This window comes from Bombina bombina, chromosome 4, assembly GCF_027579735.1.
Source record: "Bombina bombina isolate aBomBom1 chromosome 4, aBomBom1.pri, whole genome shotgun sequence".
Taxonomy (NCBI): domain Eukaryota; kingdom Metazoa; phylum Chordata; class Amphibia; order Anura; family Bombinatoridae; genus Bombina; species Bombina bombina.
The window spans coordinates 1,037,753,398-1,037,897,576 of record NC_069502.1 but is presented as its reverse complement, the minus strand read 5'-3'; the positions used below and the strand labels follow the sequence as shown (position 1 = coordinate 1,037,897,576).

Here is a 144,179-nt window from a genome sequence, read left to right as displayed (position 1 = left end):
TGTATAGGTTTCTTTGAAATTATAAATCATTCATCACTAATAACTATGCTTCACTAATACACGTGTTAGACTTACCTGTCTCTTCATCTTGATGTTTTCCAGATCACCAAAAATACTCTGCCGGGCGATCAGCCCCAAGCACGCCTCAGCCTAGTTCTGGTTTTTAATAAAAAAAAAAAAACATGGATTGAAGAGTAAATTTTTACTCCCAGAGTATTACATTTAAATAGTACCCTGTCCCAGTTCCTTAGTCCTGTTACCTTTTTCTTGCCAAGTTTCCATGATCAAGTGTTGTGCTTAAAGATGTAATGAACCCAACATTTTTCTTTAATGATTTCATACTAGAATCTGCTAGAGCAGCAAATTAATCTACTCAATTATTTGATACTCAATTTTTCTTTGTTCTATTATTATCTTTATTTTTCAAACCAATAATGTAAGCCTGGTCCCCGGGTATTTTTTTTGTTTCAAAACCATGCATAGCTGAATATCTCTTGCTTACATTCTTGATTTATAAAATAACAATAAGAAGACAACCAAACAAATCTTATGATAGGACTATAAATTTATAAAGCTGCTTTACATTTCCTGCGCTTTCAAAATATTGAAAGTCAAATATTTGGTTTATTATCCATTGTATCACGATTTTCATCTACTGACTTTCATCAGCCTGATAATGATTCTGCCATCCATCCACTTGTTGAGACTATCAGCTAACCATTCTCAGCCAAATGTATGGCACACTATTCATCTTTTCATGAAATTTTTTGTTTGTTTATAAATGTATTTATTTCCAAAACTGTTTATTATGAAAAAGAGTATAGACTTATTAGCTTTTGACTAAAAACCCTTATGAAGTGATAGCAGTAGGTTATGAAAATGATGTAATTTACTAATTTATTAAGATTTACTAATGCACATGATCAAATAACACGTCATGTATTATAGTATACATAGGCTGCCTGTTCAGCATCATTTCGAAAATCATTTGATAATTATTTTTTTTTTTCAAATTTAGTCTCGAATTAGCATTTCTCTAATTTTTTATGGACCTTTTTATTTACTATTTTGTAAATATACTCTTTATTTATGGAATCTAAATATAATGATGTACAACATTTTCAAACTATTAAAAATAAGACTCAAATCAAACAATTTATACAAATTGACATACAAAATAAAACCTATACATAAATAAATAGTGGAAATAAATTTTTTTGGGGGTAAAAATAAGTCAAATGATATAGTCCAATCCCATAGGTTGACATTTCATACATATTCTATTTGAGTGCTGTGTTAATCCTTGAAATGGAACTGATGTTAAAAAAATGTTTTTTTTCTGGATGAAAAATTAACCTGTCTGATTGAAGGACAATATGCTTTACCTTTTTTTTTTTTTTTAAAACAATTTTTTTTGCATTCAAAATAAATATTGATGTCTTCATACAAACTTATTATGTATAATTTAGTATACCTTGGCTTGGGCTAATCTTATACTATCTTTAACAGCAACTCGTATCCCACCAGTAGCAGCCTCTGGAAGTCGAGAAATGTCCACTACTCCTCGACGTGAGTTATAACAAACTGAAAATATAAACAAACAGGACCGGCAATAATTATCTGTACATTTTATTTAAAAAAAGGCTTTACTATAGCAAAAACCATCAGCTACAAATGATTTATTACGCAATATTTCTAAAAAAAAATTGTAAATTGAATATACATTTTAATTAGATTTGACAGAGAACTAAAATATGTCCATCCTGGATATTAAAATATTTTTGAGCGAATAATGTATAATAAAAGTCTGTGGATAGTCTGTTGCTGTCTTTTTCTTAGATATTATGAAAGAAAACTTTTAGGGAGAGTCTTTCTATGTCTGTACAACATGTCCACAAATCCATTGGTTACAACAAAATAATAACATTTGATTACTGTTTCATCTATTTCAGAACTACGAGGCATGTCTGCAGGGGGAAGCCATACCAGTGAACTGCATTCACCAGTCATTACTGTAGAGGCAAGTGGTGGAGTAAATATTGATCAAACATGCTTCTCACCATCATCAACTGTGGGCGTTGTCCAACCATCAAGCAAACATTATGCCCCCATTAAGGATGAGCAGCATGGGCAGACAGCGCAGAATCAACCGCCTCAACCGGAACAAGACAAGCCAACAGAACAGGAAACACAAAATCGGTATAGCCGGACAGAGGAGTTACTTCTTGAAAATTTACTAGCAACCGAAAATTTGACAAAAGCTGTTGAAAATATGAGAAATGATTTGCATCGACATATAGACAGGGCATTAGCCCGTGTCAACAAAGAACAGCGCCAGGCAATGGATCACATGCATGAATCCATTTTGGACGCTATTTATCTACAACATTAACACAATGTTCCATCACATGACACATAGATTGAAGTTTAATATAATAGTTTTTTTTATTTCTCCCTCTCACCCTCTATGTACCTCGGATTTGAAAATGCACTTACATTGTTTTTGTTGTTAAATGTTTGTGAGTTGTTAATATATATATAAATATATATATATATATATATATATATATACACACACACACAATATATAAATAAATGTTATTTGGATTTGGCAGCCCTCTTTCTAATATTTGTAATAAAGTGTAAATTTTCTTAATCCATGTGTCATTTAATTTGCACAATTTAAATGTCCACTTTGTCTTTGAGGTATATTTATATCTATATGTATCTACTTACATAGTCAATGTAAAGCTTTCTTGACGGTCGATTTTATGGAAATATCTTCTGTCATCTTCAAAATTTCAAATGTATGTTGGAAAATGAATTGTGTGTCCTTCTGCAATACATATGTTTTAAAACAAAAACAAAATTATTCAGATTGGTTAGGTTCATTAATGAATCTGTCGCTAAAGTAATCAACATTAAAGGGATACTATCACTAAATCCAAAAGTTAGATTTCATGAATATGAATCAAATACACTATATTTCCCTTAAGGTCTAATTCAGTGCTATTGTTTATAGGGTAAAAACCTGGATTCTCCAACCGTAACAACATATGGGTGCATGCATAGCATACTACATGCTCTTTATGGAACCTATGACGAATGGCAATAATAGCGTATCATAATAACAATTAGCATGAACAATAAATGTACCTGTAACCATTCTGCCACATGAGGTTTACAAATACATATGGACTTACATATACTGTATACCTTCACCTTTATTGGAAACCGTTGCTCATTTAATGATGTTTCCAAGAGAGTTACTGTCTGACTGTCCATGCAGCTTACCTACTGCAAAGTTCAAAATCTGAATCTTCAAAATGTTTAACCTACTCAATTATAATTTCTATTGATAACCCTTATACACATGGATCTGCCATATGTATTTTTGCCTTTTGAATCTTCAGTTTATAATATATTTGTAATTATCTAAAGATGGTGAAATTACTAGCTCTGATACTTATTATTTTACAGAGGTTTCAAATGAAAGTTTAAAACCTTCTTTAGACACATATGAGCAGCACTCCATGCAGCTTTTTAAAAATTATTTGTAAGTACACATGTATTGATAATACTTACCCGTGAACTCCTTGTAGCATTCTCTTTTTTTATGGTCTGTCTCCTCCCTCAACGTACAGTCTCCAGTGTTTCTTTAGTAATTTCTTAAAAAAATGAGAAAGAAACAGAGATTATTTTATTAATAAATGGAAATAAATGATGGAATATGGATTAAGGGGTAAATTTAAGTCACTCACTTGTTTGTGCCTCTGGGCAAAGCATTAATATTATTTTATTTATTTCTTCTTATGAGGAGCGGACTTCCAGAATGACAACACTGTGTCCTAGAGATTAACTGTATTTTTTTGCGTATGGTAGCAGCAGGTTGATTGTTAAATCTTTATTTGTTTGTTTAATATTTGATCTTAGTGCCCAAAAATATTATTTATAGTTGTAATTCAAAGAGTTTTTATTAAAAATTAAGACATTCAGTTTGGATAACAGTCTCCCATACTCCCACTAACTAAAAAAAATTTTGTGGCTTACCTTGAACTGTACCTAATGTGTGACAATGCTTACAATAGAAACTTTTTGTGTAACATGTAAATATGTGTTTACAATTGTAAAATTATGATTAAGGTGCACTTTTTAATTCTAAAAGATTGAGAAAAAAAATCGTATACACTAATACAAATGCTTGAGCAAGCTTGTTTAGGCTAAATCAACATATATAAAAAAAAAAAAAAAAAAATTATAAAGAAAGCCATTAAAAAGTGGAAATTATAATAACATCAACCATCACACCCTTGGGAAGTAAAATAGCTGTGAAATAGAAAGGACTTTTTGGTGGGCATTCAATGACAAATCATCACGTAAAATTTCAATGTTTATTATGAAATATTTAAGGTTGAAGGTCACATGACGTTACCTTCAAATTACAAATATAAATCAAAATAGTGGTATTTTTTGGCCTTAGCTTTTAAGTTTATATTATTTGAAATGTGTTATAAATTTTTGGCTACCCTGCTGTAGTGGGAATAATATATTATGTCTCAAAAAAGGGTACAAAATATTGACTTTGGGAAGTTACTTGATTGATGTCCTCTAGCTAACTACAAAATGTCATCAAAATAAGAGATCCTTTGGTTTAGGAGCCATGATGATTTGTCATGTAATGCCAATCAGCAACGCCGGATTGGCCTAACGGGATACCAGGAAATTTCATGGTGGGCTGCAGCAGCTATGGCTAGAAAAGCTACAATTTAAAGGGGTGATTAATGGATGTAATTGGGCTTTACAGTGCATATAACAAGAATCTGGAAAAAAAATGTAATTACAAAATAATATAATTCTGAAACGAAATATTGGGGGAAGGAGTATCCCAGTAATATCACCTTTGAGAAAAATTGAATGTGTGCATTATACTGAGTGAACGGAAAATAGGGTCTCAAATTTTCCAGGGAGGATTTCAATTCCCAGTCCAGTACTGACAATCAGGCACACTGCACAAGTGGGTCAGCAGGAGATTATAGCAATATTTTTAATCAGAATCAAAGTTGAGAGCTGGGTAACCCAGCTTTGGTAGGTTTATTTTTAAAAATGGGGCAAGCAAACAGAGGAATAGAAACAGAGAATAATGTGGCCAAAATGTTTATATTTATAATGAAAAATTAAGGCCCATATAAACAGTAACTTCAGTAATAAGAATATAGGAGGAGCTTTTGGCCGAAGTTCGTGATAATGCAATTTATAATTTTAACAGTCTTAACATATAAAGATCACCAATGTCACAAGCTGTTCGTGCTTGGCTTACCCTGCAGCTGTCCCAAGATCCCCTCTAAAAGCCACCAAGATGTGGGCGATGGGGCAACTTGCTGCCGGGCAAAAGAAAAGGCAGGTGATCAATATGCAAAACTCAAACTATGAAACTCACAGATCTTCGTTGATGCTGGGGATCAAGCGTACCCGGTCCTCTCACCGGCGTATCAGCATACCAGGTCCTCTCACCAGCAGTTATCCTTTTAAAGCTGCCCCCTCCCTGGGAATCTTCTTAGTTAATGAAATGCTTATTTATTTTGCTGGTAAACACCAATACCTTCAAGCCTTTCTTTGTAACGCCAAGATGTGGGCGTGTCAGGGTTTCTGCTGTGTTCCACCAATCAGAGGGTCCGCTTGAGAGGGCTTGTCTCGAGATCCAATCAGAAAAGGTCCTCTCCGGCAACCATTAAGCTCTACTCCTTGCAGGGGTGGATAGGCTCAAATGCTGGACATATTAGCAATATAGAAAAAAGAGAGCTAAGCCGATCCTGTAATATGCATAAAACGTAGCATTTATTTCACCCAATAGGGTAATATTAAAAGTACATGTTACTCCACCATAAAATCACACAACAGTGCAAAGTTCAGAAATCGGCTGTGCAAAGCATACACGTTTCAGCAAAAAGCCGTAGTCATAGCTTAACCAAAACAAACACAGTACTGAGTTTTATTACCCCAGTAGCACAGCCATTGGATAAAACAATGTAAAACAGCTGAATCGAACAAGTTACTTAATTAAACCCTCAATGTTAACACACACCTTGTGGGGGACAGACTAAAACCCTCTAATGTTTTGCTACCAAATATCTAAACCGACTATCAAGAGGTTTTAACATATCTGCCTAACCTAATATTTACAAATGTATTGAGTTTAATAAGTTAAATTAGATTAAATTAAGCTATCCTAGTATAGCAAATGAGCCAAGTGATGTCAGGGGGTGTCAGATTCTTTTCCCCCAGATATCTTGTGAACAATATTAAATTTTCTATATGGTTAAAACAGAGCTGGAAGGACTTCTGTAGTTTTAATATTAACTACTTCAATAAAATTCAAGTTTTTTGGGAAACCGCAAAGGCGGTGCTACGCGGTCAAATACAGGCCTATATGTACAACTCAAACAAAAAACAGCGAGCAGCTGAAACGCAATATTCTAATCAGGTAAAAAACACATATAGAAAATATTTATATCAGCAATCAGCTAGAAATTGGAGAGCCTATTCTGAAGCAAGAAAAGTTCTGGATATTTTTCTTAAACAAAAATCTCTGGAACAAGAATCAAAGATTAGCCTATATTTTAGGGGCTTTCAGGGCTGTTCCGCTAAACATCTAGCTCGCCTTACTAAAATCAGAAAGAAAAAGAACTATATAGCTGCTCTGCAAGTAGATAACTCTAGAGTTTTTGAAACAGAGGAGATTTGTAAGGGGTTTTATGATTTTTATCAGCTACTTTACACTGATATAATTAGTGATGATGAGTGTCAAGATAATTTCTGGCAGGATTTGCAAATCCCACAGATTCTGGAGGAGGAATCAGCCTTTCTAATTGCACCTATTTCTGATGAAGAAATTTTTGGAGCTATAGATTGGCTTAAATCTAATAAAGCACCTGGTCCGGATGGTTTACCGGGAGAATTTTATAAGATCCTGGCCCAAGAGTTGAAGCTGACTTTGGGCAAATTGTTTAATTTTTATTTTTGTTCCAATGATTCTATCTCCTTGTATTTTTCTGCGGCCAATATCTCTTTAATATTAAAAAAAGGAAAAAATCCAGAAGATCCTGCGTCTTATAGACCAATTTCTGTATTAAACACAGATTATAAAATTCTATCTTCAATAATCGCTAAGAGGTTGGCTATCTTACTGGAGAAAATTATCCACATAGACCAGGTTGGCTTCATAATAGCTAGGAATTCTACCAGACATATTCTCAGCGTTGCTACATTTCTTGGATGTAAGAATATGGTAAGTTAAAAAACATAACATAACTTGGCAATATTGGTAATTTCCCTCCTAAGAAATTGTCTAATCAGGGCAGGGTCCTTATGATTGTTTAACCACTATATGTAATACATAGATCAACAATTAAACATATAAAAAAGATACTTGTGTATACGTAGACTTTAATTTTGTAAAACTAAGGAGAAATTGAACTTGTGCCCTTATGGTCTTAACTGGAAGGCTTAGTCCCCTAGACGATGTTTAAGTCAATATGTATGTACTATTCCTATTAACTTGTCTATTTCTTAAATGATGAAACTTAAAAGGTAAGTGTGTAATATTCCACCTAAATGTGATATTGAAAAGGGAAATTAGTTAGTATTCCACAAAATTAAAAAATAAAGAATGTGGTAGATTCATCTTGATAATACGAGCATATTTAACAGCTTATTTGCCATAAATTCCAAGTAGTGGAATTTGAATTTAGATGTATTAAATTTAATAAGTTAGATTGAATTAAATTATCTATCCTAGCATAGCAAATGAGCCAAGAGTGAAAACTATATTATGATGGTTGCTCTCAAATGCTATCTCAGTGGGAATCGAACTCACAACCTTAGTTCTGAGAGGTATCCACTAGTCTATGTAAGAACCATGTTAATAAACTGCATTTCCTAAGGTATAAATAAAACCTCAATATAAATAGACAAACTTAATCTAAATATACATTACTGATTGTAAAAATATATTAATAGAAATGCAGTATTTTGAACTTTTGTGTGTATAAGGTTTATTGTGTTCCCCACTAAAATTACACAGAATTATTGATGGTAAATTATATGCTGTAATTGTTCTTATATATACATATTGTCTTGTATTGATTTGCAGAACTGGCCAGCTGCAATAAATATGCAAAGACAATATTTAGTTCAAATAATATTTAGTGGATGAATACAATTAAACCAGATATAAAATTAATGAAGATGTTTGTATATGGTTGTTTAATTTATTTTACTTAATTTTGCAAGTGGAATAAAATGTTTTAACTATAGAAAAAATGTGATACAGATAAGACTTTGAGCAGTCAGACAGTAAAAACATAGGAGCTGCGCCGGTGTTATAAGAAAAAGGAGGGGGAGAGGGGACTGTTTAAGAAGAATGCAGACTCTGTCAGTTCTTGTTAGACAAAGCACATATCCCCTTGTAAATATAGTTAAAAGCTGTAATGATTACTTTAGTTGGGAATAAGGGTATATCATACCACATATTAGAACCTTTGAGTGTAACTGTAGGTCCTGAAACGGAATGACATGTTCCAAAACTGTTCAATAATGTATTTAGGAAAGACTTACTGTGTAAACTAGTGTAAACTAGGGAAAGTTTTTCTTAATGTGTCTAGAGGGGAACAAGAAAGTGTATAGCTGCCTTGGAGTAATAATTGCAGAATCTATGTGATAAAGATTTGTGACTAATAAAATCGTAAGGGGGAAAGTTTATTGAAATTAAAGGGACTGTGTATTTGACATTTTTATTGTTTAAAAAATAAAATAATAGATGGTCCATTTGTTACCCATTCCCCAGTTTTGCATGATCAACATGGTTGTATTGATACTTTTTTTACCGCTGTGATTGCTTAGTGTCCAGGTCTCTGTAGACTGCCCACTTGTCTCTGTGCTTTTTGATAGGCTTGCAATTTGACAAATTGGTGCTGACTCTTGTGTCAGTGAATGTTGTATATGTAGCACAGTTAAACTAGCAATGCATTAATTAGCCTTTCACAGCCAGACAGGGAAATAAGAGGCGGCCTACAAGTTAGAAATCAGCCTATGAGCCTACCTAGTTTTAGCCTTTAATAAAGAATACCAAGCGAACCAAGCAAATTTGATGATAAAATTAAAATTTAAAGTTGTTTAGAATAACATGCCCTATCTAAATCATTAATGTTCAATTTTACTGATCCTTTAAAGAGAAACATAAATTATCCTGTATTCTACAAAATGCTGGTGACTATTAGTTTAACATTGCTCAGAAACAGGCTGTAAATATAATATTTGTGATGTTGATTTTAGAGACTATGACATACAACTAACATCAATGCTTAAGTCTTTCCATATCCAGGTACATGCTGCACAGTTACAGAATGATAATCGTTTAGTGCATGCCATCTCACCTGGTGATCTTATAATGGTTGAAAGTTTTTCCAGAAAAATACCTATAGAGCCAAAGTAGAAGGGGCCTGTCTGTGTATTATTTATCACAAATACAGCCACTGAAGTCACAGAAGTTAAATCATGGATCTCACTACAAATTGGTATACCACAGACTGATCCTATCACTGGCAAGGAAATCCATTAAGACTGAGCCTTTGGGAAGTATCATTCTCTGATAGTGCTTGATTATTTCCTGAATGTTTAAAGCTAATTAACTCATTTTTTATTTTTCATTATAATTTCTGTATGCTGCATTTACACCCTAGTGATGCTCTTACTGGTGTGTAAATGAATTCTCTGTTTTATAAAGCTTTTAGTAATCACTCAAATGTTAGCAATTACTTTTTGTATGATTTATTTATTCTATTACTGTGTAATTGTTATATGTATATCAAAATCACCATGTATCCTTTTATATTTTTGGGTATTCTCATTGTTCCCAGTTATGTCTGCCATACCACCCCATGGGAACAACACAATGCATTTATTGTTACTGCCACACTGATGGTACAGGTGCCTGTTGGTTCCGTGGTTTCATACCACATAGTCATGAGTTTGGTACCTCTGTATTAATGTTCTTTTAATTAAAATACTATTAAATTAGTCATTTCAACAATGTATACAATGTTACACTATTGACAATGAAACATTACTATACATTCATTTTTATTCTGCTTTCATTTTTTGTAAAGTACATATAAAAAGTGTACTTGTTAAATTTTCTCCCAGCGATGATTGGGTTAATTATTTTAGCTAATGTATCTGGGAGGTTTTGTATATTGCTCCTTCCCCACATTCTCTATTTGTTTTTGTTTATTTTCAGATGGATTATTAGTTTTGCATTCATTTCAATAGCAGCGAGCATTCAAGGTAGTTAGGTGTTAATATAATTGTGCTTAAATACATATATACTTATGTTTAGCTATTAGATATAGTTTACAAAGCAATATAATGTATGTCTGTGGAAACCCCAGTCTCTTAAAGGGACAGTATACTAAAATTGTTTTTATATTAATCTATTTTAGACTTGTTATACCAGCTGCAGAGTATAAAATATATGTTGTGTATATGAAGTAGCTGGTTTTGTGCTTTTAAACCACAGCCTATTACAATGTGTTGAGCTTCAGGTAATGCCATATCTCATTATTTTTGTTTACACACACTTGCTTCCTTATCTTTTAATTATGTGGAAAACCAAAGCTCAATTCTTAGAGAGAACAAATGGAAAAAAATATAATTTTATTACTTAACTATCCTGCATGATATTAAGTTTAGTGTTTTGGAGTTTTATTTGACTTTTGGCCTGTCAGGATACCTGGGTAAATTGGGGGTACAGATACTGCAAGGTTTGCTAATCTTTGTTGTACTAATTGTTTTTCTTTCTCTTGTAGTAATATGTCTCAAATTAATGCTACACAAGCTCTGTAACCTCGTCAGCCCAACAACCAGCAGACTGATGCCCTCCTGTGAAGCTCCAGCTTTGCGTGTGCCCCATTGCTATGACCACGGCAACTCTGCACTGCAGTTTGAGATGCAATTCACCCGACTAAATCATATTGCTGTTTGATGCTATTGTCAGAGTTTAACAGCATCAGAGGAGGGACTGTTGAAAATAATAAGCAATATCTGTAATTGTTTTTCTTCAGTGCTTTGTGAGGTCTGAATGGGTTAAATTTCTATGCAGGCATTGTTAGTCAGGAGAGGCCAGTCTTGCTTAAGGGGCAATGATTTATGGTAGCTAGTGTATGTCTGTTATTCCTCCTAAATCTAATCCTTTATTATCCTTGTATCTGAGCATTCAATGCCCTTGTTATCCTGGTAGGCCAAACATATGTGAGTATATGGATGGATGTATACCATAAATTAGTAAGCTTGTAGAATAATATGCTTTTTACACAGCTCTCTTTGTTAACATAAGAGCAGACATTAGTTCATCCCTGACCTTTGCCCTTTTTTGATATACGGTCAGACAGTTAAACCAGCTACTTTGAGGAATAGAACTTAGTGAATGGAATTGTGTCTAAACTGTATTTTTTACTTATGCTATAACCATATTTGGTAAAAAAAAACTTGCATTTTAGCTAGCCAATCATAAACTGTATTAGCCTAGATATGGAGTCCATGAATGTCCTGCCTCCTGTATAAATGTTTGGGAAGGGGACTGACCCCCCAGAGAAAACTTTGTATTCATTCTCTCCTCACTGCAGTGTGTTTTTCAATAAACGAACCCTCTTTAACCTGTCGTGGTCTGAAGAGTTATTCAGTCCAGGGTGAATATCACCAACACCACTAATAAACCCCTGGCGCTGAAAAAACAGCTTAAATTTGTGAAATTGTTAAATCTATATTTCTATAAATAACTTTGTATTAATTGAATAAATTCTCTTAAATATGTCAGATCACTATATCTATATATCCATAAATAACCTCATATAAATAGACTTCTATATTATATAGCTTATAATCAATGGCAGAACCGACAGAAATATTAATTGGTTCAAAGGAGAGAAAAAAACAAAATAAAATAAAATATTTTTATTACATCAATTTCACACATCAAATTCACACATACAGCATAAAACAAAACATCCTAAAAAACACGCTGATCAGGCGTTTACAAGTGTAGTATCAGCAATAAAAAACAAAAAGTCTCCCTATGCACAGAAAAAAACAACCACTAAGAACTAGGCAAACGAAGATCCCGATATGAATCAAATGGAGAATCTACTTGAAAGCCAAATACAAGAACTAAATGAAAAGTTGAAAGAATTTGAACCCTTGAGTGATTTCGAAAATGCTTATAAGAAATATGAACAAGAACTTGATAAGTATGAGCAAGAAATCAAATCCATGAAACAAGGAAAACTCAGTAGAGACAAAACAGATTATGAAAACAAAAAAGTGTATAAATGGAGAAAAACAAACACCAATACCTCTAGAGAGAGACCATCAAGGGTTATTTTGGTAGAAAGTGACATATCAGACACAGATATTGAAGGAACAGATAATTCTGAACCTGAAACAGAGACTCAGATACCCAGCACCTCCAATAATGAAAGAACAACTAGGAGGATAAGGAAGGATTTTTTAGACTCAAATGCCTCTTCTCCAACAAACGTACAAGAAGAGGCAGGGGGAAAGCCAAAAAGACAAATGAAAAACAAAAACAATCACAACAAATCAGAGAGAAAGAACTGGAAGCCATACAAAAGGGAACCGAGTCCATTTTCTCAGATAAGACTGACCAAATGAGAATAATAAACCTATCACATAAAATGCTGTCAGAAGAACATACCAGTGTATTATCTAAGGGACTTTCTTTCTGCCCTACCCAAAAAGGTGACAAATTCGAAGTCATCAAAGATGTGCAACTGTTTCTAAGGAAGATAGCACTAAAAAGAATGTACAGTGCAAGACCCACTAACATGACAAATGAAACAGATAGCAACATCTGGACTGAGGAAGAACTATCCACTATAGAGATAATGGAAGATCTATTAAGAGATAATGAACTTCCACAAGAAATCTCTTGGAGAAATAAAATAAAAAACCAATCCCAGTTCATGCCTAAAATGAACAACAATCACCATTTGACAGTATTCAATCACATGGTATGCAATGAGATAATAAATCTCAACACCCATCAGTCTGTCAGCAATCTATCATTAAAAGAACAACAAGCCTTATCTGATTTACAACAGTGGAAAGATGTAATAATAAGAAATTCGGACAAAGGTGGCAACGTAGTAATATGGCCAATCACTATGTACCTATCCGAAGCTGATAAACAATTGAAAGATATCAGATGTTACAAGAAACTCCACTTTAACCCTACTCAGGTTTTCCTGGAAAAATATCAGAATTTGATTGACACTGCAAAAGCTAACTGTATAATTACATCAAAAGAATACAAATTTCTTAAAGTTAAAGATCCGACAGTAGCAACATTCTATATGATCCCTAAGGTACACAAAAACCAAAAACATCCACCTGGTAGACCAATCGTCTCAGGAATAAATTGCCTAACAGAAAAGGCTAGCAAATATGTGGACTATCGATTAAGAGAATATTTATCCCAGCTGTCATCTTATGTGCAAGACACTCCAGATGTGCTAAAACAACTAGAACATGTCCAGATTGATAGTAGCACCTGGCTGGTGACAGCAGACGTAGAGTCACTGTACACAAGTATCAGTCACGACCTGGGATTAAAAGCAGTGAAAACCTTCTTAGAAATGGGCTCAAATGAAGACATCTCTCATGATGAATTTATACTCAAACTTTTGAGTTTTGTCCTCCATCACAACTACTTTACCTTTAACCATGGATTCTACTTACAAACAAGAGGCACGGCAATGGGGACTTCATGCGCACCCACATACGCGAACCTTTTCCTGGGATGGTGGGAGCAAAACGTAGTTTTCTCAGATAACAACACTAAATATATATCAAAGATCCCATTGTGGCTACGTTATATAGATGATGTGCTCTTCCTATGGGAAGGAAACAGACAAGAACTAGATCTATTCTTGACAAATCTGAATACAAATGATCTGAATATCAGACTGACATACGAAGCAAGTTTAACTGAAATTACATTTTTAGACTTACGTATCAACAAAAACCCTGATGGAACAATCAGCACTGATGTCTATAGAAAAGCAACAGCAAACAACAGCATATTACATTCCACCAGCGCTCATGCGCCCTGTACAGCTAAATCCTTACCTACAGGGGAATTTTTAAGGATGAGACGCAACTGCTCAACAATTGAAAACTATAAACACAGAGCACAAGAAGTAACAGAGAGACTGTTACAAAGGGGTTACAGCAAACGTTCCATTAAAAAAGCTGAATATAAAGCAAGACACACGCCCCGACAAAAACTGCTGACTAAAAAACCAGATATCAAATCTAAAGAAACAATCAGATTTATCACAACATACAATCCACAAACAAACAAAGTAATTGAAATATTACAAAACAACTGGCATATTTTAAAAGCAGATCCCATGCTAGCAACCATCTTGGATGATAAACTGTCGGTGGGCTACAAAAGAGCCAAGAATCTCAAAGATCTGATAAGCCCGAGTCACTTTACTGGTGAAAAAACATTAACAAAACTGACTCCAGGTTCTTTTAAATGTGGAACATGCAGTACATGTAATTATATGCTCAAAAAAGTACAATCAAAGACAGATTTGGAAAAACACAGAAAATCAATGCACACATCAATTGTCACACGGAAGGGGTGATCTATGCACTAAAGTGCAAATGTAACCTATTCTATGTAGGAATGACCACAAGAAAAATACGCACAAGATTGCAAGAACATCTGAGAAACATCAAAAATGCACAAAAGGACATCGACTCAGGAAAAATGATTACTTTGGTCGCCAGACATTTCCTCACAGTGCATAGATCCAAACAATCAGATTTACACTGTTTTGGTTTGCAAAAAATCAACCTAGGTATTAGAGGTGGAGACCAAGAAAAATCTCTATTAAGAGCAGAAACAAGGTGGATATTCTTGTTAAACTCTGTTCACCCTTTAGGGTTGAATGAACAAAATAATTTCGCTCACTTTTTATAAAAATAGGACTATTCTAAATTGAACATAGTGTAGGCATTGGAGATATAAGTATATCCAATAAGATCAAAAGTCCTTTAATATGTCTGTTTAATACAGATAATCAACAAGTTGTGCGTACATATAACAACACAAGGCAATAATAAAAATATAAAAAATTATTTGACTGGTATAATAAGATAATATATACTGTCTCCAGACGGATATATTATACAGATCTTAATTAAAAACAAATATCTAATGGATGTCTTTATAACATCTTCATACAATTGTTCACTATTAACAAGCACATTAATCACAACCTTTCACTTTTAAGTTTGCACTCTCAGATTTAATAGTACACAACTTTATTTTAGTTATAAATATATGTCATCACATAATCACAAATGATCTAGTAAGCATCAATAAATTCACACTTGTTACATGTTCATTTATGTATTAGATCTAAGGTCACATATTATAATAGTATAACTACACTATCAATATTGTCATTTCCTTTTAATATTTCCTTCACCATAGAATCATATCACACATGTATCACACAATGTTGTTAGAATTAGATTTATAACCTCAACACAAAGGCAGAATTATTAGATTATTATTTTAGTCATTAGGTATATGTTTTAGATATTTCACAATAATGTATTAAATCAAATGATCAAAAGAAATTAAAATTACAATATTAAAGATTTACTATTCTGGTATCCAGTAACTAAGTAGAGTGTATATACCATCAAAAGAAACCCTATAATCTCTCCATGCCAGATTAGTGAGATAACAATGGGTCTGTTATAAAAATATAATCACCAATACAATCTCTACTTTTGCCGTACTAACAACAATAACAAACATTGGATTTTAATTGATATTGAATGTAAACATCACAGCTTGCAATATCCCTATTGCTATTATATATAAACTTTATGTTTAGTTTTGTAGTTATTCCTATTTATGCAGCTTGCAATGGGTAATGTAAGCTGATACCTCTTAGGAATAACATATGAGATAATAAAGATATAAGTGAGTATATTGTCACATGTATTCAGGATAGCATATACTTGGACAGAAATGACTCACTAACTTGGATTTAGATAAATGGGCTTAGTAGCATTCTCTCACAGAACTCACTCAATTCAGGATTCCAATATTAAATTCAGTTTGATAGTTAATATTGAGATAGGACTTAATAAGCTGTATGAATGAGGTAGTTGATAGACTAATGGTTAATAAAGAGTTAAAGTTTCCAGTTCTCAAAATATCCCAATAGGTATGTGATGTATTATTAGGCTTCTCCAAAGGTTAACCAGATATTAGGAAATATAGACAGTTCATATGTACAGATAACCCTTATATATTTATCAGTCTCTTAATGTAGTTTGGTTCAACATATACAGGTATTACTACACAGGTACTTGCGTGAGATGTCAATCTGGAGAATGCTCAGACTTAGCCTGTGAAGCTGCGGTATCCAGATCCGGTAAGTTGAGTTCAGAGGAACGCTGTTCCGAATCAATGAGAGCTGTGTAGTGAAGCGCTGCAGCGAGCTGTGTTACGAGGAGGAGCGATATCCCACTTCCGGTCCTGCAAAACGGCTTGTCTGCTGATGTCAGCAGATAATCTGAGAGAATGTTCGTATCTACGGCAGGGGTTTTGGTATGAGAAAAAGAGAGTGAGTGATTCAAGTTGATTTCCTATTGACAATAGGATATATTCCAAAAAACGTCCCCTTTGATAATGGGTTTATTCTTAAGTTAAATTAGATAGAGTTTAAGTTAGGTGTAAGGCAACGATCACCGCAGTAATTCATGCACCCTACATTTGCATTTATCAAGCAACCTGAGATGGCTTGAGTACCTCCTTAAATAGGAGTTGCCGTATCTTAATACCTGAACCTTAAAGGGACAGATAATACCATAAATGTTCTAATAGAAGAGCTAGATATCTGACAGATCCCCCCTTTCAGGACGCCCCCCAACTACCACCAGGTTTGGTAGGATGTTTAGCATGGAACTCAGAAAGGAGTTGAGGGGCGTGAAGATTGGAGTGATGAACCCATGAATCTTCTTCTGGACCGTATCCTCTCCATCTTACAAGATATTCAATTCTCCTCCAACGAATATGGGAGTCAAGGATATTTTCGATTTCATATTCCGTGTTATCTGGCTCGGTGACAATTGAATGGGAAACATCTGGTATGTTACCACATTCATTACCTAAGAAAGGTTTCAGTAATGAAATATGGAATGAGGGATGTATCTTTAGAGTTGGAGGAAGCTTGAGAGTGACAGCATTTGGGTTGATGATTTTTGTTATGGTATAAGGAATTGATTTGCAAGCTTTTTACATGGGACTGCGAGTCTCATATTTTTTGTGGAAAGCAGAACTCGATCACCGACCTTGAAAGTTGGGGGTTGACATCTCTTGGTATCGTAATATTTCTTTTGAACGGTTTTAGCATCTTCGAGATGACTTTTCAATAGTGAGAAAGAGTCTCTGATTTTTCGGGTGTAATCTGACACTGTGGGATTGGTGGAAACAAGATCACGGCCAGGAAGTGATTTCGGATGATAACCATAGGTGGCATGGAAGGGCGAACTCTTTGTGGAGGTGTTTATCGAATTATTGTATGCGAATTCAGCTAGGGGTAACCATTCAATCCAATCATCCTGAAGATGTGATATATAGCATCGGAGATACTGTTCCAGAGTTTGATTTGTACGTTCCGTTAGCCCATTGGATTGAGGGTGAAAAGCTGTAGAGAGTCTTGTTGAAATACGTAGGATTCGACATAATTCCTTCCAAAATCTAGATGTGAATTGTGTCCCACGATCCGACACAATGGATGTGGGCAGGCCATGTAGCTTCACTATATGAGAAAGAAAAGTCTTAGCTGTAGTGATAGCATTTGGTAGTGATTTTAAAGGTATGAAATGTGCTAACTTGGTGAGATGATCAATTACCACTAGAATGGTGGTCAATTGGTTGGAGGGAGGAAGGTCTACAATGAAATCCATTCCTATCATGGACCAAGGAACCTCAGGTATGGGTAGTGGACACATAAGACCAAATGGCTTATGATGGTCTTTTTTGTTTCGGGCTCATACAGTACACTTGGTCACGTATTCATAGACGTCTTGCTTCAGTTGTGGCCACCAAAATGTTCTTTTGAGGAGTTCCGTTGTTTTAGTAATGCCAGGGTGACCAGAGAGTGGTGAATCATGGTAATGTTGTAGGAGTTCTTTCCTTAAAGATGATGGTAAGTAAGTTTTATCGTTGTGAGTCAACAAACCGGTTTTTAATTCTAGTACACAACATGAAGGGATATACTTATCCAATTTAGTAGCGTTTAAGATCTCGGTAAGTAAAGATGTAGCAGAGGCAATTATTTTTTGAGGGGCAATGATATGTTTTTTCTCGGGTTCTTCAATGACACTTTCGAGGGAACGAGAAAGGGCGTCTGCTTTCACATTCTTAGATCCAGGTCAGTAAGTTATAAGAAATTCAAACCTGTCAAGGAACAAGGCCCAACGTACCTGTCTAGATGAAAGAGTTTTGTTTTTCTTGAGATATTGTAGATTCTTGTGGTCTGTGAAGATGAAGAATGGTTTAGGAGTACCTTCGAGTATATGTCTCCAATGTTCCAGAGCACATTTGATGGCTAACAATTCTTTATCTCCTACAGAGTAGTTTTGTTCAGCGCTTGTGAGAGATCTGGAATAATATGCAACTGGATGTAGGGTAGGATCAGTCAGACTTTGTTGGGAGAGAACAGCTCCGATTCCTGTGTTTGAGGCGTCAACCTCTACTGTATATTGATAATCAGGATGCGGGAGTTGTAGAATTGGGTTAGTTGAGAATTTTGTCTTTAACAGTTGAAAGGCTTCTTGAGAGTCAGTGTCCCACGTAAATTTCTTTTTTCCTGTTAGTCTAGTTAAGGGTTTGACAATCGTAGAGAAGTTTTTTATGAAACGTCTATAAAAATTGGCAAAGCCCAGAAATCTTTGTAAAGACTTTACGGATGTGGGTCTAGCCCAATTGAGTATGGCTGACACCTTTTCAGGGTCCATTGTTACCCCAGTGGGCGAGATAATGTACCCTAAAAATTTGTTAGTCTTTACGTGGAAACAACACTTCTCCATCTTGGCGTAGAGTTTGTGTTCACGTAGTCTTGCTAACACCCACCTTACATGTTTTGTATGTTCAGCTCTATTGTGTGAGTAGATCAATATATCGTCTAAATAAATCACCACGCACACATCCATTAGGTCTTTAAAAATATCATTTATAAAATACTGGAATGTGGCGGGTGCATTGGTAAGGCCGAAGGGCATGACGTTATACTGGAATAACCCGTATCGGGTCCTGAAGGCTGTTTTCCATTCATCCCCACTCTTCATCCTTATAAGATTATATGCACCTTTTAGGTCCAATTTGGTGAAGATTGTGGCTTCACTTAATCTTTCTAGAAGTTCGGGGATGAGAGGAAGGGGGTACCGATTTTTAATGGTAATGGAATTAAGAGCCCTATAGTCAATAATGGGTCGGCGTGTGCCATCTTTATTCGTGACAAAGAAAATACCTGCAGCAGCGGAAGAGGTGCTGGGTGAGATGAATCCCTTACGTAAATTGTCATCCAGATATTCTCTTAAAAACTGTAACTCTTTTTGTGATAGAGGGAATATTCTACCAAAAGGTATGACTGCTCCAGGTTTTGTATCAATAGGGCAGTCATATGGTCTATGTGCAGGGAGATTTTCTGCTTCTTTTAGGTCGAATACATCTGAAAATTCAGCGTATTCTTGGGGTAAAGCAGATGTAACTAAGTTGATCTGGGTATAAGGAAAGCAAGTCAAGGAACAGTAAGGAGAGCCAAAATGTAACTTATTAGTGGCCCAATCAATTGTGGGGTTATGCTTGTATAGCCAAGGATATCCTAGAATAATTGGATGTATGGAACCTGGGATTATGTCATATGTGATATATTCTTTGTGACCATTATTTGTTGTAGTGAGTAGTGGTATGGTGTGGTGTGTAATGGGACCCTTTAAATAATTTGACCCATCAATAACTTTAACGTAGACTGGTATATCTTTCATTACACACTGTATTTTATTTACAGTAACAATGTTCTGATCTATGAACATCCCGAAGGCCCCTGAATCAATCATAGCCACGCTCTGGTAGAGGTGTTGGTCCCACTGCAAAGACATAGATATGGTCAGATGAGTATTTGATTCAGTAATATTATTGATTAAAATGTGAGTAGTCTTACCCTTCTTTTGTCGAAGTAGTATAGGACAAGCCGACACCCCATGGTCCTTGTTAGCGCAATACATACATAAGTTTGACAAGCGTCGTCTTGTTTTCTCTTCTTGAGTTAACGGACCTTTTAGGGTTCCGATTTCCATTGGCACAGATGAACTGGGTCTGTCATAATGGACAGGGTAATGTTTCTTAGGGTAGGTTTCAGGATGTTGTCTTTCCAGTTTTCGTTCTCTGTATCGCCGATCCATGGAGATGCAGATTTTTATCATAGCATCCAAAGTTTCAGGTAATTCTATACGAGACAATTCATCTTTGAGGTGTTCGGACAGCCCCAACCTAAATTGATTTTTTAAGCTCACAATATTCCATTGAGAGTCCGTAGCCCAGAGTTGGAATTCGGCTATGTAATCTTCGACCGCACGTTTTCCTTGTTTTAGTGATCTCAGATTCTGTTCAGCGGTACTTTGCTTGTTAGTATCTTCATATAGTGTTGACATGGCGGCAAAGAAGTTTTCTAGTGAATCCAATATAGGATCTCCAGACTCAAAGAATCTGTCAGCCCAAGCTCTGGGTTCTCCACTTAGGTATGAGATAGTCGTGCATACCTTAATTCTCTCCGTACTATAAGTTTTGGGTTTCATAGTGAATAACAACATACATGAATTTTTAAATTCACGGTATTTTGAGCGAACCCCTGAGAAGGGGTGTGGAGGGTTAATTTGTGGCTCTGGATGGTCAATAGGTTTCTGAGTGAAATAATCGTTCATCAAACGTTTGAGGGTATTATTCTCAGTCTTTAATTCGTTTAAACCTTACGCAAGCAATTCAACTTTTTGATTGAGTGTACCAATCTCATTGGTCATTTGTGCAGGATCCATTTTTAAATCCTTTTTTAAGGCTTGATAATACTGCAATATCCCTATTTCTATTATATATAAACTTTATGTTTAGTTTTGTAGTTATTCCTATTTATGCAGCTTGCAATGGGTAATGTAAGCTGATACCTCTTAGGAATAACATATGAGATAATAAAGATATAAGTGAGTATATTGTCACAGGTATTCAGGATAGCATATACTTGGACAGAAATGACTCACTAACTTGGATTTAGATAAATGGGCTTAGTAGCATTCTCTCACAGAACTCACTCAATTCAGAATTCCAATATTAAATTCAGTTTGATAGTTAATATTGAGATAGGACTTAATAAGCTGTATGAATGAGGTAGTTGATAGACTAATGGTTAATAAAGAGTTAAAGTTTCCAGTTCTCAAAATATCCCAATAGGTATGTGATGTATTATTAGGCTTCTCCAAAGGTTAACCAGATATTAGGAAATATAGACAGTTCATATGTACAGATAACCCTTATATATTTATCAGTCTCTTAATGTAGTTTGGTTCAACATATACAGGTATTACTACACAGGTACTTGCGTGAGATGTCAATCTGGAGAATGCTCAGACTTAGCCTGTGAAGCTGCGGTATCCAGATCCGGTAAGTTGAGTTCAGAGGAACGCTGTTCCGAATCAATGAGAGCTGTGTAGTGAAGCGCTGCAGCGAGCTGTGTTACGAGGAGGAGCGATATCCCACTTCCGGTCCTGCAAAACGGCTTGTCTGCTGATGTCAGCAGATAATCTGAGAGAATGTTCGTATCTACGGCAGGGGTTTTGGTATGAGAAAAAGAGAGTGAGTGATTCAAGTTGATTTCCTATTGACGGAATTGACAATAGGATATATTCCAAAAAACGTCCCCTTTGATAATGGGTTTATTCTTAAGTTAAATTAGATAGAGTTTAAGTTAGGTGTAAGGCAACGATCACCGCAGTAATTCATGCACCCTACATTTGCATTTATCAAGCAACCTGAGATGGCTTGAGTACCTCCTTAAATAGGAGTTGCCGTATCTTAATACCTGAACCTTAAAGGGACAGATAATACCATAAATGTTCTAATAGAAGAGCTAGATATCTGACACAGCTACATGACCTATAATCTCCTCTGACTTGCACACAATTGGTCCGATGATGAAATCTGTAGCGTCACGAAGTGGGCGGACACGCAGCTTCCGGTACGCAATAAAAAGCCGTTCTGAGCGCGACGCGCGCACACCCCCTTTGAAAAAGCCGAGTGTACGGCGAAACATGTTAGGGCAATGGTGAGGAGTCAGGGAGCTCCTGTGTTTGTTAGGGCTAGTTGAACCTGGGGTAGCATTTGGGGTAGCATTTGTTATTTAACGATCAGTTCAGGTATAACGCTTACAGGCAATTACCAAACCTTTCTAGTTTCAATGCATACAGGAAAGGCTTATTAGAATATGTTTAACCGGACCAGGATATTTATGATATCTTGCTAACGAGAATGTTATACTATGAGCACTAAACAGGGAAACTTACTACTTTGCTGTTAAACTGTAGCATAGCTATACAAGAGGTTCAGCGTTACAAATTACATGCTAAATATCAGGGTGTCTAATTCAAGACAAACTGTAATCCTGATTATACACACGTAATTATCTATACATCTAACTTAACTGTGTGAAACCTGCATAACATATATGGATTAAATGTAGCAGCAATTTTTATAGATACCGGATACCTACTCAAGTATATCTGTTATATATGTTTGCAGATAACAATATGTGTTAATTTGCAGACTTAACACAAATAGAGGTATCGGTTCAATATGAACGTAGGCACTATGAATTAAATTGCTTTATATATTGTTGTATCACGCTTTGGAAAACAAGTATCAAGCTATTGCTTAGCAATTTAACATAGTAAGCCATATTTACAACTAAAACTTGCTGCTCATATAAACGTCTTCCAGTGCAAAAATAACACTGCTAAGCATAGCATTAAACGCTGCTCTATCTCTCTTGTTTATCAGATGTTTCTTATTACACAGCAAACACATAACAAGCTGCAGCATCAGTGACTTATTGATTCGTGCAACACTAAATCTCAACCAGGCAGACCAACACTAATACATTGAGTCCGACTCAGTGAATTAATTTTTACCTTATAAAACTACTCATAATTTTTGGCAAGCCTTTTAAGATAATTTGGACAGCATAATCTCTTACCAACAAATATATAGCAGCTAAAACCTGCAATCACCTATAACTAAGAGAGTTTATTCATACTCAGGAATGGTTAAAAACTAAGAGATAGCTGTTATAGGTAATTATCTTCATACATACATATTTATATGTTATGCCAAGGTATAATGTTGTAGCCTGCAGGATATACAACAGATACAGGTATAATGTTGTAGTCTGCAGGATATACAACAGATACAGGTATAATGTTGTAGTCTGCAGGATATACAACAGATACAGGTATAATGTTGTAGTCTGCAGGATATACAACAGATACAGGTATAATGTTGTAGTCTGCAGGATATACAACAGATACAGGTATAATGTTGTAGTCTGCAGGATATACAACAGATACAGGTATAATGTTGTAGTCTGCAGGATATACAACAGATACAGGTATAATGTTGTAGTCTGCAGGATATACAACAGATACAGGTATAATGTTGTAGTCTGCAGGATATACAACAGATACAGGTATAATGTTGTAGTCTGCAGGATATACAACAGATACAGGTATAATGTTGTAGTCTGCAGGATATACAACAGATACAGGTATAATGTTATAGTCTGTGAGATATACAACAGATACAGGTATAATGTTGTAGTCTGCAGGATATACAACAGATACAGGTATAATGTTGTAGTCTGCAGGATATACAACAGATACAGGTATAATGTTGTAGTCTGCAGGATATACAACAGATACAGGTATAATGTTGTAGTCTGCAGGATATACAACAGATACAGGTATAATGTTGTAGTCTGTGAGATACTTAACAGACACACATAAATACCCAAAGTATGCACCAATCACACTGACTACCAATGTTGTCTGCCCTGCTCATGTTTATGTGCTCTATTCAACTCTGAATATATTACATTAACTAGTAAGATTGGGGTTAACCTAAACTTTATTGGCTTTAGATGTTTACCACTGTGCACAAGTCATAGTGTAATCAAGTTTGGGATAATTAATCTTATGAATACATTCAACATAAGAAATACTGGGTATCTCCAACATTACAGTGAGTTACTACATCAAGCCTAGGTATTCAAACCCCATTATATAACAATCTTTGAATTGTTATAAAATAACACTCCAATGTTACAAGATATACAAATGTATCACGCCCCAGGCAGCTATTGTTTTTAATTGCACATCCCTTTATTTTATCTCCGTTTTTTTGCGTAATCAATAAAAGTTATGTTTTAATTATCCCAGCGTACTCCCTCTACCATTTGGCATCATAGTGTTCTATACAGACATATACAATTTGTCATAGATGACTATATGAGTGCTATACGTGTATTCTTCCTTGGTCTTTTTGCCCATGTTCTTTCTGTAGTCTAGATAATACACAGCACCTCTTACCCTGAGATTATAGGAAACATAACTAATAATCTAATTAGGGTTTAGTCATGCCATTGACCCCTCTCTCTTGTTACCTGTAACTTGTGTTACCTTCTCTGCTGTGGCCAATTAGGGACCATTATAAATCGGTCACTAGAGTGTGCAGCCAATGGTTGTGCTGGATTTAACAGTGTTCTGCACTTCCATTTCTAACAGGAACTGAAAAGCTCACAATTTCAGAATGGAATTACAGGCAAAGAGGACAAAATAAATAATGAAAGTATATTGCAGAGTTGTTTTATTATATACAATTTATTATTTTATATTACCATCTCAAAGTGTTTAATGTCCCTTTAATTTACCCAATAAATCCGTAGTGTCTTTTATATAGGATTCTAAATTTATCATATTTTTTTCAAGAAAACATTGATATAACATGATAAATTATATGTTAGACACCCGATACCCGAGATGATGGGTCTCCCAGGGGGATTCACCAAGTTTTTGTGTATTTTTGGTAAATGATAATAGTATGCTACACTTGGTTTTTCTGGTAACAAAAACATTCTTTCCTTCTTATCAAGAATCCCATGGGAGTACCCACAGATTATATTCAAGTTTTAAATATATATTTTTTTACTCCAATAAATAGTCCTCTATGCATAGAGATTATTTTGTTTTTTATCCTAAACAGTGAGTGTTTTTTTTACTTGTATTTTAACTGTGGATCTGGTACCTGTTTGCCTGAGTGAGCTGGCTGGTGGGCTCATATTAACCCAGCTTGTCTGACTTCCACTGCGATATAGTGTGCCACTTTTGTGAGTATATTCTTTGGAGGGTTTTTGGGAATTTTCTCTATTTTGTAGTGATTTCATGCACTATTGGAGTACCCCCCCCCCCCCTCCTTGCATTTTATTTGCAGCAACCATTGGTATATCCACGATCTGGAGTGAGCCAGCTGGTGGGCTCTGATCTATCCAGCCTGCCTGACTTGCACTGCCACACAGTGCGCCTCTTTTGTGAGTATCATTCTGTAGAGTGATGATATTGATACAATTTCCTTTTTCATTAAAATTTTCCTCCCGACGAAGGTGACTACCCATTTAGAAATTCCGAAATAGTTTTGTTAGGGATTTAGTAGAATGATTCAGGAGTTTTTTCAAGGAAACACATGAAATATGCCTCAGATGGTTGATGAAGTATTTTTTTTTATTGTTTTGATATGAATTTGTATTAATCTACCTTGATGTTGCAAAGGTGTATTGTATTGTTATTTTGTTCAACGTTTTTTCAATAAGTATGTTTATTGATGTTGGGAGGGGAGATGGAAGAAGGGGAATTGGAGAAGTCAGGAGGTGAAGAGGAATAGGGGAATACGTTAAATAACCTAACAATGTAGACACAATACATTGTACAAAGCTTTAATATAGACTGAAATTCTATACAGTATGTCTATTTTATGAATATAGGTGTATGGTAACCTTAAACATCTTAAAATGTACTTTGTATGTTGTGTCAATTTTCAACCTATGTCCTGTATCTCATGATGATACATTTGATCGTTGTCTGCATAGTTGGATATAAATAAAAGTAAAAAAAAAATGTCATGCCCTATCTGAATCATGAAAGTTTATTTATGACTAGACTGTCCCTTTAACTGTTTCACTGTGTCGTACATCTTCATGCTGGCAAGTTTTTTATCTTTATGACCTATTTTGTGCTTAGCTAAGTAACAAATTATTAAAACACACAGTGACAAACGTAAAGTGAAAATATCTGTACCTACAGAGACTACACAGTGAAATCCAAACGACCCACGTCAATAATCTGAAGATTTTATCATCTTTGCACATATATGGTGCAATCTATAGGTAAGCACAAATCAACATTAAACAAATGACGACAGGTTGCTGAACTGGGAAGTACTTAAAAAATAAATCATTGTCAGCATTTGCTATCATGGCCTAACATCACACACCACACAGTGACCACAGATGCACCACAAAGAACTAACAAAACATACAAGACAGAAGGAAAGTATCAGCCTGTATCATCATTTGCTGAAATACTAGCAGAACAGGATAAGTGATAAGGCAAGCAAAACTTACCCTTCAACTTTTTTTCTGGCATGATGCCCATGGGAGTTTATAAGCTTTCTGACAAATGGCTTCCTCCTAAGCTGCCCCAAGCGAATACTGGGTGCACCAGTGAAGTGCGGGGAGGTCAGAGGCTAGTGAGGACTTGGCTATGATACACCTGAGAAACACATATATGAACCCGACAGAGGCAGCTTCAATTTACAATTAAATTGGCAGGTTGCAGGTCCAATTTACTGCTATTATTAAATTTGCTTAATTCTCTTGGCATCCTTTTGTTGAATGATATGCAGCAATGCACTACTGTGTGCTAACTGAACACATTAAATGAGCAAATGACAAGAGGCATATATGTGCTTACAATTTGTGTTGGGGCTCATAAAAAAAAATAAGATGCAATGCCAAGCAAAACCAAAATGTTATTATAGTAAAGGCTTCAGTGTGCTACATTTCCTTTCTTCCTATTTACAGTTTGCTTGACAACAGTAAGAGGCATTCTATGAAAAACAACATTTCAGTATACTTTACATTATCAGTATATTTGGAAAAATGTAGGCCAGATCTGGGAAACAGCACACATTTTTATAAGGTAAAGAATATTTGTTATTGAACACAGTTTATAAAAATAATTGTATAATGGTATTTTAGAAGGGCATCCTATATATAAAATGAAAACACAACTATATACTAGGTTTTTGTGCTTTCATAAAATTCCCACACAAAAGTATAGTTAAAGGACCAGTGAAACTAGATTTGCATAATCAAGCCCCCCCCCCCCCCCCATCTAGTTCTGCAGTGCACACAGTAATGCATCCCAGCCAATAGCCACACACACACACACACACACACACACAAAGTCACACACACATGCAAACACACACACGCTTACATACAAACATACACACACACATGCACACTACATCCCAAACTGACAACCAATGACAAGCACTGGGCAGCCCATACCTCATGTACCTCAATGACAGCAATGAAAAAAAACTGGGACAGCAGGCACCTAACACTACTCACTAACACTCACATTCCTCCCTCGGCAGCCATGTAGTCAGATATCCCACCAGACTAGTGACAGGCACAAGTTAGCTAGCCCTTAGCACCCTGCATCCCTCACTGACAAAAAGGGGAACACTGTCAGAATTTAACACAAGAAGCTAACAATTTGCCTGCTAATAATTCAATGGAGCACCATAAAAGCTGATTTAATTGGAGATACAGCACAAGCCAGGCCCCCTGTAAAACCTATGACCACCTTGCCCCTGTTAACATTAAGTGATAGGTACTTGACAGCCTACACACATATTTATAACTGACAGCCAGGAACAGGAACCTAGCAGCCTGCTCTGCATATTCTGCAAAGCCAGCAAAGATACAACTGGCAGAATTCATCATGGGGGCATTCACATTATACTATGTAATAACAACTCTACTGCAGAAGCGTTGCTTATTTTTATAGCCACATCTTTATTTTCTACTAGAAATATTCAGGCTTATAATGAATAAGGAGAGTTTCAAGTACTAAAGCAATTCAGTAGTACCTCTTGAATTAAATGTGTGCATTTTTCTAAAATAAAAATCAAGTTCCATAAGAAAACAAATAAGGGAAGACTGAGCCACTAACGTTTACAATAAAGGTTTTAATTACATACATCTCCTTTATGCATTACATGAATTTAAAGCTATTGAATAATTGTCACCTTCTGTGTGGTGACCCTATAGAAGTCCCGCGTGTAAATTGTTTGTTGTTTTCTTTAGCCTCTGAGGAATAAGTCAGGGGGTCTTTTACTACAGTTTCCATGCTCCCTCCTAGGATACTTACTATCTGAGACTTTTCCTCGGGAGTGGGAGGTGCAGGTGAGAGCTGAGCTCTAATATCATCCTGTCACTGCTAAATGTCTCAAGAAAGTGACAGCTCCTCTCTTTGCCAATACTTTGCCTATATGACAGAGCTTCACATAGCCTTCAACAGTCTGCTGGACACTGTCCCCCACACTCCCACCCCCCCCCCCCTAGACTCCTGCACCAGCCACACTCCTGCCCCCCCCCTCCCCCAGGAAAGTGTAAAAAAAAAAGTCAAATAATAATAAAATAAAAAAATGAAAAATCCTTAGTGCTGTATAATGCGTTATGCAACTGCCTGTAGTGTAGTGTTTCAACTATACGGAGAAGTGTCACATCAGGACTAAAGGCAGTGATCTGTCACGGTCTCAGTTACTTACCGGTAGGGCAGCAGGGGCCAGACAGCAGCTGATCTCTTGATGATGAAATGAATCGATGATGATCGCAACTGAAGACAACACCGGGCTCAAGATGGATGACAGGTCACAGGAGGCAGCAGTCTCTACTTCCCGCCCGCCAGTACCTCGCTGTCAATGCGCTCCCTTGCGCATGCGCAGGGAGCCAATCAACGCCAGTCATGTTCTCCTGGTGCTGTCAATCACCAGGAGAACATGACCATCTCTGATTGGCTCCCGTACTAGGAGGCATCAATAGGGCTGCCTCCTATTGGTCCCAATTTTGTGTGCTAATATGTAGAGAACAAACAGGTGGTGCTTCAGCACACCTTTTCCCATTACCCATGAAGTGCAATAGAGAGAAGCGGTCCTGTAACCTGCCTATCCATAACGTTACCATTTAACCATTTTTTTATTTATTTATTAAAATGTAATAAAACTTTGGCCCCATATGGCAGGGGGGGTACTGCCTCCCCTGCCTCCTATGACTGCATGTCCTGTACCAACACCAAGATCACTACTCTGCATATCACCAAGACTATAAATCAGAAGGCCTGCCCAGTTTTCTAGGAATAACTACAGCAAGGGATTCACTTGTAACCAGGGACTGTTCCCCAGATGTTAAGAAATTGACTTACAGGGGCCGATTTATCAAGGCCAAATGGCCTCTGATGCCCCTGTTTCCGTGCAAACCTTCAGGCTCGCTGGAAACAGCAGTTATGAAGCAGCGGTCTTAAGACCACTGCTCCTTAACTGGTCTGCTGCCTCTGATGCTGCCGAAATCAATCCGCCCGATCCTATACCATCGGGTTGATTGACAACCCCTGCTAGCGGCTGATTGACCATGAATCTGCAGGGTGCGGCATTGCACAAGCAGTTCACTAGAACTGCTGGTGCAATGATAAATGCAGACAGCGTATGCTGTCAGTATTCAGCGATGTTTGGCGGACATGATACGCTACAGTGTATCATGTCCGCCAGACTTTGATAAATCCGCTAATTGGATAATTCTTCAAATACATTTTTAATACTTATGATGCTACCTATGAGTTATGACTTTATCAGAATTCCACTACAGGAAAGCTGGAACAGCACACATGCCTGACAAACATGCCATCTTAGGTCCAAGTACTATGACCTTTGCTGGCAATGGACCTATGAACATCACAGACAAAATCCATGCATTGTCCTCAGCGATATATAGCTTTAAAGGGATAGGAAACCCCAAAATGTATTTCTTGATTCAGAAATAACATACAACTTTCCAATGTACTTCTGTTATCAAATTTGCTTCATTCTCTTATTATCCTTTGCTGAACGAACAGCATTGCACTACTGGCAGCTAGCTGAACACATCTAGTTAACCAATCAGAAGAGACAAATAAATGCAGGCACCATCAGTGTAGAATATGTACTACCAAAGGAAAATTGAGGGATAAGTAAATGTAAGAAATAATTGTTCAAGCAGCTATATTATTTGGCATTAAAGTGAATGTCAATTTTGATGCTAAAGTGCCCGGTTTTTAAAAATTCGATTAAAAACAGGGGCACTTTAAGTCATCAAAATTTACATTTCACTCCTGTTGTGAAAAAAAAACTTACCTTTTATTCTTCACAGCAGCTCCAGCTTCCTCCTGTCGTTGCAAGCCATTTCTGACGTCAGAAATGATGGATAGGTCATCCTCCAATCACGGCTTCCCCCCCAGGGGAATCAGTGTCTGATTCGACGCCGTGATTGGAGGAAGCCTGATTCCTTATTTTAGACCCAGGAAGAGGCTTTTCGACGGGTGGAAGAAGCTGGAGCTGCTGTGAAGATTAAAAGGTAAGTTTTTTTTTCACAACAGGAGTGAAATGTAAATTTTGATGAATTAAAGTGCCCCTGTTTTTAATCGAATTTTTAGCATCAAAATTGATATTCACTTTAAATTGCAAAACAGAGAAAAGAGCCTTACTCTAGTTTAACAATTGATACGAAGATATAGGATTAAAAAAATTTCAAACATTCAAATCAAAATAACTTTATTAGAAATAGTAATAAAAAAACAATCATAAATGCGTACATTTGCACACACACACAAGTAAAAAATAGCTTAAGCCCAGGGTGATAGGTATACACTGTCTCCACTTGTAAATCAAATGAGAAGTCAGATCTGGTATTATAACTACAGTAATGCTAAGTGGAAACATTGCTAATGCTTACTGGTACCCAAACATAAATATGTTAAATAGTGCGTAGCAAGACCACAAATTATAGCATAGCTAATAAAAAGCTCCTTCTATAGCGGGAGCTTGATTACTTTTAATCTGACTGCTGAGGTTAAGGTAAATGACCATAACAACAAAGGAGACTTGAAATCAATATTATTGCATCCTGGTAAGCAGCATAAAAAGAGGGACTGTGCCCACAGTGTAGAATGTGTGCCTATTCTTTTTCAACAAGGGATACAGAGAGAATGAAGCCCATTTGAAAATAAAAGTGAATTTAAAGGTGTCTTAAAATTACATGATCTTTCTGAATCATACAAGTTTAAAGGGATACTAACCCCACATTTTTTCTTTCATGATTCAGATAGAGCATGCAATTTTAAGCAACTTTCTAATTTATTCCTATTATCAATTTTTCTTTGTTCTCTTGTTAGCTTGATTTGAAAAAAGCAGTAATGAAAGGTTAGGAGTCGGACCATTTTTAGTTCAGCACCTTGATAGAGCTTTCTGATTGGTTTGCTACATTTAGCCACAAACCAGCAAGTGCTACCCATGTGCTGAACAAAAAATGGTCTGGCTCTAAAGCTTACAGTACTGCTTTTTCAAATCAAGATAGCATGAGAACAAAGAAAATTGATAATAGGAGTAAATTAGAAAGGTGCTTAAAATCTTATGCTCTATCTGAATCATGAAAGAAAAAAATTGGGTTTAGTATCCCTTTAATTTTAACTTTCCTATCCCTTTAAGCCATTGCTATACTTTTTTTATTTTGAGAATTTTAGCATCAATGTTAATAAAGAAATGAAAATTCTCACAGAATAATAAGGTGCAATTGGTCAACCACTTTTGCATATTTTTACCAAAAGCAAATATACAGCTCATCCCTAAGCCACTGGTAGCACAGCACCATCTACTGAGGGCTTATACTGTTGCAACATGTTTCCTTCTTAAAGGGACATTAAACTCAAACATTTTCTTTCATGATTCAGATAGAGCATACCATTTTAAACCACTTTCCAATTTATATCAATTATGAAATTGTCTTCATTCTCTTGGTATCCTTAGTCAAAGGAGAGGCAATGTAATACTGGGAGCTAACTGTTCACATTTTTTTAAGCCAATGACAAGAGGCGTATGTGTGCAGTCACCAATCAGCAGCAAGCTCCCAGTAGTGCACTGCTGCTCCTGAACCTAACTAGGTATTCTTTTCAACAAAGGAAGCCAAGAGAATGAAGCAAATTAGATAATAGAAGTAAAATAACATGCACCCTTAAATGTGAAAGTTTATATCTTGACTGTCCCTTTAAGAAGCACAAAGAAAATGTACTAATGTGTTATGTACTAATGTTTTATTATTTTACTGTTGCTTACACAAGGCTATGAGTTTAACCCAGCAAAGGGGTTAAACCAGATAAAGTAAGCTCAAATTCACTACTGGGATCTAACATAACAAACTTAGTGAGACAATGACAAGATACATATATGTGCAGCCACCAATCACCAGCTTGCTCTCTGTAGTGCATCACTGCTCTTAAGCTTAAAGGGCCATGATACCCACATTTTTTCTTTCATGATTTAGAAAGCTAATGCATTTTTAAACATCTTTCTAATTTACTTCTATTATCTAATTTGTTTTATTCTCTTGATATTCTTTGCTGAAAAGCATATCTAGATATGCTCAGTAGCTGCTGAATGGTTGCTGCACATAGAAGCCTCATGTGATTGGCTCACCCATGTGCATTGCTTTTTCTTCAAATAAGGATATCTAAAAAATGAAGCAAAATAAATAATAGAAGTAAATTGTAATGTTGTTTAAATTTGTATGTTCTATCTGAATCATGAAAGAAAGATTTTGGGTTTAGTGGCCCTTTAACTGCATGTGCTTTCAACAAAGAATACCAAAAGAACTAAGTACATTTGATAATAGAAGTAAATTGAAAAGTCTCATAAAATTGCATACTCTTTCTGAATCATGGGCGCGATCCGATATAGATCGCAGTTTGCGGCGCAAGCGAGGGAACCCACGTCGCCCGCAGTTTCAGCTCGCAACTCGAGCCATCCAATATGCGGCGCCGTCACTTGCTAAAGTAGCGTACAGATTTTTGGAGTCGCCAGTGACTTGCGCCATGTTAGAAACTGCCGGCGCCTATAAAACCTGACTAAAGTCTAAATCACCCGCACTGTCTAACACGCCTCCTAAACATAGCCCGACACGTCTAACACGCCTCCCTAACATAGCCCGACACGTCTAACCCTCTATCCGCTATCCCCCCTCACTATCCTAACAATAAAAAAGCTATTAACCCCTAAACCGCCGCTCCCGTACCCTGCAGCAACCTAATAAAGTTAGTAACCCCTAAACCGTCGCTCCCGTACCCCGCCGCCAGCTATATTATATCTATAACCCCCTAAAGTGAGCCCCTAACACCGCCGCCATCTATATTAAAATTATTAACCCCTAATGTAAGCCCCTTACACTGCCGCCATCTCTATTAAAATGATTAACCCCTAATTTAATCTACCTACCCCGCCGCCAGCTATATTATCTATATTAACCCTAAGTATATTATAGTTAATATAGGTATTACATTATATATATTAACTATATTAACCCTAATTATATTAGGGTTAATATAGTTAATATAGTTACTATAGTATTTATATTAACTATATTAACTCTAACCCTAACACCCCTAACTAAATTTATATTAAATTAATCTAATTAATTTATAAACTAAAATATTCCTATTTAAATCTAAATACTTACCTATAAAATAAACCCTAAGATAGCTACAATATAATTAATAATTACATTGTAGCTATGTTAGGGTTAATATTTATTTTACAGGTAAATTGTTAATTATTTTAACTAGGTTTAATAGCTATTAAATAGTTATTAACTATTTAATATCTACCTAGTTAAAATAATTACCCAATTACCTGTAAAATAAATCCTAACCTAAGTTACAAATACACCTACACTATCAATAAATTCAATAAACTACAAACATCTATCTAAAAATACAATTAAATTAACTAAACTAAATTACAAAAAAAAACAAACACTAAATTACAAAAAATAAAAAAAAGATTACAAGATTTTTAAGCTAATTACACCTATTCTAAGCCCCCTAATAAAATAATAAACCCCCAAAATAAAAAAAATTCCCTGCCCTATTCTAAATTAAAAAAATTTCAAAGCTCTTTACCTTACCAGCCCTTAAAAGGGCCTTTTGTGGGGCATGCCCCAAAGAATTCAGCTCTTTTGCATACAAATACAATACCCCCCCCCCCCCCCATTACAACCCACCACCCACATACCCCTATTCTAAAACCACCCAAACCCCCCTTAAAAAAGCCTAACACTACCCCCCTGAAGATCTCCCTACCTTGTTTTCACCACACCGGGCCGAACTCCTGATCCGATCCGGGCGATGTCTTCCTCCAAGCGGCAAAGAAGAATTCTTCCTCCGGCGATGTCTTCCTCCAAGCGGCAAAGAAGAATTCTTCCTCCGGTGACGTCTTCCTCCAAGCGGCAGTAAAGTCTTCATTCTTCCGGCGGCATCTTCAATCTTCTTTCTTCGCTCCGCCGCCGCGGAGCATCCATCCCGGACGACTACTGAACTACGAATGAGGTACCTTTAAATGACGTCATCCAAGATGGCGTCCGCCGAATTCCGATTAGCTGATAGGATTCTATCAGCCAATCGGAATTAAGTTAGAAAAATCTGATTGGCTGATTGAATCAGCCAATCAGATTCAAGTTCAATCTGATTGGCTGATCCAATCAGCCAATCAGATTGAGCTCGCATTCTATTGGATGACGTCATTTAAAGGTACCTCATTCGTAGTTCAGTAGTCGTCCGGGATGGATGCTCCGCGGCGGCGGAGCGAAGAAAGAAGATTGAAGATGCCGCCGGAAGAATGAAGACTTTGCTGCCGCTTGGAGGAAGACATCGCCGGAGGAAGAATTCTTCTTTGCCGCTTGGAGGAAGACATCGCCGGAGGAAGAATTCTTCTTTGCCGCTTGGAGGAAGACATCGCCCGGATCGGATCAGGAGTTCGGCCCGGTGTGGTGAAGACAAGGTAGGGAGATCTTCAGGGGGGTAGTGTTAGGCTTTTTTAAGGGGGGTTTGGGTGGTTTTAGAATAGGGGTATGTGGGTGGTGGGTTGTAATGGGGGGGGGGTATTGTATTTGTATGCAAAAGAGCTGAATTCTTTGGGGCATGCCCCACAAAAGGCCCTTTTAAGGGCTGGTAAGGTAAAGAGCTTTGAAATTTTTTTAATTTAGAATAGGGCAGGGAATTTTTTTTATTTTGGGGGTTTATTATTTTATTAGGGGGCTTAGAATAGGTGTAATTAGCTTAAAAATCTTGTAATCTTTTTTTAATTTTTTGTAATTTAGTGTTTTTTTTGTAATTTAGTTTAGTTTATTTAATTGTATTTTTAGATAGATGTTTGTAGTTAATTTATTGATAGTGTAGGTGTATATGTAACTTAGGTTAGGATTTATTTTACAGGTAATTGGGTAATTATTTTAACTAGGTAGATATTAAATAGTTAATAACTATTTAATAGCTATTATACCTAGTTAAAATAATTAACAATTTACCTGTAAAATAAATATTAACCCTAACATAGCTACAATGTAATTATTAATTATATTGTAGCTATCTTAGGGTTTATTTTATAGGTAAGTATTTAGATTTAAATAGGAATATTTTAGTTTATAAATGAATTAGATTAATTTAATATAAATTTAGTTAGGGGTGTTAGGGTTAGATAGAGTTAATATAGTTAATATAAATACTATAGTAACTATATTAACTATATTAACCCTAATATAATTAGGGTTAATATAGTTAATATATATAATGTAATACCTATATTAACTATAATATACTTAGGGTTAATATAGATAATATAGCTGGCGGCGGGGGTAGGTAGATTAAATTAGGGGTTAATAATTTTTATATAGGTGGCGGCGGTGTAAGGGGTCAGATTAGGGGATAGATAAGGTAGATGACAGCGGTGTAAGGGGTTCTAATTAGGGGATAGATAAGGTAGATGGCGGCGGTTTTAGGGGCTCACAGTAGGGGGTTAGTTTATGTAGATGGCGGCGGGGTCCGGGAGCGGCGGTTTAGGGGTTAATAACTTTATTAGGGATTTCGGGGGGGGGGGGGTCGCGGTTGACAGGTAGATAGACATTGCGCATGCGTTAGGTGTTAGGTTTATTTTAGAAGATCGTGGTTGACAGGGAGATAGACATTGCGCATGCGTTAGGTGTTAGGTTTATTTTAGAAGATCGCGGTTGACAGGGAGATAGACATTGCGCATGCGTTAGGTGTTAGGTTTATTTTATCAGCCAGTTTAGGGAGTTACGGGGCTCCAATAGTCAGCGTAAGGCTTCTTACGGCTGCTTTTTGTGGCGAGGTGAAAATGGAGTACGTTTTCTCCATTTTCGCCACGTAAGTCCTTACGCTGCATATTGGATACCAAACTGCGCTGGTTTGGTATACCTGCCTATAGCCCAAAAAACTACGGGCGACGGCAGAAATATACGCGCGTAACTTCTAGGTTACGCCGTATATGTGATACCAAACCCGCGCAAATATTGGCGTCGCCGGCTTTTGCGGGCGACGATTTTTATCGGATGGACCCCCATGAGTTTAATTTTGACTTTCATTTCCCTTTAACATTAAGAGTAGTGATAAGAGAAGAAGCCACACCTTAAAGGGCCATTGCATACAGTAGAATTGCATAATTAACACATGCATAATAAAAAGACAATGCAATAACACACTGAATTTCAAATAAGCAGTCGATTTTATCTGGATATTTTTTTCCATTTGTCATCTCCCTGTATAATGTGACAGTGACCAGCCAATTACAGACTAGTATACGTATACACTGTGAACTTCTTATGTGCCTTAGAAATTGTGCATATGTGAGACTGTGCACAATTTAATAAAATAATTAGAGAGTCTCATATTTTCCCTAATTTGATCTATTTGCTTCCACAAATGTTATCTTTCTTCCCATATTTAAAGTCCCACAAACATTCTGGGCTAGATTACAAGTGGAGCAGTAGTTAGTGCTCGCATTAAAACAGTTAGAATTACTTTTTCTGCGCTCAGCGATTCACGCTCGTATTATGAGTTAAAAGTAAAATGTTTGTGCTCTCACGTTCACAAAGTTGCAGTAACAAATAGACTTTAAAAGTTGTGAACACAAAATCGCATAACCCCATAGACTTCACTCACACGACACGATAACAGTTATTTAAAAGCACAACATAAAAAGATAATATTGCATATTTCATAATCCAATGTTCTGTACATAGCAGAATATGTTCTATTTATTCGTAAAGAGACATTTAAATATATATCTGATGGATTTTTTCACAAATATATATTTATACCTATATGCATGATTATATATACTATAGGTATAGTTGCATACAGATATATATAGGAATATCTATTTAAAAATACATAGAAGTGGGGGCGGAGCCTAAGGGGGCCAAGGAATGGTTGCATAAGTGCAGAGCTCCGGGGAGTTCGAGAGAAACAGAGGCGATTATGGCATGATCTCAGCAGGTCATTAAGGCTATATTGGTTCTAACACTAAGCAGATCGCTCGACTACCTGTTTGAGCTCATCAGCAAGGTTCATCAGCTGACACAGAAGACACTCAGGCAGAGGCCTGCAGAGGCCCAAGCTGGCAGCCATACTGTCAACCCACGTGGAGTAAGTGTGACAAGAGAGTTATCTCACACAACTATTTTGAGCCACTCAGAATTGCCCACAGTCAGCCCAGGGGGTGCAGATGGAACATATGCGGGGAATATAGAGTGATTCTCACCTGCAGCGAGAACTTACTAGATGACATCAGCTCCTAAGCAACGGCTAATACATGGCACCACAGCGGAGACTAATCAAGAGAAGCAGGCTATGATAAATAGGTAAAGGCACTTTTGCATAAATATATAACAAAACCGTATATTTATTTCAGACACTACCAATCCCTTTACTAATTTCCTATGTTTCCAAATTTCAATCACTATTAAATAAGTATATATGGTATGGAACTATCCCGAGAGTATCTAAGGCAACCCTGTATCTCCCTAAAGATAAGGGGGGTTGGGGGTGCCATGTTTATTGAAATATTTGAGGGCGTCAATTTTGCAAAGGATTATTGATTGGTGTAAGAATATAGAACAGAAAGAATGGGTACAATTAGAGCATAACGTAATACAAATTAAACAACTAGGAGGAAAATGTTGGCTACCAATAAGAACATGGCCTAAAATGATGCAAGAATATCCTATATTAAAAGAATTATTACGAACATGGAATATTATTTTAAAACTTGAAAAACCAATCACAACAATCCCATCCCCACTCACGCCTATTATATTAGATGACTCTCTACCAGTTAGCAAATATATAGGTGAAATTAATATACGAACTTTGGATGATGCGTTACCATTTTATACACTGATGAAAGGTAATATATTAAAGTCAAATTTAGAATTAATTAATAATGGGGTGAAGATGTTTAGCCCTTGGTTTAGATATATTCAACTCAAATCATTTTTAACTACACATCCAAAGAAACAAGACTTAAAGGGACAGTAAACCTTAAAATTAATGTTATATAATTCTGCACATAGTGCAGAATTATATAACATTATATTAGCCAACCATTATTTAACATAATATTGCCTTTTTATTTTTAGCAAAAACGTTGTTTTACAGACCCGCTCTCTGGGCTCTGCTGAGCGGGTCTGTTTTTTTTCCTCAGCGCATCGGGCCAGCTGTATAAGACTAAGTGCAGCTCGCTCCTGCTATCAGACAGAGCGGGAGCGAGCTGCACTTAGTCTTATGGCGCGGTCGGGCTGGGCTGTGACTATACAGCTGGCCCGATGCGCTAAGGGAAAAAAACAGACCCGCTCAGCAGAGCCCAGAGAGCGGGTCTGTAAAACAGCGTTTTTTGCTAAAAATAAAAAGGCAATATTATGTTAAATAATGGTTGGCTAATATAATGTTATATAATTCTGCACTATGTGCAGAATTATATAACATTAATTTTATGGTTTACTGACCCTTTAATTAGACAAAGGTCCCCTTTCAAAATAATCTGTTCAGGAAATCAATTAACAAAGGGTACATTATCAACGATATATAAAATGATAGCAACAGCTACAATTTTAGAGTTACCATCATACACTAAAGCATGGGCACGAGAACTTGTAATACCACCTTAAACGAAATAATGGAATATAATTTTTCAACGTCATGCAAAAACTTCAATATCAGCTAGTATACAAGAGAAGAATTATAAATTATTGATGAGGTGGTATTTAACACCTAATAGGGTCAAAGCAATATTTCCTAACTCTTCAGGTCAATGTTGGAGAGAATGTGGAGGGAGAGTTATGTTAATACACATATGGTGGTCATGTCAAATAATATTTAATTATTGGTCGTTAATAATTACAGAGATAAATAGATTATTACACGTACACGTGTGGTACTATATCGAAAGGAATTGAAAGAAGATATAAAATAGGTTAAATGAATGATATTAATCAAACTCAAATGAGCCTAAAGAGTATATGAAGAAGATTAAACAAAATTATATGTTGCTGAAGATGCTAAATATATTAGTTTTATTTTATACCCATTGGTGATATTTTTGTTGGTTAGGCTTTATATACACTTTGTATTTCCTTTCCAGTTTGCATTATTGTTTTAAGGAAAATTGTTGTGCGGATGGCGAAGGACCACATGGAATTCTGTGGGGTCTCTTTTTCCTTTCTCTTTTTTTTGTGGATTATCACAGACTTTAATTTAAATATGAGGAAAGAATTCTGTGTAGTTTTTTTTATTTTGTTAAATATTATTATGTTTAAATGTGGAATAAAGCCTTAAAAAAAAAATATATATATATATATATATATATATAACAAAACCGGACTGCATGTGGGGACTTGTTTGTTGCCCAGGAGGAGGGCATCTGGGGGCTTTTGCCTAATGATAAAGCGGGAACAGTATATACAAATATAGACAGGAGATTTGATATGTAAGCAGCAGCATCCACACTGCTAGTTATACACAAGCTGCAGCTGGGACTAACAGACCCTTGAAAAATGGGATAAAGCCTACATTTTTGCAATTTTAATAGTCACACTGGCGATAAACCGGAACATATAGTTCTGGGAACAGTATAAGCCTCTCTGTAAAGTTACACACCCTGAGGCCTGAATAGCTCACATGCAGAAGGAGGCGAAGAGTATATAAACACTATCTGGAGGGGAATTGCGACATAACACAGCTGGCTCTGATTGGGGCCATATAGAAATACTAACTAGGCAAGAAGCAGTGAACTTGCATCATGGCTACCAAAAGGAACGCAAAGACAACACCAATGGGCAAGCAGTCCGCAGCAAACATTTTCTTCAAATCAACGAGAGGAGAGAAGCTCCCAGATCCGCAAACACTCCAGTCAGATGAGGAAAGGGATCCTGATGAGAGACCTCAGGCTGGGGCAGGAGATCAGTCACCAATTACAAAAGCGGACCTAGAACATTTAGTTTCAAAGCAAGATATTACTACAAACTTCGAGAAGCTTCTAGAAAAAATGGAAACCTTGCAGAACACTGTGACCAGCAGTCTAACAGAGCTGAAACAAGAAGTAGGAGAGTTAGGTACGAGAGTAAACTCTCTGGAAGAAAGTGGAGATGCTTTGACTGAAGGTTTCAACGACATCACATCTCAAGTGTCTTCCCAGCAACAAGAAATTGAGGATATATACGATAAGCTTGAAGACCTAGAGAATCGTAGCCGCCGTTGCAATATACGTCTGAAAGGGGTGCCCGAATCAGTAAATCCCAAAGAACTGAACACATATCTACTCAACCTGTTTCAAAGTATTACAGGGGCTGGGGGTGAAGAGAAATTTCAGATGGAGAGGGCCCACAGAGCTCTTAGGCCCAAGCGTAGAGTGACCATATTGCTGCTTTAAAAAGGGACACATATGAAAAATACATATGTCAGGGCTGTTTTCAGGGTTGTTTAAAGAAATTTTTTGTATAAGAACCCTGCCATATGTATTTTTCATTTGTGTCCCTTCTTAAAGTGGCAATATGGTCAGCCTACCCAAGCCTAAAGGAGAGGAACCTCCAAGAGATGTTATCATTAAGATGCTTAGATACCAAGAGAAAGAAGAAATTCTGGCGGCAGCCCGAAGAAATCCCACATTCAAGTACCAGGGTAACGTTATCCAATTCTTTTAGGACCTGTGCCTGAGGACACTGCAGAGGAGGAGCGCTCTCAGACCACTTACTTCTCTAATGCGGAAAAATCAAGTCCCATACAGGTGGGGGTTCCCATTTGCTTTACACATTGCATGGGAGAATAGGACATTTTCCATTAAAGAACCTGGGGAGATTTCAGATGCGTGCAGGAGATTGAAGTTGGAACCCCCTACTCTTCTTCATCAGGGATCAACCACAGGAAAAAAGCTTCAAGGAGGAAAACCCTTTCAGAAAAAGTGGTCTAGGATACCTGAAAAGAAAAGAAAGACCTGATGCTTCAGGTGTGGTTCCTTAACAGTAGCGAGATAAGGTGCTTTCTGGAGCTCTTGGAGAGGCCTGCATGATTTAGGAACTCTCGCATCAAGGACTCAGGGACTAACGAGTCGACAGATCAACGGACAGATGAGTATAATAATATGCCATTTATATGTTTACACTTTTGCAGGTTACGACACTGATTTGTTTACAGGTTAAAATCTAAGACAATTAGCGTCAAGCATACAGCTTGATGGTCCTGCTTGCTTGGAGGCTTGCTCATTATTAATGTAAAGGTTAGCAGGTGCCCGGTGATAATTACAGAAACTTTAGGGCAGAAACTATGCCCCTTCGGGGGAAACTCGATGGACTGGGACATATTGAACTTTCTCCAGAAGCTGTTGATAGTGTGTCAGCTTCACAGAAAAATTCGCCAATGTAATTATTCAATCTAGAAGATGTTACAAAACAACTGCATTTATGTTTAATATGATGTGTTGTCCAGCTAGGACTGAAAACGTTATTATTAATGTTTTTTGTTGTTTTTAATTGTTGTTTTTCTTAAACCAGGTAATGTCAACCATGTTTAGTTGTGAAGGTCAGATGACCTGGGGTGCTAAGTGGGTAAAAGAGGGAATATGGTACATCAAGGCACAATGCTATTCTTTTTTTAGGGGTCAAGTCTCCAGACATAATGATACAAGGTGGAAAGAGAGAAGGGGGGGGGGTTAAAGGGGGCTCAACACAGACATTAAAAGGAGAACTGCTATGTCACAATATTTAAAGCTAAAAGCCAAGATAATATTTTTACAGGAGACACATTTTGTGACGCAAACCATACCAAAGTTCTGGTCACACCATTTTTCGCAACATTTTCATTCCACATCTGATTCTAAAAAAAGGGGGATGACAATTTTGATACATAGGTCTCAAGACTTTGTAACTGATAAGATACTTAGGGACAAGGAAGGGCGATATGTGATAGTCCAAGGCATGTTCCAAGATATAAAAATCACATTATGTAACATATACGCCCCTAATGAAACACAAAATGCTTTCTTTCATCAGATATCACAACTGCTCACACAGTGGTCCCAGAACAGAATATTTTTGGCGGGTGACTTTAATGTCAACATGACTCCTATTTTGGCGGCAGGGACCTCAAAGATGTCTAGTAAACAACACAGACATAACAGTATAATTAAGTCAATTAGAGATTCCCTGGAGGAGCACAATCTGGTTTATTCATGGGGGGCAGTGGGCAATTCAGGCCACGACTATACTTATTATTCACCAGCTCACAAAACATATTCCGCTCTCGATTATATCTATGTTAGCCAAATTCTAACTCCCAATTTGATGGCGTTGCGCACTCAAACGTGTGTCTGGTCAGATCACTCCCTGGTGTCTTTAGAACTCTCAGGGATTCTAAGCTTTTCAAGACACCGATCATGGACATATAACCCGACATTACTTGAGAATCCCAAAATACATGGGAGAATACAGAAAGCATTGAAAGAATACTGGGATATGAACGCTGACTCGGTTAGAAACCCCCTAGTGGTTTGGGCTGCCCATAAACCTTTTCTGAGAGGACTTCTCATTAAGGAGAAGTCGATATATAATAAGAACTCGACACAATTGGTAAACACATAGAGGGAGGTTGAGCAGCTGGAAAGGGACCATCAGCACACATTATCTACTAGAATATATGTCACTTGTAGCTAAGCGAAAGGAGTTAGCCAGAATTTTAAACAATGCCTCTATAAGAGCGGCTTTGTGACTGAAAGCCCACTACTTTGTCTTTGCGAATAAACTGGACAAATACCTAGCGTATAAATTGAGGGAGAGGAATAAATTATTTTCTATACCTAAAATATATATATGAAGAACGGGGCTCTTACCTCAAACCCGCAGGAAATCACAGACAGTTTCGCCCAATACTATGAGCAACTTTATGATGGGGAAAAGGTGGCCACAGGGGGTCTCGCTCCACAGATAACTAGATTTTTAGAAAAGGCGAGATTAAAAACTATTGAGGACACAGACCTCAAGAACCTTAACTCAAAGATTATGAGTACAGAAATTTTAGGGGTAATTAAGGACCTGAAGGCAGGTAAGGCAGCGAGACCACACGGCCTGACAGGGGAATACTACAAACTTTTCAAGAAAAAGCTATTACCTCATCTGGTCAACTTCTGTAATTGCATCATGGAAGGGTGGGAGTTACCTCAGGAGTCGTTACAGGCAAAGATTATAGTGATACTAAAGGGAGGGAAGAATACAAAACTCTGCCAAAGCTATAGGCCGATATCCCTGACAAACCACAATATAAAAATCTTCGCAAAAATCATAGCGAACAGGCTGAAAATGATATTACCCTCATTGATCCACCAGGATCAGGTGGGGTTTGTCAGGGATAGGGAGGCCCCCGATAATGTCAGGAGAACTTTAACTTTGGTAGATTACCTGGTCGCTACTGAGAAACCAGCTCCACTTCTGTTACTAGACGCAGAAAAAGCGTTTGACAGGGTAGACTGGAATTTCATGTTTATGGCACTAGCAGCCATGGGATTTAAGGGGTCTTTTATCCAAGCACTTAGATGCATTTATTCATGGCCGGCAGCGGTGGTGGGAGCGAAAGGATACCTCTCGAGGCATATTAATGTTTTGAATGGGACCTGACAGGGATGTCCACTCTCGCCGCTGCTGTTCGCTATTTGTATAGAACCTCTGGCGTTGTGTATTAGAAATAACGCTTTCCAAGCCTCTGCTATCCCTACCCATCCTTTATAAAATCCTGGGGGAGTACTCAGAGATCTCAGGATATAAGATCCATTTAGATAAGTGCGAGGCACTACCAGTTTGTCTTCCCCTCCACACTAAGAAGGTCATAGAAACAAATTTTGAATTTTCATGGGCGACAAGCCATGTAACATACTTAGGGGTTAAATTAAATGATAAAAGTTTGGACTTGTACAAGTTAAATTATATTCCCATCTACAAAACTATTAGGAAAGACTTGGAGAAGTGGAAAAGAGGTAATTTCTCGTGGTATGGGAGACTGATGGCCATTAAGATGAATGTCCTTCCAAGATTAATGTATCTCTTTAGAGCCTTACCAATTGGGATACCCATATCAGAACTAAGTGCCTTGCAGGGGGACCTAATAAAGTTCCTGAGAGGAGACAGGAAAGCGAGAATAGCCTTGCAACTGCTGAAGCAACATAGGCAGGTGGGTTGAGTGGGAGCCCCAAATCTAGTGGAGTACTACCAGGCCTCCAGGATGGCCCAGGCCGTCATCCTGGGTAAAAAGTTTAGAGATATAGCCTGGCCAAAGATAGAAGCGGAGATTGCAGGCTACGATAGCTCAGCAGACATATTATGGGACCCAGAGGTATATAAAAAATCACCAAAATACAGATCTCCAGTAACGCTGGAAACAGTTGGTTTGTGGAATAGGATCACCCAGGAATTGAAATTGTGCAAGCCTGAATCACTACGAACTGCAGTTAAATTTTTGTTACCCCAAGAGTTGAGAAAGATGGTGGGAAAATTGGAAAACAAGGGTCTATATAGGGTGGTGGATTTTTTACTTAACACGGGCATGCTCGCGTTTACTCAGGTTCAGGATAAAATTTGCCTGGAGAAATTGAACTGGTTTCTATACTTACAGATCTCATCAGCTATATCCAAATTCACAACACACAGACCTGCCCAACCGCTCACAGTACTAGAAAGAATGTTGGGGGCCCCTTCTAGGGGGAAACACTTGATCACCCAAATATATCTATTGATTCAAGAAGTAAAATATAAAACTAAGTCTCCCTTGGTGGGGAGATGGGAAAGAGATATAAAGGAGGTGTGGGAGTAAAGGGGGTGGGATGAGGTGCTGCTAAATTCTAGTAAAGGAGTCAGCGCAGACATGAGGGAAAATTGCATTAAAGTATCTTTTAGATGTTACCTGATGCCTGAAATGACAGCACACTACACACCACCAGGGAAACTGCTATAGAGGTTGTCAGGAGAAGGGGACGTTCAGAGATATGTGTTGGGACTGCCCAAGGGTTCAACCACACTGGAGGAGGCTTTCAGAACTGATAGGGAATCTGTTAGACGAGAATATAACTTTGACAATATCTCAGGCATTACTGCATGATAGGGTGAGACCATTCAACGCGACAATTAATAAGTTTATCAAAATACTCTGTACATGTTTGAGAATATGTATCGCTAGACATTGGAAGGTAGGGGCACCATTATGGATGGAGGTAATAGATAAAATCACAGACACATATACCATGTCAGAATTAGCAGCGTGGTCACAGGGGTTGCCTGAGCAATTTCAGAAAGTGTGGTTTTACTGGATAACTAGGAAAGAGACGTGACATGGTTGGTACTACGAATAGTATACATTGAGTTGGTTGACCCAGTTGGGGAGGACGGAGATGACCAGTTATGCAAAGTACGGTGTAACTTGATGTTGATATAATCATATAAATAAAACTTTATTCGCATCTTAAGAAACACATAGATAGTGTACACCCGCTTTCCACAGGGAGATTTTGGAATTACCTGGGGGGGGGGTGTTAGGAGGGTGGGGGATGGGTTTTTGTCTTTCTTAATTTGGTTATGTGGGGCAGGTGGTCACTTTGGAAGGACCGTTGTCAGCCAAAGCCACAACTGAAGACACATGTAAATGTAATGATGTAATACTGCGTTCTGTAATTAACTATTGATATAATGACATGCCTGTACACATTGCATTATTGTTTGAGTTTTCAAATTCTGTAAAATCAATAAAAATTATTTCAACTAAAAATACATAGAAGATATTCTGACTGAAAATTGCTCCAATGCACATATATATATATATATATATATATATATATATATATATATATATATATATATATACACACACACAACACATAGAAACACCCAGCACTCACCAGCTAGCTCACAGCTAAGATAAAATCACAACTGGAAAGGTTAGTTACCGCATCTGGCCAAATGGGAAAGCTCAGGCACCACGTCAAGGTCCTTTCCATTGCCTGAGTCCCTAACACAGCCACACTATCATGCGAGCTCACAAAGCCAAACAGACTGAGAACAAAGAAGGGGTGCACAGGTGGATGTAATCACGCATAGAAAATACAAAACATGGAAGGGAACTGCACTCCAATTCCCTTCCATGTTTTGTATTTTCTATGGGTGATTACATCCACTGTGCACCCCTTCTTTGTTCTGTGTGTGGCTGTGTTAGGGACTCAGGCAATGGAAAGGACCTTGACGTGGTGCCTGAGCTTTCCCATTTGGCCAGATGCGGTAACTAACCTTTCCAGTTGTGATTTTATCTTAGCTGTGAGCTAGCTGGTGAGTGCTGGGTGTTTCTATGTGTTATATTACTTTTTATTTGTAATCCCCCTTGTTTCTTGCACCCATTCCGGACTGGGGTTAACTGCCTGTGGCTCTGGTGACATCACAGCTTTTTTGGAGTGCTATTTAGCACCCAGGGCTGGATGTTGCTGAGTCACAGGATGTGTACCTGATCCGGTCTTGGAGTGCAGTTCCCTTCCATGTTTTATATATATATATATATATATATATATATATATATATATATATATATATACAGTGGATATAAAAAGTCTACACACCCCTTGTTAAAATGTCATGTTTCTGTGATGTAAAAAAATGAGAAAAAGATACATCATTTCAGAACTTTTTTCCACCTTTAATGTGACCTATAAACTGCACAACTCAATTGCAAAACAAACTAAAATCTTTTAGGTGGAGGGAAGTAAAAATAAAAAACTAAAATAATATGGTTGCATTAGTGTGCACACCCTTAAACTAATAACTTGGTTGAAGCACCCGTTGATTTTATTACAGCACTCTTTATGGGTATGAGTTTTTCCGCATGGCACATCTTGACATGGCAAGATTTGCCCACTCTTCTTTGCAAAAACACTCCAAATCTGTCAGATTGTGAGGGCATCTCTTGTGCACAGCCCACTTAAGATCACCCCACAGATTTTCGATTGGATTCAGGTCTGGGCTCTGACTGGGCCATTCCAAAACTTTAATCTTCTTCTTGTGAAGCGATTCCTTTGTTGATTTGGATGTATGCTTTCAGGGCCGTCTTTAATATTGACTGGACCCTGGGCAAAAATTTTCTTGCCCCCCCCCCCCACCCCATGCAATTTCGCTCTCCACCCCAACATCCCAAAAAACAACTAAATCAATTTTTTTTTTTTTAATTATTAGCCCAGCGGTGGATCATTCACTGCTGGGCTAATCATTTTAAAAAAAATGAAATAAATTGCAATATGTGAAACTGGACCTAAGCAGTACTAATAAATAAATAAATAAATATATAAATTCCTCCACTGTGGATTCATTTAATATTCTTTTGAATGTGATTCTGGTGTGAGGTTAGCTGGTTAAAGAGATTTAGGGCAGCCAACAGGAGCAAAGCAAGGTAAAGACTGAGGAGGAAGCATGGAGGTGCCGACAAATATAAGTTTACTGACTAGAACAGCAGAACTACTATGGGAAGCTGTAAAATCTGAGACAGAGAGAAAATAAAAACTATAAAAATAAACCTTACATTAATGTGTGAAGTATCAGCATGACACTATGGGGAATATCTATCAAGCTCCGTATGTAGCTTGATGCCCCGTGTTTCTGGTGAGCCTGTAGGCTCGCCAGAAACAGCCGTTATGAAGCTGCTCCATAACCTGTATCCAACCTGATGACAATAATCTGTCACCACTCTAGGAGGCGCTAATATACACAGAATATATATAGTGCTAGATCACTCCTATAATGTCAACAGATTACAAAATACAACAAAAATATAGTGTATATATAGTGTGATAAAATATATAAAATTATATAACTTATCAGTCCATAGGTGAATCAATCACTGAAAAAAGTGTTGTCCGTTTGGACTCGCTTCCAATGGCAGCTCCTTCCCAAATAGAAGAGGTTAACTGGAATCTGTGATGGTATAAAACAAACACACAGAAGGGCGCCTCCTAGTGTAATAAAGTACAGATGGTGTACAAATATGTGATAACAGATGTTCAGGTACTCACAAGTGTGGCAGCACTCACGAGTGAGTGCTGCCACTCTTGCTCCATAACCTGTCCAACTGCTCTGAGCAGGCGGACAGACATCGCCGCAATTCAACCCGGTCGAGTACGATCGGGTTGATTGACACCCCCCTGCTGGCGGCCCATTGGCCGCGAGTCTGCAGAGGGTGGTGTTGCACCAGCAGCTCTTGTGAGCTGCTGGTGCAATGCTGAATACAGCGAGCGTATTGCTCACTGTATTCAGTGAGGTCTGGCGGACCTGATCCGCACTGTCGGATCAGGTCCGCCAGACTTTCTTAATTAGGGGCCTATACATCAGCCACAGCAGCACATTTCCCTTCTTTGCTAGGAACAAGTTCCCTCTCACCCTGCACTAGACAATGCTGCATGGGGAGGGGCGTGTGTGCACTCACTTATTCTTCCCACTGACACCTTTCTACAAAGCACTGTTCCCCTAACAAACTTCAGTTAGTTGATCTTAGGGCCACAGCAGAAAGAGCAGGGCTAAGGGGACCAGCAGACTGGATGCTGTCTGTCCAAGGCTGCATGGATACAGTGTGAGATGAGTCACACAGCCTCAAGACTGAAGAAAGCAGTGTATGCAGCTGCACAGATGCTCAAATCCTCACGTGCCTGCCGCTCCAGCTTTCTGCTGCATGCGCCTACAGTCAGCCCTACCCAGAAACAATCCCCACAACCAGAGCAGTTACCTGGTAACAGTGGTAACCCCAGTAGGACCTTTTCTGATGCAGTGGGAATGGCTGGATGCCGAGTTAGGGCTTTGCATTCAGTGCTGCACAGTGCACATCTAAAACAGCACATGGCAATAGCTTGGCATGTCACATGACACTTGCACGGTCTGGCACAGATTTAAAAAAAAAATATATATAAGCAGAGTACTTTTGACTGTGACAGTATTAGGACTGAATGTGTGTGTTTTTTTTAGGACTCTTGGGCCCCTCAACAGAGACTGGGCCCTGGGCAGCTGCCCCTTTTGACCTGTGTTAAAGACGGCCCTGTATGCTTTGGGGCGTTGTCATGCTGAAAGATGAAGTTCCTCTTCATGTTCAGCTTTCTAGCAGAAGCCTGAAGGTTTTGTGTCAATATTGTCTGGTATTTGTAACTGTTCATTATTTCCTCTACCTTGACTAAGGCCCCAGTTCCAGCTGAAGAAAAACAGACCCAAAGAATAATGCTGCCACCAAAATGCTTCACTGTGGGTATGGTTTTCTTTTGGTTATATGCAGTGTTGTTTTTGCGCCGAACATATCTTTTGGAATTGTGGCCAAAAAGTTTAATCTTGGTTTCATCAAACCAGAACACCTTTTGCGACATGCTTTTGGGAGACTTCAGATGTGTTTTTGCAAAATTTAGCTGGGCTTGGATGTTTGTTTTTGTAAGAAAAGGCTTCCGTCTTGCCACTCTACCCCATAGCCCAGACATATGAAGAATACGGGCGATTGTTGACACATGCACCACACAGCCAGTACTTGCCAGATATTCCTGCTGCTCCTTTAATGGTGCTGTAGGCCTCTTGGCAGCCTCCCAGACCAGTTTTCTTCTCGTCTTTTCATCAATTTTGGAGGGACATCCAGTACTTGGTAATGTCACTATTGCACCATATTTTCTCCACTTGATGATGACTGTCTTCTCTGTGTTCCATGGTATATCTAATGCCTTGGAAATTCTTTTGTACCGTTCTCCTGACTGATACCTTTAAACAATGAGATCCCTCTGATGCTTTGGAAGCTCTCTCTGAACCATGGCTTTTGCTGTAGGTTGCGACTAAGAAAATGTCAGGAAAGACCTATTAGAACAGCTGAACTTTCTTTGGGGTTAATCAGATGCATTTTAAATGATGGCAGGTGTGTACTGACTCCTATTTAACATGATTTTGAATGTGATTGCTCAATTCTAAACACAGCTACATCCCCAGTTATAGAACACTTCTGCAACCATATTATCTTACGGCTAGATTTAGAGTTTTGCGGCCAAAGGGGTGCGTTAGCTACGCGTGTTTTTTTTTCCCCCGCACCTTTTAAATAACGCTGGTATTTAGAGTTCTCTGAAGGGCTGCGTTAGGCTACAAAAAGGGAGCGTACAGGCATATTTACCGCCACTTCAACTCTCAATACCAGCGTTGCTTACGGTAGCGGCTAGCTTGAAAAACGTGCTTGTGCACGATTCCCCCATAGGAAACAATGGGGCAGTTTGGGCTGAAAAAAAACCTAACACCTGCAAAAAAGCAGCGTTCAGCTCCTAACGCAGCCCCATTGTTTCCTATGTGGAAACAGTTTCTAAGTCTGCACCTAACACTCTAACATGTACCCCGAGTCTAAACACCCCTAACCTTACACTTATTAACCCCTAATCTGCCGCCCCCGCTATCGCTGACCCCTGCATATTATTTTTAACCCCTAATCTGCCGCTCCGGACACCGCCGCAACCTACATTATCCCTATGTACCCCTAATCTGCTGCCCACAACATCGCCAACACCTACATAATATTTATTAACCCCTAATCTGCCCCCCCAACGTCGCCGCTACCTTAACTACACTTATTAACCCCTAATCTGCCGACCGGACCTCGCCGCCACTATAATAAATGTATTAACCCCTAAACCGCCTCATTCCCGCCTCAAAAACCCTATAATAAATATTATTAACCCCATCGCCGACACCTAACTTCAAGTATTAGCCCCTAATCTGCCGACCGGACCTCGCCGCTACTCTAATAAATGTATTAACCCCTAAAGCTAAGTCTAACCCTAACCCTAACACCCCCCTAAGTTAAATATAATTTTAATCTAACGAAATAAATTAAATCTTATTAAAAAAAATAATCCTATTTAAAGCTAAATACTTACCTGTAAAATAAACCCTAATATAGGTACAATATAACTAATAATTATATTGTAGCTATTTTAGGATTTATATTTATTTTACAGGCAACTTTGTATTTATTTTAACCAGGTACAATAGCTATTAAATAGCTATTTACTATTTAATAGCTACCTAGTTAAAATAATTACAAAATTACCTGTAAAATAAATCCTAACCTAAGTTACAATTAAACCTAACACTACACTATCAATAAATAAATTAACTAAACTACCTACAATTACCTACAATTAAATCAACTAAACTAAATTACAAAAACAAACAAACACTAAATTACAAAAAATAAAAAAAGATTACAAGAATTTTAAACTAATTCACCTACTCTAAGCCCCTAAAAAAATAACAAAGCCCCCCAAAATAAAAAAATCCCTACCCTAATCTAAAATAAAAAGTTAACAGCTCTATTACCTTACCAGCCCTTAAAAGGGCTTTTTGCGGGGCATGCCCCAAAGAAATCAGCTCTTTTGCCTGTAAAAAAAAACATACAATACCCCCCCAACATTACAACCCACCACCCACATACCCCTAATCTAACCCACCCAAACCCCCCTTAAAAAACCTAACACTAAGCCCCTGAAGATCTTCCTACCTTGTCTTCACCCAGCCGGGTACCATCCGAGCCGTCCAGAAGAGGGTCCGAAGTCTTCATCCTATCCGGCCAGAAGAGGTCCTCCAGAGGGTCCGAAGTCTTCATCGAGGCGGCATCTTCTATCTTCTTCCATCCGGAGTGGAGTGGGTCCATCTTGAAGCAGCCGGCGCGGATCCATCCTCATCTAACGACGTCCGAACAGCCAATAGAATGCGAGCTCAATCTGATTGGCTGATTGGATCAGCCAATCCGATTGAACTTGAATCTGATTGGCTGATTCAATCAGCCAATCAGATTTTTCCTACCTTAATTCCGATTGGCTGATAGAATCCTATCAGCCAATCGGAATTCGAGGGACGCCATCTTGGATGACGTCATTTAAAGGAACCTTCATTCAGTGTTAGGACGTCGTTAGAAGAGGATGGATCTGCGCCGGCTGCTTCAAGATGGACCCGCTCCGGATGGAAGAAGATAGAAGATGCCGTCTGTATGAAGACTTCCAACCGTCTGGAGGACCTCTTCTGGCCGGATAGAATGAAGACTTCGGACCCTCTTCTGGACGGATCGGATGGTACCCAGCTGGGTGAAGACAAGGTAGGAAGATCTTCAGGGGCTTGGTGTTAGGTTTTTTAAGGGGGGTTAGATTAGGGGTATGTGGGTGGTGGGTTGTAATGTTGGGGGGGGGTATTGTATGTTTTTTTTTTACAGGCAAAAGAGCTGATTTCTTTGGGGCATGCCCCGCAAAAAGCCCTTTTAAGGGCTGGTAAGGTAATAGAGCTGTTAACTTTTTATTTTAGATTAGGGTAGGGCATTTTTTTTATTTTGGGGGGCTTTGTTATTTTTTTAGGGGGCTTAGAGTAGGTGTAATTAGTTTAAAATTCTTGTAATCTTTTTTTATTTTTTGTAATTTAGTGTTTGTTTTTTTTTGTAATTTAGTTTAGTTGATTTAATTGTAGGTAATTGTAGGTAGTTTAGTTAATGTATTTATTGATAGTGTAGTATTAGGTTTAATTGTAACTTAGGTTAGGATTTATTTTACAGGTAATTTTGTAATTATTTTAACTAGGTAGCTATTAAATAGTAAATAACTATTTAATAGCTATTGTACTTGGTTAAAATAAATACAAAGTTGCCTGTAAAATAAATATAAATCCTAAAATAGCTACAATATAATTATTAGTTATATTGTACCTATATTAGGGTTTATTTTACAGGTATTTAGCTTTAAATAGGATTCATTTTTTTAATAAGATTTAATTTATTTCGTTAGATTAAAATTATATTTAACTTAGGGGGGTGTTAGGGTTAGGGTTAGACTTAGCTTTAGGGGTTAATACATTTATTAGAGTAGCGGCGAGGTCCGGTCGGCAGATTAGGGGTTAATACTTGAAGTTAGGTGTCGGCGATGTTAGTGAGGGCAGATTAGGGGTTAATAATATTTATTATATGGTTTTTGAGGCGGGAGTGAGGCGGTTTAGGGGTTAATACATTTATTATAGTGGCGGCGAGGTCTAGTCGGCAGATTAGGGGTTAATAAGTGTAGGTAAGGTAGCGGCGATGTTGGGGGGGGCAGATTAGGGGTTAATAAATATTATGTAGGTGTCGGCGATGTTAGGGGCAGCAGATTAGGGGTACATAGGGATAATGTAGGTGGCGGCGGTGTCCGGTCGGCAGATTAGGGGTTAAAAAAATGTATTATAGTGGCGGCGATGTGGGGGGGCCTCGGTTTAGGGGTACACAGGTAGTTTATGGGTGTTAGTGTACTTTAGAGCACAGTAGTTAAGAGCTTTATAAACCGGCGTTAGCCCATAAAGCTCTTAACTACTGACTTTTTTCTGTGGCTGGAGTCTTGTCGGTAGAGGGTCTACCGCTCACTTCAGCCAAGACTCTAAATAACGGCGTTAGGAAGATCCCATTGAAAAGATAGGATACGCAATTGGCGTAAGGGGATCTGCGGTATGGAAAAGTCGCGGCTGGAAAGTGAGTGTTAGACCCTTTCCTGTCTGACTCTAAATACCAGCGTGCGGTAAAAAGCAGCGTTAGGACCCCTTAACGCTGGTTCTGACGGCTAACGCAGAACTCTAAATCTAGGCGTTAGTTTTTTATTTTTACTTCCCTCAACCTATAAGTTTCAGTTTGTTTCAATCAAGTTGTACAGTTTATAGGTTACATTAAAGGTGGAAAAAGTTCTGAAATTATTTATCTTTGTCTCATTTTTTTTTTTTTTACATCACAGAAACCTGACATTTTAACAGGGGTGTATAGACTTTTTATATCCACTGCATATATATATATATATATATATATATATATATATATATATAAAAAAGTGAGGGTATATTCAGCGCTTAGAGAGTCGTGTGGATCACTATCTTCTCTGCCTTCACACGGAGCACAATAAGTTAACAGCTGCTGCACATTGTGATCCAGTGCAGTGGCAGTTTTACACCTTAATCGCTCCATAGTTGTCAATATTTATGCATACAGAGCGATTTAGTCAGCAAGATACAGGATTAAACATTACCCTGTAACAGGTCTCTGACTAATAATTGGGTGTTTGGATCAGCAATTTCATTTTGATCTATCAAATAACTGAAGGACACAGTAATATTTCAGTAGTGAAATAAGGTTTATTGGATTAACAGAAAATTTGCAATATTCATCAAAATGAAATTAGACAGGTGCTTAAATTTGGGCACCCCAAAAGAAATATTGCATCAATATTTAGTAGAGCCTCCTTTAGCAGAAATAACAGCCTCTAGACGCTTCCTATAAACAACAAGAAAGTGTAGGTGCACATCCTACCACTAGAGTCCACATATTTATATGTATTTTTTTTATTTAAAAGCATATTTATCTGATAATATTCTTTGCAATATAAATATAAGTCGATATTATTGTGAGATGTCTTTTCCCAATCTTATTTGAACAATGCAAGTATATTTAGCAAATAGAAGTATATATTTAGATATGCTATAAATATGTGGACTCTAGTGGTAGGATGTGCACCTACACTTTCTTGTTGTTTTGTAATTTTAATAATTGTTGGTCACCATGGTGGCACTCCCACAATGTGTGTGCTAAGTTCTAACAGTCTTTTTGTGGTGTGCTTGACCAAAAAAAAACCCTTGTTGTATCTTTTTGAATAGGGAGTTGACCAAATCCCTTCTTTGGTTAATGCACACCACCCAGCTCAGGTGTGTTCCAGTTTACATAATTGTGTTATATATATAAAGCTGAGGCATTCTGTGTAGACATGATTTGCTGCAGTGTGGACACTGATTAGTGTTAGGACCAGTCTATTATGGGACACCTTGTAAGTGGTGACTGGCTTAGCAGAATATGATCATATTGTGTGACTAAGATCCCATTTTTATTTAAAAGCATATTTATCTGATAATATTTTTTGCAATATAAATATAAGTCAATATTATTGTGAGATGTCTATTCCCAATCTTATTTGAACAATGCAAGTATATTTAGCAAATAGAAGTATATATTTAGATATGTTATAAATATGTGGACTCTAGTGGTAGGATGTGCACCTACACTTTCTTGTTGTTTTGTAATTTTAATAATTGTTGGTCACCATGGTAGCACTCCCACACTGTGTGTGCTAAGTTCAAACAGTCTTTTTGTGGTGTGCTTGACCAAAAAAAACCCTTGTTGTATCTTTTTGAATAGGGAGTTGACCAAATCCCTTCTTTGGTTAATGCACACCACCCAGCTCAGGTGTGTTCCAGTTTGCATAATTGTGGTATATATATAAAGCTGAGGCATTCTGTGTAAACATGATTTGCTGCAGTGTGGACACTGATTAGTGTTAGGACCAGTCTATTATGGGACACCTTGTAAGTGGTGACTGGCTTAGCAGAATATGATCATATTGTGTGACTAAGATCCCATTTTTATTTATATTTAAATGTTTTTATTGAGTTTTACCAGTTTCACATGTTTACAAGTACAATATGAATCAGATAACAATCTTGAACATTTATAAGGTAAATGAAAAGAAAAAAAAGGAGAAAAAAAAAAAAAAAGGAAAAAATACAAAAAAAATATATATAAAAAAAAAAAAAAAAAACAAAAAAAAAAACAGAAATAAAAAATAAAAAATAAAAAAGAAATTGTCATATTATTAAATTGTAATCTATCTGTTTAGAGGTTTGAGGAGTGTACTGTCAAGGAGGAAGTTGGGTTCCCTGCTCTTCAGTTTAGGTAAGACTGAATGTATAGATAGCTGAAAACCCAGAGGCCTTAAGGTGTGACTCAGTATGATATTACACTTTATGGTTGTTTAATATCCAGTAGAACCAAGTTGTATTGAACATCTCCCTAGTATCTAAAATCCAGGAGGCTGAGTCATAGAACGTATATGTGGTGGAAATCTTATTTTTAATCTCAACCCAGGCGGGGACTCCTGTCTTCCAGTGTCGTGCTATACAGGTTCTAGTGATTGTACATAATATTCTGATAAGCGTATTAATCGCCTTATTGAATTTCTCTATATGTTCGTGTAAAAGAGCCTGAGCTATTGTGAGTTGAAAATTTTCTTCTAATAAGGTACTAATAAGCTGAGATAGAGATTGCCAAATATTTTTTACCCCCTCGCATTCCCACCACATGTGTCTATAAGTCCCATCTTTACCACATCCTCTATAGCATAGTTTGTTTCCTGATTTTGTAATGTGAGATGTCTTTGTGGGTGTGAGGTACCAGCGGAATGCTGTTTTTATAGCGTTCTCTCTTAGATCTGCACTCAAGAGACCTTTGCATAGGGAACTAAGTATTTTATTCCAGTCCTCAATATCGAGACTCTTCCCTATGTCTTCTTCCCACCTAAGTATGATGTTGTTCTTCAGATTGCTAGAAATACTTTGTATGTCTATGTATAATTTAGAGATTGATTTATGTGGTCTGTCTGCTGAGTCAAGTATTCTCTCTATTGTGGTTTTGGGTTGTCGTGTTGTGTTTGTGAGATATTTATTTATAGATGTGGACAGTTGCAGATATAGATACCAGTGTAGTTTGAGGGGATGGATACAGTCCTGCAGCTGTGTGTATGTGAATAACTTGTAGCTGGTCACAACGTCCGCTACCCTATATAGGGCTTTATTCGCCCATTTGTCTATTGTACTATGTACTTCTTCTGAAAGTAATGCTCTAATCGGGATCTGGAGTGTAGCTGTAGGTAATAGGTTCTTATTTTTCCGTATGAAAAGTACATCCTGTTGTCTTGCCTCAGCAACAGATGAGGAGTAAGTGTTTTTTCCCCATTTTTATTTAAAAGCATATTTATCTGATAATATTCTTTGCAATATAAATATAAGTCAATATTATTGTGAGATGTCTATTCCCAATCTTATTTGAACAATGCAAGTATATTTAGCAAATAGAAGTATATATTTAGATATGCTATAAATATGTGGACTCTAGTGGTAGGATGTGCACCTACACTTTCTTGTTGTTTTGTAATTTTAGTAAGTGTTTGTGTTGGAATGCTGTGTTCTTTTGCGGCCATGCATAACGCCCCTTGTTATGACCAAATAACTCAATGTTTGTTTCATCAGTCCACAGCACCTTCTTCCAAAAAAAAGCTGGCTTGTCCAATTGTGCGTTTCCATACCTCAAGCGATTCTGTTTGTGGCGTGTGTGCACAAAAAGCTTCTTCTGCATCACTCTTCCATACAGCTTCTCCTTGTGCAAAGTGCACTGAATTGTTGAACAATGCACAGTGACACCATCTGCAGCAAGATGATGTTGTTTGTCTTTGGAGGTGGTCTGTGGGCTGTTTTTGACCGTTCTCACCATCCTTTGCCTCTCCAATATTTTACTTGGCCTGCCACTTCTAGCTTAACAAGAACTGTGCCTGTGGTCTTCAATTTCCTCACTATGTTCTTCACAGTGGACACTGACAGCTTAAATCTCTGCAATAGCTTTATGTAGCTTTCCCCTAAACCATAATGTTGAACAATCTTTGTTTTTAGGTCATTTGAGAGTTGTTTTGAGGCCCCCATGTTGCCACTCTTCAGAGGAGAGTCGAAGAGAACAACAATTTGCAATTGGCCACCTTAAATACCTTTTCGCATGATTGGATGCACCTGTCTATGAAGTTCAAGACTTAATGGGCTCACCAAACCAATTGTGTGTTCCAATTAATCAGTGCTAGGTAGTTACAGGTATTCAAATCAACAAAATGACAAGGGTGCCCAAATTTATGCACCTGTTTAATTTCGTTTTGATGCATATTGCACATTTTCTGTTAATCCAATAAACCTCATTTCACTACTGAAATATTACTGTGTCCTTCAGTTATTTGATAGATCAAAATGAAATTGCTGATCCAAACACCCAATTATTTATAAATGAAAATCATGGAAATTGTCAGGGGTGCCTAAACTTTTGCATAAAACTGTATATATATATATATATATATATATATATATATATATATATATATGTGTGTGTGTGTGTGTGTGTGTGTGTTTATATGTGTATATAAGTTTGTATATACATATATACACATATAAATACATAAATAGATAGGTACACACATGTAAACATATATATATATATATATTTAGACGTGCATATGTATGTATCTCTATATTAAATCCCTTTGCTGTCCTTTTTTTTCTAACACCTGAGACCTCATATCTTTGAGCCCTTATAACATTTTATTACAATTTAAAAAAAAAATTGTTCTTAGATAGTGTTATGATTGTAACTGTACTTTTAAATGTATTTTTGATGTGTTTTGTGACTCTTTTTTGACTCACTTAACAGTTAACCAGGGCTCTGAAGTCACTGTAATCATTCTAGGGTAAACTGAGATTGTGCTTGCATGTTCAAATTTACTTTTCACTTGTAATACAGGCAGAATTTAACTTGCGTGCAAACTGCCTCAAAAACCTAATGCAAATGATAGCACTCCACTTGTAATCTAGCCCTCTATCAGTAATATATACATGCAAATGCATAGACACTAGATGACATGCACACAAGCAAACTATCTAAAGAACAGTCTATGAAAGTAAGAATACACACAGATTAGACTGACAAAGTGGTTTACTACTTTTGTCCTGCAATACGTAACTCACAGCTATATTATATCCCCCATTGTATTACTTTGAAACTAGCGTTGTATATTTGAAAGAGTCATAGAAGTGCATAAAAATGTTTATATGTGTTGGGGCATTTTTTAATTACACTGTTACTTGCATATAACTGTATGTTTAATCCCTGCAAAGGGGTGAAACAAATAGTTAAAGGGCCACTAAACCCAAAATCTTTCTTTCATGATTCAGATAGAGAATAGAAATTTAAACAACATTACAATTTACTTCTATTATTTATTTTGCTTCATTTTTTAGATATCCTTAGTTGAAGAAAAAGCAATGCACATGGTGAGCCAATCACACGAGGCTTCTATGTGCAGCAACCAATCAGCAACTGCTGAGCATATCTAGATATGCTTTTCAGCAAAGAATATCAAGAGAATAAAACAAATTAGATAATATAAGTAAATTAGAAAGATGTTTAAAATTGCATTCTCTTTCTAAATCATGAAAGAAAAAATGTGGGTGTCATGTCTCTTTAAATTCAGCTCTAGAGTAGCACTGCACTTCAGACAGCAAGATGGTGACTGGAGACTACCCACATATGCCACCTTGTATTGGCTTACCACACGTGTCCAGCTAGGTTTTGGTAGTGCATTAATGCTCAAGAGCTGATTACACATTGTTTTATGCACGCAACAGTACAATAATAAAATATTCTAAAAAAAACACAATCTTTTAGCACGTTTTTGCCCCTTAAATTATTTTATCTTAATTACGGTATGTGATATCTACAGTCTCAACTTTCCAATGAGGAGTATTATGTCCACCTAGGTGGTGAGGTGGTCAAGTCAATTGATTTTTAACTCCGCAAACCCAGGAAGATCGGACTTCATATAAGTTCCAAGAGCACAGTACAGTGTGTGTCTAATTTCCACAAAAAAAAGCTGGTTGACCAAGCTAATTTATCAAAAAAGGGCAAAGTGTGAAATTTCAAATGGCACAAAGCACTCTTGTATGCCACATGGACAGAGAAATGGAGACAGTAAAATTAAAATAAAATTAAACACTAAATAAATGCTTGATAGAAAGATGCATTTAAGTTAAAGATTAGTCTAAGAATAACACGTAGATGTATTTTATAAAGTTTCATAAGCTGTTTAAATATTGACAAAATAAGGGTAAAGTATTAGTGTCTATAAAACAATGGGAGCTGCCATGTTGTAACTTAGGTTTCCTTCTCTGTTGTGGCCAATTAGGGACAGTTATAAATAGGTCACTAGAGTGTGCAGCCACTGGCTGTGTGGAATATAACAGTATTCTGCACTTCCATTTCTAACAGGAACTGTTAAGATCACAATTTCAGAATGGAATTACAGGAAAAGGGAGAAAAATAAATTATGTTGCATACTTCTTTTTATATATGTGATTTATAATTTTATATTACTATCTCAAAGTGTGTAATGTCCCTATAATTTTTATTTTACTTAGCCCCATGCAGGGGCTAAAAACAATTTATTTTTCTCATTTAATGCAACATATTTTTTGCTATTCTAGAATATTTTTGTATTCTAATCAAACTACATACACATTATTTTTTTTATTATTGACTAAGCCTAAAATCCATTGAGTAGCTCAAAAAGGGTTAAAGAAAATAGAAGAATATCAGTGAGGCTAAGTAAGAATAACAACACCGTGTTTGGTAAACAAAGCGACCTTATCACAGATCATCACACAATAAAGTACAGAAACCTAAGAGATCCTTGTTGGGGGTAGTTCTACAGCTTCACTGAAGCCAGCTTCGAGTTTCCACTTATTATCTGAGCTGCTGTATTGCGCTACCTCCTAAATCGTGAATACGAACAATTCAACAAACTACACACACAGTGACTTGCAAAAAGAACAGGACTGTTTGTGACACTTCATTGCACCGACAGCAATTAGAAACAATGCGATCTCTTTCTGAAGTCTAAACTTATTTATCTAATTTACAAGCAACAGACAGCGCATGCGCTAATCTTCCTTCTGCGCATGCTCACTGGATAAGTCTTCCTCTACAGTACAATCACAATGCGCTATGTTGTTACTATAGAAACGGAACTCCGTCTCTATTCCCAAACACAAGTTTCTAGATGTGTCAGCTAGTATCAGTGAGGGTCGGGATGTGGGATCTGGGCTGCACCAAACACACAGGCTCCGGGATTTGATCCGCAGTTACTGCAGGTAAACCGTGAATTTAAATCTAGTGAGTGCCCTATGACTTTCTTCACAGTGTTTTACTGTATGTGTGTTTACAATTTATGCATCTTTCTAGGTCAACCAAGAAAACATTTATGCTATAAACAGTTCTGGTACTTTTCTTTTTTTACTGTGGTCATATATTTAAAACTATAGTAACTATTTACATAGCTATGATCTCAAAGGCTGATAATAAGGGATCTCTGTGTTCAAATTATTTCAGCTTTTAAATCATTATTTTCAACGTTTCTAAAAATGTAACACAACACAACTTTTTCTGCACTACTGTTTTGAAATATTAATTTCTCAGTTCTATAAAGAATAATATATTTATATGTTATGATAGCAACCAGCTCATTAAATATATAATATTGCTATGAACTATATCAGTTGAGAGGAGGGATGATAATGTATGCTACTGGACTGGTAGAGTAATTATTTTGATTTAAAAACATTTTTTTTAAAGAAATTAAGTTCTGATAACATTTTTTTGTGAGATCATTTATTGTGGTGTGGTCACATCTGTTTATCTGAGATTGTAACTATCAATTTGGAGGTCTACACTACAGTACAACATTGTAATTGTAACAATAATATGATCACTTGATAAAGTTAATTAAATACTCTTTATTGGTAATTATGAAATACAATTGTGCTGTTAGTGGTAACATTAAGGTTTTGCTAATGTCTTTAGTGATATATGAGATAGATATCTGATACCATTTATATGTCTCTAAGTACTAAGCTAAGTAATGTTATGTTTAATTAGTAAATGCTGCCACACCTACCAACATTACAAGTGCTTACTGGCAGATATTTATTCCGATTGACTTAATGCAAATTATTTGTTGCAGTTCTTGATGTAGGAAAAAGCAAAACACTATCAACAATATGGTGTTGGGCTATTTTCTTTTTTTTTTTTTTAAAGTTACTACAATCAAATTAAATTGCCAAATGCATTTAAATTGTTTGTTTACTGTCCCTTTAATTAAACATTTTGGGCCCGATTACAAGTGGAGTAATACTCTCGCTCAAGCCTGCGCTAAAGGTAAGCTTTTTGCACGCATCTGGTTCTGTTCGTATTACAAGTTGAAAGTAAACTGTTTTTGCTCGCCTGCTAACCTGACGCGTGTAAAGAGCCGAACATAGAATATCGCGCAAGCATTCAAGAATTCCCCCATAGAAGAAGTAAATGGAGCAAAAGAGTAGAAAAAAAACCTAATACCCTACTCGCGCACAAACTAGATCACATATTCTCAAGTGCGCTAACCAGACATGAAAATATAAATATTTCACATTCCAATGTTCTTCACATAGCAGAATGTTCTATTTATTCATAAATACATATTTCTATGTATATCTGATTTAATTGCACTAATATATATATATATATATATATATATATATACTTCCCAGTTGAGACGGCACACACTTTATCAAGCCAGCCACCCGGTGCTCTGCCACAGATAGAGCATACAGCAAAAGATGTGTTGAATCCCACGGACGGTCTCCGCGGTATCATATTATTCAAAAACACAGCAGGCACAGCAGACTTTGTAACACTCCGTTTAATTGATGTCAACAAAAGGAAACCAGACGTTTCGGCTCGCACAGGAGCCTTTCTCAATGGTAGTATAACCGGACATGACATACAGAACACAAACTCTAATTTCAATACCCACCCAACCCAGTGAACTCACCAATCAGACCGCACCTTAGTCACACACCCCCACGCATATGCGCAAAAGACCGGACTCGACATCAGCACAGCTGATCGACTAAAACGCGGAATGACGTCACCACGCCTCTTACGCTTAGACCAACAGCAGGAGCCCCGGGTGCCATGGAGATAAAAAAACAACAATAGTTGTACTCCAATCGGCTAATGCAGTGGGTGGAGACACATGGGCATAGCTGACAGGCGAGAAATACATAGTGAGGCCAAATAACAGGCCGCAAACATACATAAATATATACAGGCATAAACGGTATCCATTATTATGAACATAGTATCCCAAAATATTATTCTATAATGTTTACATCCACATTACCACTAACACTGCCATCTATACACCAAAGTATCAAGACAGTGAGAGTGTAATAAAGGGGAAAAAAGACCCCAAACATCAAAATCAGGGACTTTTTTATGCAGGGGCATCATGCCCACAAGGAATAGATAGAAACAGAAAGCAGGACGACTCCCAATATATGCGGCTTATCTAACTTTGTAGCAACAGCCAAAGTCAATATTTGTATTTAAACCCCTAGGGGTAACTGTATCCAGGGTGAATATCCAACAAGCCTCCAGCCTCAGTAGTGCCTGTCCTCTGTCACCCGGGCACGTGATCAATAAGCATTGTCCGTAGAGAGGATACACTATGTCCTGCAGATAAGAAGTGACGTGCAACAGGCTGCTCTGAACATCCTTTATCAAGGGCCTGGCGAATAGCTGATTTGTGGTTTGCCAGACGTTCCCTTAACAACGTCACCGTCTTGCCAATGTAGTATCTTGAACATGGACAAATGATGGCATAGATGACAAATTCTGAAGTACAAGTGAGTCTATGTTTAATGACGAATCGTCTGTTCGTGTGTGGATGTTGAAATGAATTTCCCGTGATTAGGCTATTGCATGTTACACAATTGCCACATTTTTGGCATCCAGGTTTACCTCTAGGGAGCGACGTCTGTTTATCATAACAGTGTGTCGGATCATTAAGCACCAATAGGTCCCTCAGGTTACTCGCTCTCCTATATACCAAACATGGTATCGGAGTATCCACAAAGGGAAGACTTGTATCCTTAGATAACATCATCCAGTTCTTCTTGATAGTAGAGTGGACAAGTTTAGAGCTCGGGGTGTATATAGTCAGGGAATTCCCGCTTAGGTGATTCAACCGCAGTTTTTCTTGTAGTTACAGAATCTTCTGTCCAATTGTTGGCTTCAAGGCATTGTTGGTCTATCAGTGTGGACAGATATCCCCTCTCCAGAAATTTTTTAGACATTTCAAGTAATTGTTCTTTTTTGCGGGAGTCGTCCGTATATATATATATATATATATAAAGGTATAGATATATACATATATATATATATATATATATATATATATATATATATATATAGGAGTATCTGTTTAAAAAAACATAGAACATATTCTGCTATATGCAGAACAGTGTAATGTGAAATATTTACAGTAAATACACAGTATAACACTTTATTTCAAATGAATATTGCATACATTTTTTTTACATGTTTTCATCTAATTGACTGCAAAGGGTGCCAATGCACTTATATATATGTCTATATATGTACTGTATTCATATGTATTTATGTGTATATATGTCTGTAAATACAAATATACATGTATATATATATATATGTATATATACACACATATTTAGACATCTATCTATCTATCTATCTATCTATCTATCTATCTATCTATCTATATATACAGTATATGTTTCTCTATGTTAAAGCCCTTTGCCTGCCTCATATCTTTGAGCCCCTATAACTTCTTTTGTGCAATTTTTTTTAATACTTTTTATTATCAGTGTAAGTGTACTTTGTAATGTATTTTTGATGTGTTTTGTGGCACTTTTTTGTTTTGAAAAACAGTTAACCAGAGCTCTGAGATTGCGATATCCCGACTAGCGCTAACTTCAATTTCACTCAAGCTATCGTGTTTACTTTCAACACGATAAAAAGTGAAAAACCTGACATGCGCAAACAGCCATGATAAACCCCTTTTCGATTGTGCATAACTTTTTTAATATTATTATTTTTATTAGGTTTTACATATTGATACAATATGGCATTTGCAGTAAAGACAGTACATATATTAGCTATGGTTAGTCTTGAAGTATCAATGGAAGGTTGTTTCAGATTTATAGCAAACCATCATAGTGCCCTGCAAACCACAAACAGTTAAAGGAATACTTAACCCATTTATTTTTCTTTAATGATTCAGATAGAGCATGTAATTTAAATAGCAGGAATGTAAAGCATAGGAGCAAGCCCATTTTTGGTTCAGAACCTGGGTTATGCTTTCTTATTGGTGACTAAATGTCAGCCACCAATAAGCAAGCGCTATCCATGGTGCTGAACCTAAAATGGGCAAGCTCCTATGTTTTAAATTCCTGCTTTTTAAATAAAGATAGCAAGAGAACGAAGAATAATTTATAATAGGAGTAAATTAGAAAGTTGCTTAAAATTGCATGCTCTATCTGAATTATGAAATAAAACAATTGGGTTTATTATCCCTTTAAGAGGAAAAGTAGAGAAAGTAACAAAATAGAGATAAAGAAAAGAGGATGTAAAGGAAAAAAGTAAATAAGACCAGTAAGGTACATTTATTTATAATTGTTCAACATTATTTTGTTTTTGTTTTGAGCTGTCATAGATTTTGCTTATTTGAAAGAAATTGGTTAGCAGATCAGCAGTATTATAATTTGATAATGTGATAATTTGATAGTTGACGGTTCCCCAGTGGATTCCAGTATCAAGTGTATTTTCCTGTTTGGAATATGAAAATCTATATTACCTCATCCAGTGACCCTTCTTTTTTTAGTGTGGTTCTGTCTAGGGTAATTATGGTCTTAGTTATAGTTACTTAATATAGATTTGACTTTATCTTCAGACCAGAAAGACTCAATTTTTGTGAAAAATACGTGTTTTCCTAGTTAGGAGTATTGAATTTGTTCTAATTGCATTGTATAGTTTACTAGATTTGACCATTCCTGTATGGAAGGTGTTTGTGGGGTTTTTCAATACCTTGGGATTCCTTTTTTCACAGAGTTGGTTAGTATTGTGAAAAGGGCCTGTTGAAACTTCCATGGCATTTTAACTTTGCCATTTAGGAGATAGGTTGTAGGGGGTTTTGGTATTTGGAAATTTAAGAGTTTGGGAATGATTATATGTAGAAAATCCAAGAATTCCTCTATTGGTTTACATTCCCACCAGATAATTAGTAAGGTGGCCCTCTTGCCACATCCTCCCCAGCAGTGGTTGGTGACTCCTGGGTATATCTGATGTAGTCTATGTGGTGTTAAATACCATCTTGTTAGTATTTTAATGTTGGTTTCTACTGTTAGTATGGACATAGAGCTCTTGGTAGTATTTAAGAATATTTGTTTCCATTCGTCAGTGGTTAGGGAGATCTGAAGATAATTTTGCTATTTTTTGGTAAATGTGGGGAGTATTCGTGAGTCAGTATCTAGTAACAATTTGTATAATATTGAAAGTAAGTTTTTTGATGGGAAACCTGTAATGTAGCATTTTCTCGAATGGTGTTAATTGCCTCAAAAAAATTGATTTTTGTTTATGATTGTTTAAGTAATCTCTCACTTGGAAGTAAGATAGCCAATGTCTAAATGGGGGACCTATTTCTTTTTTAAGATCCAAGAAATATTTTATTGTGTTTTGTTGAATCATTTTGTAAAATGGTATATTGCTTTGGAATGTTGAGTGGTCTGGATCTATTTTAGTCCCATGTAATGTTAGATGTGCAATTTCTAGCAGTGTAGTCAGTGGAGATGGTATTCAGGGCCGAAGTTTGTGTAAGGCAGACTAGGCAGCCGCATTAGTTCGCCCCCAGCAGGGGAGCGCCGGATCTGCCTAGCTGCCGCCAGGTTAGTGAAAAATTATTTGCGCACCGGCACACTGACTTAAGGACACACAGCTGCGCTACTGAGATCTCAGCATATTAATCCATTAATCTATTGATTCTTTCTTTGAATCTTATTCTGCACCGGCGCCCCCTGGCTGAACTGAACCTGAAACTGCAACTAACGATTCACGAATTATCATGGGCAGGGGAGGGCGTGAAGAAGCAGAAGCACTTGCGCAGCAGCTGCATAACGTACCCTATCTACTATGATGAGAAACTCTGTGCGTGCGTCAGTGACGTGGTGGAGGTGGCGGTGGAGCCAGGTGAGTCTGAGAGGGAAATGTGGGTGTGGTGGATACTGGCGCCTCGTGACTGACACAGTCACTGTCCACATTTTGAGCCACTTGACGTGAAGTGTGATGCCCACTGACTCAGACGGTCCGGTATTGATGGAAGGAGTGAGAGGTAGGAATGGATGGCATGGCGGTCTTCACAGCCGAAGGATTTTGATTCATAATAGAATTCCTCCAACAGGGAGTCGGCTGTATTATTTTTTTTACTATGCTGTAATTATTATGCACATATAGCCAAGCCTGGCCATAACAGTCAGTAGTAGTGTAGAGAGGAAATCAGACTGGGGGTATTTCTTGAAAAAGGAAATGGTAAATGATGTGGAGAGGCAGTCAGGCAGAATAAAAATCTGTATTGATAATTTGGGACTTTCTGGAGGTAGGCTAGGCAGAAAACAAGATGGGGCAAAAAAATCAATGCGCAGATAAGAGGTTAAAAAAAGAACTGGGGATGGAAGAGTTTCAGTATTTATATAAAGGAATTAATGCATATAAGTGGGAATTGGGGGTAGAGTGGTCCAGGCTAAATAAAGTTAAAATGAAATTAAGTGCAATAAAAAAAACACAAGAGGGAAATAAAGGGCAGAAGGCTGAATATATCACAAATTGTGTTGTAGACAGATTATAAGGTATATGAGAATGACTAAGGCGGGGCTGATAATACAGAGCAGATGGGGGGGGGGGTAAAGAAAGATTAAATCCACCTGTCACTGCTGGCAGACAGTAAATTATGAGGGGAGCACTGTAATGTACAGTTATTGGGAACACGCACCCCTTATTGTGATGTCAGCAGTGCCACTGATAGGCACTTACTACCCCATCACAGGAACTTACCTGTATCACTCAAGGCAAGTGAAGAGAAAAGGGAAATATCAACTATAGTTATTATATTTTACTACTGAACATGTCAAAGGTACAGGAAGTTTGCTTTTTGTATTCAGACATACAAGTCACATGCTACTGCTGCTCTAATCTTTATTTGTGTTGATGCAGAAAGCAGACAGGGTAGTGATACTGTGCGTGTTGTGGGGTCACATGGTGTGTGGTATGGCTACTGGTGCCAGGGGTTAATACAAGGGGACAGTGAGTGCTAAAAATGGCTGAGCTGAGACAGGGATGAGCACAATATCAGCTAGATTACGAGTTTTGCGTTAGAGGTTATGTGGTGCTAAAAAAGCAGCGTAAAACTCAGTAACGCAGCCCCATTGACTCCTATGGGGAAACACATTTTATGTTTACACCTAACACCCTAACATGAACCCCGAGTCTAAACACCCCTAATATTACACTTATTAACCCCTAATCTGCCGCCCCCTACATCGCCAACACCTCCATTATAATTATTAACCCCTAATCTGCCGCTCCGGACACCGCCGCCACCTACAATATACTTATGAACCCCTAATCTGCTACCCCCAACATCGCCGACACCTACATTATATTTATTAACCGCTAATTTGCCGCCCCCAATGTCATCGCAACCTACCTACACTTATTAACCCCTAATCTGCCGCCCCCAACGTCGCCGCCACTATAATAAACATATTAACCGCTAAACCACCACACTCCCGCCTCACAAACATTAGTTAAATATTATTAACCCCTAATCTGCCGTCCCTAACATCGCCGCCACCTACCTACATTTATTAACCCCTAATCTGCCGCCCCAACGTCGCCGCCACTATACTAAATGTATTAACCCTTAAACCTAAGTCTAACCCTAACCCTAACACCCCTAACTTAAATATAATTACAATAAATCTAAAGAAAACTTACTATTAATAACTAAATAATTCCTATAAATACTTACCTATAAAATAAACCCTAAGCTAGCTACAATATAACTAATAGTTACATTGTAGCTATCTTAGGGTTTATTTTTCTTTTACAGGCAAGTTTGTATTTATTTTAACTAGGTAGAATAGTTACTAAATAGTTATTAACTATTTAGCAACTACCTAGCTAAAATAAATACAAATTGACCTGTAAAATAAAACCTAACCTAAGTTACACTAACACCTAACACTACACTATAATTAAATAAATTAACTAACTTAACAACAATTAAATAAATTAAATTAGCTAAAGTACAAAAAAAAAGAAAATTTATGCTTACCTGATAAATTTGTTTCTTTTTAGACATAATGAGTCCACGGATTTCATCCTTACTTGTGGATTACGCCTCCTGGTCAGCAGGAGGAGGCAAAGAGCACCACAGCAGAGCTGTATATTTAGCTCCTCCCTTCCCACCCATTCCAGTCATTCGACCGAAGGTAGGAAGAGAAAGGAAAAGCTAAGGTGCAGAGGTGACTGAAGTTTAACTAAAAATAAAAACCTGTCTCAAAGAACAGAGCGGGTCGTGGACTCATCGTGTCTAAAAAGAAACAAATTTATCAAGTAAGCATAAATTTTCTTTTCTTTTTAAAGACACGAGGAGTCCACGGATTTCATCCTTACTTGTGGGATACAATACTAAAGCTATAGTACACGGATGAAAAGGGAGGGATAAGACAGGGAACCTAAACAGAAGGCACCACTGCCTGAAGAACTTTTCTCCCAAAAACAGCCTCAGCGGAGGCAAAGGTATCAAATTTATAAAATTTAAAAAAAGTATGAAGAGAAGACCAAGTTTCAGCCTTGCAAATCTGTTCAACAGAAGCATCATGTTTGAATGCCAATGAGGAAACAACAGCCCTAGTGGAATGAGCCGTAATTCTCTCAGGAGGCTGCTGTCCAGCAGTCTCATATTCAAAACGGATTATATTCTTCAGCCAAAAAGAAAGAGAGGTAGCCGTAGCCTTCTAACCCTTACGCCTCCCCAAAAAATTGACAAATAAAGAAGACGATTGACGGAAGTCTTTAGTCGCTTGTAAGTAAAACTTTAAAGCACGGACTACGTCCAAATTGTGTAGCAGTCATCAGCTGCAGAGAAACTAGATTCAGGTGATGGAAGCGACCCTGAATGAGAAGGTCCTTCCTCAATGGAAGCTTCCACGGTGGCAGAGATGACATGTCCACCAGATCGGCATACCAAATCCTGTGAGGCTACGCAAGGGCAATGAGGATCACTGATGCCCTCTCCTGTTTGATTCGAGCAATTCGAGGAAGGAGAGCAAACGGGAGGAATACATATGCTATGCTGAAAGACCAAGGAACTGCCAAAGCATCTATCAGCTCGGCCTGGGGGTCCCTGGACCCGTATCTCGAAAGCTTTGCATTCTGACGAGACGCCATAAGATCCAACTCCGGCCGACCCCATCTGAGAATCAGGTTGGAAAATATTTCCGGATGGAGTTCCCACTCTCCCGGATGAAAGGTCTGCCTGCTCAGAAAATCCACTCCCCAGTTTTCCACCCCTGGGATGTGGATCGCCGACAGATGGCAAGAGTGAGTCTCCGCCCACTGAATTATTTTGGCTACCTCGATCATAGCTAAGGATCTCCTTGTTCCTCCCTGATGCTTGATGTAAGCCACTGTCGTTATGTTGTCTGACTGGAATCTGATGAATTGGGCCAAGGCCAACTGAGGCCAGGCCAAAAGCGCATTGAATATTGCCCTCATCTCTAGAATGTTGATGGGAAGAAGAGACTCTGCCTGAGTCCATACTCCCTGAGCCCTTAAAGAGCCCCAGACTGCTCCCCATCCTAAAAGGCTGGCATCCGTTGTCACAATCACCCATGAAGGTCTGCGAAAGCATGTCCCCAGGGATAGATGATCCATAGACAACCACCACAGAAGAGAGTCCCTTGTCTCCTGATCTAGGGTTATTCGAGGAGACAAATCTGTATAATCTCTATTCCACCGCCTGAGCATGCTCAGCTGCAGAGGCCTGAGGTGAAACCGAGCAAACGGAATGATGTCCATTGCTGCCACCATCAATCCAATTACCTCCATGCACTGAGCCACTGATGGCAGAGGATTGGACGGAAGGCCTCGACATGTATTCGGGATCTTTAACCTTCTGACCTCTGTCAGAAAAATTTTCATGGATATAGAGTTCCCAAGAAGGGTACCCTTGTCTGCGGAAATAACAAACTCTTTTTCAGATTTACCTTCCACCCGTGAGTTCTCAGGAAGGATAGCACAATGTTGGTATGGGACTTTGCTAGTTGATAAGATGACGCCTGGATCAGAATATCATCCAGATAAGGCGCCACCGCAATGCCCTGCGGTCTTAGAACCGCCAGTAGAGACCCCAGAACATTTGTGAAAATTCTGGGTGCCGTGGCCAGACCGAAAGGGAGAGCCACAAACTGAAAATGTTTGTCCAGAAAGGCAAACCTCAGAAACTTGTGATGATATGTGTGTATAGGAACATGAAGATATGCATCCTTTAGATCCACTGCCGTCATAAATTGACCCTCCTGGATCAATGGAAGAATGGTACGAATAGTTTCCGTCTTGAAGGATGGAACTCTGAGAAACTTGTTTAGACTTTTTAGGTCTAAAATAGGTCTGAAAGCTCCCTCTTTTTTGGGGACTAAAAACAGATTTGAATAAAACCCCTGTCCCTGTTCCTGTATTGGAACGGGACAGATTACTCCCATGGAGGAGAGGTCTCCTACACAACGTAAGAACGCCTCTCTTTTTATCTGGTCTGCAGATAATCATGAAAGTTGAAACCTTCCTCTGCGGGAAGAATTTCTGAACTCCAATTTGTATCCCTGAGACACTATTTCTATTGCCCAGGGATCCTGAACATCTCTTATCCAAGCCTGGATGAAGAAGGAAAGTCTGCCCCCTACTAGATCTGGTCCCGGATCCGTGGCCAACCCTTCATGCTGACTTGGAAGCAGCAGCAGGCTTCTTGGATTGTTTACCCTTGTTCCAAGACTGGTTGGGTCTCCAAGTAGACTTGGTTTGTGAATAGTTCCCTTCCTGTTTAGAGGAAGAGGAAGGCGGGATTTCCTTGAAATTTCGAAAGGAACGAAAATTACTCTGTCGACCTCTCTGTTTGGATTTTTTATCCTGAGGGAGGATATGACCCTTGCCTCCCGTGATGTCAGAAATAATTTCCTTTAAGTCAGGTCCGAACAGGGTCTTCCCCTTGTAAGGAATAGCCAAAAGTTTAGACTTGGATGACACATCCTCAGACCAAGACTTCAACCATAAGGCTCTGCGTGCTAAGATGGAAAAGCCCAAACTCTTAGCCACCAATTTAGTAATTTGCAGAGAAGCATCCATAATAAACGAATTAGCTAATTTAAGAGCTTTAATCCGATCCTGTATCTCTTCCAAAGAAGTCTCAGTTTTAAGAGACTCTTCCAGGGCATCAAACCAATAAGCAGCCGCACTGATAACCGTAACAATGCAAGCCGCCGGTTGCAATAGCAACCCCTGGTGAACATAGATCTTCTTAAGGAGACCCTCCAACTTCTTATCCATAGGGTCTTTGAAAGCACAACTATCCTCAATAGGAATAGTAGTCCGTTTGGTCAGGGTAGAAATAGCTCCCTCTACCTTAGGGACCATCTGCCAAGAGTCCCTAACAGCGTCAGCTATAGGGTACATCTTTTTAAAAATGGGAGAAGGAGAGAAGGGAATACCTGGTCTCTCCCATTCCTTAGAAATAATCTCTGAAGTTCTCTTTGGAACTGGAAAAACATCAGAGTAAGAAGGAATTTCTAAGTATCTGTTCAACTTACTCAATTTCTCTGGAGGAACCACTATTGAATCACAGTCATCCAAAGTCACCAACACCACCCTCAGTAATAGGCGGAGGTGTTCAAGCTTAAACCTGAAATAAACCACTTCAGAATCAGTCAGCGGTAAGGCACTTCCTGAATCAGAAAGTTCACCTTCCAAGATCGCCATCATAGTATCAGAAGCTGCATTGACCACGTAGTTGTCCTTCCTTTTACGCTTGCCTTGAAGTATGGAAAAGGCAGTCAACGCATCGGAAAGTGTAGAGGACATAACTGCAGCTATGGAGAAGTACCTGGCACCGCCTGAGCGGGCGTTAAGGGCTGTGACGCTTGGGGAGAAAGTTGCGGCATACTCTGAATCTCATCGGTAGACCCCTGAGAAGCATCCGCTTTCGGCAATTTTTTATCAAAGAAAATTTGTTCTCTATAGTGTAAAGCCATCTCAACACATGAGGGACAAAAAGGAACAGGAGGTTCCACATTGGCATTCAAACACATGGAACATATAACATCCTGGATATCTTCAGAGTCCATGATAACAAAAAGCAAAATCGAACTTGGCTCCTTTAAATTATATAGGCCTTTAATTTATGGCCCAAAAACACTATGTGTACAAGTACTAATGTAAACACTGGTCAATAGATCCTGAAAAATAGCAGGATACTGTGCCTTTAAAAAATAAAACGTCTAACAATTTTACTGCACTGGCTAATCTGCAAGCCGATGTCTATACAATGCGTTTTAACGTAAAAGAAATAACACCTCTTCGCCTCAACAGCTCTGCTGAGGCGCCTACCTGCCCCCACGTTCCACCGACCACTCTCCCAGTAAAACTCCAGATTGTGTCTCAGAACGCCAAAGACCGTCTGCTTATCCAACCATGCGGTCGTAGCGTAACTCCTGACATGCAATGAGTATCACTGAACGTCGGGACTCCGGAGCAATAATCACTGTGCGGTTTCTCAGACCCAAGCGCGCCAAAGTAAACCCCACCCTTCGTGGGCGTCGCGCAAAACCATCTGACTAAGATTATAATAAAACCACTAATCGCTGGTCATTTACCCAAACGTAGCCCAGAAAAAACACAGCCTTTATCCGGAGCCCCTTTATTTCAAAGCTCTGGTAACATATAGCCCCAGCGTCTTGCCCACAGTACATATAAACAGTGACTGGCAGGGGAGCCCTCACTGTAAAGAGACCATGTCCCCCATAAGTTACCATTCCAGTATAACTGTTGTAACAGTGCCGGTTGTCATGACCATATGAAACCATACACTCTGTTCAATAGGGGAAGCCCTTCCCAGAAAGCCCATGTTCCCAACATATGACAAGTAAGTGCATAGTCGTTTCTGAGATACTATATGGCCCAGAAAAATAAAAGACTGCTCTTACCTCGATGCTGTCCGACACCATGACAGGTCCCACAGGATCAAGAGGTCTTCTCCCTCCTATAGCTCTGTGGACACAGATAGGGCTTTGGTTAGTATCTGCTAAGGCCATCATCGAAAGGGCAGTAACACAGTATGGGAGGCGCAGTGAGAATTATGTCCCACCAGTTCCCATTGCTTTAAAGCCACCAGTAGCTCTACTCTAGAGGCTGACAAGGAATATGGCTACACCCTATAATAAAATAGCACTCACTGGTACCATTTTAAAAATAATAAACTCTTGATTGAAGAATCTAAACTAACACCTCACTTTACCTCTTCCTATCACTAACACAGGCAAAGAGAATGACTGGAGTGGGAGGGAAGGGAGGAGCTATATATACAGCTCTGCTGTGGTGCTCTTTGCCTCCTCCTGCTGACCAGGAGGCGTAATCCACAAGTAAGGATGAAATCAGTGGACTCATCGTGTCTTTAAAAAGAAAAACAAACACTAAATTACAGAAAATAATAAACAAGTTACAGATTTTAAAACTAATTACACCTAAGCTAATAGCTCTATCAAAATAAAAAAGCCCCCCAAAATAAAAAAAACCCTAGCCTAATAAAACCCACCACCCACACAACCAACCCCCCAAATAAAATACTATCTAAAAAAACCTAAGCTCCTGAAAAGGGTATTTGGATGGGCATTGCCCTTTAAAGGACAGTTAGCTCTTTTGCGGCCCAAAGTCCCTAACCTAAAAATAAAACCTACCCAATACACCCTTAAAAAAACCTAACACTAACCCCCTGAAGATTGACTTACAGTTCTGATGACCGGACATCCATCCTCAAGGAAGCGGCAGAAGTCTTCGTCCAACCGGGCCTAAGTCCTCAACGAAGCCGGGAGAAGTCTTCATTCAAGCTGGGCTAAGTGGTCCTCCATATTTATTTTAGTGTTTGCAATGCGGGAGGGCCTCGGTTTAGGGGTTAATAGGTAGTTTATGGGTGTTAGTGTACGTTTTAGCACTTTAGTTATGAGTTTTATGTTACGGTGTTGTACCATAAAACTCTTAACTACTGACTTTAAAATGCGTTAGGACTCTTGACGGGGTAGGGTGTACCGCTCACTTTTTGGCCTCACAGGACAGACTTGTAATACCGGCGCTATGGAAAGCCCATAGGAAAAAGACTTTACGACGTTTACGTAAGTCGTTTTGCGGTAAGGCCAAAGAAGTGTGCGGTGACCCTAAACCTTCAAGACTCGTAATACCAGCGGGCATAAAAAAGCAGCGTTAGAACCTCTTAACGCTGCTTTTTTACCCTAACTCACAACTCGTAATCTAGCCGTGTGGGTAGTAAGGGTGGATGAGGGATCAGAGGGACAGTTTTTAGGGCATTGTTTAGACCATGGCCATTGTTTAGAGCACTTTACAAAACCACAAATATGCTTTTTTATGTAAAAGAAAAATAAGTTAGCTTAATGGAGCACAAATAAAATATACTTGGTATGGGGGTGGTCTGGAGGAGGGCAGGAAGGTGGGTGGTAGTTTTTTTTTATTGTGCCTTGGTGGGGGGATTGGGGGCAGGGGGGGCGTCAAAATGCACCTCACCTATGTAGACAAAAATCCTCGGACTGGGCCTGATGGTATTGATAAGATGTTTTTATTTTTCCGTAATATTGTGTCCCAAACCGATAGGGTTTTGAATATAAGTGGGTGCTTGTCTTTAGTTATGGTTCTTTCAGTTTTATGAAGGTCACATAGGCTTCCCAGATTAGTAAGTGATGCCAGATCTTCTTCTACTCTTACCTATTGCTTATTTACCCTTCCTCTATGCCAGTACCATATTCTTACTAAGTGGGTGGCCTGATAGTAGAGTATCAGTTGGGGTATGCCCAATAATTCCTGCTCCCTCTGTCTATATAACAGTGGGATAGACATTCTAGGTCGTAGATTACTCCAAATAAAGTTATTGATCAAGGCTTGCACTTCTTTAAAATAGGTATAAGGAACTGTGATAGGCATTGTTTGAAATAAGTATAAGACTATAGGTAGAATTGTCATTATAACTGTGGCTACTCTGCCTAGCTATGATAAAGGTTTATGCTGCTAAGAAAGCAGTTCTATCTTAATGGTTAGTAAAAGGGGTAGGTAATTTTTATTATACATATCTCGTATAGAAAAAGATAAATGGATGCCTAGATATTAGATGGATTTTGAAGTTAACTGGTAATTTGTTTTCAATTGTGTTTGTTGTATCATGGAGGCTGGAGTTGTAATATTAAGAATTTCCCATTTATTTTTATTCACAAGGAAGTTTGACCATTTGCTGTATTCGGATATTTATTTATCTAGCTAATTATTGAATGTAGAGGGTCTACCAGAGTTAATAAAACATCATCAGCTAATAGCGACAATTTTTGTCCAGATGTTTTAAGGAGATACCTTTAATGTTGGGGTTACATCTAATTCTGCTTGCTAGTATTTCAATAGTTAATACAAATAGTATAGGAGATAAAAGACATCCCTGTCTGGTTCCATTGTAAAATGTAAAGTGGTTTGATAGGTCACCATTAACCTTTATTCTTGCTGTTGGATTGTGGTATAGAGCTAATATTTTATCTATAAATGATGCACTGAAACCAAATCTAGACTGGGTGGCTGACCGGAATTTCCAATCCACCCTGTCAAATGCTTTTATCGGCATTGATGGCTAATAGTATTGTGTGCATGGGTCGCTTGCGCGTAACTTTAAAATATTAATTTCTGATAATAATTTTTTTTTAACTAACCGATAATTTTATTTCATTATTTTATTTATTTTTTCTAATAAATTAAAATTTAAAAGTGAGAGTGCCATATTTATTGACAGTTTTAATTGTTTGCCACCTTTTAAAGAATCCTTTTGAAATTAAATTTTTGTTTTCTTTTTTAAAATCTAGGTTACTTTTAGAGTCTTCTTTTAAGGTCAACTATTATGTGACATCCTGAATTTAATGCACAATAGCCAATTATTTTGATAACAATGTTTTTATATTCTGTGGCACTCTTTTTTTATTTCCTTTTGGCACTAACAGCGCTCAAAGTAAAAAATTAGTGCAGCCGGATTAGTTTGTTACAAGTTAAAAAATTTGTGCATGAGCAAAAGACTCAGGAAAACTAACTTCAGGACTTTTCTCCATAGACTTCTATGGGGCGCACTACAAAAAGCCTTATTAGTTAGTGCTTGGGCGCTAACCAGACACTGTGCTAGATGAACTGCGCTAAAGCCATAGATATGTATAAATATATTACACACATACACATATCTAGACATATGTATAATTATATTTATTGGAGCCCTTTCCAGTCAAACACCTTGCCATATACCATATCCATTTTTATCAAAACGTGTATATATTTGTGTAATACTTCATTTTAATATGTTTTTGATGTGTTTTCTGAATTATTTTTTTTAACATTTACACTTTACTTCAGGTCTCAAGTCCTGCTAAATATTCTAGTGCAGTTTCAGTTTTTACTCGAGCGCAACCTATAACTTTCAATATCCATTGAAGTATACGTTTGAGCTAGAGTAATGTCGGCTGTGGTAACCCATCTATAGTAAATGGAATTTGCATGTACTTTTGAAATTAAGTAGTGCGCTAATGTTAGCGCGGTCCAGCGATATTGCTTATCGGGACCCACACTATCATTAGCGCCACTTGTAATCTGGCCTTATGTTATTATTATTATCGTTATTTGTAGAGCGACAACAGATTCCACATGTTGTGGTTATATTTGGTCTAACATTAGAAAAAAATTGTATTTTTTCATTTAAAACTATAAAATAGATATTGATGTAATATAAAATATGCTAATCCTGCATTGTGTAGGAAATGTATGCAAATATAAAACACCTTCAGCATTCAGATTTGAATATGCACCAAGTTCAGGTAAATGCAGTTCTTGATATTGGTCTAACTATTCTTCTTTGTTTGCAGACTTACAATTACAACTGAAGAATTCTTTCCTTTAAGGAAATCAAAGATGTCTGTAGTTGAAGGAAGACTAGAAACATTACAAATATACAAAGTTCTTCAATGTATTAGAGAGGAGGACAAAGCACAGATAGAAAAGCTTACGAAACTTGGAATACCTAACCTTATAAACCACACTGAGCCATGTAATGGAGAAGGAGCTTTGCACTTGGCTGCTGTAGCAAATAATGTTGATATGTGCAAATTTCTGCTTAGTTTAGGAGCCCACCCAGATATTCAGGACATTAAAGGTCGTACTCCTGCAATGAAAGCAACAGAATTAGGGCATGATCTAGTACTGGCAGTTCTTGCACAGGCACAGGCTAGCATGACCATTGTTGACAAGAATGGAAAAGGTAATTTTTATTATATATTAATATTTACTTTACCATTTTTTGAATTCAGTGCCAGATATATATTGTCATCACCCATATGTACAGATTTTTTTTGAACTCATTATAGGGTTGCTGTTCCTCACAAAACAACTGGACAACGGGCGCGTGATCTGGGGTGTTGTAGATGATGGGGTGAAGATCAGACCTTAAATCTTATACCCTCTCAGCTTTTCTTTATAGGACATTAGATCCGACACCTTAGTCCTGTAGCCCCTCTAAAGTATAATAGAAGACCAGTGTCCCTGCTGCTTCTCTCCACAACATGTCCACACACATCAGACCTAGGATGAAACCCCATGGCCCAGAGCAGATCTCAGCCACACTCCCAAATCAGGCCTTAGATTAAACGCCTGTCCCTGTAGTTTCTCTCAGCCATACACCAATATTGGAAACACCCATTTGGAGACATAATAGGTAACAGATAAAAAAAAATTGATTATTAACTGCTGAGCACTGTAAATTATTCACATATTTATTCATAAATTAATAAAAATTAGCATACAAGTTGAATTTTGTGTGTTTATGAGAACGTAAACTGAACTAGTTGGAGTATTCATTTGTTGTTTGCATTTTTTAATATGATCATTATTTTGTTTGCTTTATTTTCTACATGCCCACATCATACATCTGATCAAATCCTTCTCAGAAAAATATTAACATACTGGGGCCTATTTATCAAAGGTCTTGCGCACCTGATCCAACAGTGCGGATCAGGTCTGCAAGACCTCGCTGAATGCGGAGAGCAATACGCTCTCCGTATTCAGCATTGCACCAGCAGCTCACAAGAGCTGCTGGTGCAACGCCGCCCCAGCAGGGAGGTGTCAATCAACCCGATCGTACTCGATCGGGTTGATTTCCGGCGATTCCTGTCTGCCTGCTCAGAGCAGGCGGTCAGGGTTACGGAGCAGCGGTCTTTAGACCGCTGCTTCATAACTGCTGTTTCTGGCGAGTCTCAAGACTCGCCAGAAACACGGGCCCACAAGCTCCGTTCGGAGCTTGATAAATGGGCCCCATGGTCTCAGATCAGACTTCTGCAGTACACGTCTACCTAGCCACCTCAGCTATGTTTTTCTATACATGTTGCAGTATGCAGGGAGGAACATAAAAAATGATAATAATGTGTTGTCCAGAGGTACAATACATGTTCCTACCTGCACACCCTGCAGCATTTTTAACTCATAAATATCCATTAAAACATGGCTGAGGTGGAAACCATAAGCCATGGCCTCATCAACTCTCAGATCAGACCACTGGGACTGCAGCTCATCTAAGCTAATGCTCTTCTCAACCACATAACCGCATATAGCCTCAGATCAGACTCCTGGCTACGTAATCCCAATGTGAGTCACATGGCCATAGAGTATAAGACCTCAGATCTAACTCTAGGTCCTGCAATGCATCTGTCAGCCACATGTTCACATGGGCATACAGAGGGGGGAGGGCAAGGTGGGCTCTTGTCTCCCCCCCATGGATTTTTGCTTTGCACCTAGGCTGGCCTGGAATTAACTGCCAGAGTCTTTTATAGCTGTACAGCTGTCTGTGAGTGCCCAGGGCATGGGATGTGCAGCTGGTCGGTTTGAGTGCAGTCCATTTCCGTGTTGTGTATGTGTCTGATTAAATTACAAAATACCTGTTTCATGCTTGTCTGTATTTCAATCTGTCTTATTGAAGGAGTATATTATGTGGTTGAAGGTTAGGGACCTTGACGTGGCCCTGGTCTATCAATTTTTGGCCAAATGCTGTAACAAACTCTTCCATTTTGCTTTTAATCTAGCTGTGTGCTTGCAAGAGAGTCCCAGACTTTCTATGTGTTGTGTTGTGTGTGTGGGGTCTGTGGCTGTGGCTGTGTGTGCCCTTGATTATAGGGTCCCGAGTTTGATGTTGGGGGGCCCTGTCCCTGGAGGTTCAGGACTCTTGCAAGGACGAGGCAAGCAGGCGGTGTGTTGAGGAAGTGGGATAGGAGGCAGGTGGGGCATAGAGTACAAGTTGGGGGTCTCTACCCTAATTTTTGCACGGGGGCCCTGGTTCATGTCACTCCACCCCTGCCCCTAGGGAATTGATTGCTTTGCTAATGACAGATTTTGGCCCTGTATGTAATGATTTATGGAGGATGTGGAGAAATATTGGATAAATAATCTCAGAAGCTGTAGCATAATGGTAATATGCATCAGTTTTTAAATCCATTTTAAAGGAACATTCCCTTTAATCAAAATATTTTTACAGAAATTTTTAGAAGCCAGAGCTTTCTCGTTTACTATTTTAATTATACTTAGAGCTTCCAGGTGCATCCACCAACAACCAAGGACTGGTTTAAACAGGCATGGTACTAGTCTGCCTTCTCTCCCGAGTACAAAAACTAAGATTTTTTTTTAAAAATCGCTAATTACACTTTATTCATGTTCTTGAAATGTAATCTGTATGAGTGACTTTACATTTGTTAAACAAATATCTAAACATAATTATGCCTTTTCATCTTCTGTATTGTAATTATTGAATGCTTACTATGTTGTGTAAACCAGCTGGGCACTTAGCATAGTTTTGCTTCTAATTGTTTCTTTTGTGCAAAAGGACTTTGCTGGTTTTGCAAAAGAGTTTGCATAATAAACACTTTGACATTTTTTTGCCATAATTTTACTGCATGCAGTCAGTTAAGTCAAAAGTGAAAAAATAATCATAATTTTTTTAATACATTTAATTAACGTTCGTTCTGTCATTTTAAAAACTGTTTTTGGTGGTACCCTTTTTTCATTTTTTTATTGATCTTTATTTTTGCATTCTGATTAAATGAATTCTTAAAGGGATACTAAACCCAAAGTCTTTCTTTCATGATTCAGATGAAGCGTGCTATTTTAAGCAACTTTTAAGCAAATTTACTCCTATTATAATTTTTTATTTGTTCTCTTGCTATCTTTTTCTGAAAACCAGGAATGTAAAGCTTAGGAGCCGGCCCATTTTTGGTTCAGCGCCTGGGTAGCTCGTGCTGATTGGTGGCTAAATGTAGCCACCAATAAGCAAGCATTTTTCAAAATGTATGCATTCTATCTAAAATTTTGTGTATCTTATTTCTTACAGTTGAAACACATTTCATTTAATTTATCATTTATTATTTTTCAAGTTGTTTTTGATTTTTGTGCTACTCAAATTTAACTGTGCTACTCAAATTTATCCTGATTAATTGACAACTCATATAAAAATTCTTGATAAGTTATCTAAAACACATGAACTGAAGTGTATGTCTACAAATAACTGATAATAATAATGTATTGTCTTTTTTTTTCTTAGGAATTCTTTTCTACTGCATTTCACCCACAAAGAGACACTTACGTTGCCTCGATATTGTTCTAGAGCATGGAGCTGATGTGAATAATTGTACTGCAAATGGAATTCCAATTCTTCTGGCGGCCTGCGAGTGCGCACAGGAGTGTAAAGAAATGTGTCTGAAATTATTGCAACGGGGAGCAAATCCCAGTGCAATGAATCCAGTAGGCATACTTTTGTCTATTCCTCAAATTCATAAAGCTTTTACCCATTATATATATTTTTTTATATGTATTTATCTATAGGGAAAATAACAAAACAAAATTATCAACACAACACACAGAAAACCTGGCACTCTGTAGCAAGCACAAAGGCATGTTTCAGCCTGGTTGACACAACATGTAACTGACTCCCATTTTTGCTTTTAAATATTACTGTGTGCTTGCTAGAGAGTGACATATTTTCTCTTTGCGGTGTTGATAATTTTGTTTTGTAATTTTTCCTATGCGCTTGTCACCCAGGCTGGTTGGGGGTTAAGTGTCTGAGTTGCTGAAAACTGTACAGCTATCTGTAAATATTCAGGGCTGTGGGTTTTACAGTGACTTATGATGTGTACCCAGTCCAGTCTGAGATTGCAGTCCATTTCTGTGTTTTGTAAAATGTTTAGGGAAGTTACCTGTGTCACCCTGGTTGGTTGTCAGTTTGTGTTTGAAAGCATGCATTTTGTGGCTGTTGGTTAGGGTCCTAGGAGAAGAGAGACCTTGATATGGTCCTGGACTAAAACTGTCTGATGCCAAATTCAACTAACTCTCCCATTTTTGCTTTTTAACATTACTGTGTGCTTGCTAGAGAGTGCCAGGTTGTCTGTGTGCTGTATATATATAGATATCTATCTATCTATCTATCTATCTATCTATCTATCTATCTATCTATCTATCTATCTATATATATATATATATATATATATATATATATATATATATATAATATATATACATATATATATATATATATATATACACTGTATATATATATATATATATACACTGTATATATATATATATATACACTGTATATATATATATATACACTGTGTATATATATATATATATATATATATATATTTCTCCAACATTGGTGTGTCCGGTCATCCTTACTTGTGGGAATATCTCTTCCCCAACAGGAAATGGCAAAGAGTCCCAGCAAAGCTGGCCATATAGTCCCTCCTAGGCTCCGCCCACCCCAGTCATTCTCTTTGCCGTTGCACAGGCAACATCTCCACGGAGATGGTTAAGAGTATGTGGTGTTTAGTTGTAGTTTTTTTATTCTACTATCAAGAGTTTGTTATTTTAAAATAGTGCTGGTATGTACTATTTACTCTGAAACAGAAAAAGATGAAGATTTCTGTTTGTGAGAGGAAGATGATTTTAGCAGACAGTAACTAAAATCGATTGCTGTTTCCACATAGGACTGTTGAGATGAAGTAACTTCAGTTGGGGGAAACAGTTAGCAGACTTTTCTGCTTAAGGTATGACTAGCCATATTTCTAACAAGACTGGGTAATGCTGGAAGGCTGTCATTTCCCCTCATGGGGACCGGTAAGCCATCTTCTTAGTCTCAAACAGAATAAAGGGCTTAATATGGGCTATAAAACTGGTAGACACTTTTATGGGCTAAATCGATTGCTTTATTTGGACATTTTATACATGTTTATGCTGATAATTCACACTTATAAACTTGGGGAACGTTTTTTAACGTCAGGCACTATGTTAGACACCTTTTCCAGTCAGGAAGGGCCTTCCCAGTTGTAGGCTGAGCCTCATTTTCGCGCCATTACTGCGCAGTTGTTTTTGAGAGCAAGACATGCAGATGCATGTGTGAGGACCTGAAAGTAGTTGGAAAAGTTCCTAGAAGGCGTCATTTGGTATCGTATTCCCCTCTGGGCTTGGTAAAGTCACAGCAAAGGCTGTAGCTGGGACTGTATAGGGGTTAAATCTGTAACCGGCTCCGGTTTCGTTATTTTAAGGGTTAAAGCTCTTTTGGTGTGCAATACTTTTAATGCTTTAAGACACTGTGGTGAAATTTTGGTAAATTTTGAACAATTCCTTCATATTTTTTCACATATTCAGTAATAAAGTGTGCTCTGTTTAAAATTTAAAGAGACAGTAACGGTTTTGTTTTAAAATGGTTTTTGTGCTTTATTGACAAGTTTAAGCCTGTTTAACATGTCTGTGCCTTCAGATAAGCTATGTTCTATATGTATGAAAGCCAATGTGTCTCCCCCTTCAAAATTGTGTGATAATTGTGCCATAGCGTCCAAACAAAGTAAGGACAGTACTGCCACAGATAATGAAATTGCCCAAGATGATTCCTCAGATGAAGGGAGTAGACATGGTTCTACATCATCTCCTTCTGTGTCTACGCCAGTTTTTCCCACGCAGGAGGCCCCTAGTACTTCTAGCGCGCCAATGCTTATTACCATGCAACAATTGACGGCTGTAATGGATAACTCCATAGCAAATATTTTATCCAAAATGCCTGCATATCAGAGAAAGCGCGATTGCTCTGTTTTAAACACTGAAGAGCAGGAGGGCGCTGATGATAATTGTTCTGTCATACCCTCACACCAATCTGAAGGGGCCATGAGGGAGGTTTTGTCGGATGGGGAAATTTCAGATTCAGGAAAAATTTCTCAACAGGCTGAACCTGATGTTGTGACATTTAAATTTAAATTATAACATCTCCGCGCACTGCTTAAGGAGGTGTTATCTACTCTGGATGATTGTGACAACTTGGTCATTCCAGAAAAATTATGCAAGATGGACAAGTTCCTAGAGGTTCCGGTGCACCCCGACGCTTTTCCTATACCCAAGCGGGTGGCGGACATAGTGAATAAGGAGTGGGAGAAGCCCGGCATACCTTTTGTTCCCCCTCCTATATTTAAGAAATTATTTCCTATGGTCGACCCCAGAAAGGACTTATGGCAGACAGTCCCTAAGGTCGAGGGGGCAGTTTCTACTCTAAACAAGCGCACTACTATTCCTATCGAGGATAGTTGTGCTTTCAAAGATCCTATGGATAAAAAATTGGAAGGTTTGCTTAAAAAGATTTTTGTACAGCAAGGTTACCTTCTACAACCCATTTCGTGCATTGTTCCTGTCACTACAGCAGCGTGGTTCTGGTTCGAGGAACTAGAAAAGTCGCTCAGTAGAGAGACTCCATATGAGGAGGTTATGGACAGAGTTCACGCACTTAAGTTGGCTAACTCTTTTATTTTAGATGCCGCTTTGCAATTAGCTAGATTAGCGGCAAAAAATTCAGGGTTTGCAATTGTGGCGCGCAGAGCGCTTTGGCTAAAGTCTTGGTCAGCGGATGTATCATCCAAGACAAAATTGCTTAACATCCCCTTCAAGGGTAAAACTCTCTTTGGACCAGAATTGAAAGAGATTATCTCAGACATCACTGGGGGAAAGGGTCACGCCCTCCCACAAGATAGGCCTTTCAAGGCCAAGAATAAGTCTAATTTTCGTTCCTTTCGTAATTTCAGGAACGGACCGGCCTCTAATTCTGCATCCTCTAAGCAAGAGGGTAATGCCTCACAGTCCAAACCAGCCTGGAAACCGATGCAAGGCTGGAACAAGGGTAAGCAGACCAAGAAACCTGCTACCGCTAACAAAACAGCATGAAGGAGTAGCCCCCGATCCGGGACCGGATCTAGTGGGGGGCAGACTCTCTCTCTTTGCTCAGGCTTGGGCAAGAGATGTTCAGGATCCCTGGACCGTAGAAATAGTTTCTCAGGGTTATCTTCTGGAATTCAAGGAACTACCCCAAAGGGGAAGGTTCCACATGTCTCACTTATCCTCAAACCAAATAAAGAAACAGGCGTTCTTACATTGTGTAGAAGACCTGTTAAAGATGGGAGTGATACACCCAGTTCCAATGACGGAACAAGGAATTGTATTTTACTCAAATCTGTTCGTAGTTCCAAAAAAAGAGGGAACCTTCAGACCAATTCTGGATTTAAAGATCCTAAACAAATTTCTCAGGGTACCATCGTTCAAAATGGAAACCATTCGAACGATTCTACCCACTATCCAGGAAGGTCAATTTATGACTACCGTGGATCTAAAGGATGCGTACCTACATATTCCTATCCACAAAGAACATCATCAGTTCCTAAGGTTCGCCTTTCTGGACAAACATTACCAGTTTGTGGCCCTCCCATTCGGATTAGCCACTGCTCCAAGGATTTTCACAAAGGTACTCGGGTCCCTTCTAGCGGTTCTAAGACCGAGGGGCATTGCAGTAGTACCATACTTGGACGACATTCTAATACAAGCGTCGTCCCTTTCAAAAGCAAAGGCTCATACAGACATCGTTCTGGCTTTTCTCAGATCTCACGGATGGAAGGTGAACATAGAAAAAAGTTCTCTGTCTCCGTCAACAAGAGTTCCCTTCTTGGGAACAATAATAGATTCCTTAGAAATGAGGATCTTTCTGACAGATGTCAGAAAGTCAAAACTTCTAAGCGCTTGTCAAGTTCTTCATTCTGTTCCACGTCCTTCCATAGCTCAGTGCATGGAAGTAGTAGGGTTGATGGTTGCAGCAATGGACATAGTTCCTTTTGCGCAAATTCATCTCAGACCATTACCACTGTGCATGCTGAAACAGTGGAATGGGGACTATACAGACTTGTCTCCAGTGATTCAAGTAGATCAGAAGACCAGAGATTCACTCCGTTGGTGGATATCCCTGGACCACCTATCCCAGGGAATGAGCTTCCGCAGACCAGAGTGGGTCATTGTCACGACCGACGCCAGTCTAGTGGGCTGGGGTGCAGTCTGGGAATCCCTGAAAGCTCAGGGACTATGGTCTCGGGAAGAGTCTCTTCTCCCGATAAACATTCTGGAACTAAGAGCGATATTCAATGCTCTCAGGGCTTGGCCTCAGCTTGCAAAGGCCAGATTCATAAGATTCCAATCAGACAACATGACGACTGTTGCGTATATCAATCATCAGGTGGGAACAAGGAGTTCCCTGGCGATGAAAGAAGTAACCAAAATAATACAATGGGCGGAGAATCACTCCTGCCATCTATCTGCGATCCACATCCCAGGTGTGGAAAACTGGGAAGCGGATTATCTGAGTCGTCAGACATTCCATCCGGGGGAGTGGGAACTCCACCCGGAGATTTTTGCCCAGTTGACTCAATTATGGGGCATTCCAGACATGGATCTGATGGCGTCTCATCAGAACTTCAAGGTTCCTTGCTACGGGTCCAGATCCAGGGATCCCAAGGCGACTCTAGTGGATGCACTAGTAGCGCCTTGGACCTTCAACCTAGCTTATGTGTTTCCACCGTTTCCTCTCATTCCCAGGCTGGTAGCCAGGATCAAACAGGAGAGGGCCTTGGTGATCTTCATAGATCCTGCGTGGCCACGCAGGACTTGGTATGCAGACCTGGTGAATATGTCATCGGTTCCACCATGGAAGCTACCTTTGAGACAGGACCTTCTTGTTTAGGGTCCATTTGAACATCCAAATCTGGTCTCCCTCCAGCTGACGGCTTGGAGATTGAACGCTTGATTCCATGGCGTGGGTTTTCAGATTCGGTGATTGATACTCTGGTTCAGGCCAGAAAACCAGTAACTAGAAAGATTTACCATAAAATATGGAAAAGATATATCTGCTGGTGTGAATCCAAGGGATTCCCTTGGAATAAGATAAAAATTCCTAAGATTCTTTCCTTTCTGCAAGAAGGTTTGGATAAAGGTTTATCTGCGAGTTCTCTAAAGGGACAGATCTCTGCTTTATCTGTCTTACTACACAAACGACTGGCAGCTATGCCAGAGGTTCAAGCATTTGTTCAGGCTCTGGTTAGGATCAAGCCTGTTTACAGACTTTTGACTCCTCCCTGGAGTTTAAATCTAGTTCTTTCAGTTCTTCAAGGGGTTCCGTTTGAACCTCTACATTCCATAGATATTAAGTTGTTATCTTGGAAAGTTTTGTTTTTGGTTGCTATTTCTTCTGCTAGAAGAGTTTCAGAGTTATCTGCTCTGCAGTGTTCTCCGCCCTATCTGGTGTTCCATGCAGATAAGGTGGTTTTGCGTACTAAGCCTGCTTTTCTTCCAAAGGTTGTTTCTAACAAAAATATTAACCAGGAGATAGTTGTACCTTCTTTGTGTCCGAATCCAGTTTCAAAGAAGGAACGTTTGTTACACAATTTGGACGTAGTCCGTGCTCTAAAATTCTATTTAGAAGCTACAAAAGATTTCAGACAAACATCTTCTCTGTTTGTCGTCTATTCTGGTAAAAGGAGAGGTCAAAAAGCGACTTCTACCTCTCTTTCCTTTTGGCTTAAAAGCATCATCCGATTGGCTTATGAGACTGCCGGGCGGCAGCCTCCTGAAAGAATCACAGCTCACTCCACTAGGGCTGTGGCTTCCACATGGGCCTTCAAGAACGAGGCTTCTGTTGATCAGATATGTAAGGCAGCGACTTGGTCTTCACTGCACACTTTTGCCAAATTTTACAAATTTGATACTTTTGCTTCTTCGGAGGCTATTTTTGGGAGAAAGGTTTTGCAAGCCGTGGTGCCTTCCGTTTAGGTAACCTGATTTGCTCCCTCCCTTCATCCGTGTCCTAAAGCTTTGGTATTGGTTCCCACAAGTAAGGATGACGCCGTGGACCGGACACACCAATGTTGGAGAAAACAGAATTTATGCTTACCTGATAAATTACTTTCTCCAACGGTGTGTCCGGTCCACGGCCCGCCCTGGTTTTTTAATCAGGTCTGATGAATTATTTTCTCTAACTACAGTCACCACGGTACCATATGGTTTCTCCTATATTTTTCCTCCTGTCCGTCGGTCGAATGACTGGGGTGGGCGGAGCCTAGGAGGGACTATATGGCCAGCTTTGCTGGGACTCTTTGCCATTTCCTGTTGGGGAAGAGATATTCCCACAACTAAGGATGACGCCGTGGACCGGACACACCGTTGGAGAAAGTAATTTATCAGGTAAGCATAAATTCTGTTATATATATATATATATATATATATATATATATATATATATATATATATATATATATATATATATATATATATATATAAATATATTATTATTTTTCCCCACTAGCCAGTTACAATCTTTTCTGTCAGTATCTTTGGTTTGCTTTTTGTGTTCTTAAAGGGCCATGATACCCACATTTTTTCTTTCATGATTTAGAAAGAGAATGCATTTTTAAACATCTTTCTAATTTACTTCTATTATCTAATTTGTTTTATTCTCTTGATATTCATTGCTGAAAGTAGCTGCTGATTGGTTGCTGCACATAGAAGACTCATGTGATTGGCTCACCCATGTGCATTGCTTTTTCTTCAAATAAGGATATATAAAAAATGAAGCAAAATTAATAATAGAAGTAAATTGTAATGTTGTTTAAATGTGTATGTTCTATCTGAATCATGAAAGAAAGATTTTGGGTTTAGTGGCCCTTTAAATGCAAATGATAGTCTTTATTTAGTTTAAACAACCACTATTACCTTACTGATTACAGTACCATACTATCTCTCTGATGGTACTATTATGACATGTAAATATTGACTAAATGACCTAAGATGTTGTTTACTCTTGGTCCCATCCCCTCTCCAAGCTGTCCAGCAGTTAGACTAAAGGGTTTTGTACCTGTATTTAAAATATAATACCAAGTATGAGATTAATCTTAAAGGAACATTCAAATGTAGAAGTAAAATCCTCTATTTTGTCTTATTTCTAAGCAAATTCAATATGGGCCAAATTACAAGTGAAGCGCTATTTAAGGCTCCCACTCAAGTGTTAATTGCACTAGATGTAACTTTTTGCGCGTGTCGGGTTGCGCTTGTATTATGAGTTAAAAGTAAACTGTTTTCGCTCTTGCACTAACCCGACGAGTACAAAAAGTCAAACTTAGAATATCCCATGTGCGTTCACGTATTCTCCCATAGAAGTCAATGGAGCAAAAAAAGTGGGAGGTAAAACACCCTACTTGCGTGCAAACACGATTGCATATTCTCATGTCTGCTAACCCGACATGACAATATGAATATGTGTTTCTTGGGACTGTCCTGACTGCACCCATGACACCCATATTCCACCTAACCCAGCTCCTCTTGTTGCAGCTCTGCTCAGCAAACATCGGTAGGCCATGTCCCTAAATCCTCCCCCATCCGAGGGGTAAAATTAGATTTATTTTTTTTCTAAAGTAAAAATCCTCCTGTACAGCTGGTAAACAAACAAAAAGCAAGCATACACGTGTATGGTCAAATCACTGTCCATATCCTTATCTAGAGCAGACCGGAGGTGTTCCAGGAGCACAGCTTTGACCATGTATTTAACCCTTTAAAAGTGTTAGACACCTAATGAAAGAAGGGAATTTGTTTAAAAAAAACAAAACAAAAACTGGTAAATCAAAATAAAGCATTTTCTATTTATACTAGAATGTCTCTTTATTGTGAATTGTGTGAGAACAGCAGCAGATAAGAATCTACATAGACTGCATAGCGGTAAGGTATGTACTTCTCTTCAGTCAACAGGGCGGACTGCTCTAATGGAGGCGGCAAGGGAAGGTGCCATAGAAGTTGTACGAAGCATCCTGAGCCGAGGAGGAGATGTAAATGTTTTTGATCGGGAACGATATCATGCAGTGCATTTTGCTGCAAAAGGTGGATTTCTGGAGGTATATTTACATTCCATATATAACCTTTAGGGAAACATTTGCAAATGTTATGCAGTACTCACAAAGTATAGGAGATGGTAACTGGAAATAACACATTGCTTTTTGTGACAATATGTTCTATGTAACAATATAGTTGACAATGTTAAAAAAAAAAAAAATCCTGACAAAACAGGCTTATGTGTGATGTACAAATCGGAGGGGGTGGTTCTGCCTAATCAACAAATAACACAATAAAAGGCTATCCTTAATTAGTTCACTTCTTCCATCTTGCTGGCATCTCTATAAAGTGAATCTGAAGACCTGAGATTATCATTCTACTGTTTTTCAGAGTGTCTTTAAAGGGAGATTATACTGTATTTCTTCTGTTAAGTGTGATCAGTCCACGGGTCATCATTACTTCTGGGATATTACTCCTCCCCAACAGGAAGTGCAAGAGGATTCACCCAGCAGAGCTGCATATAGCTCCTCCCCTCTACGTCACTCCCAGTCATTCTCTTGCACCCAACGACTAGATAGGATGTGTGAGAGGACTATGGTGATTATACTTAGTTTTATATCTTCAATCAAAAGTTTGTTATTTTAAAATAGCACCGGAGTGTGTTATTACCTCTCTGGCAGAGTTTGAAGAAGAATCTACCAGAGTTTTGCTATGATTTTAGCCGGAGTAGTTAAGATCATATTGCTGTTCTCGGCCATCTGAGGAGTGAGGTAAACTTCAGATCAGGGGACAGCGGGCAGATGAATCTGCATAGAGGTATGTAGCAGTTTTTATTTTCTGACAATGGAATTGATGAGAAAATCCTGCCATACCGATATAATGTCATGTATGTATACTTTACACTTCAGTATTCTGGGGAATGGTACTTCACTAGAATTACACTGTAAGAAATACATAAAGCTGTTTAATAACTAGAGATTATGTTTAACGTTTTTGCTGGAATGTAAAATCGTTTTCATTTGCTGAGGTACTGTGTGAATAAATGTTTGGGCACTATTTTTCCACTTGGCAGTTGCTTAATCTGTTTTTCTGACAGTTTCTGTTCTCCCTCACTGCTGTGTGTGAGGGGGAGGGGCCGTTTTTTGGCGCTTTTTCTATGCATCAAATATTTCAGTCAGCAACTCATTGTATTCCCTGCATGATCCGGTTCATCTCTACAGAGCTCAGGGGTCTTCAAAACTTATTTTGAGGGAGGTAATTTCTCTCAGCAGAGCTGTGAGAATTATAGTTTGACTGAGATAAAAAACGTTTATTCTGTAATTTGTTTCCTGCTTTCAGAATTTGTTATCTTTGCTAATGGGATTAAACCTTTGCTAAAGTTGTGTTGTTTACAAGGATTGAGGCTATAACTGTTTCAGTTTATTAATTTTCAACTGTCATAGATCTTCTGTGCTTCTTAAAGGCACAGTACATTTTAATATTATTCTAATTGAATTGTATTTCCAAGTTGCAAGTTTATTTGCTAGTGTGTTAAACATGTCTGATTCAGAGGATGATACCTGTGTCATTTGTTGCAATGCCAAAGTGGAGCCCAATAGAAATTTATGTACTAACTGTATTGATGCTACTTTAAATAAAAGTCAATCTGTACAAATTGAACAAATTTCACCAAACAACGAGGGGAGAGTTATGCCGACTAACTCGCCTCACGTGTCAGTACCTACATCTCCCGCTCAGAGGGAGGTGCGTGATATTGTAGCGCCGAGTACATCTGGGCGGCCATTACAAATCACATTACAGGATATGGCTACTGTTATGACTGAGGTTTTGGCTAAATTACCAGAACTAAGAGGTAAGCGTGATCACTCTGGAGTGAGAACAGAGTGCGCTGATAATATTAGGGCCATGTCAGACACTGCGTCACAGGTGGCAGAACATGAGGACGGAGAACTTCATTCTGTGGGTGACGGTTCTGATCCAAACAGACTGGATTCAGATATTTCAAATTTTAAATTTAAACTGGAAAACCTCCGTGTATTACTAGGGGAGGTGTTAGCGGCTCTGAATGATTGTAACACAGTTGCAATACCAGAGAAAATGTGTAGGTTGGATAAATATTTTGCGGTACCGACGAGTACTGAGGTTTTTCCTATACCTAAGAGACTTACTGAAATTGTTACTAAGGAGTGGGATAGACCCGGTGTGCCGTTCTCACCCCCTCCGATATTTAGAAAAATGTTTCCAATAGACGCCACCACAAGGGACTTATGGCAAACGGTCCCTAAGGTGGAGGGAGCAGTTTCTACCTTAGCTAAGCGTACCACTATCCCGGTGGAGGATAGCTGTGCTTTTTCAGATCCAATGGATAAAAAGTTAGAGGGTTACCTTAAGAAAATGTTTGTTCAACAAGGTTTTATATTGCAACCCCTTGCATGCATTGCGCCGATCACGGCTGCAGCGGCATTCTGGATTGAGTCTCTGGAAGAGAACATTGGTTCAGCTACTCTGGACGACATTACGGACAGGCTTAGAGTCCTTAAACTAGCTAATTCATTCATTTCGGAGGCCGTAGTACATCTTACTAAACTTACGGCAAAGAATTCAGGATTCGCCATTCAGGCACGCAGGGCGCTGTGGCTAAAATCCTGGTCAGCTGATGTTACTTCTAAGTCTAAATTGCTTAATATACCTTTCAAAGGGCAGACCTTATTCGGGCCCGGGTTGAAAGAGATTATCGCTGACATTACAGGAGGTAAAGGCCATGCCCTGCCTCAGGACAAAGCCAAAGCCAAGACTAGACAGTCTAATTTTCGTTCCTTTCGTAATTTCAAAGCAGGAGCAGCATCAACTTCCTCTGCACCAAAACAGGAAGGAGCTGTTGCTCGCTACAGACAAGGCTGGAAACCTAACCAGTCCTGGAACAAGGGCAAGCAGACTAGGAAACCTGCTGCTGCCCCTAAAACAGCATGAATTGAGGGCCCCCGATCCGGGATCGGATCTAGTGGGGGGCAGACTTTCTCTCTTCGCCCAGGCTTGGGCAAGAGATGTTCAGGATCCCTGGGCGCTAGAGATAATATCTCAGGGATACCTTCTGGACTTCAAATACTCTCCTCCAAGAGAGAGATTTCATCTGTCAAGATTGTCAACAATCCAGACAAAGAAAGAGGCGTTTCTACGCTGCGTACAAGAGCTCTTGTTAATGGGAGTAATCCATCCAGTTCCACGATCGGAACAGGGACAGGGGTTTTACTCAAATCTGTTTGTGGTTCCCAAAAAAGAGGGAACTTTCAGACCAATCCTGGACTTAAAGATCCTAAACAAATTCCTAAGAGTTCCATCGTTCAAGATGGAGACTATTCGGACAATTTTACCTATGATCCAAGAGGGTCAATACATGACCACTGTAGATTTAAAGGATGCTTACCTTCACATACCGATTCACAAAGATCATTATCGGTACCTAAGGTTTGCCTTCCTAGACAGGCATTACCAGTTTGTGGCTCTTCCATTCGGATTGGCTACAGCTCCAAGAATCTTCACAAAGGTTCTGGGTGCTCTTCTGGCGGTACTAAGACCGTGGGGAATCTCGGTAGCTCCATACCTAGACGACATTCTGATACAAGCTTCAAGCTTTCAAACTGCCAAGTCTCATACAGAGTTAGTGCTGGCATTTCTAAGGTCACATGGATGGAAGGTGAACGAAAAGAAAAGTTCACTCGTTCCACTCACAAGAGTTCCCTTCCTGGGGACTCTTATAGATTCTGTAGAAATGAAGATTTACCTGACAGAGGACAGGCTAACAAGACTTCAAAGTGCTTGCCGCACCCTTCATTCCATTCAACACCCGTCAGTGGCTCAATGCATGGAGGTAATCGGCTTAATGGTAGCGGCAATGGACATAGTACCCTTTGCACGCTTACACCTCAGACCACTGCAACTGTGCATGCTAAGTCAGTGGAATGGGGATTACTCAGACTTATCCCCTTCTCTGAATCTGGATCAAGAGACCAGAAATTCTCTTCTATGGTGGCTTTCTCGGCCACATCTGTCCAGGGGGATGCCATTCAGCAGACCAGACTGGACAATTGTAACAACAGACGCCAGCCTTCTAGGTTGGGGTGCCGTCTGGAATTCTCTGAAGGCTCAGGGACAATGGAGTCAGGAGGAGAGTCTCCTGCCAATAAACATTCTGGAATTGAGAGCAGTTCTCAATGCCCTCCTGGCTTGGCCCCAGTTGACAACTCGGGGGTTCATCAGGTTTCAGTCGGACAACATCACGACTGTAGCTTACATCAACCATCAGGGAGGGACAAGAAGCTCCCTAGCTATGATGGAAGTATCAAAGATAATTTGCTGGGCAGAGTCTCACTCTTGCCACCTGTCAGCAATCCACATCCCGGGAGTGGAGAACTGGGAGGCGGATTTCTTAAGTCGTCAGACTTTTCATCCGGGGGAGTGGGAACTTCATCCGGAGGTCTTTGCCCAAATACTTCGACGTTGGGGCAAACCAGAGATAGATCTCATGGCGTCTCGACAGAACGCCAAGCTTCCTCGTTACGGGTCCAGATCCAGGGATCCAGGAGCAGTCCTGATAGATGCTCTGACAGCACCTTGGGACTTCAGGATGGCTTACGTGTTTCCACCCTTCCCGTTGCTTCCTCGATTGATTGCCAGAATCAAACAAGAGAGAGCATCAGTGATTCTAATAGCACCTGCGTGGCCACGCAGGACTTGGTATGCAGACCTGGTGGACATGTCATCCTGTCCACCTTGGTCTCTACCTCTGAAACAGGACCTTCTGATACAGGGTCCCTTCAAACATCAAAATCTAACTTCTCTGAAGCTGACTGCTTGGAAATTGAACGCTTGATTTTATCAAGACGTGGATTTTCTGAGTCAGTTATTGATACCTTAATACAGGCTAGGAAACCTGTTACCAGAAAGATTTACCATAAGATATGGCGTAAATACCTATATTGGTGTGAATCCAAAGGTTACTCTTGGAGTAAGGTTAGGATTCCTAGGATATTGTCTTTTCTACAAGAAGGTTTAGAAAAGGGTTTATCTGCTAGTTCATTAAAGGGACAGATCTCAGCTCTGTCCATTCTGTTACACAAACGTCTGTCAGAAGTTCCTGACGTCCAGGCTTTTTGTCAGGCTTTGGCCAGAATTAAGCCTGTGTTTAAAACTGTTGCTCCACCATGGAGTTTAAACCTTGTTCTTAATGTTTTACAGGGCGTTCCGTTTGAACCCCTTCATTCCATTGATATAAAGTTGTTATCTTGGAAAGTTCTATTTTTAATGGCTATTTCCTCGGCTCGAAGAGTCTCTGAATTATCAGCCTTACATTGTGATTCTCCTTATTTGATTTTTCATTCGGATAAGGTAGTCCTGCGTACTAAACCTGGGTTCTTACCTAAGGTAGTTACTAACAGGAATATCAATCAAGAGATTGTTGTTCCTTCTTTATGCCCAAATCCTTCTTCAAAGAAGGAACGTCTACTGCACAACCTGGATGTAGTCCGTGCTCTAAAATTTTACTTACAGGCAACTAAGGAATTTCGACAAACGTCTTCTCTGTTTGTCATTTACTCTGGGCAGAGGAGAGGTCAAAAAGCTTCCGCTACCTCTCTTTCTTTTTGGCTTCGTAGCATAATTCGTTTAGCTTATGAGACTGCTGGACAGCAGCCTCCTGAAAGAATTACAGCTCATTCTACTAGAGCTGTGGCTTCCACTTGGGCCTTCAAGAATGAGGCCTCTGTTGAACAGATTTGCAAGGCTGCAACTTGGTCTTCGCTTCATACTTTTTCCAAATTTTACAAATTTGACACTTTTGCTTCATCGGAGGCTATTTTTGGGAGAAAGGTTCTTCAGGCAGTGGTTCCTTCTGTATAAAGAGCCTGCCTATCCCTCCCGTCATCCGTGTACTTTTGCTTTGGTATTGGTATCCCAGAAGTAATGATGACCCGTGGACTGATCACACTTAACAGAAGAAAACATAATTTATGCTTACCTGATAAATTCCTTTCTTCTGTAGTGTGATCAGTCCACGGCCCGCCCTGTTTTTAAGGCAGGTAAATATTTTTTAATTTATACTCCAGTCACCACTTCACCCTTGGCTTTTCCTTTCTCGTTGGTCCTTGGTCGAATGACTGGGAGTGACGTAGAGGGGAGGAGCTATATGAAGCTCTGCTGGGTGAATCCTCTTGCACTTCCTGTTGGGGAGGAGTAATATCCCAGAAGTAATGATGACCCGTGGACTGATCACACTACAGAAGAAAGGAATTTATCAGGTAAGCATAAATTATGTTTTTTTTATTTTTATCTAATGTATCTCCAATTATTCAATTCAATTGTTTACTTTTACTTGTTGCAGCTGCCACCTTTACTGAAAGGTGCAGTACTTCAGGATTGGCTATAGAAAGGCTTTATAAATAAGAAGCAGCAACCAAAATCAACTTCCTATTGGGGGTCGGAGAGAGCCCAGCCAATTTGAAATAGTTTTCTTGCAGTAACAAACTCTTTTTAGCTGTTTGCCTGAATACAAAAGCCTATGTAAAAAAATAAACAAAAAAAAACAAAAAAACTTTTTTCTGTTTATTGCAGGTGTTGAAGATTCTGTCTGCATACAGGGGAGACATCGCCATTATTGCTATGGATGGGAACACAGCCCTTCACCTAGCTGCATATGGAGGATTTGCAGATTGTTGCAAGTTTTTAGGACAAAGAGGTTAGTAGTGTTAGCTATTAGAGCTATTGTGTGTTAACATTGCTCAAACGCAATCAATAGGATTTCTATTTTTGCTCCAAAATCCAGTTTTTTTCTTTCGCGATTCAGATATAGCATGCAATTTTAAACAACTTTCTAATTAACTCCTATTATCAATTTTTCTTCGTTCTCTTGCTATCTTTATTTGAAAAAGAAAGTCCAGAACCTTGGACAGCACTTGTTTATTGATGGATGAATATATCCACCAATCAGCAAGAACAACCCAGGTTGTTCACCAAAATGGACAGGCATCTAAACTGACATTTTTGCTTTTCAAATAAAGATATCAAGAGAATGAAGAACATTTGCTAATAGGAGTACATTAGAAAGTTGTTTAAAATTGCATGCTCTATCTGAATCAAAAAAGAAAAAAATTGGGTTCAGTGTCCCTTTAAGCATAATCTAGGGCATGCTAACATCTGCATGTCAGACATGCGTGCGTTAAATCCCTCACATAATAGACTTCTATGGGGGTGCATTGTACTATTGATATTGGATATTGCTTGAACGCTAGTAGTGCACAAGTAGTGGAGTTCTTCATGAAGTTTTGTGCTACACTATTTTAATGAAAGTTAAATATAAAACACTACACACACACACATATATATATATATATATATATATATATATATATCCACACACAAATATATTTTAATTTCCTTTAATAAAGCAGGGAGAGTCCACAACTTCATTCCTTACAGTTGGGAAATACATCACTTACGGTTGGGAAACACACACCCTAGCCAAAGGCTTAAATATCCCTCCCACTTCCCCTATCACTCTAATCATTCTTTGCCTTTCGTCACTATAGGATGGATAGAAGATAAACTTGGAAAATAGTTCTCCTATTCCAAATACCAGGGTGAATTTCCTGGGGACAATAATAGACTCTATATCCATGAGAATATTTCTAACAGATCAGAGACGTTGCAATCTAACTTCCGCATGTCTTACCCTCCAGGCTTTCTTGAGACCCTCAGTGGCTCAGTGTATGGAGGTGATTGGACTCATGGTTTCCTGTATGGACATCATTCCCTTTGCCAGATTCCATCTCAGTCCCTTACAACTATGCATGCTGAGACAATGGAACAGCGACCATTTAGATCTGTCTCAACAAATTGTGTTGGACAACCTGTCGAGAGACTCGCTCTCTTGGTGGCCCTGTCCAGATTATCTGTCCTAAGGCACATGCTTCTTGAGACCGTCCTGGGATATTGTGACTACGGACACTAGCGTTTCCGGCTGGGGAGCTGTTTTGGGTGCCAAGAAGGCACAAGGGCTGTGGACTCAGGAGGAGTCCTCCCTTCCGATCAATTTATTGGAACTCCGGCAATCTTCAATGTTCTGAAGGCTTGGTCCCTTCTGGGTTCGTCCCAGTTTATCAGATTCCAATCAGAAAATATAACTTCAGTTGCCTACATCAACAATCAGAGGGGAACGAGAAGTTCCTTAGCGATGAGAGAAGTATCATTCCGGGTGTGGACAACTGGGAAGCGGACTTCCTCAGCAGGCAATCCTTTTACACAGGGTCCCTTCGTACATCAAAATCTAGATTCTCTGCTGCTGACTGTGTGGAGATTGAACGCTTAGTCTTAGCCAATAGAGGGTTTTCTGAGAGTGTTATCGACACTCTGATTCAAGCTGGTAAACCAGTTACTCGTCGTATCTATCATAAAGTGTGGATGACTTACTTGTACTGGTATGAAGTGCATGGAAGGTTGCCAGAATGTTATCTTTTCTCCAGGATGGTCTGGAAAAGGGTCTATCTGCTAGTTCCCTGAAGGGACAGATATCGTCCCTGTCTGTGTTACTGCACAGAAAATTGTCTTAGCTTCCTGATGTGCAGTCCTTTGTTAAGGCTCTGACTATGATCAGACCTGTGTTTAGATCTGGGGCTCCACTGGAGCCTCAAACTTGTTCTTCTTGTTTTACAGCAGGCTCCGTTTGAGCCTATGCATTCTGTTGACATTAAATTGTTATCTTGGAAGGTTCTTTTTTGTTGGCTATTACCTCTGCACGCAGAATTTCTGAGATTTCTGCTTTGCAATGTGACCCCCTTACCTTGTTTTCCATGCTGATAAGGTGGTTTTACGTACTAAATTAGGGTTCCTCCCTAAGGTGGTGTCTGATCATAACATTAATCAAGTGATTGTTGTTCCTTCTTTGTGTTCTAATCCTTTTTCAGTGAAGGAACGTTTGATTCATAATCTAGATGTGGTTCGGGCCTTGATGTTTTAACTTCAGGCTACTAAGGAGTTCAGACAATCTTCCTCTTTGTTTGTCATCTATACGGGGAAGCGTTAGGTGCAGAAGGCTACTACGACTTCTCTATCTTTCTGGTTGAGGAGTATTATCCACTTAGCTTACAAGACAGCGGGACAACAGCCTCCTGAGAGGATAACGGCTCATTCCACTTGAGCAGTGGCTTCCTCCTGGGCTTTTAAGAATGAAGCCTCTATGGATCAGATTTGTAAGGCAGCTAAGTGGTCCTCCTTACACACTTTTTCTAAATTTTACAAGTTTGATGTGTTTGCTTGGGCTGAAGCAGCTTTTGGGAGAAAAGTTTTGCAGGCTGTGGTGCCCTCAGACTAGGGTCTGCCTCTCTTTTGTTCCATCCCATTATCCCGTCAGTGTCCTCTGGAGCTTGGGTATAGTTTTCCCAACAGTAAAGAAAGAAGTTGTGGACTCTCCCTGCCTTATGGAAAGAAAACATTATTTATGCTTACCAGATAAATTCCTTTCCTTCCTGGCAGGGAGAGTCCACAACCCCGCCCCTAATTTATTGAGTTGGGCGGCTCCCTTTTTATATTATTTCTTCTGGAACCTTTATACCCTGATGTTTCTCCTATTTTTCCTTGTTCCCTCGGCAAAATGTCTGGGGTGGTAGGGGAAATGGGAGGGATATTTAAGCCTTTGGCTGGGGTGTCTTTGCCTCCTCCTGGTGGCTAGGTGATGTATTTCCCAACAGTAAGGAATGAAGTCGTGGACTCTCCCTGCCAGGAAGGAAAGGAATTTATCTGGTAAGCATAAATTATGTTTTTATATATATATATATATATATATATACAGATCATGCCAAAAAACTGTCTAAGGATAGTGATCATATGAAGCCATTTATTATCACAAAGTTGTTTGGCTTCTTTTTAAATCTTAATGATAACAGAAATCACCCAAATGGCCTTGATAAAAAGTTTACATACCCTTGAATGTTTGGCCTTGTTACAGACACACAAGGTGACACACACAGGTTAAAATGGCAATTAAAGTTTAATTTCCCACATCTGTGACTTTTTAAATTGCAATTAGTGTTTTTGTATAAACTATAAATCGTCAATGAGTTTGTTAGCTCTCACGTGAATAGGGTTGCCAGGTGTCCGGTATTAGACCGGACAGTCCGGTATTCTAGAATTCTGTCCGGTAAAGTTTATAGAAGAAACCCGGAGAACTTCAATGTCTGTTTCGTTTTTTTTTTGTTTTTTTTCCCATCACAGTGCGGTGCAGTACTTAATACTATCACACATCCTATGGGGGCGCTGATACCTCAATTGAGCTACAGAAACTCCTAGGAAATGGGAGCTGAAAGAAGTGCATTAAGGGAGTTGTAGTTTTATAGCAGTGTTGGCAGAGCACTTCACAGAGCTGTATCTCAGTAACACCTAGATTAAAAGTTTTCCGTTCCGGCTTTAACGCTGAAAAAATGGCCATTTCAGGGTAAAAAACAGAACACAGCCATTACGAGTCTTGTCAGTATAGGTATACCGAAAGCATTTTAGCCTGTAACACAACGTCAGTCCCGCACTCAAAAAAATGACGTTTTTGCGTGGGAATTCCATAGCGCTGCCATTACAAGTTGTGCGGTGAGGCTAAAAAGCTTGCGTTCCAGCCTATACCGACACAATCCGTTCCGCAATCTGGGACCAGTAGTTATGAGTTTTATGCAACAAATCTGTTACACAAAACTCATAACTAAACTGTTACAAAGTACACTAACACCCATAAACTACCTATTAACCCCTAAACCGAGGCTCTCCCGCATCGCAAACACTAAAGTAAACTTATTAACCCCTAATCTGCCACTCCCGACATCGCCGCTAATAATAACATTTATTAACCCCTATTCTGCCACTTCCCGATATCGGGGCCACTATAATAAAGTTATTAACCCCTATTCCCCCGCACCCCAACATCGCCCACACTATAATAAAGATATTAACCCCTATTCCGCCGCTCCCCGACATTGCCGCCACTATAATAAAGTTATTAACCCCTATTACCCCGCACCCCAACATCGCCCACACTATAATAAAGGTATTAACCCCTATCCCGACACTCCCCAACATCACTGCCACTAAATAAAGTTATTAACCCCTAAACCTCTGGCCTCCCACATCACTACCACTAAATAAACCTATCAACCCCTAAACCGACATCCCCCTACATCGCAAAAAACTAAATTAACTTATTAACCCCTAAACCTAACAACCCACTAACTTTAAATTAAAATTACAATATCCCTATTTTAAAATAAATAAAAATTTACCTGTGAAATTAAAAAAACCTAAGTTTAAACAATTAACCTAACATAACTATTATACTAAATTGAAAATAACTATCAATTAAATAAACTAAATTACACATAAAAAAAAAAAACTAACACTACTAAAAAAAATTAAATCTTCAGTTACAAAAAATAAAAAATACTAAATTACAAAAATAAAAAACACGACATTACGAAAAATAACAAACGAAATTATCTAAAATAAAAACAATTACACCTAATCTAATAGCCCTATAAAAATAAAAAAGCCCCCCAAAATAAAAAACCCTAGCCTACAATAAACTACCAATAGCCCTTAAAAGGGCATTTTGTAGGGCATTGCCCTAAAGAAATCAGCCCTTTTCCCTGAAAAAAAAATACAAAGACCCCCCCCCCAACAGTAAAACCCACCACCCAACCAAACCCCCAAAATAAAAAAACCTAACTCTAACAAAAACCTAAGCTACCCATTGCCCTGAAAAGGGCATTTGTATTGCTCTTAAAAGGGCATTCAGCTCTTTTTCATTGCCCTGAAAAGGGCATTTATCTCTTTTAAGAACTCCCAAACCCTAATCTAAAAAAAAGAAACACCCAAAAAAAGTAAAAAAAACCCCCTTACTCTAACCCCCGACGATCCACTTACAGTTTCTGAAGTCCGGACATCCAGGTGGCAAAGTCTTCATCCAGGCGGCGAAGTCTTCATCCATCCAGGTGGCGTCTTCTATCTTCATCCAGGCGGCATCTTCTATCTTCATCCCGGCGGCACGGAGTGGGTCCATCCTTCAAGACATCCGGCGCAGAGCATCCTCTTCATATGGTTGCCGACGTATACTGAATCTTTAATGCAAGGGAACGTTTTCAAAATGGAGTCCCTTGCATTCCTATTCGCTGATTTGATTTTTAAAATTCATATCAGCTTAATAGGATGAGAGCTACTGAAATCCTAATGGCTGTTCAAATCAGCCAATAGGATAAGAGCTACTGAAATTCTGTTGACTGATTTGAATAGCACTGAGCAGGCTAGATAATGATCCATGGGGAGGAAAAGAACTGTCAAAAGAACTTGCGTAATAAGGTAATGGAACTTTATAAAGATGGAAGAGGATGTAAAAAGATATCTAAAGCCTTGAAAACTGCCAGAAGAATTTTTCAGGATACAAACAAGAAAAACCCACAAGAAACCTCAGGAGAAATACAGGCTGCTCTGGAAAAAGACAGTGTGTTTTTTTTCAAGGAGCACAATACGAAGATACTTGAACAAAAATGAGCTGCATAGTTGAGTTGCCAGAAAGAAGCCTTTACTGCGCCAATGCCACAAAAAAGCCTGGTTACAATATGCCGACAACACTGTGACACACCTCACAGCTTCTGGCACACTGTAATTTGGAGCGACGAGACCAAATTATAGCTTTATGGTCACAACTATAAACGCTATGTTTAGAGAGGGGTCAACAAGGCCTATAGCGAAAAGAATACCATCCCCACTGTGAAGCATGGTGTTTTCGAGGTGTGTGAGCTCTAAAAGCACAGGGAATCTTGTGAAAATTGATGGCAAGATGAATGCAGCATGTTATCAGAAAATACTGGCAGACAATTTGCATTCTTCTGCACAAAAGCTGCGCATGGGGCGCTTTTAGAGTTTCCAGCACGACAATGACCCTAAGCACAATGCGAAGTTGACCCTCCAGTGGTTACAGCAGAAAAAGGTGAAGGTTCTGGAGTGGCCATCACAGTCTCCTGACCTTAATATCATCGAGCCACTCTGAGGAGATCTCAAACGTGCGATTTATGCAAGACAACTAAAGACTTTGCATGGCCTGGAAGCATTTTGCCAAGACGAATGGGCAGCTATACCACCTGCAAAAATTTGGAGCCTCATAGACAACTATTACAAAAGACTGCATGCTGTCATTAATGCTAAAGGGGGCAATACACAGTATTAAGAAGTAAGGGTATGCAGACTTTTGAACAGGGGTCATTTCATTTTTTTTTATTTGTTGTCATGTTTTGTTTTATGATTGTGCCATTCTGTTATGACCTACAGTTGAATATGAATCCCATAAAAAATAAAAGAAATGTGTTTTGCCTGCTCACTCATGTTTTCTTTAAAAATGGTACATATATTACCAATTCTCCAAGGGTTTGCAAACTTTTGAGCACAACTGTATTTATATATATATATATATATATATATATATATATATACACACACACACACACACCTTGGACCCACTTCCCAGTCCTACCCCTTGTCATATACCCCTTTAATACTCCCACAAAACCTTTGTTTTTTTAATTAATAAACTTTTGTTTCATAAGTTTAATATAACTTAAAACCTTTCATTTTCATACGCCTAGATTTAGAGTTTGGCATTAGCCGTTAAAATCAGCGTTAGGGGCTCCTAACGCTGGTTTTGGGCTACCGCTGGTATTTAGAGTCAGTCAGGAAAGGGTCTAACGCTCACTTTCCAGCCACGACTTTTCCATACCGCAGATCCCCCTACGCCATTTGCGTATCCTATCTTTTCAATGGGATCTTTCTAACGCCGGTATTTAGAGTCTTGGCTGAAGTGAGCGTTAGAAATCTAACGACAAGACTCCAGCCGCAGCAAAATGCCAGGAGTTAAGAGCTTTCTGGGCTAACGCCGGTTCATAAAACTCTTAACTACTGTGCTCTAAAGTACACTAACACCCATAAACTACCTATGTACCCCTACACCGAGGCCCCCCCACATCGCCGCCACTCTATTTAATTTTTTTAACCCCTAATCTGCCGACCGCACACCGCCGCAACCTACGTTATCCCTATGTACCCCTAATCTGCTGCCCCTAACACTGCCGACCCCTATATTATATTTATTAACCCCTAATCTGCCGCCCCCAACGTCGCTGCCACCTACCTACAATTATTAACCCCTAATCTGCCGACCGGACCTCACCGCTTCTATAATAAAGTTATTAACCCCTAATCCGCCTCACTCCCGCCTCAATAACCCTATAATAAATAGTATTAACCCCTAATCTGCCCTCCCTAACATCGCCGACACCTAACTTCAAGTATTAACCCCTAATCTGCCGACCGGACCTCACCGCTACTCTATTAAATGTATTAACCCCTAAAGCTGTCTAACTCTAACACTAACACCCCCTAAGTTAAATATAATTTTTATCTAACAAAATAAAATAACTCTTATTAAATAAATTATTCCTATTTAAATCGAAATACTTGCCTGTAAAATAAACCCTAATAATATTGTTATTTTATTAGGGGGCTTAGAGTAGGTGTAATTAGCTTAAAATTGTTGTAATATTTTTCTAATGTTTGTAAATTATTTTTTTATTTTTTGTAACTTAGTTCTTTTTTATTTTTTGTACTTTAGTTAGTTTATTTAATTGTATTTATTTGTAGGTATTTTATGTAATTAATTTATTGATAGTGTAGTGTTAAGTTTAATTGTAGATAATTGTAGGTATTTTATTTAATTAATTTATTGATAGTGTAGTGTTAGGTTTAATTGTAACTTAGGTTAGGATTTATTTTACAGGTAATTTTGTAATTACCGTATTTTAACTAGGTAGCTATTAAATAGTTATTAACTATTTAATAGCTATTGTACCTGGTTAAAATAAATACAAAGTTGCCTGTAAAATAAATATTAATCCTAAAATAGCTACAATATAATTATAATTTATATTGTAGCTATATTAGGGTTTATTTTACAGGTAAGTATTTAGATTTAAATAGGAATAATTTATTTAATAAGAGTTATTTTATTTTGTTAGATAAAAATTATATTTAACTTAGGGGGGTGTTAGTGTTAGAGTTAGACTTAGCTTTAGGGGTTAATCCATTTATTAGAGTAGCGGTGAGCTCCGGTCAGCATATTAGGGGTTAATACTTGAAGTTAGGTGTCGGTGATGTTAGGGAGGGCAGATTAGGGGTTAATACTATTTATTATAGGGTTATTGAGGCAGGAGTGAGGCGGATTAGGGGTTGATAACTTTATTATAGTAGCGGTGAGGTCCGGTCGGCAGATTAGGAGTTAATAAGTGTAGGTAGGTGGCGGCGACGTTGGGGGCGGCAGATTAGGGGTTAATAAATATAATATAGGGGTCGGCGGTGTTAGTGGTGACAGATTAGGGGTACATAGCGATAACGTAGGTGGCGGTGGTGTACGGAGCGGCAGATTAGGGGTTAAAAAAAATATGCAGGGGTCAGCGATAGCGGGGGCGGCAGATTAGGGGTTAATAAGTGTAAGGCTAGGGGTGTTTAGACTCGGGGTACATGTTAGGGTGTTAGGTGCAGACGTAGGAAGTGTTTCCCCATAGGAAACAATGGGGCTGCATTAGGAGCTGAACGCTGCTTTTTTGCAGGTGTTAGGGTTTTTTTCAGCTCAAACGGCCCCATTGTTTCCTATGGGGGAATCGTGCACGAGCACGTTTTTGAAGCTGGCCGCGTCCATAAGCACCGCTGGTATTTAGAGTTGCAGTGGCGGTAAATTATGCTACACGCTCCTATTTTGGAGCCTAACGCAGCCCTTCTGTGAACTCTAAATACCAGTGGTATTTAAAAGGTGCGGGAGAAAAAAAAACATGCATAGCTAACGCACCCCTTTGGCTGCAGAACTCTAAATCTAGCCGATAGATTTTACAAATGTTTTGTTATGCAAACTAGCAACTGATAATGACTTCAGTTTTTAAAAAGGACTACATTTTACAGTTCTATTTTAGATTGCGTTCAAGCACAACACTTAGCTCACCACCTGTAATACGAGCGAATTGAAAGTTGCTTAAAATTACATGCTGTATCTGAATCATGAAAGAAAAAAAATGGTTTCAGTAACCCTTTAAGTCTGCAACTGACACTGCTAGCTACAGTCATAGGGGCCAATTTATCAAGTGCCGGGTGGACATGATTCGATGTCGGCATACGCTGTCGGCATCTAACATTGCACAAGCATTTCTTGTGAAATGTCTGTGCAATGCCGCCCCCTGCACGTTCGCTAGCAGAGGGTGTCAATCATTTCAACCGTATCTTAAGACCGCTGCTTCTAAACTTAGGTTTCAGGCGGACCTGAAACCTCGGGCGTAGAAAGCAGCATCCGCTGCTTAATAAATCTTCCCCATATTGTTAGTATAAAGTGCATTGTTTTTAGTGCTTTTGCATTTCTGTTAAAACCAGTTATGGAATTATATGCGGCAGAGTTAGCTTTTTTTCCGTTCTGAGAATCAGAAAAGCAATAACTTTTAGATCTGAATTACATGAAAAAAACTAATAAAGTAAATAATGAAAGTATATTGCAGTTTTTTCATGAGGTGTTTACTGTCCCTTTAAGCGGCTTTTGTGAAAAATGTACTAGCAAATTTCCCATCAAAATGTTGTTGGTACAAATAGAAGCAAAAGTAGCAAAAAAGGGTAGCGGAGCACCAATCCAATGTAGTAAAATAAAAATAATCTTTATTGGAAATCAAGATAAAACAGAAAAACGACAGGGTGCCATTATCCAAAAGGAGTCAGCTCCTAGCAGCTGTAGGAGCTGACTCCTTTTGGATAATGCCACCCTGTCGTTTTTCTGTTTTATCTTGATTTCCAATAAAGATTATTTTTATTTTACTACATTGGATTGGTGCTCCGCTACCCTTTTTTGCTACTTTTGTTCTAATTGACCCTCCAGCGTGGTAGCACCTCCAGAGGAGAATAATCCTCACTTTCCCTGTCTAACTGCCTGCACCGGCATTCACCCGCAGCTACAATCAAGTTTCATCACTTCTTGTCCAGAGAGGACGTGTACAAGGACCGCGCCCCCCTCACTCTCGAGTACGTCTGAGGAGGGTTTGTTTGGGCACTGCAGCCTTTTGCCAGGACCGGAGTAGCAGACACTGGGGCTTGTACCTTTTATCTACCCGGAGAACAAGAGGGCAGGCTTTAAGTTCCCACACCCCAGGACCGGACGACTACGGCAGTGAGTGAGGGGAGACAGCATACTCCACTTGGTTGAGACCAACACTGAGGAGTGGGTGAGTCCGGTAGCAAAAATAAGTTGTTGCTTATGTTGAACTTTCTACTAATAACCGTCCATGCACACTGTGGGTAACACTAGAGAGAATACCTTTTGCATTCACAAATAGAAGCAACTCCATTAAATTCTCAGCCATAGGTCTAATAGCCATTCTTTCTTTTGTATTATTCAAAATATGTACTTTAAATGTTAAAAATAATGACTTAATGAAAACAAACTTTTGCTTCTGTATTACAGGCTGCAATCCTACATGGAAAAACTTAAAAACACTAACAGCCAAAGCTGTTGCCAAAGAAGGTGGCTTCAAAGCAGCTATGAAGGAAATAGGCAAAGCAACACGGCTTTTTAATAAATATTCCAAGCAAGGAGCCAAAAATCCCAATGCTCCCTGGGCAATAACCCTACACGACTGGTCGTACGAAAAACAAGCAGAGCTTCGAGAATCATTTAAGATGTTTGACAAAGAAGATGGAACGATTTCAAAAGAAGATTTTACAGCAGTCCTCCAAGAAAAAGGTGCCCCGGTTACTGCGGAGCAGTTGCAAAATGTTATACAACTTCATGAGAAGGGAAGGTCAGGACTTATAAATATAGAAGAATTTCTAAAAGGTTCCAAATACTTACAAAAAACATTTTTATTATCTTCATATCTGCCCAAAAAGAAAAAGGGCAAAAAAGGGAAAAAGGGGAAAAAAAGCAAGCTTTCCTTACCCATGCCAATATGTACCATGCCAAGCGATTTAATATTCCGTCGTGAAGATGGTGGTCCTCCTAATTTTATGATTGAATCTTTTCATAATATAACAGATGCCAATCGATTTGACCGAGATTATCCTCCTCAAAATCCTATAACGGATGACACGGCATGGTACATGGATGAACTAGAGAAAGTTTTTACTCATATAGGTTCTGCCATCAAAGCTGGAGATATGGAATCCCTAAAACAAGCATTGGAAACCGGTGTGCCAGTAGACGTGAAAGATATTTTTTATAAAACACCCCTTATGTCTGCCTGCGCTTATGGGAACGTAGAGGTTGTCAAATTTCTTGTAGAAAAAGGGTATGTTAAACATTCTGATTTTAATTTCTTAAAAATGGCATTGTAAGGATGAAATTGACAATGAAGAAGCATTTATCTAAAAATTAAAAGTTGTGAAGTAAATCTGAATTTCTCTTGTTAAGTGTGTTCAGTCCACGGATCATCCATTACTTATGGGATATATTCTCCTTCCCAACAGGAAGTTGCAAGAGGATCACCCAAGCAGAGCTGCTATATAGCTCCTCCCCTCACATGTCATATCCAGTCATTCTCTTGCAAGCCTCAACAAAGAAGGAGGTCGCGAGAGGAGCTGGAGTTTTTACTTATCTACTCTTCAATCAAAAGTTTGTTATTTTAAATGGCACCGGAGTGTGCTGTTTTTCTATCTCAGGCAGTATTTGGAAGAAGAAACTGCCTGCGTTTTTTTTCTATGATCTTAGCAGGCGTAACTAAGATCCACTGGCTGTTCTCGACATTCTGAGGAGTGGGGTAACTTCAGAAACTGGGAATAGCATGCGGTGTCCTCCGCAAATGAGGTATGTGCAGTACTTTATTTTCTGGGAATGGAATTGACTAAGAAAATACTGCTGTTACCGTATGATGTAAGTACAGCCTTAAATGCAGTAGTGGCAACTGGTATCAGGCTGATAAATGTATGCGCAGTCGAGTTATTTTCTAGGGACTAGAATTTGACTGAGAAAATACTGTTAAAACTAAAATAATACTTAAGCCTTATCTGCAGTGGTAGCGACTGGTAGCAGGCTTAGTGATAACTTTGCATGACATTGGAAAATGTTGTTTTTTAATAAAACGTTTACTGGCATGTTATTCGTTTTTGTGAAGTACTTTGGTGATAAATCTCTTTGGGCATGATTTTTTTCCACATGGCTAACATATTTTTCTGCATGGAAACCGTTATATTAGGGCTCCCACTGTTGTGATAGGAGTGGGAGGGACCTTGTTTTAGCGCCTTGTTGCGCAGTTAAAATTCTAGCACAGTCTTCCTGCTTCTTCCTCCTTGATCCAGGACGTCTCTAGAGAGCTCAGGGGTCTGCAAAATTCATTTGTGAGGGAGGTAATCAGTCACAGCAGATCTGTCACAGTGTGCTTGACTGTGATTAAAAGCGTTAAATCTTAATTGATATCCGTTTTATCCGTTTTGGGTATTGAGGGGTTAATCATCCTTTTGCTAATGGGTGCAATCCTCTGCTAATAATACACTTCTTGTTAAGAATTGTTTAATTATATCTGTATTTTTGAAGCGCTGCAGCGTTTTTTATATTGCTTGTAAACTTATTGAAAGTGATTTCCAAGCTTGCTAGTTTCATTACTAAGTCTGTTTAAACATGTCTGATTCAGAGGAAACTGTTTGTTCATCATGTTCAAAAGCCAATGTGGAGCCCAATAGAACGATGTGTACCAATTGTATTGATATTGCTTTGAATAAAAGTCAATTTGTACCGATAAAGAAACTATCACCATACAACGAGGGGGAAGTTATGCCGCCTAACTCTCCTCACGTGTCAGTACCTGCGTCTCCCGCTCGGGAGATGCGTAGGATTGAGACGCCAAGTACATCTAGGCCCTTACAAATCACTTTACATGATATGGCTAATGTTATGAAAGAAGTATTATATAATATGCCCGAATTAAGGGGCAAACGCGATAGCTCTGGGTTAAGGACAGAGCGCGCTGATGACACGAGAGCCATGTCTGATACTGCGTCACAATTTGCAGAACATGAGGACGGTGAGCTTCATTCTGTCGGTGACGGTTCTGATCTGGGGAGACCGGATTCAGAAATTTCAAATTTTAAATTTAAGCTTGAGAACCTCCGTGTGTTACTAGGGGAGGTAGTAGCGGCTCTGAATGATTGCGACACGGTGGCAATTCCAGAGAAATTGTGTAGGTTGGATAGATACTATGCGGTACCGGTGTGTACTGACGTCTTTCCTATACCAAAAAGACTTACAGAAATTATTAGTAAGGAGTGGGATAGACCCGGTGTGCCTTTTTCCCCTCCCCCGATATTTAGAAAAATGTTCCCTATAGACGCCACCACACGAGACTTATGGCAGACGGTCCCTAAGGTGGAGGGAGCAGTTTCTACGTTAGCCAAGCGTACCACTATCCCGGTGGAGGATAGCTGTGCTTTCTCAGATCCAATGGATAAAAAATTAGAGGGTTATCTTAAGAAAATGTTTGTTCAACAGGGTTTTATATTGCAGCCTCTTGCATGCATTGCGCCTGTCACGGCTGCAGCGGCATTCTGGTTTGAGTCTCTGGAAGAGGCGATTCGCACCGAGCCATTGGATGAGGCTTTGAGCAAAGTTAGAACCCTTAAGCAAGCTAATGCGTTTGTTTCAGATGCCGTAGTACATCTAACCAAACTTACGGCTAAAAATTCCGGATTCGCCATACAGGCGCGCAGAGCGCTCTGGCTTAAATCCTGGTCAGCGGATGTAACTTCCAAGTCTAAGCTACTTAACATTCCTTTCAAAGGGCAGACCTTATTCGGGCCCGGCTTGAAGGAAATTATTGCTGACATTACGGGAGGTAAGGGCCACGCCCTTCCTCAGGACAGGGCCAAACCAAAGGCCAAACAGTCTAATTTTCTTGCCTTTCGTAACTTCAAGGCAGGAGCAGCATCGACTTCCTCCGCTCCAAAACAGGAAGGAACTTCTGCTCGTTACAGACAGGGTTGGAAAGGCAACCAGTCATGGAACAAGGGCAAGCAGGCCAGAAAGCCTACTCCCGCCCCTAAGACAGCATGAAGACAGGGCCCCCTATCCGGAGACGGATTTAGTGGGGGGCAGACTTTCTCTCTTCGCCCAGGCTTGGGCAAGAGATGTGCAGGATCCCTGGACGTTAAAGATTATATCTCAGGGATACCTTCTGGATTTCAAAACCTCTCCTCCACAAGGGAGGTTCCATCTTTCGAGGTTGTCAACAAACCTAGTAAAGAGAGAGGCATTTCTACAATGTGTACAAGACCTCTTAATCATGGGAGTGATCCACTCAGTTCCGCGATCGGAACAGGGACAAGGATTTTACTCAAATCTATTTGTGGTTCCCAAAAAAGAGGGAACCTTCAGACCAATCTTGGACTTAAAGATCTTAAACAAATTCCTAAGGGTACCATCGTTCAAGATGGAAACCATTCGAACCATCCTACCCATGATCCAAGAGGGTCAATATATGACCACAGTGGACTTAAAGGATGCTTACCTTCATATACCGATTCACAAAGATCATTATCGGTACCTAAGGTTTGCCTTTCTAGACAGGCATTACCAGTTTGTGGCTCTTCCCTTCGGGTTAGCCACGGCCCCGAGAATTTTTACGAAGGTTCTGGGCTCACTTCTGGCGGTACTAAGACCACGAGGCATAGCGGTGGCTCCGTACCTAGACGACATTCTGATACAAGCGTCAAGTTTTCAGAATGCAAAGTCTCATACAGAGATAGTTCTAGCATTTCTGAGGTCGCATGGGTGGAAAGTGAACGTGGAAAAGAGTTCTCTGTTACCACTCACAAGGGTTCCTTTTCTAGGGACTCTTATAGATTCTGTAGAGATGAAGATTTACCTGACGGAGTCCAGGTTATCAAAGATTCTCAATGCTTGCCGTGTCCTTCATTCCGTTCCAAGCCCATCAGTAGCTCAGTGCATGGAGGTAATCGGCTTAATGGTCGCGGCAATGGACATAGTGCCATTTGCGCGCCTGCATCTCAGACCGCTGCAACTATGCATGCTCAGTCAATGGAACAGGGATTACTCAGATCTGTCCCCTTTGCTAAATCTGGACCAGGAGACCAGAGATTCTCTTCTCTGGTGGTTGTCACCGGTTCATCTGTCCAAAGGAATGACCTTTCGCAGACCAGTTTGGACGATTGTAACAACGGATGCCAGCCTTCTAGGCTGGGGAGCAGTCTGGAATTCCCTGAAGGCTCAGGGATCGTGGACTCAGGAGGAGAAACTCCTTCCAATAAACATTCTAGAATTAAGAGCAATATTCAATGCTCTTCTAGCTTGGCCTCAGTTAGCAAAACTGAGGTTCATCAGATTTCAGTCGGACAATATCACGACTGTGGCTTACATCAATCATCAAGGGGGAACCAGGAGTTCCCTAGCGATGTTGGAAGTCTCGAAGATAATTCGCTGGGCAGAGTCTCACTCTTGCCACCTGTCAGCGATTTACATCCCGGGCGTAGAGAACTGGGAGGCGGATTTCCTAAGTCGCCAGACTTTTCATCCGGGAGAGTGGGAACTTCACCCGGAGGTATTTGCTCAACTGATTCGTTGTTGGGGCAAACCGGATCTGGATCTCATGGCATCTCGCCAGAACGCGAAGCTTCCTTGTTACGGATCCAGGTCCAGGGACCCGGGAGCGGTGCTGGTAGATGCATTAGCAGCCCCTTGGGTTTTCAACATAGCTTATGTGTTTCCACCATTTCCGTTGCTACCTCGACTGATTGCCAGGATCAAACAGGAGAGGGCATCTGTAATTCTGATAGCGCCTGCGTGGCCACGCAGGACCTGGTATGCAGACCTAGTGAACATGTCGTCCTGTCCACCATGGTCTCTTCCTCTGAGGCAGGACCTTCTAATTCAGGGTCCTTTCAACCATCCAAACCTAATTTCTCTGAGGCTGACTGCCTGGAAATTGAACGCTTGATTCTATCAAAGCGTGGGTTTTCGGATTCGGTTATTGATACATTAATACAGGCTCGGAAACCTGTGACCAGAAAAATTTACCATAAGATATGGCGTAAATATTTATATTGGTGCGAATCCAAGAGTTACTCATGGAGTAAGGTTAGGATTCCTAGGATATTGGCTTTTCTACAAGAGGGTTTAGAAAAGGGTTTATCCGCTAGTTCGCTAAAGGGACAGATTTCAGCTCTGTCTATTCTTTTACACAAACGTCTGGCAGAGAATCCAGACGTCCAGGCCTTTTGTCAGGCTTTGGCTAGAATTAAGCCTGTGTTTAAAGCTGTTGCTCCTCCGTGGAGCTTAAACTTGGTTCTTAAAGTTCTTCAGGATGTTCCGTTTGAACCCCTTCATTCCATTGATATTAAGCTTTTATCTTGGAAAGTTTTGTTTTTAATGGCTATTTCCTCGGCTCGAAGAGTCTCTGAGTTATCTGCCTTACATTGTGATTCTCCTTATCTGATCTTTCATTCAGACAAGGTAGTACTGCGTACTAAACCTGGGTTTTTGCCTAAGGTTGTTTCTAACAGGAATATCAATCAAGAGATTGTTGTTCCATCATTATGTCCTAATCCTTCTTCAAAGAAGGAACGTCTTTTGCATAATCTAGACGTGGTCCGTGCTCTGAAGTTCTACTTACAGGCAACTAAAGATTTTAGACAAACTTCTTCTCTGTTTGTCGTTTACTCTGGACAGAGGAGAGGTCAAAAGGCTTCGGCTACCTCTCTCTCTTTTTGGCTTCGTAGCATAATACGTTTAGCCTATGAGACTGCTGGACAGCAGCCTCCTGAAAGAATTACAGCTCATTCCACTAGAGCTGTGGCTTCCACCTGGGCCTATAAGAATGAGGCCTCTGTTGAACAGATTTGCAAGGCTGCAACTTGGTCTTCACTTCATACTTTTTCCAAATTTTACAAATTTGACACTTTTGCTTCTTCGGAGGCTGGTTTTGGGAGAAAGGTTCTACAGGCAGTGGTTCCTTCTGTTTAATGTTCCTGCCTTGTCCCTCCCATCATCCGTGTACTTAGCTTTGGTATGGGTATCCCATAAGTAATGGATGACCCGTGGACTGAACACACTTAACAAGAGAAAACATAATTTATGCTTACCTGATAAATTTATTTCTCTTGTAGTGTGTTCAGTCCACGGCCCGCCCTGTCTTTTTAAGGCAGGTTCTAAATTTTAAAATTATAACTCCAGTCACCACTGCACCTTATAGTTTCTCCTTTCTCGTCTTGTTTCGGTCGAATGACTGGATATGACATGTGAGGGGAGGAGCTATATAGCAGCTCTGCTTGGGTGATCCTCTTGCAACTTCCTGTTGGGAAGGAGAATATATCCCATAAGTAATGGATGACCCGTGAACACACTACAAGAGAAATAAATTTATCAGGTAAGCATAAATTATGTTTTTTAGATAAAAACTTTCAATTTAATGTCTATTAATATGCATTTTAAAGGGGTATGATACCCAAATTATTTCTCTCATGATTTAGCTAAAATGCAAGTCTGTCAATTGAACTGAAATTAGGGGGAAGTCAGCAGAAGATTAGATACAAGTTAATTACGGAGGTAAAACGTGTATTCTTATAATTGTGTTGGTTATGCAAAACAGGGGAATGGGTAATAAAGGTATTATCTTTATTTTGAAACAACAAAAATTCTGGTGTTGACTGTCCCTTTAATACTTTATTAAAATAGCTTATAATAATATTGGTGTATAATGCCCCTTTAATGGCCCTTTAAGAAGGAAACATGTTGCCACAGTATAAGCCATCAGTAGATGGTGCTGTGCTACCAGTGGGACAGATCACTGGATTTATGCATTAGACACAAGTGCCCCTTTAATCTTTTGGCAGCTAGGGCCTACATTAACAGCACCTGCTAGCTGTGCCTGAGGATCAACATCATTTTCTACACTAATGCTGTTTTTTTGTTTTGTTTAGTTTTGTATTACGTGTGACCAGCTGCATACAATGTTATACAGATGCCACCTGTCTTGCTCACGATTATCCTCCTTATTTACAGTGCTAATGTCAATGAAACCGATAATTTTCTGTGGACTCCCCTGCACCATGCTTGCCATGCTGGCCAAGAAGACATTGTAGATCTACTGGTAAAAAGTGGCGCTAAAATAGACGCTGTTGGCATAAATGGATCAACCCCATTAATGAGAGCAGTAGAAAGCTGCAGCTTAACTTGTGTTCAGTATTTAGTAAATGCCGGAGCCAAAGTACAAATTGAAAACAAAAAAGGTGAGTTAAATGACTGTGGTATGATTAAAGTTTTATTGTAATACACGCGCTCAGAAGTGTTTGTGTGTTTGTATGTGCCATAAACGTGTTTGTGTGTGTGGGCCAGAAATGTGTGTGTATGTGTCAGTGGTGTGTGTTTGTGTGTATTGCTATGTGGCTCAGAAGTGTACTTATTTATATATCCCTGCCCAGGGATAGCTTCAACTATTTGCTCATGAAGAGTATTTTGAGTGTAAAACCTTTCAAACAGGTATAAAAATACCAAATGACATTCAGAAATTAAATAAGTTTAGTATTAGAAAAACTATTTTTTTTGTAGATGCACAATTAATGATTTTATTTATTTGTTTTACTCTTCAGCTGTCTATGTTATGATAAATTATATGTTTATAAAATAAATCTTGTAAACTTAGTTTATACAAAGATACATGTGTCATACATTGTTCTTTTTCTTTTGTTCTGTGACAGACAAATATCATGTTGTGTAGTTTATAATGTAATACAAAAGCATTTTAGGATAATATTGTGTATATTGCATTTGAAAACCTGTGTTTTATTTGAATAGGACAGAATGTATTAGATATCGCCAAAGCTTATGCAGACTACAGACTTATAGATCTTCTTGAAGCCAAACTTAATAGTTTGCCAAAAACTGACAAGAAAGGCAAGCAGAAAGCAAAGAAGAAAGGGAAAGCCAAAACTGTGCCGAAACCCAAGCCAACGGAGGCAGCTGAAACAATCCACGTAAAAGAAGAGGTATGTTGTTTTAGTAATGTATCACTATGTGAATAGCAAAATAAAAGAGCTTTTATTTTCATTTATTTGTAGAGCGCCAATAAATTCTGCAGTGCTCAGGGTGGATCACAATGTATTATTATCGGCATGTGATTGGCTGCAGATGAGCCCTTTTCTCTTGTAAGGTGTATCCAGTCCACGGATCATCCATTACTTGTGGGATATTCTCATTCCCAACAGGAAGTTGCAAGAGGACACCCACAGCAGAGCTGTAATATAGCTCCTCCCCTAACTGTCATAGCCAGTCATTCTCTTGCAACTCTCAACAAGCTAGGATGTTGTAGGAGAGAGTGGTTAAATATAGCTAGTTTATTTTCTTCAATCAAAAGTTTGTTATTTTTAAATAGTACCGGAGTTGTGCTATTTTATCTCAGGCAGTAAATAGAAGAAGAATCTGCCTGAGGTTTCTATGATCTTAGCAGGTTGTAACTAAGATCCATTGCTATTCTCACATATGTCTGAGGGGATTACACAGATGAGGTAACTTCAGCGAGAGAATGGCGTGCAGTTTATTCTGCTATCAGGTATGTGCAGTTATAATTTTTTCTAGAGATGGAAAACACTAGAAAATGCTGCTGATACCGGATTAATGTAAGTTAAGCCTGAATACAGTGATTTAATAACGACTGGTATCATGCTTACTCCCAGGGGTAATACCCTTATGATATTGCAATATAAACGTTTGCTGGCATGTTTAATCATTTTTATATATGCATTGGTGATAAAACTTTATTGGGGCCTAGTTTTTTCCACATGGCTGGCTTAAATTTTGACTAGAAACAGTTTTACTGAGGCTTTCCACTGTTATAGTATAAAAGTTACAGTTGGTGCAGTTAAAATTACAAACTGTGACATCCAGCTTCCCTCAGGAGTCCCCTGTATGCTATAGGACATATCTAAAGGGCTCAAAGGCTTTCCAAAGTCGTTTATTGGGGAAGGTAGGACCACAGCTTGCTGTGGCAGTTGGTTGTGATCCGTTTTTTGAACTAAGGGGTTAATCATCCATTTGCAAGTGGATGCAATGCTCTGCTAGCCTATTACATACACTGTAAAAATTTCGTTTGATTTACTGCATTTTTTCACTGTTTTTCAAATTCTGACAAAATTTGTTTCTCTTAAAGGCACAGTACCGTTTTTTATATTTGCTTGTTAACTTGATTTAAAGTGTTTTCCAAGCTTGCTAGTCTCATTGCTAGTCTGTATAAACATGTCTGACATAGAAGAAACTCCTTGTTCATTATGTTTAAAAGCCATGGTGGAACCCCCTCTTAGAATGTGTACCAAATTTACTGATTTCATTTTATGCAATAAAGATCATATTCTGTTTTTAAAAAAATTATCACCAGAGGAATCTGACGAGGGGAAAGTTATGCCGACTAACTCTCCCCACGTGTCAGACCCTTTGACTCCCGCCCAAGGGACTCACGCTCAAATGGCGCCAAGTACATCTAGGGCGCCCATAGCGTTTACTTTACAAGACATGGCGGCAGTCATGGATAATACACTGTCAGCGGTATTAGCCAGACTACCTGAACTTAGAGGTTAGCGAGATAGCTCTGGGGTGAGACAAAATGCAGAGCATACTGACGCTTTAAGAACCATGTCTGATACTGCCTCACAATATGCAGAAGCTGAGGAAGGAGAGCTTCAGTCAGTGGGTGATGTTAATGACTCAGGAAAGATACCTGATTCTAATATTTCTACATTTAAATTTAAGCTTGAACAGCTCCGCGTGTTACTTAGGGAGGTTTTAGCTGCTCTGAATGACTGTGATACCATTGCAGTGCCAGAGAAATTTTGTAGACTGAATAAATGCTTTGCAGTGCCGGTGTGTACTGATGTTTTTCCAATACCTAAAAGGTTTACAGAAATTATTAATAAGGAATGGGATAGACCAGGTGTGCCGTTCTCTTCCCCTCCTATTTTTAGAAAAATGTTTTCCAATAGACGCCACCACACGGGACTTATGGCAGACAGTCCCTAAGGTGGAGGGAGCAGTTTCTACTCTAGCAAAGCGTACTACTATCCCTGTCGAGGACAGTTGTGCTTTTTTAGAGCCAATGGATAAAAAATTAGAAGGTTACCTTAAGAAAATATTTATTCAACAAGGTTTTATCCTACAGCCCATTGCATGCATTGCCCCTGTCACTGCTGCTGCGGCGTACTGGTTTGAGTCTCTGGAAGAGGCTTTACAGGTAGAGACTCCATTGGATGACATACTTGGCAAACTTAGAGCACTTAAGCTAGCCAATTATTTTATTTCTGATGCCATTGTTCATTTGAATAAACTAACGGCTAAGAATTCTGGTTTTGCTATACAGGCGCGCAGAGCGCTATGGCTTAAATCATGGTCAGCTGACGTGACTTTAAAATCTAAGCTACTTAACATTCCCTTCAAGGGGCAGACCCTATTCGGGCCTGGTTTGAAGGAGATTATTGCTGATATCACGGGAGAAAAGGTTGTGCCCTTCCTCAGGACAGGTCCAAATCTAGGGCCAAACAGTCTAATTTTCGTGCCTTTCGAAACTTCAAGGCAGGTGCGGCATCAACTTCCTCTAATAATAAACAAGAGGGAACTTTTGCTCAATCAAAGACGGTCTGGAGACCAAACCAGACCTAGAAAAAAGGTAAGCAGGTCAAAAAGCCTGTTGCTGCCTCTAAGACAGCATGAAGGAACGACCCCCTATCCGGTAACGGATCTAGTAGGGGGCAGACTTTCACTCTTCGCCCAGGCGTGGGCAAGAGATGTTCAGGATCCCTGGGCATTGGAAATTATATCCCAGGGATATCTTCTGGACTTCAAAGCTTCCCCCCCAAAAGGGAGATTTCACCTTTCGCAATTATCTGCAAACCAGATAAAGAGTGAGGCATTCTTACACTGTGTACGAGACCTCCTAGTTATGGGAGTGATCCATCCAGTTCCAAAGGAGGAACAGGAACAGGGTTTTTACTCAAATCTGTTTGTGGTTCCCAAAAAAGAGGGAACCTTCAGACCGATTTTGGATCTAAAGATCTTAAACAAATTCCTCAAAGTTCCGTCGTTCAAGATGGAAACTATTCGTACCATCCTACCACTGATCCAGGAGGGTCAATATATGACTACAGTGGATCTAAAGGATGTTTATCTTCACATTCCGATACACAAAGATCATCATCGGTTTCTCAGGTTTGCCTTTCAAGACAGGCATTACCAGTTGTAGCTCTTCCCTTTGGATTAGCTAAAGCCCCAAGAATCTTTACAAAGGTTCTAGGGTCGCTTTTGGCGGTCCTAAGGCCGCGGGGCATAGCAGTAGCCCCTTATTTAGACGACATCCTGATACAGGCGTCAAACTTCCAAATTGCCAAGTCTCATACGGACGTAGTACTGGCATTTCTGAGGTCGCATGGGTGGAAAGTGAACGAGGAAAAGTGTTCTCTATCCCCACTCACAAGAGTTTCCTTTCTAGGGACTCTGATAGATTCTGTAGAAATGAAAATTTACCTTGACGGAGTCTAGGTTATCAAAGCTTCTAAATTCCTGTCGGGTTCTTCATTCCATTCCGCGCCCTTTGGTGGCTCGGCTTAATGGTAGCGGCAATGGACATAGTGCCGTTTGCACGCTTACATCTCAGACCGCTGCAACTATGCAGGCTCAGTCAGTGGAGCGGGGATTACACAGATTTGGCTCCTCAACTGAATCTGGACCAAGAGACCAGGGATCCTCTTCCCTGGTGGCTATCTCGGGTCCATCTGTCCAAAGGTATGACCTTCGCAGGCCAGATTGGACTATTGTAACAACAAATGCCAGCCTTCTAGGTTGGGGTGCAGTCTGGATCTCCCTGAATGCTCAGGGATCGTGGACTCAGGAGGAGTCTCTCCTTCCAATAAATATTCTGGAACTAAGAGCGATATTCAAGGCTCTTCAGGTTTGGCCTCAGTTAGCAACTCAGATTTCAGATAGTACATCAGATTTCAGTCGGTCAACATCACGACTGTAGCTTACATCAACCATCGAGGGGGAACAAGAAGTTCCCTAGAGATGTTAGAAGTTTCAAAAATAATTCACTGGGCAGAGATTCACTCTTGCCACCTATCAGCTATCCATATCCCAGGTGTAGAGCACTGGGAGGCGGATTTTCTAAGTCGTCAGACTTTTCATCCGGGAGAGTGGAAACTCCATCCGGAGGTATTTGCACATTTGATTCTCCGTTGGGGCAAACCAGAACTGGATCTCATGGCGTCTTGCCAGAACGCCAAGCTTCCGTGTTACGGATCCAGGTCCAGGGATCCCAAGGCGACACTGATAGATACTCTAGCAGCGCCCTGGTCTTTCAAACTGGCTTATGTGTTTCCACCGTTTCCTCTGCTCCCTCGACTGATTGCCAAGATCAAGCAGGAGAGAGCATCAGTGATTCTGATAGCACCTGCGTGGACACGCAGGACCTGGTATGCAGATCTAGTGGACATGTCATCCTTTCCACCATGGTCTCTGCCTCTGAGACAGGACCTTCTACTTCAGGGTCCTTTCAACCATCCAAATCTAATTTCTCTGAGGCTGACTGCCTGGAGATTGAATGCTTGAATTTATCAAAGCGTGGCTTCTCCGAGTCAGTTATTGATACCTTAATACAGGCACGAAAGCCTGTCACCAGGAAAATTTACCATAAGGTATGGCGTAGATATCTTTATTGGTGTGAATCCAAGGGTTACTCATGGAGTAAGGTCAGGATTCCTAGGATTTTATCTTTTCTCCAAGAAGGTTTGGAAAAAGGATTGTCAGCTAGTTTCTTAAAGGGACAGATTTTTGCTCTGTCTATTCTTTTGCACTAGCGTCTGGCAGATGTTCCAGACGTTCAGGCATTTTGTCAGGCTTTAGTTTGAATCAAGCCTGTGTTTAAACCTGTTGCTCCACCATGGAGCTTAAACTTGGTTCTTAAGGTTCTTCAAGGAGTTCCGTTTGAACCTCTTCATTCCATAGATATCAAACTTTTATCTTGGTAGCTATTTCCTCGGCTCGTAGAGTCTCTGAGCTATCTGCCTTACAATGTGATTCTCCTTATCTGATTTTTCATACGGATAAGGTAGTCCTGCGTACCAAACCTGGGTTCTTACCTAAGGTGGTATCTAACAAGAATATCAATCAAGAAATTGTGGTTCCATCCTTGTGTTACACAATCTGGACGTGGTCTGTGCTTTAAAGTTTTACTTACAAGCTACTAAAGATTTTCGTCAAACATCTGCTTTGTTTGTTGTCTACTCTGGACAGAGGAGAGGTCAAAAGGCTTTGGCAACCTCTTTTTCTTTTTGGCTAAGAAGCTTAATCCGCTTAGCCTATGAGACTGCTGGACAGCAGCCTCCTGAAAGGATTACAGCTCATTCCACTAGAGCTGTGGCTTCCACTTGGGCCTTTAAAAATGAGGCTTCTGTTGAACAGATTTGCAAGGCGGCGACTTGGTCTTCGCTTCATACTTTTTCAAAATTTTACAAATTTGATACTTTTGCTTCTTGGGAGGCTATATTTGGGAGAAAGGTTTTACAGGCAGTGGTTCCTTCCATTTAAGTTCCTGCCTTGTCCCTCCCTTTATCCGTGTACTTTAGCTGTGGTATTGGTATCCCACAAGTAATGGATGATCCGTGGACTGGATACACCTTACAAGAGAAAACACAATTTATGCTTACCTGATAAATTTATTTCTCTTGTGGTGTATCCAGTCCACGGCCCGCCCTGTCATTTTAAGGCAGGTAATTTTTAAATTTAAACTACAGTAACCACTACACCCTATGGTTCCTCCTTTCTCGGCTTGTTTTCGGTCGAATGACTGGCTATGGCAGTTAGGGGAGGAGCTATATTACAGCTCTGCTGTGGGTGTCCTCTTGCAACTTCCTGTTGGGAATGAGAATATCCCACAAGTAATGGATGATCCGTGGACTGGATACACCACAAGAGAAATACATTTATCAGGTAAGCATAAATTGTGTTTTTTTCATTATTGGTTTGGAAAAAAATAATCCTATATGTGTCAGTCTTGTTTGGATGATCACAATCAAAACTCTCGATACTTAAAGGGCCCTTATAGTCAAATAATAACATGCTCTAATGCGTTATAGCATGTCATTTTAAGACTATTGATTCTAGACTACTGTGTGTTTAACGCTTGCAAAGGGGCTAAACACACAGTAGAAACACCGATTGTTACACAACACTGCTGGTCCTGAGTGAAAAATGCAGCTGATCCAATCATCAGCAAAATTCGGACGACTCAGATGTGGAAATAGCAGTACTGATTGGATCGGCAGCGTTGTCTGCTCGGGACCAGCAGTGTTCTTCAGTCCTCGAACAGTATTTCTACTGTGTGTTTAACCCATTTGCGAAGGTTAAACACACAGTAGTGTAGTGTCGATAGTCTTAAAATTACATGCTATAACAACACATTTACAAGGTCATTTTTCACTAATGGTTTTCCACAACTAAAATGACTTGATAAACCCCCAGAATGCACTTTTTTATATTATTACCAAGTACTCCAAAAAGTTTGTAAAGGTAACTGTTTTTTCCATATGGATAAAACAATCTGAGAGTCCCATCATCATATTGGATGATGTTAAGAAGCCATGTCACCAAACGCATACAAATGCTACCTTCTTAGTCAATTAAAGTTAAAAATGTACTAATAAGCACTCTTACACAAATAAAAATTATCCATATCAATAACCCAACAAACACACGTCTAGAATGCAACTATACAATATCCACTATATAATGTCACACATCACTACACATTATTAAACATGAATCAACATATTGGCCCTTTAATCTGTGATCTAAAAACCCTCAAAATCACCATTTTGTTTGTCCTGCACTTTAAAACCTTCACCGCTGGGAATATCAGAAGTAAAACAATGAAATATGGACTCTTGACCCAAGAAAAAATCGTTCTCAATGCCTGCTCTCTATATACCGTTATACTCCAAAAACAGTTGCAAATTGTAGAAACAAGGTAAAAAAAGAAGGGGGGGGGGGGGGTGAGAGCCGCACTAACAGCTGGGAAAGTGAACTACATTTAAATTAGATAGTACTGAAAAAAAGTGTGTTTCACACTGTTGATATAATAGTGGATAGATATACTAGCAATTTGGATAAAAAATATATAAATACTAAAGAAAGGCAATTAATATGTTCAATAAGTAGAAATCACAATTGATTTTTAAATAAATACATATAAAAAGCCTCTATGGTGCATGTAAAATAGTTGTGGCCACAACATAGAAAAAAAATTGAAACAATTTGATACAAAAGATGGTCTCAATGTAAAATTGATAAATTCGATAATAGGTCAAATCAAATCTTCCCCATAAATGTTCCAAACAGGTAATGCTAACAGAGGAACAGTAGAAGAGTAATCTCTGTCCTATATAGAAAGTCAAGTAGATTGCGGAGTAAGCTGTTCATTCGCTATTGTATAACAATTCAGCAGAGTTATATCAGAAGTGTGGTGCGTATCTGCAGTTAGCGATCTTCTAATTAGCAAAAAGCAATGGCAAAGCCATGTAGGCCTGCTATTTCTGAAGAAAGAGGCTCCCAGAGAGGCTCCCAGAGAAGCTTTTATAACCATTTGTGTAATGGCGGCACAAGCAGTATATGCATCATTTCAAATAGAGCATATTATTTTTAAAAAGTTTCCAATTTACTTCTATTATCAAATTTATTTTGTTCCTATGATATTCTGTGTTGAAGAGATACCTAGGTAGGCATCTGGAGCACAACATGGCAGGAAATAGTGCTGCCACCTAGTGTTCTAGCAAATGGATAACATTCTTGCAAACCGGCTGCCATATAGTGCTTCAGAAATGGGCCAGCTCCTAAGCATACATCTCTGGTTTTCAACAAAAGATACCAAGAGAACTAAGAAAAATTGATAATAGAAGTAAGAATTGTGACTTTCTACCTCGATAACAAGAACTTAAAACAGTGTTTTGTGGGTCCTGAGTGGCACTTCTACTGTGTGTTTAGCTCAATTTGTGGGGGCTAAACACACAATAGAGCAGGGTCGATAGTTGGAATATTACATGCTCTAATGGATTAGTACATCTCATTTTTCAACTATTATGGCCCGTTAACAAATGCATACAGTTTTTCATTAGGTTTTCGGTTGGAAACAAATTGGAGTTTGAGGCCTTTTATAAGCAGATGTTACCTGGAATTCTGAACATTTAAAGTTGACAATTTCAGCTAAGTGAAATTTGATTTTGGTTGCCAGTATCAGAAAGATTGTGACCTAAGCCTTAGCGCTGCAGAATCTATTGGCGCTTTACAAATAACCGATAATAATAATAATAAGCCTTAGTTTATAGTTTATAGGCTTTCCAAGAGTGGGTGATAATATGCTAAATTCTTCTCATATGTCTAGTAGATGATCGTGCATATACTGTACAAAATCTATGTGGTCCAAATGTATCGGATTTGACAAAATGATTTCCACTCTTTATGCTAATCTTTTGGTTATAATTTTGTAAACCACATTCAAAATGGATATTGAGCAGTTTGTTTTCATTAATAATTGGTCTTTACTTGCCTTAGGTATAAGAATTACTTTTGCCTGTTTAAACAATTGTGATAGTTTTACTAAATCAATATAATTAACTTTTTATATAGTTTTCTAATACTGGTACAAATTGTTCTCCTCGGAGCATATAAAATGTTATTGGAAAGCTGTCTGGACATGTAGCCTTATTATTAGTAAGAGAGAATTTACAATTCTGACAATCTTTACAAGTGTTCAGAAAGTATTCAGCCCGCTTCATTTTTATCACATTTTATTATGTTACAGCCTTTTGTTCACATCAATCTACACTCCATACTCCATAATGACAAAGCAGAAAACTGTTTTTTGATAACTTTGTAAATGTGTTAAAAAGAAAAAAACTGACATATCACATTGACGTAAGTGTTCAGACCCTTTGCTATGACACTTGAAATTTATCTCAGGTGCATCCTGTTTCTCTGGATCATCTTTGTTTTTACACTTTTGAGTAAAGTCCACCTGTGGCAAATTCAATTGATTGGAAATGATTTAGAAAGAAACACCCCTGTCTATATAAGGTTTCACAGCTGAAAATGCATATCAGAGCAAAAATCAATGAGGTCAAAGGAATTGCAGAGCTCAATGACAGGATTTTGTTGAGGCACAGATCAGGGGAAGGCTATAATTGATCGTTCTTAAGAGCACAATGGCCTCCAATATTCTTAAATGGAAGAATTTTGGAACAACTAGGACTCTTCCTAGAGCTGGCAGCCCGGCCAAACTGTGCAATCGTGGCAAAAGGGCCTTGGTAAGAGAGGTGACCAAGAAAACAATGGTCACTCTGGTTAGGCTCCAGAATCATGTGTGAAGATGGGAGACACTTGCAGAAGGACAACCATCGCTTCACCACTCCACTAATCTGGTCTTTATGGCAGAGTGGCCAGGCAAAAGCCCCTACTCAGTGCAAGACACATGAAAACATAGAGCTTGACAGCGCTGGTTCCCTCATGTCCTACGCATGTGCAGTACTCCTAGCCAGCTCACTTGTGCAGGTGAAGAGTGAATGCGTGCTCCTGCTGTGTATATGGGCGGTCTGTTTGATTTTGATTGACCGCACTCAGAGAAAAAAATCAACGGCTTTGTGGGCGGCCAGGGAAGCCAAGCAATGGTAAATTTTTAATAAACATTTAAAACGCTTCCATAGCGCATCTGCTCTGCATTGTTAGATAGATCTATTGTGTAAGGACAATAGTTTATTTTATTTTAAATTAATTTGTAACGTTTACTGTCCCTTTAACTTGAGAACAATATGGTATTAAACAAATGTGTTTAACCTCATTCTTTCTAGTGATATTATTTGTAACGTTTTGTAATTAAATGTACCTGCTTTATTGCCATAGCTGTAATACTTACCTTGCAATTAATTTAATTATTTGATGATTGTTAAAGTAAACATATATCTCTTTGCTTTTTTGTATTTTAATAATATTTATATTAGGCTCTGATAGATTAGAAAGGTAATTCCTAAAGGCAGACAAAATGTTGTTACTGTTAAGTTTTTTAACCTACTCAAATAAAAAATGAGTTGTTTACAGTTACTTAAAAAAAGTCTGGTGTAGTTAAATGATCTCAATTTTTAATACTAAATTCTTCTAAATTCTTTACATATTGCTTAACATTTATCAAACCCAGAAAGAACCTCAGACATGTAAAGTTATCTATTGTAAGTTCTCTTGCTAGTCCTACTGCAAATTGTGAATTCAAATTGAGCCAAAAAAAGAAATGTCTAAAAAATAATGCAAATGTTATGGTTCAATAAAATTAAAATAAAATGTAACTTTTATTATTGTATTTATAAAAAGGACAGGACAATTAAATAAAATCAAGCATCATGCTATAGTTACAAACACTACACTACGTGGGTATTAATCTTTAAAATATTTTTAGTGATTAATATGGTTTGATTGTACACAATTGTGAGATAAAAGATTATCAAGTGAGAAAAAGAGAGAGGTAAATAAATCATAGATATATGCTATAACTTGGTAGGCAAAAGTGTATACAATCTATTGGATCCAAGACTTGCAACATGAAATACTTCAATATAATAATATTATTGCCCCTCTCCCTTTAGCCCATTTCCTGTATTCAGAGTTCCCACGGCGTAAAAAAATAAATAATTTCTATCAAAAAATAAAATAATATGGTTTACATAACTACATAACTAAGGAACCCACTTTAGTGAGTAAAACAAAATAAATGAGAAATGTTTCATGTTTTCCTGTATTTTAAGCTTCTTAAGACCCTCCCTTAGCCAATTAGGTAGAGGAAAAGCTGAAATTTGAATGTCATTGGATTCACACAAAAAAACAAAACAAAAAACAAGCTGCAAATTGTGTAGGGGTCCGGGGAATGTCAAAATTGTTTATTTCTGCATAACCCTTTCATGCCTGGGGCAAGTGTTTAACAACACAGAATAACATACGGCATTCAATGCCGTCCTAAAGGCGCTAAAGTCCAACACTGTTACGACGGCATGGAACGTCCTAAGGGCGTTAAGCGGTTAAAATGTATAGCCATGTCCAAAATAAATACTTATTAGACAAAAAAATTTTACTTCTAAATACATTTAATTAGAACATAAAATCTGTATATTTTATTGTAACAGTTTTTCTTAAAATTTGTTTATACAACTTATGTTTTCCAGTAATGTAGAGAGGGTTTTTTTTAAATATTTTTCTTATCCAATAATTTTATTTTTAATTTTTTTTTCCTCTGCAGGTTTTAGAAGACAAAGAGAAAAGGGAGAAAAAGAGCAGTGTTGTGCACCTAAGCAATATTACTGTGGGAACTACAAAAAAGTTTGACATAACATTTGTTCCTAAATCGGTAAGAATATAGAACGAGGGGGTTTACTAGGTATCTGTGTTATAAGATGAATACAATTGTTGCATGCACCAAACTTACCATTATATGTGGTCTAAATACGAATATCAAGATATACAAATAAAAAGTGACGAAATTAATGTGTTAATAATAATGAGTTGATAATAATGTGTGAATGTATTACTGTGGTATACAACAATACAAAAATCAATATACACAAGAAATAAACAAAAAACAACAAACCACGTTTTTTTTTTTTAAATCAATCACTTATCCAAATGTGATGTGATACAAAGTCCCAATCCAATCAAAGGGTTAAACCCCTTTTTCACCGATGCAAGTGGCAGTCTGCTTCTTCCAAGCCTTGCTGGTCAGCCAAGTCGGATCATCTAGAAGATATCAAAAAGAAGAAGGCGCCACCATAGTGCACCATCAGTAGCTCAATCACGCAAATGTGCAGATAACGTTATACTTACAAAGTATCAAGCACTTGAGAAGTGCTACAAAAGCCTCCTGGACTCTTAGAAGTCATCCAGATAACTCTCCCTTTGTTTGCTGCAAACCACCAACTCGTCTGGAAACTGTGACCGCGGGTCTTTGTAAGCAGCCTTAGGAATCAAATACAATGTTCTGCAAAGGGATGGCAAAAAATATGGCTCTACTTGCAAAAGCCCAACTTAAAGTTAAAAATCCACACAGTGGGAATGAACAAATGAAAAGGTTGCGGATAAAAGTCTGTTGATAAAAATCTTTTGATAAAAAACCAACCAAGCTATCCCGGCCGCAGGCAGCTGGTTCAGTCTTATAGTATGACAGACACAATATATTATAAAGGTCACATTCTAATATACTGGTAACTCAAAGAAAAAATATTTATATGGTAGTTGACTAAAGAAAGGGTTTATTGTAGCCTTACTCACAGGATTGTGCCATTGTATTTTCTTGACTTGAATTACTAGTAGATTAGAGAACCAATCATATTAGGGGAAACTTAGCAGCAGTCTATAGGAATATATGGTCTCGGCAGGGAGCTAAACTGCGAAACAGCATGTATGTTTAGGGTGTAAGAAAAAAATGCTGAATATTCAATTAAAAACAGATGGATAGCTACTCATAAAAAATCTCAGGTTTATCAATCATCATAGAGATCTAGTTGGAAACCCTTAGATAGCGATGTTCATATCAAAGTCTGCACAGTACTAGTTTTAGAGTGGCTATAATCAGTTGTCCCCAAAGTGCAAGTTGTATAAGACATAAAGAGGCCCATTTATCAAGCTCCGGATGGAGCTTGAGGGCTCGTGTTTCTGGCGAGTCTTCAGACTCGCCAGAAACAGCAGTTATGATGCAGCGGTCTAAAGACCGCTGCCCCATAACCTGTCCGCCTGCTCTGAGCAGGCGGACAGAGATCGTCGGAATTCAACCTGATCGAGTACGATTGGGTTGATTGACACCCCCTGCTGGCGGCCGATTGGTGCTGAATACGTAGAGCGTATTGCTCTCCACATTCAGCGAGGTATGTCGGACCTGATCCGCACTGTCGGATCATACCTTTGATAAATATCCCCCAAAGTCTCAGATCAGAAGATCTTCATGAATATGTTTAAGCAAAGGGTAACAAATATAGACATACAGCTACATATAATATATAAAGAACTTGTGCTATATAAAGAGAAAGCTCGTACAAAATACTGTCTTGTAAACACATACTGGTGACGTTTATACTGTCCAGCACCAATGCTTATTTACTAGTTCGGGACTATTTAGCAGATCATCCCACTCCAGATTTTATAGACTCAACAGTCTGTAATGTCTGATTTTGCCAACGGGAATACAGGAGTAGAGGCTGTCTGAATATGTTGACTAGATACTTGAGTACAGTATGCCTTGGTATTATAGAGGGGGCTTTGTCCATGATCTCTGTGCATAACAGATCTTTAGCTCTCTGGTGGTGCGCAATGGCATCGTAGCCCATGTCATCGTCGTCTCGAGAGACTTTCTCAGACATAGTAGGGACCTCCATGTCGCATTCTTGGCTCCAGATCCTGGTCCTAAAGGCACAATCCCCATTTGGATCAGGTGTCTTCAGGGACCTCGACATCTCAGCCGCTGCCAAGCAGATCAGCTCCGGGTCACTCCGGGTGCACCATCAAAACAGAGCTTGGCTGAAGAACTGGCTCCCAGGTGAGATTATTCAGGGAATGAAATGCCGCCCTTAGCGTTTCTTCAAAGATAGATTGGTAAGTGTCTATTAGGTCACACAAGTCCATTAAAGCGGAGTTGCCAATCTCCATTATGGGCTCTTACAGCGAGCATGCAGCAACTGGGCAATGCGTAGATAAATATTTTTAAACACTGCTGTTCGCTTGACAAGCATATAAGTTTCTCTATACTTCATTACCCAGATGACTGAGGGGGGCTGTATCCTGGAGCCTCAGCCACATGGTTCTCTATCAAAAGGAATATCCAAGGCCCAAATAGCTGTTTATGTGTTGTGTTCTTGAGATACTTAGATCAGGCTTGTAGTCAGTTTATCCGCTTCTGTACTTCCATGGGAGTATATATAATATTTCCGCCCCAACACAGTTTTTTTTTCTTTCCAGATTAAGACAAAGCATACGATTTTAAAGAACTTTCAGACTTACTTCTAATATAAAATGTATTTAATTATGTTATCTAATATACCTTGTTCACTTAATATTCTTTGTTGAAGGTCCAACAATGCACTACTCCCCTTAGCTGAACTTATTGCAAGAGCCAATGATGAGGCATATATGTGAAGCCTCCACTAAGCAACTAACTTTCAGTAGTGCTTTGCTGCTCTTGAGCCTACCTAGATATGCTTTGCAACAATTTATACCAAGAAAACAAAGAAAATTAGATAATTCAAGTAAATTTGAAAGTTGTTTAACCCCTTAAAGGGGCACAAAACCCAAAGTTTTTCTTTTCTGGTTCAGATCGAGCATATTATTTTAAACGACTTTCCAATTTACTTATTTTCTCTTATTTGCTTTGTTCTCTTGGTATCCTTTGATAAAATTGTTTGTTATAAATGTAAACAAAACTTAGAATTTGAGCTATATGTTCACCTACACTTATTATGTATCAGTTTTTTTAGAGGACAAATAGGGATTTCTTTTGACTATAAATATGTATATATGAACTATAATTTAATATTAATAAAATCTAAGTAAGCGTGGGATTGCCCATTTTCAAGGAAATTTCACACATTGATTTCTGGGCCTATGTTGCCTTTAAGACAGTATGGCAGCCCAGGAATGAAAATTACTCCCATCATGGCATTCCATTTGCAAAATTAGACAACCCAGGGTATTCAAAAAGGGGTATTTCCAGTCTTTTTTGTTGCCACTTAGTCACAAAACCTGGCCAAATTTAGTGGTCATATTTTTATTTGCGTTTTTCACACAAACACTGTACTTTCACTGTTTATATCATCATCCTTATATGTTTTACTAATATAAAACACTAATATTTGTGTTCAGCACCATTACTAGAAGTCTTACTTATGGGCGCTATTATATATATGATGCTGTTACAATGTCACTATTAGATAAAGCAAAGGTGTCACTCTCTGAATCCTGCGTGAAAATGCCGTAAGCTTCTTCTACGATATAGTATGATGCCATGATGCAAAAGGGGAGTTTCTTTTTTAAAAAAAAATGTTCTATTCCTTCCTAACACTGATAGGTAGTGTTAGGATTTTAGGAAGGAGTAGAAAAAAGATTTTTTTTTAAAAGAAACTCCCCTTTTGCATCATGGCATCATACTATACCGTAGAAGAAGCTTACGCCATTTTCACGCAGGATTCGGAGAGTGACACCTTTGCTTTATCTGATAGATAGATCAACCCACCCACCAATTCCCACTTCCAATCCCAATTCCCACTTCCACCCAACAAAATTAACCCTACACATCACCCAAAAAATCTAAAGAACACTGAATGGGTTAAAAAGCAAAAAAAGGTTGGTCAGTAAGAACCCTCTGATCAGACTGATTCTAGACAAAGGGCGGTGATCAGAAATGGCATGAAAGGGTTAAAAACTTAAAAACTAACAAAAAAGGTCAAATTGTAACTAAAAAATAATAATAATAATTCACTCCCCAAAAGTACTGAATCATACTATTGTGCTGATCAGACTGATCACAGCAATAACATAGTGATGAGCACTGAAAGGATTCATTTTTTTCTCTTTTTTTAAAAAAAAAATATGAAAACTCTATACTGTGGGATACTATGTAGCATTTTATCTATCTTCGTCTTTCGCCTCAGATCACACTGAGGCAAGAGAGGACGCACAGAGAGTGCTAACAGCCAATTACTGCACTCATTGTCTGTCACATTCTATCAGTGACTCATGGTCACTGTATTTAAGCTCTGATTGGATCCTGGGGGACTGCCTGAGTTGCCAGACAAGTCCTCCAGTTGGATCCAGCACTCATTTTGTCACAGAGGGGGGAGCAAGGCACCGCACAAGTTAGGAGGTTCCATGCTGTCCTAATAGGGTTAAAGCCCAGTGCTTTTAGGATAGCATGGAACATCCTAATGGCATCTTTGACCATTCGTGTGTGTATGCTTTAATGGAATTTTTGTATGACCAATAAAAATTATAATTGCTGTTATTTGTAACGAGGTTGATAAAGGTCTTGATTTTATTTGTTTAAATAATTTGACACACAAAGAGCAATGTTGTTCCACATGAAGGAGAGTTAAAGCCTTCCTCAGTTAACTTGCTGGTCCTATGTAAGATTTACACTCTGATATAGATTCACTGAATTTCTATCCAGGCTTATCAGTTCTTATGTTACTCTATTAATCTCAAGCACTATAGAAAGATGTGTGAGCTTTTATAAATAGGCTCCGCATAATAACCTAGGAACTGCAGAGTGTAGCTCTGTTGTGTTGCTATAGAATGACATATCAGCCAAGTCTGAACATTTTTACAAACAAATTTAGATCCTTTTTACTGCAATTGTTTTTCAAAAGCCAATCTCTATCCACCATTTGCCTTATTTGGAGGAGCAAATCCAGGCTTTAGTCTGCAGACAACAAGGCTACTGTCATATAGTTAGTATAAAATATATTTTTTGCAATTGTTTTCTGATAAACCCAATTAGGGACAGATATTTTGATGAGTTATCCTTGAGAAGTCAGCAGGGTGCATTTAAAGTTCTGAGAATTAGAGAATCCTCAATATTCAGAGCTAAATTACATGAAAATAGGGCAAAATAAATAATAAAACTATACTTCATAGTTGTTTCATTACACATAACTAAACATTTTGAATAAAAATCTCAAGGTGTTTACTGTCCCTTTAATCCTGTTTGTGACAGCTTTTTTTTTATCTTCCAGGCCTGGATCCAGGAACCGAACACAGCAGATATAATAAGGAAGAGACAACTGCAGCGTGAACGGTTTACCTATGAAGTGGACTTTGAAAACTTTAAGATGCCTTTTAGCAAGAACTTATTGGAGAAGACTTTGACGTTGGAAAGCCCTAATCCTTTTTGTATTTGAACAGGGAAATAAAAAAGTAAAAAGATTGAAAATTTGTATGGGGGCGCCCTTGTGTCACCATCAGTATTAAATACCTCTAAATGTGGTTATTCTAATATATATCAATAGAATGATAGGAGTATTTACTGGTATTAGATCCTATTCTGTGGTTACTAGTGTGTGGTACACACATTCAATAATAAACAGGGAGATTATTCAAATCACACACTATAAAATATAAGATGAAGTAATAAATCAGATATTATGCACATATGTATAGGAAAAATAGTTGTTAATAATAATAAATGTTTATGAGTGGACTCGCTATAGAACAGTATCTTCAAATTGTGGAGAAATTAAATCTGGGCTGGTCGAGGCAGCTGACTGTTAAGGATCACGGCCAAGATCCAAGATCAGAATTCTGCAAACAACACAAAAAGACAGAAGTGCCACATGGCCCAATATTGTATGGAACAGAATTTTTGATAGGTGTTAATGATTACACTCACATATGGTCAGACACCCCTAGTGGTGTGGATGAGGCAGTCTGGGATCAGTATCAGTCACCCAGAAGACTGGACTATAGAATGTATCCGGATCTCTGCAGAGGATCATATAGAGAAACACAAAGGAGCCTATATGACCTAGTATTGTTGAGACAAGCGATGGAAGGTGTAAAGATAAATATACACTCACATTTAGTGGAGCACCTCCCTTAGTACTGTAGAGGCAAGCTGGGATCAATAAAGTCACCCAGTAGACTTATCCCACAGGGGTCAGGAACTTCCAGTGTCCAATCTCAGGTTGATGCTGTTTAGAATAAAAACACAGAGTATGGCAGCAAGTGGTAAGTTTAAATAAAACTTACTTTATTAAAATAAGTATAATAAAATTGCAACCTGTTTCTCGGCCCACCAGTGGCTGTTTCATCAGGCATAATAAACAAAAACACTTGCTATATACCATAATAACAGAGTTGATTAATAAGCAACACCTGAAGTGGGTGTTATCCTTATGCAACCAATTAGTAAGTAACATCCAATCATAAATAAACACAGTACTATGACATCATTAACTGAACTGAGTAAATAATAATACAAGAAACAAAGTTATGTTTACATTGTGGTGCAAATATAATATTTATATTGCAGTACAAATACATCCTTTTTATCTAAAGCAGTGTGGAATATCAAAGGGTTTCTGTAACAATCACATTTAGAAACATATGTGTCATATTTAGCAAGACAAAGTAAATAACACTAATGAATATCTGCAGGTGGAAATAGATAAAGTCATCGTTGTACTGTATTCTTGAACATACAAATGGTGATAAAAAATATGTATAAATATCTGTATACCATGATACTAATCGATGCCCAAAGGACCTGAATTCCTTGTATCTTTGTTTATATCCCATGATTCTAAACCAAAAGAGGAGCCCATGTAGTACATTTTTATGTTTCTGTTAAAAAACGACAGAGTGTATCAGACTGAACGGACTTACTTTAGCTTACATCTCGTCCCTGTTAGTGCTTGCATGATTGAAGGCGAGTTGTTTAAAGCAGTGATGATAGAGGGACTTTTTCCATTCATAACGGCTAGTTCCGTATGAGGAGTAATCCTCATGCTATTACATGGCGTGTGCTAATAGGGGTGTGTAACTGTTACGATGTCAACACTCAATGGGAGCTCGGTATCAGAATCACGGGCGGGATCCACTCTAGTTGGTGCATTCATTTCTACGGACCTGCCTTGTATACAGTAGCATCGCCAGTGGTGTTTGCAGAAAAAAGTTGTTGGTGTATCAAAACCTTGTTGTTATGAAAACCTTTTTCATTATGACAAGCTGACTGATTCACAATACATCTAAGGTAGTGGCGTAATTTAACATGTGTAGAGGGGGTGTATACAACAATATATTCTATCAAGATATTGCATTAGTCAGTGTAGTCAAATACGTCAAAGTGAGGGGCGGGGTCTGCTTGAGAATTCAACATTATATATAACCAACTCTATGACAATAATGCTTAATATCTATATGTATGTGTAATTGTGTATATGTTCGCGTGAGCAGGGAATTACACGGGATCCTTCAAAAGTATAATTATGTATAAATCTGAAGTAAGATCTCACAAAGTAGTGGTCGGTTCATCTTAAGCACTGAATGTAATGGTGTTCTTATAGTGACAGTGGTGACTAACTTGAGAGAGAGCTAGGTGGTGCCTAATGTGATAGGTAAAAGGAAAAAAAAAAAGAGGCGCCAGCATGGCTTAATATCGCCAGAACATATAGATATTTGTGAATACGAGTAGAAGTGTATACTCACAAACGTCTAGCACCCAATGGTGCTAGTTAGGCAGACTGGAACTTAGCAGTGGTCCAGCTCACTGGTGATCCTTCGCAGATAGCCAAATGGGGTTCAAATGCCTGAGGGGACAAGAGAGGCAAACCACCATGGCCCAATATCGTTGGAACAAACAGGAGGTGTAACCATAAGCTTATACTTACAGACTAGAAAGCACCTCCAGGTGCAATAACAACAGTCTGGGACCTTTTAGTTGCCCAGTAGACCTATAGGCAATCAGTGAATCCCAGCAAACAGCAGATAAAAGGTGTGATATTGAAAAAAGTGGTAGACAAATATACACCACAACAGCAAGTGTATGAGTAAAAGAATAAAATACTTTAATAACAAAGCGACGCGTTTCTCAGCCTCCTATGGGCTGTTTCATCAGGCTATAATACAAAAATAAAAATACACTTGCTATATAACTTATTTCTGAATGGAAAAAGTCCCTCTATCATCACTGCTTTAAACAACTCGCCTTCAATCATGCAAGCACTAACAGGGACGAGATCTAAGCTAAAGTAAGTCCGTTCAGTCTGATACACTCTGTCGTTTCTTAACAGAAACATAAAAATGTACTACATGGGCTCCTCTTTTGGTTTAGAATCATTGGATATAAACACTGATACAAGGAATTCAGGTCCTTTAGGCATTGATTAGTATCATGGTATACAGATATTTATACATATATTTTTTATCACCATTTGTATGTTCAAGAATACAGTACAACGATGACTTTATCTATTTCCACCTGCAGATATTCATTAGTGTTATTTATTTGTCTTGCTAAATATGACACATATGTTTCTAAATGTGATTGTTACAGATATCCTTTGATATTCCACACTGCTTTAGATAAAAAGGATGTATTTGTACTGCAATATGAATATTATATTTTCACCACAATGTAAACATAACTTTGTTTCTTGTATTATTATTTACTCAGTTCAGTTAATGATGTCATAGTACTGTGTTTATTTATGATTGGGTGTTACTTACTAATTGGTTGTATAAGGATAACACCCACTTCAGGTGTTGCTTATTAATCAACTCTGTTATTATGGTATATAGCAAGTGTTTTTTGTTCATTTTTATTATGCCTGATGAAACAGTCACTGGTGGGAAGAGAAACGCGTTGCAATTTTATTATACTTATTTTAATAAAGTAAGTTTTATTTAAACTTACCACTTGCTGCCATACTCTGTGGTTTTGTTCTAAACACCATCAACCTGAGATTGAACACTGGAAGTTCCTGACCCCTGTGGGATAACTCTACTGGGTGATTTTATTGATCCCAGCTTGTCTCTATATCACTAAGGGAGGTGATCCACTAAATGTGAGTGTATATTTATCTTTACACCTTCCATCGCTTGTCTCAACAATACTAGGTCATATAGGCTCCTTTGTGTTTCTCTATATGATCCTCTGCAGAGATCCGGATACATTCTATAGTCCAGTCTTCTGGGTGACTGATACTGATCCCAGACTGCCTCGTCCACATCACTTGGGGTGTCTGACCATATGTATGTGTAATCATTAACACCTATCAAAAATTCTGTTCCATACAATATTGGGCCATGTGGCGCTTCTGTCTTTTTGTGTTCTTTGCAGAAAAAAGTAAAAAGGATGGACGCATGAAAAGTTGTTAGAATGTCTTTAGCCAAGTAACATAAAACATTATCCAAAAGAACAATTTTTAAAAGGTTTCCAATTTCCTTTCCTTATTAAATTTACCTCTGTCACTGGGTCCATGGATGAAATGTGTTGTCTCTCCATGAGCACATGTCTCATAGAAATGATATACAATCAACCGGGAAGGGAAAGCATAGTAGCTTTGGTCATTCTATGGTAAAATTCTAGGGAAAAATAAGTAAATGAACATCAAGCACTATTTATTAAAAAGACTAAACACAAATTTTGAAAAATATTTCATAATGTACTAATTTACATAAATATTAAATCAAAAGTATATATTTATTTAGTATAGAAAATTTAAAGTAACACTTAAGACATACAGTAGCTTAACTTCACAAAGTAATCAGTCTATGGAAGTCATCTTAGAAAAAAGCAAAAAAACTTTCTCCGCACACCAGTAACCCTTGGAGTGAAGCTTGAATTGAATCCTAGCCTGTGCCATAATATTACAGGAGCTTCAACACAAACTTTCTGAGTGTGAGTTTAGTGTTTAGTATTTATCTACCTAGCCAATGTGTTATAATTTCTGCCACTTTGCCACATACAGGTAGTCTGTGTGAGCGGAGGGGTGTTGGAGTAATAGATTGTTACATTACATCATTGTGACTGATACTCTGAGACAGCATCAGGCAGTCACATAATATGTAGGTGGGATTAGGGATTGTCTTTCACTCTCAGAGAGGAGGACAGCTGAAGGGGGAGTTGTTTACTCAGTCATGTGACCTGCCAGCTGTTCATAACTATGGACTCCTCTGGCTATGCTCCAAGCATGACAAGCTCTTGGTCCCCGGTCGCATGTGATATGTGCATATCACATGACAAAATCATGTGACTTCACAGGCCTGTGATAGGACTCTTTTCTGACCAGTGAGTGCAAGAAGTAGTAAGTAAAGGCAGAGCTGTGTTTGTTCCTTGCTGTCACTCAACACTGCTTAATACAGGTAAATCTTCATATACAGGTTGCATGTGTAACTGCTACACAAAGCAGCCTGCAAAACTTCAGCCAAGGAGGTGAAGAGAAGTAAATTTGATAATAGGAGTAAACTGGAAAGCTTTTTTATATCTGTCTCTATTCTGTCTCATTTTAACTTCCATGTTCATGTTCATTTATTTGTTTTTAGGCTTAACGTTTACTGATAAAAATATTGGCTCAGTTAATGAAATTTTGACCTAAAGAAAAAAGAAAGAAAATTGATCAATAAAAATGTGTGTTGTTTTTTAAAGTGTATGCCTCATGATTCAGTTTTATATGAAGAAATATATACACTGGTAAATAAGAGTTTGTCTGGTGCTCTTAACATCTCTGGAAACAATGCAAATAACAATTATCACTGTGTCCCAAAGCTCTGTAGCAGAGGAGCTTTAGCTGAAGGTTGAATTTCTCTGTAGCAGGGGAGTTTTAGCTGTAGTTTAAAACGTTCCTTGGCATCACTCTGAATGTAAAACATAAAATATTTTCACAAGTTTTATTCTTCCCCCTAATTACAACCAGGCAGCATCTTCTTTGTTAAACTTTTCCCTTCCCCATCACTATATCTACTGTAGGTAGAAGTGTGTGTTTTATTAAATATCTAAAAATGTTACTAGTCAAGGGGATAGTTTACTAATCTACAAACTGCCCAGCTTCCAAATGCTCTTGCTCCCAACTAAGAACCCCTGGGTATTACTCTCTTCCACATTTCTTTTTCTTGCTCTCATCCCCTTCATTCTCACTGTATATCACTGTATATTTGCTTAATCTATTTCATGCTACCTTGTATTGCCCTATTTAATCCTCCCTTATGCCCTTTCAGTCCCCTTGTCTATGTTTCTCCATTTTACACCTTTCTTTCACCTGTCTTCCACTGACTTATGTACCCCTCTGCCTCCTCACTCTCTCCTTGTGTATATGGTTTTATATCTCTCTTCCACTCCCTTTTTCTCTCTTCATTCTCCTTTTCTACCCATTTCCTATTTCTGACTGACTTCCTTCTGTCTAGTAGATCAACATAGGAGATGTAGTAGCTGGTCTGGTGTAGCTCACAGGTCTTATACCTTTCCTACTTGTGTCTGTCTCTCCTTCTGCCTCACTTTCATCTCTCTCCAGTAGATCAACATAGGAGATGTAGTAGCTGGTCTGGTGTAGCTCACAGGTCTTATACCTTTCCTACTTGTGTCTGTCTCTCCTTCTGCCTCACTTTCATCTCTCCCCAGTAGATCAACATAGGAGATGTAGTAGCTGGTCTGGTGTAGCTCACAGGTCTTATACCTTTCCTACTTGTGTCTGTCTCTCCTTCTGCCTCACTTTCATCTCTCTCCAGTAGATCAACATAGGAGATGTAGTAGCTGGTCTGGTGTAGCTCACAGGTCTTATACCTTTCCTACTTGTGTCTGTCTCTCCTTCTGCCTCACATTCATCTCTCTCCAGTAGATCAACATAAGATATGAAGTAGCTGGTCTGGTGTAGGTTACAGGTCTCATACCTTTCCTACTTGTGTCTGTCTCTCCTTCTGCCTCACTTTCATCTCTCTCCAGTAGATCAACATAGGGGATGTAGTAGCTGGTTTGGTGTAGTTCACAGGCCTTATATCTTTCCTACTCGTGTCTGTCTCTCCTTCTGCCTCACTTTCATTTCTCTCCAGTAGATCAACATAGGAGATGTAGTAGCTGGTTTGGTGTAGTTCACAGGGCTTATATCTTTCCTACTCGTGTCTGTCTCTCCTTCTGCCTCACTTTCATTTCTCTCCAGTAGATCAACATAGGAGATGTAGTAGCTGGTTTGGTGTAGTTCACAGGGCTTATATCTTTCCTACTCGTGTCTGTCTCTCCTTCTGCCTCACTTTCATTTCTCTCCAGTAGATCAACATAGGAGATGTAGTAGCTGGTTTGGTGTAGTTCACAGGACTTATATCTTTCCTACTCGTGTCTGTCTCTCCTTCTGCCTCACTTTCATTTCTCTCCAGTAGATCAGCATAGGAGATGTAGTAGCTGGTCTGGTGTAGGTCACAGGTATTATATCTTTCCTACTCGTGTCTGTCTCTCCTTCTGCCTCACTTTCATTTCTCTACAGTAGATCAGCATAGGAGATGTAGTAGCTGGTCTGGTGTAGGTCACAGGTATTATATCTTTCCTACTTGTGTCTGTCTCTCCTTCTGCCTCACATTCATCACTCTCCAGTGGATCAACATAGGGGACGTAGGAGCTGCTTTGGAGTATGTCACAGATAGAGAGTATTGCATTTAACCATCCATAAGTGGCCAGACAATAGACAAAGTTAAAGGGACACTAAACTTAAAACACTTGTGCACAGTCTTCTTATATGTGCACTTTCTGAGGCACCAGCTTCCCCTGAGCATGTGCAAGAGCTCAGTGTATGCATATATATGTCTGTTATGGGCTGATAGCTGTCACATGATATATGGGGCTGGCAATGAGAAGCAATGATTGAAATTTGTCAGAAAAACAACATTTAAAATTCAGATTGTGTTATTGAATTGGGGCCTAATTATCATTGTGCGAGTGGACATGATCAGATATTGCAGATCATGTCCACTGCACATCGATAAATGCAGACAGCATATGCTCTCAGCATTTATCATTGCACCAGCAGTTCTTGTGAACTGCTGGTGCAATGCCGCCCCCTGCAGATTTGCGGTATTCGATCGGGTTCATTTCTGGCGATGTCTGTCTGCCGCCTCAGAGCAGGCGGACAGGTTATGGAGCAGCGGTCTTTAGACCGCTGCTTCATAACTTGTGTTTCCGGCGAGCCTGAAGGCTCGACAGAAACACGGGTTATCAAGATCCATACGGAGCTTGATAAATGTGCCCCATTGTCTTTTTATTATTTAGATATGTAGGTTACGAACAAATGTGTAATTGTGTGTCTTCTAACTTGCTATTTAAGAGAATTACTTCACATATGCCTGAATATATCATGATACAATGTGAGCACTGCTGATTGGATCACTGTTGCTTCCGAACGGTACTGTAAGTTACATGTTCTATGTTCTAACTAATTAAAACATGTATTTGTTTTTTACTATAAGGAGGAACGAAGGAGGAACTATTATTTAGTTGTACCTTATATCATGAGTTTAGTGTGTTGAGTTGTCATCTGGCCTGTGCAAAAAATAATGGATGACCAGCAAGTGATCTAGTTAAGGCAGAATGAGCCTCTAATGCCTTTAAGAAATATGCCCTGCCCACACGGGTCCAGAGGTGAGATCCATAAGCTGCAACTCCTGCCAGTTATATGCCCATATCAGAATGTAGCCAGTCTATGCTATATGCAGCAGATCAGACCTCAAATTAAGACCCCATTGATTGCAGCCTTTTTCAGATATATGCCCATATTGGGCCCCATATTAGACCCAGGCAGTCTTTTAAGAGTTAAGATGTATTTACATTCATTTTGCAGGAAAGACAACACTGGACTGTCAGATTAAAAACTGGATACATACGGCCAAATTCTCTAAATCTCTCAATTGTGGTAAAACTCTATAAGAAGCCTCATTAGTATTCAGATGCCCTTTGGGGATTATTTTAGTCATTTTTTACCATGGGAGCTGTGTATCTCTGTAAGGGATGTTCACTATATTCTTTATCTTTTTAATATTTTAATAATTGGGCCCCTAGTGTGACTTTAACATGGCTACTAAAATGGAGCCACTAGATAAATCTGCCATTCCTTGATTGTTTTCATAGTCTCTCTATTATATCGACTTGCATGGGACTTAAACCAAATTATGCTAAAGAACATTTCATTATACTACTCTGAACAATACGATATTGATTAAGCTTTCATATGAGAGGTAGGTCAGGATAATATGTGCTGCATAATGCATTTTATATTAGTTTTGCCATCATTATAGAAATTAAAATTGATCTTCTAAAGGAATAACCAACATCACAAGTAAGGGTTGCACTCCTATTTCGAGTTAAAAGTAAACAGTTTTTGCTCTCACACTAACCCGACAAGCGCAAAAAGCAGAAGTTAGAATATAGCTTGTGTTTACGTATTACCCCATAAAAGTCAATGGGGAAAAGAAGTGGAAAAAAACACCCCAGTCTCGTGCAAACCCAATTGCATATTCTCATTTGCCCTAACCCAACATGAAAATATAACTATTTTACATTTCAATATTCTTCAAATAACATAATATGTTCTATTAATTCATAAATAAATATTTCTACATCTACATACATACTATCTGATGGTATTTTGGTACAAAATATTTTTATATATATATATATATATATATATATATATATATATATATATATATATTATATAGATGATTATATATAGGTATAGTTATAATCTATATCTATGTATATATATATATATCTATATATATATATATATATATATATATATATATATAAAACAAAAAAAGAACTGGGCTCAATGGATTTATCTTAAATAAAAAAAAGAAAATTTATTGCATTAGGGGGATGTTTTGAGGTCCAGAGACCCCTTCCTCAGACCAGTTTTTTTTTGTTATTATATTAGTTATAATTACCTTAGCACCCTAGTAGCTTTCTTGATGTGTAGTGGGAGTGTAGATACTCTAAGACTTATATACATGATTATATATAGGTATAGTTATCTATCTATCTATCATCTATCTATCTATCTATCTATCTATCATATGATTATAAATATATATAGATATGGAGTTTTAGGAGCTAAACACATAGGTAAAGTACTGTTCAGGAGACCTGAGTAGAAACTGTGGCTGATCTAACAAGCAGCCCTAGTTACACATCTGGGTCATGTGATTACCTCTGCTGATTGGGTCAGTGTCAGTTTCCCCTTGGTACCAGCAGTTATCTACAACCCATTAGGGGCGAAATTACATATGCGGCGTCGCCCGCAAAAGCCGGCAATGCCAGTGTTTAGTCCGGTTTTGCTATCACATATACGATGCTGCATATAAATGCTGTGCGTATATTTCACCCATCGCCCAGTAATTTTAGTCCCATAAGCTAACATAGAACCGCGTCGCAAGTTGGTATCACATATTCAGCGCAAGGACTTACGCG

General features: G+C 38.7%; 2 protein-coding genes across 2 annotated transcripts in view; both read left to right on the top strand.

The window, feature by feature from the left end:
• LOC128657747 (uncharacterized) overlaps positions 1–2,656 on the top strand; it is a 24,553-nt gene extending 21,897 nt beyond the window's left edge. The window contains exons 3-4 of the mRNA XM_053712156.1: positions 1,510–1,569; positions 1,953–2,656. Coding sequence (XP_053568131.1) covers positions 1,510–1,569; positions 1,953–2,392 — 500 coding nt within the window. The 3' untranslated portion in view covers positions 2,393–2,656. The remainder of the gene's footprint in view (positions 1–1,509; positions 1,570–1,952) is intronic.
• A 59,101-nt stretch (positions 2,657–61,757) lies between these two features.
• ANKEF1 (ankyrin repeat and EF-hand domain containing 1) lies at positions 61,758–134,432 on the top strand. Its single transcript, XM_053709331.1, has 10 exons — positions 61,758–61,772; positions 78,744–79,135; positions 82,457–82,656; positions 91,002–91,151; positions 97,696–97,819; positions 108,653–109,475; positions 116,192–116,418; positions 116,984–117,174; positions 128,496–128,603; positions 133,969–134,432. The coding sequence occupies exons 2-10, from the start codon at positions 78,790–78,792 to the stop codon at positions 134,131–134,133; spliced, it is 2,334 nt and encodes a 777-aa protein (XP_053565306.1). The 5' UTR covers positions 61,758–61,772; positions 78,744–78,789; the 3' UTR covers positions 134,134–134,432.
• The last annotated feature ends 9,747 nt before the right edge of the window (positions 134,433–144,179 follow it).

Bases quoted from the DNA above. Each gene is read 5' to 3' on its own strand.
- ANKEF1 (XM_053709331.1), top strand. From the start codon at position 78,790: ATGTCTGTAGTTGAAGGAAGACTAGAAACATTACAAATATACAAAGTT. The intron at 79,136-82,456 runs GTAATTTTTATT...TTTTTTTCTTAG, and splicing joins TGTTGACAAGAATGGAAAAG to GAATTCTTTTCTACTGCATT. The intron at 91,152-97,695 runs GTATATTTACAT...TGTTTATTGCAG, and splicing joins CAAAAGGTGGATTTCTGGAG to GTGTTGAAGATTCTGTCTGC.